This window comes from Marmota flaviventris, chromosome 4 (genome assembly GCF_047511675.1).
Source record: "Marmota flaviventris isolate mMarFla1 chromosome 4, mMarFla1.hap1, whole genome shotgun sequence".
NCBI classification, from domain to species: Eukaryota; Metazoa; Chordata; class Mammalia; order Rodentia; family Sciuridae; genus Marmota; species Marmota flaviventris.
The window spans coordinates 9832142-9976320 of NC_092501.1; positions in this window are offsets into that span (position 1 = coordinate 9832142).

The following is a 144179-nucleotide window of genomic DNA, read 5'->3' on the forward strand; positions in this document are numbered from 1 at the left end:
GTGTCTCCTGGTCCCCACCCAAAGGCCAGCATTATTGACACTGTGGGCCAGGTAACTTATGTGGAGGAGGGCTGTTCTGTGTTTGGCAGCATCTCTGGTCTCTGCCCCATCAGATGCCAGTGACCTCTCTGCTTCCTGCCACCAGTTGTGACCAGCCAAAATGTCTCCCTTAAGAGCCCCTCACTTAGCAAGGTCTAGCCTCCTTTGGGTGCCTGAGATGCCTTCCTCTTTGGCTCCTCCTCCTGCTCTCTCCCTGTTCTTTCCCTCCTCTGGGTTTCTGCTCAGGGCAGACAGCTCAGCCTGCAGGCCTTCTGCTCAGGTCTTAGCGTGGCTGGCTGCCTCCCTCTATCCTAGAGGTTCATGTCAAAGGCCTCCCCTGGTCTTCCTGTCTGAAGCCACCTCCTCCCTGCTCTTGTCTCTTCCTCTTTCCTGTTCTAACCACTTGTTTCTTCATCATGTTTATCCCTCCTGGGATGACCTGTCATATTCCACTGTCTCCTCCTAGGGTCGGTTGACTAAGGAATTTACTGTATGGTGGTAAACCTTAGGAACAGGAACCACATCTCTGTTGCCTTTCACTATGTCCTGAAGTCTAATACCTTGATGGCATTTAATGAATCATAGGTGAATAGAATCATGAAAAAATGCTGGCTAAAGTAGACCAGATGACCCCATCTCTACCTGGTGGAGACTTCACTGAAGGATGGTACTGACAGTGGGACCTTGGTTGAGTGGGGACACACCCATTTTTTGGGGGGGGGTGGCTTTAAGATCGACAAACCTCTTATTCCAGCAGACCACGGCCCCCTGGCCATATCTCATCAGCTTTTGTGGCTCTGCCAGCCATTCTCTAACAGATCGTAGTGCTCCTGGGGGTCAGAGGTCACTCAGAGGCCTCCCTCATAACCTCCACTGGTGAAAGATTGGCATGAGGGCAGGTTCCAATTGCTTCCGAGGTTGGCCTCTCTCATGGTCCTTTTCTGCAGATAATTTCCTAAACGCGCTGGCAGCCTGAAATGCGAGGACCTGCGGGCCATGGTAGGCTCTTTGAACTCTCAGCCGCCCCAGGAAGTCGGCCTGTGGAGGCCGCAGTGCTGGCCCCGGTGTCGGGCAGAATGCTCCCTAGTGTCAAGTCAGGGTACAGAAGTGGGGCGAGGAGACGGTCGCGTTCACAAGAGCAGCAAAATGGAACTTCAGCATGGGCGGTGAAAGAGCTCGATTTTATTTTGTTTTCACACATTAGGTTCTGCTTATAGCCGACAAGTACCTGGGAAAATGTTCTGAAAAGAGGCTTTGTGTAGGAGCTGGGAGTTTTGGGAATGTCGCCAGATGTATTGACTTACTAGCAATTGCTTTGGTGCCATCTGGCCTCATGGAGGCTGCGTTTGGGATGGAAAAAAGCTGCACAGAAGAAGCGAGATTTGTTCATCAGGCCCTTACCCTTGCTGCTTATTTGAAGAAGGGAAAAAATGTAACTTCTTGGCAGGAGGGATGTCATTTGAAAATAAAATATAAGGTTTTCAAGAGTAAGAGCTCCAAAACCCAAAGTCAGCCGTGATGTTTACACAGAGACTTGAAAGCCGGCCCCCCTCGCTGTCATATTGTATATAGATATTTGGTTCAGTGTAAAACTTCTGAGACCCTACTGTTCGGCACGGAAAGAAAGTTAACCCCTTAGATCCTGGTTTTTTGAATGACCTTCCTTTTACGGTTTCTTGGAATGTCACCAAATAATTGTGGCTCATATTCCATGACAAGGATTTCTGCTTCTTCTTGGCTTATGATAAATAGCCCAGTTGTCACCTGGTACGAACTGTTTTCCTGCAGAAAGGCACCTCTCCAGGAAAATCAGATTCAAATGGCTTTCTGCTTGTGGTGCGGCCCTCCCCCCCATTCATAGCAAGGGTTTCGCTTCTAAGCATTACTTCAATCAATTTATTCAATCTGGGGGTGGTGTGGCTGTATAAATACCTCAAATGTTTGAATTAATAGATGTTTTTCTAGGGCGAGTGGAAAAAGCACCACTGTATATTCAGAACTGTCTGTGTAATTTGTAGGGCTCGGTGTAAAATGAAAATGAGGGCTCTCTGCTCAAAATGCAGTAAGAATTTCAAGATGGTGATAGGAGAGAATCAGACTGAGCCTGGTACCTTTGGAGCCCAGGGCCCTGGGTGACTGAGCTAGTCACACATTCATGAAGCTCACCCCATGTGAAAATGCTCTGGGGACCCAGGTCCCCGTCATCCTTCTCCACCATCCCACTGGCTGCCAAGCCTTCAGAACTCAGCTAGGTCACCACCTCTTGTCTAGTTCATCTGCCTCTGACTCTGTGTTCCCCTTTCTCATTGCACACAATCTTCAAATTTTATTCCATTAATACATTAATTACTAAATATATGAATAATGATTTTGATGTTTATAAAAATGCATTTCCGTTATCAAGCACCTAGTACATACCAGGCTGGGGACTTGGAATTGTAGTTTTCTGTTATTCGTTTCTGTGCTTATCTATCTTTCCCCTCTCTGTGGCTTGCCTGTTATCCTTCTGTGCTATCTGCCTAGGAAGGAGAAAGTCTGAAGGCCTGAACCAGAGCTACAAATAAATAGCTGGGAAAACACAGGTGGCCCCCCACACTGTGGTGTGATCTACAGATGCATGGGAAACTAATAGAAAATAACTGACAGAAGGAAATTATATGGTATTACTGAGTTTTGGATTTGCTAGTTTAATTCTAAACAACAAATATTACGGTCATTTCTAAAATGGCCATAATATTTGTTGTTTATAATCATATAGTCTCGGCCACATAATTTCTAAAAGGCAGAGCCAAGATTTGGATCCAGGTCAGATCGAATCCCAAACTCCTGCTATGGCATTTGATCTGAATCCTATGATCTGAACATGTGAAAGTGGATGGAGAGGAGGAGGGCCTTCTGGGTACAGGACACAGGCAACTGGGCAGGCAGGTCCGGGCAGGTCCTGACTCGTTGCCTGCCTGGTGGTAGACTTCACATGGTGCCATGTTTAATATCTCCAACGTGAGCATCAATCCTCCGAGGTAGGCAGGGAGGCATACTTTGTCTTATTCCACATCCCAATTTATTTGGAAGGGTTCCAGTGTCAAATAGTCTCCCTTGCCTCCCCAAGCTTGTCATATGTCACATCCCTGCCTATAGGAAACGTGGTCGTCATTGTGCCTGGGCAAGACCTTTGTCGCCTGGGCCTCAGTCTCCCCCTCAGTAAAATAGGCTCCAAAATCACTCCTCGTACTCTGACATTCTGTCTTTCCAACGAGAGTACACTGATGACAAAAAGGAGATCTTAATCAGCTGGAGGAGAAGAGAAGACTTTATCCAGTCTTTGGTGTTCTGGTTTCTCCGAGGATCAATGGTGGTCTGCATTAGAGACATGAGCCTGAGCCAGTTTTCCTTCCTCAGAAGTTGATTTGAACCACACCTGTCTTCCAGATCCTGCCGGGTGGCTTCATCATGGTACAGGAACCCAGTGCCATCCCTCTGGCAGAGGGACCAAATTTCTTCATTTACTGCAGCTGCAGAGGACACACAGGACAAGTGGGTGGCAGCTACCGGGAGCCAAGTTTCCATTCAGTAAAGGACGAGCCACCTCCCAGGGACCGCCTGACTGACTTCCTTCTCAAAGTGACAGTAGAACTGTTCACCCTAGATCATGGGGGACAACATGACCGTCTGGGCCTCACTTCTCAGGTCCAGTGCAACAGAAAATCCTTTTCATCTGTTTATCCTCCAAGAGAGTCACTCCCGGTGCCTCACTGGAGAGCTCACGGCCAGGGGAGGGTCCTTGTTTGGGGACAGTGGCCAGACCTCATTGGCTGACACGTGAAGGTCAGTCCTGTGGACGTGCTCTGTGAGCTGGGAACCCACTGCTGTGAAGGTCTTTGATAGGAGGACGACTCGGGACATGGGGCCTGGCCTTCCGCAGGTCGGCCAAGAAGCCTCAGCATTCCCTGTTGAAAAACGGTTTTACTGTGGTCGGCCCCGTCTCCTGATGCCCTGAATGACAAAGGCAACGACATAGTAGGCAACCTGTCCTGCTGGTGACCTCAGGGACTCCAGTTGTGACTTCCTGTTGCTAAAGGGAGATGGTGTTCAGGACATGGACGGGCCTGGTTGGTGCTGGTTCAAAGCCGCGCGGTTGTTATTGCGCGGAGCTGAGCGGGCGAGTTCTGGCAGAATGGCATCAAATGCTGGGCCCTCTACGTAAAGCTATGTGGCTGTGGCGGGTTATTAGTCGTCTCTTTCAGCTTCAGTTTACTTGACTATAAAATGGGATCAAGTCAGGCACCTAGCGCAGCACTGGGCATGGGCTCAGGGCTCAGAAACCCTCAGCCTGCCACTGTTTGTCACCTCAGGCCCCCTTTTAACACAGAAGCAGCATAGCAGCATGCTGGTGTGGGGTTTGCAGTTTGAGTGATCAGGAGCCCTGGGTTCCAGCGAGTGGAGGCAGGGGGCCTCCTGGGTGCTGCTGGAGGAGACGGGAAGAGGGAGCTCAGGCCTCTGACTTCCGCCCCAACTCGGCCCCCAGGAGGGAACCCTGGGCTTCCAAGAGCACACAACACTTGAGGACATCGCCTGACCTTTCTTTCAGGCTTGCAAAAGGAGCTTAGATTTCACAAGACGCTTTCTGGAGCTTCCTGCTCCGGGTCCAGGCAGCCCCGTGTGTACTTTGGCAGGGCTTGGCCAGAATGGGGAAACCGTGAGGAGCAGGACTCAGAGTCGGAGGGAGGGAAGGGATACTTTCCGAGGCTCGAAATCTCTTTGGGTTCATTTCAGATTTGGGGCATAGCGATGGGTGGTGGTCCCTCTGTATGAAGGAGGCCGGCCCCCTGCAGCCCCTTCTTTCCTGTCGGGAACCCTCTTCCACACGGTGGGCTTTCAAACGTGTGTTCCCAGATGCATGCAGTATCTCTGTCGCTGCCTTTTTCTTGATCTCTAATAAAATCCTGGGACCAGTTGTAGTTACTCATGTTTCCCAGCCCTTTTAGGACTAGCAATGAGTGTTGTTAAGGAGATTTACTTTGAACACAGCTGTAATTTTGGTCTTAGGCAGTGACATTTCATGCCGTGTATGTCCCCTTCATAGAGTGAGTACCCAGTGGTAGTGTGAAGTAGGGACAGGAGCTGACACAGGCTTCTTGTCAATAAATAGGTTTGTGGTCCCATGAGTTACTAATCTTTCTTACATAATAAAATCAGCCGGATGAATCGAGCTCTTCATTTCCTTGGGAGTGGAGCAAAGAGCTGCTTTGTTCTCGATCCCTACCTGGAGTGTCCCAACCTTATCCCGGATACAATGGCTTTCCCTTGAGACTTTATTATTTTTTACATCTCATCTTCCAGCTCTCCTAATCAAGCTCATCTGAAAGGAACACCTATTGGAAACCTGCAGACATGGTGCTTACCTAAGTCGTCTTCTGCAAGCGTTGCGCAGTGCTCTCTGCGGTCTGCAAACGTGCCTCCCTGATGTTCTCTGTTCCAACATATAATGAAGCAAGACGAACTGGAGTCTGCACAGGCTTATACTCCTGGCAGTAGCATCGTCAAAAGCTTTCTGGATAGGATTTAAGTGGGTCATGTTTTTTCAGATATTGATTTATCATAGTCAGTGAATGTTCCGGGTTTGTTGAGCATTGGAATATTGGATGCTTCCCGGTGACCAAAGAATGTATTTTCGACATTATTTTACAGGTGTTCTGAGCACTCACTGTGTGCCGTGAGGAGGGTCTACTCCACTCCTTGCTCTAGAATGTTCTCCCGTGAATGAGTTTCTTCCTGTCCCCAAGGCTGTGTTCAGGCGTGCCCTCTCTGAGAAGGTGCCATGAGTTCCTTTCCTACTCCCTGGTGTCCAGGACTGTTGGTAGCTCAGGCTCTGCTACTCACAGGCTCCTTTTCAATTTGGTGTGTGTCTGCTGTCCCATAGGATTCAGAACTTTGCAGAGCAGAACACTTTCTATTTTCACATCTCAGTCTTCACTTTGGGCTTCTCAGGTGCCTAGAAAATATTGATTGAATGGTTGTTGAATGAGCCTCAAAATAGGTGTTGGATAAATGAATGGTCATCTCTTAAGATGAAGGGGGTTTGCAACGAGCTGGAGACGAAGGTTCCCAGGGGTCCAAGTCCTTCTGTGCCTCTGACCAGCTGCCTTTGTCCACAGCCTCATGCTCTGGGAGGCAGCAGGCCCTTTCCATGTGATCCACGCATCTCTCTTCTTGCAGAGCAAACCTCCCACTGTGTGATCTCCCTTCTTGCAAGGGGTGGTCTGCCTGCTCCTTCTTTTTGGTTTTGTTCTGTTTGGCTGTGCGCTGAAGGAATTAGCAGTGGGGTTTATTTTCATATTGGGTGGTCTGCAATACGGATCACCACAATCCGTAAGGCCCCACCAATGACATCAACAGGAGCCCCTGCAGCCGTGTGAGTTGTGGACCTAGAAGCAAAGCCGGTGCTGCCTCCCATCTGCCCTTTCCCATTGCGTTTCTGCCCGAATCACCCTGGGTTCCTGCTGAGCAGGAGCTGAGGTGGCCATGCTTCATGTGTCAAACCAACAGCTGAGGGGCGAGAAGGAAAGAAATGTGACCTTAAAACGGGGGGTGGGAGGGGAATGCCCTAGATCTCTCTTCATTTTACATGTTTTTTTTTTTTTTTTTTAAGAGAGAGAGAGAGAATTTTTTTAATATTTATTTTTTAGTTTTCGGCGGACACAACATCTCTGTATGTGGCGCTGAGGATCGAACCCAGGTCTCACACATGCCAGGCGAGCGCGCTACCGCTTGAGCCACATCCCCAGCCCCCATTTTACATGTTTTAACTTGAAATTTTAATTCACGTTTTTCTCCACATCACATTCAAGAAGGACTGACTGCCACAGAGGGCACACAGCTTCCTCAAGGTGCCGAGCTCCACCCGAGGTCAAAGTCCCTCTGCCTCGGCCTTTCACAGTTAATCTTCTGATTTGCTGGCAAATCCCTAAACATGTGAGCACTGCCTGACCTGGTGATCGCCCTGTCCCTGGGGGTGACAAGTGGTTCTAGGCTCCACTGAGACAGCCACTGTGGACATTTGTGACAGGGATGGATTCTAAGAAATGGAGACAGTGTCCTCTCACTTTCCTGAGAAGCCATATGTGCTCACAGGCTTCCAGGGCAGAAGCCACATCCTTCTGGGGGTCTCCAGGGGACTCCAGAGGCAGTCAGGGCACCAGGCAAAGGGACCATTTGCTTGACAAGTTTCCTGAGTGGGCCAGACCAGGCCGCACACATCACCTCTGACTGCTGAGGTCTGCCCTGTGTCCTCAGAGCTTTGGGGCTTGTTGGACAGTAACCCAGGGTCTTGGCTGAGACCCTCAGCCTAAAGGCTGCCCCAAGCCAGTTGCCAGAACTTCAGAGTGAACACTGAGATCGACGGGCACACGGGGTAACTGTGAAGATGCTCCCTGTGTGTATTTATATGTACACACCCACATCCACAGTACATATGTGTGGTATGTATGTAAGATTTTATTTAAACAAAGAATTCCTCAACTTTAACACAGATCATTTCAAAATCGCTCCACATTTAAAAAGACTATTTATTTATTTTATTTATTTATTCAACAAACAGCTGTAGCCCTTCCGAGGCTCTGGACTCTACTCTAGAGGTGGAGACTCCAGTTGTGCCCATTCTGTGAATAGGGACAGAGGCACAGGCTACGGTGGGCATTGGCAGTGACTCTCCAGTCCACACTGTCTGTCTGGGTGGCACTCCTGCCTGCAGGCTGGACCTTCCTACTGCTCAGGCCCTGCGGGCTCCAGGAGGTGGGCTCACCCCGTGATCTCCAAGGTCCCCTTCAGTATTGACGTCCGTGGCTCTGAAGCCAGACAGCTGGCCACTCGACTTACCGTGCCCTTGACTCTGTGGCAGCCAGCAAGAGGGTCGCCAGGGTAGGGGTTCAGGGAGTCAGAGACTCGCAGCAGATGTGGGTGTCTGGCTTCAGACTCGGCCCTGGACAGCCCTGACAGGGGCCAAGCAGTTATTAGATGGTAATGAATGTGGGCCTCTGTGGGCCATCAGCAACCTGAACCAGATGTGACACGGCTCTCAGAAACAGAGGGCCTGCATTCCAGTGCCCGTCGGCGGGGACGAGGACAAGGCAAAAGTGATACTTTTTCTTAACTTCAACTTACCACATTATGCTTTCATTTAACTGATACTTAACTTGGAAAGCGACCCTTAGAAATAAGAAATGATTGAATGACTGCTAAGTAGCCAGTCGAAGTCAAAAGTTGTCTGAGAGTTATTAAAAATTAAAACAGATGTTATGAACATAATGAAATAGGGAATAAGTAAGGAATCAATGAATGTCGCGGTCATTTTTTCCGACACAGTATAACGGATCCCTTCTATTCTTATGGTCTGCTGCCTTCCTGGGGCAGGGTAATTATCCTTTGAAGAAGAAAAACTACAAAGTTTTCAAGTGATATTTCTAAAGGCTACAGTGAAATGTGTCTTAAAATGATTCCTGTGCATTAATGCAAATTTTTGTGATATTGCTACAGTACAAAATCACACCGAGGATGGTTTTTAACCTAGACAAGCAGAGTATCATTTTTCTTGTGACTCCCAGAAAGTGCCAAGCTGTGTTCTAGTGTGATTTAGGGAGAGGGGTGCAGGTCTAGAGAGAGGAGATTTTGAGGATAAGAGATGTTTGACTTTTTTCTCTCTGGGCTAAAATCCTCTTCCCTACCACTGGCTTGGTAGCTTTTTTTCCTGAAGAAAATCTCAGTTGTATCAGGGAACCTAGCTCTAGGAGGGGAAGATAAGAAGATGCCCTGCAGGACTGGCCTGCCCCAAACAGGAGAGGAGAAGCCATTGCTGGGTTGGGTAGTGTGGATAGTCTCCCACATGGGGACATCTTCACAGTGAGAACAGTCTTTGTGATAATACCATCCCAGTGGAAAGGCTTCAGAACCACTCAAAAGCTAAGTCTTGGAGCTGGATAGTCAATGAAGGAGTGAAACATATAAATAGATAATAATTGCATTAGAATATGAAAAGTGCTACAGGGGAGTACAGTAACCAGGGGAGCTATGACCAGCTAGGAGTTGTCAGACATTGTTCACAGATGGGACAGGGGAAGTTCAAGCTGGACTTGAGGGATTTGTGGTGGTCTGCTTCCAAGTCCAAGTGCTCAACACTGATTTCTTGAAGAGAAATGTGGGGAGGGGCTCCTTTGTCCTTCAGGCTGCTTTTAGGTCTGATAAATAGAGTTAGGGAAAAGGAACTCTGTGATTCCCTAACCGTCCTTATTTCTTTCTCCATCCCCCTCTTTCTTCCTTTCTTCCAAAGATATTTATTGAGGGCCTCTTTGGGTCAAGCTGGTAGATCACGTCCTTATTTCAGTACAGTAGAACAGTTGGCCCCCAATTCTTGGGCCTTCCTGAATTCCTACTCTTATGTAGTCTCCTCTGTCACGGGGCCAAGGTTGGCTTTTGTGATCAAAAGCATTAGTGACATTCTGTCATTTCTGAGATTGGGTTATAGAAAGACTGTGGTTCCATCTTGGTTGTGCCCTTATTTGCTGAGATCACTTGTTCTGTGAGGAGCCAGCTGCCTTGTCATGACAACACTCAGAAGTGTTGGGGACAGGGTGGGATTCTTAATTTGGACTGGTTCTCCAATCTGAGGAGAGGTCCTCATGGTGAGGAATGGAGATTTCCAGCCAGAATCTTGTGAGGCACCAAGGCCAGCCAATAACCCCATGAGCAAATCTGGAGGTGGCTACTTCCTCCTTTTCCTTGTCAGGCCTTTGGCTGAGACAGCAATCCAGGCCAGCAGCTTGATCGGCACTTCATGAGAGTGCTTGACCACAGCCACTGGGCTAAGTTGCTCCCAGAGTCCTGACCTGGGGAATCTGATATTAAAAATGTTTATTGTTTTAATCTGTTAACTTTGGGAATAGTTTGCTATTATAGCAAGTGATAAGTAAAATGAAGGCTACCTTCTGTCTCATCTTCAGTCACTGTCCGGTGCCTCTCTCTAATGTCTATACTGGCCAGTAAGGAGCAAAGGTGCTAGAGGTATTGCCTTTGGATGTGGCAAGAGATGCCTTGTCCCAGGCCTGCGCTGTAGCGAGCTCCACTCTAGTCTCCCTGTGGTCATGCCTCTTTCTATGGACTAAGAATCTCAAAGCTCAGAGGACTGCAGCCTACACTGTCCCCCACAGGGCAACTATCTCTGGGATTCTCCGCCTCAGGGTTCCCAAACCTGCTTCCAGGACCTGGGGTCATCAGCCCTAGGCTAGGTCTCTGCTGGTGGTCTGTGGGAACAGAGGAAGCTGTTCCTGTGGCTTCTGCAGGTCTGACACACCTGGGCAAGAGTGTCCATGTGTATGCCCTTAGGGACTGCCCTGGTGATGGAGTAATGGGCTAGGTCTTTCAAGGCATTCTGGAAAGAAAGTCTGAGAAGTCTGAATTGAACCTGGTCCTCCAGTCATTATGGTGATGTATTTGTTAAGGGACGACAGAACAGATTTGATTTAACAATTTGCTACTGTGATTTATAACATGTTTAGGCTTGCAGTATGTGGGCCCCAATTTTACTTTTGTTCTGGGTCCTATAAATGTTGTAGTCAGTCACAGCCACTTCAACTCCAAAGGGATTTGTAGAAAATAATTCTTTGGAAAGAGAACTAGTCAACCTACCAAGAAGAAATGTGGTTCTAACTCTCAGAATTGGGAATGAAGTGGAGTGAATCTGACACTTTGTTGTCTTCATATTTCTCTCGATACTAAAGTAAGTAAGTAGACAGAGAGATGACCTATCTATCCATCTGTCCACCTGCCCGCCCACCTACCATGTACCTACCTTTTCATCCTCTACTGAAATACACCCTTTCGTTTTAGGACATTTCTTTTCCAATAAAGTTGTTCTGCTTCATAAATGCTTTTTATTTCCCGTATAACCACCTCATCCATTTCTTTGGGTCATTTTTCTTGGGGACTGCTTGTTAACCTTGGGCTGGCTGGCCAAAGCTATTAGAGGCACTGGTGAATTTGCAGGATTATTGGATTTCTGAAGTCAGTTATCTCTGCCATTCCCAATTAAAGAAAACGCCTGACTTCACCATTTTTTTTTTTTTTTTATGCTGGAAAAATGCTTCCTTCCTGCTTGTTTTTCTGCTATGTCCCATTACCTGCAGCCTCCAGCCCAGGAACTGACACATGTTAGTAGTGGAAGGAGCGAAGAGGTTTATATTTCTGTTTATATTTTTTGACTTGTGAAGCTCTATTTCTAAATCATTTGTATGTAGTATCCTGGTCACTGGGGAAAAGATACCGAAAGGGAATCATTTTCTGTTCCAACTGGAACTGGGACCTCAAACGTGAACTATGTTGCATTTGAAAATGACCCTGTGGTGTTAGCATGCTCGCAGGGAGCTTATCGCATTCTTGTGTTCTAATGAAATCCAAAAGACTGGCTGGCTATTAGTAAAATCAGTGACCATTAAGCAATGCTCAGGTTACCCGACCCGTATCTTTCCTTCCCTAAAGTATGTGATAGCGCCATTTTAGTAAATACGATACAGGAAAGCAATTTTCAAGTTATTTCCTGATATATAAAGGCATTTAATAATCTACAAGTTCAAGATTATTTTGGAGTGTTTTTCTCAATCAGTGCATGTGTCTCTGTGTGTGTGTGTTTGTGTGTGTGTTGTGTGTGCATGAATTTTTGCACCCATGTACATATTAAATTTTTTCTCTTTAAACTGATGTTTTTTTCTGAGGTTATCCCACGTGCCTGCTGGCCAGTCCTGAATGCGCCTGTCTGTGAGAAATGCTGGTTTGGTCATTGTTGCAACATAGAGCAGAGCGGGGGAGTGCCCCCGTTATCAGTATAACTCCAAAAGACACGTTTATTTAATCCTGACTCGTGGAACTCAGGCCATCAAGACCCTCTGTCTCCTTTGCCAGCAGAGTAATTGCTACCACATTTAACTCCACGAACGCAGTACCATTTCCCTGCAATTGTGGTTAACTAAGGAGAAATCCTGAGACACATAAACCTTGGTTTCTGTGAGACATATATGTATGTCACTGAAATATGAGCACTTGCCGTTACAATGGTATCCTTTTAGAGAGCCAGGGTTGTCCGAGGCTCCTTGGAATGGTTCTTGAAAAACTTTGGCAGTGCTGCAAGCTTTTTTTTTTTTTTTGAGAACTGGGGGTACGGATTAGGGAAAGAGTGAGTAAAACAGGTGGGGGTGCAGAGTATTATTATTTTTTGTTGTCAGGAGTCTGGCATTATTCTGTGGAAGCCATTTAGGCCCATTTTAGGCAGGGGCCTTAAGAGTCTGAGCGTGTTTGAAACCTCGCCCTGTACACGTGCCAGTGTGTTGGATGGGCTTCCAAGGGGAATGTCTCCGAAGTGTGGCGAGTGACGACAATCAGTGCCTTGAGATCAAAGCGTCTTTGCCTTATCTGTTGACACCTGAGAACATTATCAGAGGGAATATTGAACTGTCAGCAACAGACGTAAAGGAATTATTTACCGGAGATGGAGTGAATTATAGGGGGCTAAAAATACAATCATCGGTAAAATACATAACATTTCAAAGCCAGCCTCTAATAGCTTCAGTCTGGCCTCTGCTGCTGCGGCCATCTTGGATGGGATGCACAGCCACAATCGGGGCATTGATTCCTCCTTCCTCGTGGCGCGGGGGCCTGCGCTTCCTCTGGCGAGTGCCAGGGAGCCGCCATTTCCAGGTTTGGTTCACTACTCATTTGTGTTTCCGAAAGAACCATAAAACTCAGGAAGTAAACGGACACCGCGGAGAGCAACTCTGCTCCAACACACACACACGTGTATGACACCACATCTGTGCGATCATGTTTTTCTTCTGGAAATTTGGAAGGCATGTTAATAATAACTTTTCTCTTCTGCAGGTCTCAGAGTTTCCCAGTAAACATGCTCAAGTCCCTGGAGTGCCCACAGAAGGTGGGTTAGGTGAGTTCTCCTCTTAAATGTGCCGGGGAGGAAATGGAAATTGTCAGAAACTACCTGTTCAGTGAAGCGGGAGAGCAAGGCGAGCACAGAACGGGTTCAGAGTATCTGAGTCAGGCTGGGGAATTTGTCACTGGTTCCTCTATTCTGCAGGTATTTACTGAGCACCTTCTCCCAGGCAGCTCCCGGGATGACAAAAATAGGCAGATTCCCAGAAGCTTCGTCTCCTAGTGGAGGTGACAAGACCTCAAATAAATAATCACACCAAGGTGGAATGGCAAACTGTGGCGACTGCTATGGAAACCAAGCACAGGATGCTCTGCGGGAGCAGAGTTAGGGAAACTTACCCAGATTGTCAGGGGTGGGGTGTTCAGGGTGCCCCCACTCAGGAAGAGATCTAATTGAGACCTGAAGTTGAGGCTGACCAGGGCGGAAGGAGGGAAGAACCTAGCAGGCTGACCGAAGGACATGTGCACATGGCTCAGGACGTAGGGAAGAGCTTGCCCTGCTGAAGGTCTTGGCTGGACCCAGAGCAAGAGATAGAGAGAGAGAAGGTGGGGAAGCCAGAGAGGGGCTGGCCCCGGAAAACAGGAGGTTGGTTGTGAGCAACAGCCTGTCTCCGAGAGATTTTCTACTCTCCCTGGGGAAAAGTGTCTGGCTTCCTTCAGTGTCTGTGAAGGTTTGGATTCAACTTTGGAAAATCAAATGTCCTTAAGGCAATTTGATAAAAACACCCCTCTTTCCACTGAACCCAAATGGGAATTCTGAGCCTATTGTTTATAGAAACTGCTCTGTGAAGGTATGTAGGTGGGGGACTTCTGTTTGATGGTTTGGGTAATCTGGTGTCACTGTTGATAGTCCTGGGGTGGCCCCCGAAGGAGGAGATGTGTTGGAGTGGGGCTCCTGGAAGCTCTTCATCAGACCTATTGCATTTTTGTTTTGCAATGCTACTTCTTGTCAATAAACTCTCCGTCAAGTTAATACATCTCTATAAATATTTCTGTAGTTCTGAAATATGCAAATTTGAGAGAAACACTATTTCTTCTTGCTGGGATCCCAGGTCTGATGCCAACCTTAAGCTTTTCTAACAGAGCCGTCACTGGGATGGTCACCTCAGGGACTCCAGGTGAGAAACCAGAAGTAGGATCGGCCTCAGGGATCTCGCTGTCCCCCATCATTTTGGATGGGGAAAACTTGGTCACTGAACACTTGGTCAGATCAGTGTGGGAGAAGAAGTCACAGAGAAATTAAAGGTGAAACAGCAATCTGACACTGATGTTCTGAGTTGTGTACCGTGGCGTGGGATAAAAGAAAACTTTGCCCGCCAAACTTCCTACTGTCATGACTTTCAGAGGTGTACAGCTGCCCCCAAAGAACTGTCCCTTTGACAAGCAGGCAGTGAATGTTTGCTTTGTGCCAGGTACTGCATCACATTTGCCCCTTGGGAAAATACTCCACTCTGTGTTGATAGAGCAGTGATAGAACGAGGACTTCCTTCTACCCAAAAGCAAAGTTGGTGAAATACCGTATTTATAGTTCAGCTGGAAAAGGCAGCCTGGAGCTAAAGGCTGCACAGATACTGGGGGAAGGGGGTCTGGAAATGGTGGGGGAGGGGCTGAGGGCCTGCAAAGGGTCAAGCCAGAGTCAGGTGGGTTCACAGTAGACTTGGAAAAAGGAGGCACAGGGTGGGAAAAGGACTCCTAGTGAAGGGTCATACTTGGGGGAGCCCCGTCTTCTTTTATGAGATGAGCAGAGCCTGTGTTTTATTTGGAAGCGACTCTTGAGAGCGAGGGCCCGGCTGCCCGGGATGTTGTGAATGGACTGTGGGAGAGGAGGAACCTGCAGGTCCTCAGCAGTGTCTGGATGGGGCTGGGAGGGGTGTGGGCTGCAGGCGCCATGTCTTGGTTGCTTTCCCACACGACTGCTGATCTTTTCATGATTCTAAATGTCATGCATGTGTAACACCAGGACATGGAAGTCCAGGAAATTAGAAGAAATAAGACTATCCCATGATTGTGCATGTGAATTTACATATAGTCACATACATGTTCTTAAGAAAAATAGGTTTATAATATTAAACATTCTTCTTGTTATTATTTGAACAACTGTATAATGTCTTTAGTCATTCTTATTTCGTTAGACATATATATATGGGGTTTTTTTGTTAGTATGATTAGCCATGTGAGAAACACCCTGGAACATAATATTTGTTTTCATCTATCATTATCTCTTTCGAGTAAATTCCTAGATGTGTATTTATTAGCCATCTGAACATATTCCAGCCTTTGTTACACCTACCCAATTGTTAGGACTCACTGTTGACCTGCTTGCTCTTGAGCAGGAATCAACATTTTGTAAACCAGGCTTGGATTCCAATGCCCCACAATGTAGGCACCTTTGTATTATAAGATCCTATTGATATGAAATATCCAGAACAGGCAAATTATAGCAACAGAATGAGTGGTTGATGGTGAGAGAACACTGGGGTTGTGCTCAATGCCACTGAACTCCATGCTATAAAGTGGTTAAATGGTATATTTTACCTCAATGAAAACAAACTCTCTGGTATGTGTGATTGCTCAGGGAACTAGTGAGGGAACTTACTGGGGTTAATGGGCCCTTCATCTGTGTCAGCTTATCTAGTCCAGGACATCCAAGAAGAGCACATTCCTCTGAAAACAAAAGAAATTAGATCAACACTTGGACTCCAGGAACTGGCAATTACTTTCCTAGTAATTCTCCAGGTAAATTCAGAGGCAACACATTTCTTGTAGCATTTAGTTTATCTTCAAATAGACTTTCTAATGGGACAAGATGTAGCTTTCTCAAAATAATTTTAAAGAGGCATCTGGAAATGCCAATGTTTCAATATGGCGGCAAGGTGCTTTTTAATGAAAAGACAGCTCTCAGAGCCCTTGTGATGGACTTGCTTGGTTCTTTAGTTACTCATTTCATGAGGGAATGCCTATTGACTATAAAGTTGGCTAGAGTCTCTGGGAATTAAAACTTGAATGTGAATTAATAATTAGCTTACCTGGCCTCAATTTCAAGAAGCAAAATAGATCCACACATCTCTGTAAGAGGTGCCAAGATCTTGCTCATTGGAAATCTAATCACAGGGAAATGACATTAAATCTTTTTCCTTCCCTATCTCTGAGATTTAAGATTTTTAAAATGACAGTTTGGCTTTGGTTATGCATTAGAATCAGTGTTTCTGGATGTTTAAAGTTATTGATATAAAATAAAAAATAGCATTTTTGTCTAAAAAAAGTGAAGAAGGAAAGAAAAGTACCTCTAGAAAATCCTATTAGAAGGCAGCAACGGCGGAAATGAAATTTCCATTAGTCTTATTAACAAAACCTAGCGGACTTTTGAAAGGTGTTTAATAGAAAAAATCTAGCTTGAGAGACTTACAATTAAGCCTGAAAAAGAAAAAAAATTAACTACACCATTTTTTTTTCTTTTTGTGCTGCTGGGAATCAAACCCAGGGTCTTGTGCATGCTAGGCAAGTGCTCAGTTACTGAGCTTTGCCCTCAGCCCTAACTGCCTCATCTTCGTGGTTACTAGATCTGTAATGGAAGAGGATTCAGGTCACAGAGGAGCCCTCCCCAGTGACGGAGCCGTGCGTTCACACGTTCATTCACTTAGCAAGCATTAGTGTGCTGGTCCCCCCTCTGTGCACCGTAATAAGTTCCATTTCTACAAAACTCGATGTGACACAGTTGACATTGGGTTCTACTGAAAATTCAGGGTACACAGGTTAGTAGTGCTGATAGGAAACAGGCCCCATAATCATGCAGCAAATTCTACATCAAGGTCAAATATACTCCTGTGCCAAGGTCTCATAGAGAAAATGACAGTGAATTTGACCCTTGAAAAGCCGATGAGCCCATGGGAGGCAAAGGTGAGGGTGGAGCAGATGGCAGATATGAAAGTTGTGAGCTTCGAGATTACCGTCTGCTGGAGCATGACAGCCACTCCCATTTGACTGATGGGGTGGAGGCCAGCTAGGGCAAGGTGGGGGCATGAGGCTGGGGCATTGCTTCCGTAGGCATTCTTCTGAGCGGCATCTTGGGTCTTGGCATCTCTCGGGGTTCACTGAGGATACCAGCTGTCCCTTGGGTGGAGTCCCTTTCTGTTCTTGCCTCTTCCTCCCCTCTAACAGAAACCCTTACATGGATGGGTAAATGTGACTTGTGCTAAGAGCAAGTTAGAAATCTTGGACTTAGAAGGCACTTCTCTTATTTAAAAATAAAGCAAAGCACTTCCCATTTTATTTGGGGCTGTGATTCTGTGGTGAGTTTAAAAAAGTAAACTATTGTCAGGCAGCGAGTCTCCTCCCGCATCGGAGGTTTCAAAGCCAAACAAGGGGAAGGTTGTCTCACCCCTTCTTTGGGCAGGGAGGGAGTGTCACCCACATTATTCAAGCTGGATGGGGTGGTGACAAAGCACAGGCATCCTGGGGTGACAGGAGGGGGCATAGTTGAATGAGGGGGAAAGGAGCACCCAGAAGAGATGCTGGAGGCCACACCAAGCGGAGGCAGGGGGCGATGTCGACCCCAGAGGTGGCTGCAGGAAGGCCGGCAGGCAGCCATGGAGGTTGGGGCACTTTTGTGTGTTCCAGAAGCTTCTGTGGGAGCCATGAATTTCTAAAGGCTGCAGTGCAGAGAGGGCCTATAACTGCCGGCAGGAGGCCCGTGAAGAGCCAGAGTGACAGTGCGTGATTCCTGGGCCCAACGGGGTTCTGGGTGGGTCTGCTTTGAACTTCAATTCACAACTTCGCATATGCCACCTGCTGTCAGTCCACTCCCCATGGATCTGTCCACCTCTGAACGCCGTGTGTGACAATGCCATCCCCAGACAGAAGCACTGTGGTTGGCTTATTTCTTATCCTCGCACAATTGCCTGTATGTCCTCTACACCATACCTGCCATGAGGGTACATGTCAAGGGTGTCCTGTTCACCCCTGTATCCCCCAGGCCTGGGAAACTTCCTGGCACGTACTAAGTGCTAAATAAATGTCCACCAATTTATCAACTCAATATCATTTCGAAGCTCATTCATCAAACACTACCCCTAAGGCCCTGTGCTGTATTCTGGGCATTCACAAATGAATAGGGCAGGTCCTTGTCACTCAGAGAAGGAACATCAGGGAATGTTCACAAAAAACACATTCTATAAAAGTGATATAGGTAGAAGAAGAGACTTACACTTATGATATACCTGATAGGTGCTGGGCACTAGATTCTGGGTTGTCTTCCACAGAGTTTATTTCCTGGTATCGTTCTTGTAAGGCATGAGCTCTATTCTACAGATGAAGAAACTGAGAAAGTGATGTATCTCCTGTTAATTAAAAACACTCTGGGAGAACAGAAGAGGGTGTGCTTCATTATGTCAGAGAAGATAACACAGATCCAATCAAGGACCTAGGGAGAAGTTTCAGGATGGCCCCGGGGAGAGGCTGAACTAGAGCTGGCTGTGTTTTCTAGCACAGGTACCTATCAGAGCAACACCAGTTCCATGAGGAAACTTGGTAAAACACATGGATTAGTCAGTGTGGCTGGGGAGCTGGTGCACCTGGGCCTGAAGACGGGTCATCTGCTGCCCACATACCCAACATTGCATTTCCAGCACATTCTCTCCCATAAAGCTGAGAAACGGCTGCCTTGGCCACTGGGCTTCTTTTTAAGGACAACAGTGTTCACAAGGAAGGGAAGACCTGTTTGTCTTCCCAGAAATGGATTACAGTCTTAAAATTAGCAGGCTGAGTCGACATTCTCCAGCGCTGATGCCTGTAATGGGCAGATTAGATTTTCCTTAAAGAAATAATTATCTTTCAGAATAGAAGTTTGTATAAAACGTTCTTAATTAGTTCATTTCGGGTTGCTCTATTCCGCTTTGGACAGTAGCCTTTGTTTAGTATTTAGCCATAAAATATTTATCCAAACAATCTGCCCCCCTCCCATCTCTAAATTATATGGGTCACTGCCTTGGCCTTAACTCCAGTTTGACAGCCCCTGCTCTGTGTGAGAAGAAACGAACAGTATCGGGTTCCTTTGCTCTAAAGAGTTAATTCATCTCACATGGTTGAGCGGCTCATTCCCAGAAGTGCCTGCCCAGGCTCAGAACAGGGTTAGACCCAACTGTCATTGCGGGTGAGGACCCTGGGTTTTCAGAGACCCCTTCCCTGGCTCTTCCCTTCTAGAGAACACCAACCAGTCAGATAATTAAAAATAAAATAAATGTTTGCTTCATTGTGTTCAGTTTCCGTAACTCAAGTACCCAACCCACATTTTAATTAAAAATGTGGAACTAATGCTAAGAATATGGAGGTACTTGAAGAAGCTGTATTTGCTGGATGGTTTCCCTAAATTCAAAAGAGATAAATGAATGTAGAATTAACCAAAAAATGTGTTGTTACTGGCAGATGGGAAACAATCCCCATAAAAGCAGAACTGTCTTCAGGGCCTGCCCTTCAGGTTGTGGGTATAAACGGAGATCCTCGGATATCTCTGAGCTTTGGCGGAGCCTCAGATTTTGCACTTGTTTTACTGAGGTGTCCGTTGGTATTAAGCCCTATGCGTTTGATCATCTAGACTTGCTTTCTCCCTGGGAGCTGCGTCTCTGAAACCAATTTGCAGAACTCTGTGTTCAGTTTCAGCGGCACCCTGGCAGCTGGCAGGGACGGTGGAGCCCAGAGTCTGAGTTCCTTCCCTGATGGGCAGTCAACATACGGGGCCTCCTGGTCCTCACAGACTTCGCTGGCAGTGAAGGTCCAGAAATGCCCCCAGGTCTGTCCTAGTAAAGGTAAACAGGAGGTCAGTCCTTGAAGGCACCCGGTGAGGAAATCAGCTGGCCTGGGACCAGTCTGACAATGAACTCTCCCTTTACCCTTAACTTTCTGGGTAATCAGATGAATAACTTGTCTTTCTTTTAAAATGGGTAGAAATTTTTGTGATCTGACAGGCGACAGGCAGGTGCTCCTGACTTACAACTTTCAACTCAGGATGGGCTTCTTGGGGTGATGTTCCAGTGAGAAGCCCATCATAAGTTGAAAATATCATAAGCTGAAAATGCACTTAACACACCTAACCTACTGGGTGTCAGCACCCTAGGGCAGCAATGGTTCCCCCTCAGGCGAACTGATCCTGCACCCTCGAAAAGCAGAAAAGTTGTGAGTCGAACCATCACACGTTGGGGACTGTGTTTCTCCCTCTGAGAAAGCCTTCTTTGTCAGGAGAGCGGCTCTTGGAATCAATCATGTATTTATTCCTGGCTAACAATGGGGGTTTAGAATGCTTTCCAATCTTAAAGTTTGTAAAAACTCAACCCAAATGCCAACATCTGCCTCCAACCCTTCATCAATCTTTAAGAGGCCGTTCCCAAGAAGACCCTTGAATGTGCCCTCTTTTATGACCAGCACCACCATGGGAAGCTTTAAGGCTTGCAGTCCCCTCAGAGGCTGGTGTCCCCCATTCAGATCCCTCCCCCCTTCTCTTATAATCCTCTGAGTGTCAGTGGGGGTCATCCGTGGCACTCTCCCTTGCAGTTGCCTTCTTCCACCCTCAGATCTGCAATTTGGGGCAAGGGGATGTGGTTTGTGTGTCCCCTCCCGCCCCTGCAGCCCGCCGCCCAGGAGTGCACAAAGCAATAATAAAGACCCCAGTGAAGCTTACCCCGTCTGACTAAGCAAGTCCAAAGGGATGGGGACAGCAGAGGACTTTATTTAAGTCTGCTGCTGGGATGAGGGCTTTGGGACAGGCTGCCCCTTTTCTTGTTTGATGTCCAGTCCTGGAGAGAGGGCGGTGAGCTGTTGGGGCCATAGTCCCAATGAACCTAAATATTCCTCCTCCTGCATTATGTGAAGCGGCTGCGGAGCCTTTCAGAGACTGAGTGGCCTGGAGGGGGTGGGGGACTGGCCACTTCAGAGGAGGGAGGGAGCCTGTGAGCTGTGGCTGGGAACAATGGGGTGGGGGCTTTGCAACTCAGAGCACTGTGCCCTGCCCTGTGAACTCTCCTCCTCTGACCTCCCCCAAATTGAGCCTAACAATGGGACTGTGGGAATGCCAGAATGTAAGCAGCTCTGCCAGGCTTTTGCATTTCTCCTCCAAGTCTTGTTTCCAGATGGGAGAAAGAGGCTGAAGGGAAGGGGAGGTCTCTAGCAGAGTCATTCATGTTAGGCTGCGTGCAGCGGGTTGATGGCTTTGTCAGCAAGAGGTGATGGGGTCCTAGGGATTCCTGATTCACTTTTGGATAGTTCAGATCCCTGCTTGTGCCCGGTGACCACAGCAGACTTTGAAAGGCTGTGGAAGGACTGAAGTGTGCAGATCAAAGATACTTTGACTCATCACCCCATATTGGCAACATTGAAGGGGTGTTGGACAGTCCCCAAGTCATTCAAGAGCTGATAACCAGACACAGTATTTGGGAGGTGCTGGGCAACCCTGTTGGGGTATCAGTGTTTAGATGTTCAGTGTTTAGCTTTGTCCCTTCCCATCCATCTGGTTTAAGAATGTAGAGCGCTGAAGTTTCAGATTAATCCCCCTTGTGAGTTTTAATGGCTGGTGGATGAAGAGCCACAGAGGGGAACTTCTTTGGAGAAATAGGCCCCAGGACTTTAAAGGCTTGTGCCTGCAGAAAAGCCCCCAGCCACAGTGGGAACAGAATGAGACACAGAGCCTGGCCTGGTGGGTTTCCATGAGGTTTTTTTTGGTTTAGATTAAACAGAAAATCTGGAGGAAACAGCTTTCTGACAACATATACTTCCACTCTTCAGTAATTTTTTCCCCCCAAGTTTGAGAAATGCCCAGATTTTCCAACCTCGAAAGGATATGTTGATTCAGATCTGCTCAGAATTTTCTTGTGGACTATGAATTTCTTGCCTTTGGGGGTTTTGCTCCTCTTGATGAACACAAAAGTTTATTTTAGAGATCTCCATGGTGATTACCTGAAGGTGTGCGACCCTTGACAAAACGTCCAAGGCCAGGAGGGTCTGCTTCCTGGTAGCCCGCGTCTGTCAGTGCTTGCTCCAAGACTCCAGGAAGAAATTTCTTTCTACTGGTAACCTAAACCAAGGGGCATTCAGAGGATAAATCTTGCTGAAGAGCATACCAAACAATGTGTTCTGCTCTTCCCATCCCTTATTAAAAAATAACCTGCTCTTCTTGATTTCTTTTTGCATTCTCTTTCTCTTGATTAAGATTTAGTTTGTAATTCAGATGCACTTTCTGGGAGAAGGTAGTTGTGTTTGGAGGACAAGTTTGAACTGGTTCTTTGGTTGAATATGAATTTTGCCCACAGAGAGACGTAATCACTGAGAACAAAACAATAAAAAGCCCAAACACCAAGGAACCAGGAGGGTGCTGGACCCTGGGGAGAGAGGATGTCTGTTTGGGGCTTGCCAGGCCCCATCTGGCTTAGCAGGTGGGACACCGGGAACTGCATCTGGAGACGACCTGGCCCAGGTGGAGTTGGTGGCAGAGAGGACTGCCAACCTCCTGAAGTGTGATTCACATCCTGCACGTTGAGTCTGGACTCACAGAGGGCCTCTCTTTTCCTGTCGCCTCACCCTGTCCTTGTCACTACAGCTCGCGCCTGCCTGACTTCCAAGCCCACTTAAGATTGTGTCATGCCCACTTCCAGGCATCGGGGATATATAACCGAGGGCAGGCCAGGCAAGGCTTTGGCCTCGTGAAGCTTTCTTCCCAGAAGGGGAGACCGAAACCAAACAGCTCATTAGATAACTACGGAGGCCATTTCTGGGAAAGAGGTGTGCTCTCTAGAAAACAGTGGAAGTTGACCTGATAGATGGTGACCGGGAGGGACATTGCCTAGGAGGGTAAAGGAAGGTCACAGAGAGGAGGCCTGAAGCTCAGCTTCGTGACTTTGAGAGGAGTGGCCTTCCATGCACAGGGAGCGGCAGATGCAAAGGCAAGAGGCTGAACTGAAATTGCTGAGGGGCAGGGGTCGGGGACTATGGAAGAGCCCTTGCTGGCTGGGGGCAGGTAGGGGAAGCCACCATAGGTATCCTAGCGCAGGATCTGGGCATGGTACCCACGGTACCTGTTAATGTCCTTTCCAAATCCACTTCTGAGACTCTGACTGTTGCCTGCGTAGGTCACAGTGAGACTGGCCACCAAGCTGTCCATAAAATGGGAGCTTGAGTCCTCCAGAGCTCCTGGGAGAACAGCCAAGGATGCTAAAATCAGCCTTAATAAGGGCCCTAGGAGACTTCAGGAGGAGAAGGAAATATAGACTAGATGGTGACAGTCATTCACAGGTGTCAGTATCCCTGAAATCACCAAGTTGTGTACATTCAACATGTGCGACTTTTTACATCAGCCAGATCTCAATAAAGTGGTTTTAAAAATTATAATGATTTTTTAAAAAGCATTGTGTCTGCAAGAAAGTGCTCCAGCCACATTTTGCAAGCAGAGCTCCAAGAGCCCGGCGTGGTTGAATGAATCGATCTCTACCCGCCTGCAGTACCCGAACCAGCCCCCAGCGCTGCCTCCTGGTGCTCCCAGGACTGTGGGTGCTCCGCCCCCTGGCGTCACTGTTATTCACATAGGTGGGTGTGATGTGAAAGGCAGCATTGTTTCTGAATCAATAAGGGGCTGAATGTGTGTTGTACAGTGAGTGTCTGAGCCTCAAGTACCTCCTTATCGCCAGCGCGGTGGAGGATAGGTCCAAATAAAACACATTATCAGGCTTTGTTGACTTTCCAAGCCCAGCAGCTGTATTAATGGGGCTCTTTATGTCCACTGCCTTTATGAACTGGGTTTTCTCACTTTCTTTCTCTGGGAACTTCTAAATAAAGCTCTTGCTGAAGAATGATGAGGGCGTTGCAGTTGGACGGTTGAACAGGAACCGTTTGCTTAGTGCAGTTCTTACTTGCAAAATGGGGAAAAAATATAAGAAAAGACCACCCCCCAAGAAGAAAGGGAGGGACTGGGTTGCCCACTTGGTGGCCTTCCTTATCGTATTTAAATTTACGGTGCTCAGCTGATACGTGGAACAGTTACTTCATGAGAAGATTTCCTCCCTGCAATTACAAACTTAAAAAAAAAAAGAAAGAAAGAAAAGAAAACTGACAGATGTTTTTGCAATTAGAATCCTAGTAATTGCCCGGTTGACTTAGTCTGTGTGTAGCACGGCACTGGAATAATTTTGAAAAGATCTAGAGTACCAGTATTGTGTCATTATCTAAAACTTTAAAAATGCCTACTTGTGGCCTCCTTTCTACTATTGGGTAGGTTATAGTTATTGCTGTCGGCTGGGCACGTTCAAGACGAGTGGTAGCTGCAAATAGTTCCAATTCTACTAAATCGAAAATGAGTATGTTTAATAGCTTTGCTATTGTTATTCCATGCTATAGGTCCGTAGACTTGCTTCTCCTTGGATTTTCCTTGGCTTATATGCTGTTTAAATATTTTATGAATCACCATAAAGAAGAGATTTGAATTTCTGTCTTCTCTTGAAATATCAGAAGATCCAGCAACACCAGGTCTCTGCAGGGCCTGTGCTTGCCCTGACTCCATAGTCCCTACCACTCCCTATCGTCTCTCTGCCTTAGAGACTTGATTTGGCAATTTCTCGTAGCACCTTTGCTTTTCTTAGAGAAATGTTTCTCTGTACTCATGTCTTTATCCAAGTAGAAGTGTAGAAAATTACCCAGGTGGCTGTATGCTTAACAAAACTTGGAGTGCGCTGCTCCCCAGGCCAAGCTCTGTTGGTGATATTCACTGGGCCCTTGAATTCATCTGCATTTGTCACTTCATACTTATGTCCCTTGTGCTTGAAGTCACCTTTCCTCCCTCTTCCTCGAGCCCTTGGCTGGAATGTCATCTGCCCACCTGATCAGGTCGGCTGGCTCTCTGCCGGCCACACAGCACTTGCCCTGCTCTCTTGTCGCTTTGTGCTTGAGATTTAAATGTGACTGTCTTTGACCGACTCTCAGCTCTCTGAGTTCAGGAACTTCTGTTTTACTCCATAAGTCCAGTTTCAGGACATGGCCAAGCATTCTTTAAATATTTTAAGAAACAAAATGAATGAGCTACCTGCATTTGCATTTTGGACAAAAAAATCAGATATAATGTCATTTTATTTGAGTCCTGTAACATTTTGGGTCAATTCCTGGCAGTTTCAGCATGGGACGACTACTTCTGAGAAGAGAGAAGAGCCCTTTCCTTCTTTCACTCTATAGCAGAAATTGGTGTGAGCCCTCTTTTCAGGGATGTGCTCAGGATGAGTGAATTATCACCTTGTATCTGGTGCTGTTCCCAGTGCATGGGTCTCTTATGGCACTTTGACTCTATGTGGGTGGGGGGATGCAGACAATAGCCTTAAAAACAAATAAGATAAGTGCAGGTATTGATAAACTCTGGAATGAAGTTAGAACAGGTGGGTGGACTGGGGAGTGGCTCGAGGGGGCAGGTGGAGGTAACAGCCTGAGGTCAGCTGGGAATGTCTTGGCCCCTGTGCTACTCCCGCTTGCTGTTTGCACTGAGATTCCAGTGATAAGAAGACACCACCCTGAGGGAGACCTGGGGGAGGAGTGCTCCAGGTCTAGCCAAGGTCCTAGCTTTATACATTTGAGGGGCGAAGCCTTGGCTGATGTAGCAGGGACTTAATGAACGAGGAGCTTAGTGCGGGTGAGATGAGGGAGAGTGGAGCAGGGGTAACACAGGCAGGAGCTTACAGATCACTCAGAAGCGTGGCTGTCTGCATCACTGGGGTGCTGTGCCTTTCTCAGACATGCAGCCTCTGGAAGCTGTGGGCTTGAGAATCAAACCTTCGACTTGAACCTGCCTCCACCTCCTGCCAAGCACCACCTTCAAGAATCCTTTGGCTTCTATGAGCCCCAGATCTCAGCTGTGAAGTCAGATTCACACCATCACTGGACTGAATCTTTCCTTGTTCCTTCATCCACATACACGGTGCTTCTGCTGAGCGCTGGGCGCCGAAACACATCCTTGAACCTGGCAATGCGGGTTTCTCTGCCTTCGTGGAGTTTACAGTCTACTTGGAAAAGACGATTAATAATAAGCAATAGGAATAAGATAACTTCAGGTACTGATAAGATTATGAACAGAGAGTGACGGAGATGGAGCTAGCGATCTATTAACTTGTCCCCATTTTACTTCCAAGGTCACTCAAGTTCAGAGCCCCTAAAAGGCAGAACAGATCAAAGCCTGTCCTCTGGCTCCGAAGTCCTTGCTCTTTCCCAGTACCACCTAGCTGGTGGTTTTATCCTCCTCTCCCCAGAGTAGAATAATAAATGACTTACCTTGTTTGAATGAATTTTGGATAGTCAGAATGTCTGCCTAGGGTGTCCAGGGGCCTGTGTGGTGCTAAGTCTACTGCATGGGTGCAGATGGGAACTGTCGGGCCTCTCTGGAATCCCGTGGTTGCTGTGACAGCCTGGGGCTGTGAGTCTGTCCCAGCTGAAGGGCTGTGTGGCTGGATCCAGGAGGCCCCACCCCAGCTCTACCTGCTGCCACCCTCCTGGGCTCCAGGGCACTTTGACAACTGCTGTTCCAGGGGAATTCCCCACCAGTGCTCAGCTCTCTGAAGCAATGGCTCTCGCCCTGTTCTGTGGCCAGACACCCTGAGCTGCTGAAGAGAGGCCAAGGGGCTGCCTGAGCTGCACACAAGTCCAGTGGCCTGCATGGGACTTGAACGTGGTCTTTACCGTCTGAATCTACAGCACATCCCACCCACCATCTTCCTTCCCGCTTCCTCCTCCCCAGACCCAGGCCACCAGGGGGTCACTTTATAGTGACACATCCTCACCAATACCTTCGGATTGTAGGGTTTGCCTATAGCAGGGCCGTTGATGCTGCTGGGTGACTTGAGTTGATGCTGGCCTTTAGCCACTGTACTTGGACACTAAATCTCACAGTAGGGAGGGGCGTTTTTGGTTCTGGAACCTTCCTCAAGGGGGCAGGTTCCTTGCCTGCCAAGAAGTCAGGCCTGGTCTTACGGAACATGTTCCATTCAGAGCTCCTGCTATACCTGAAAGATTTATTATTTGTATTTTTGCAATTTGAAACAAGTGAAGCGGATTCTTCAGTGAGCTTGGTTAAGTGAGGAGGGATGGTGGCCCTAAGGAAATGCCCTGCTCCCTGCCTCCCCTCTGGAGGCCCCCAGGCTCCAGCCCTCTGCAGATCCCTCCTGTCCACCCGGCCAGATCTCCCTGTCTTTGGAGTCTCATCTGCTGAGCCCAAAGATACTGAGGTTTGAAAGGTGGTGCTGGACTCTCTCAGGCCCTTGCTCATTACACTCCTCCTAGAGCATCTATGTCCAGCACATCTCTCCTCTTTCCTCCTGGGAGCAGCAGGTCACAGGCCCACTTGGCCCCATCAGGCTGTGCCTCTCAGCTGGGGGTCTGATGTCTGCTGATGTCATCTCCTCCATCTCAACTCAACGTGTACAACTGGATCTTCACCCCAAACCTGCTTTCATCTAATGCTTTCTCTCATCACCACCTCCATCATGACATCATTATTGTCATCATCACTGCCACCACCACCATCTCCATCATCATCAATACCACCTCCATCATCATTACCACCAGCACCACCTTTTCCATCCTCACCATCATCATCATCTCCATCACCACTACCTTCATCATCATTACCACCACCACCACCATCTCCATCATCATCAATACCACCTCCATCATCATTACCACCAGCACCACCTTTTCCATCCTCACCATCATCACCATCTCCATCACCACTACCTTCATCATCATTACCACCACCACCACCATCTCCATCATCATCAATACCACCTCCATCATCATTACCACCAGCACCACCTTCTCCATCCTCACCATCACCACCATCTCTATCACCACCACCTCCATCAACATCATCATCAATACCACCTCCATCATCATTACTACCAGCACCACCTTTCCCATCCCCACCATCACCACCATCTCTATCACCACCACCTCAATCATCTCCATCTCCATCCTCATTATCACTACCACCTCCTCCACCACCATCCTCATCATCTTGTTAATCTTAAACCTGGTATCACAGTAAGATCAGTTAGTCTTTTTCCATTATGGAGACTGGCACAGAACTAGCCATGCCAGTTCCACGGAACATCATAGGTCTGATGAAGTTTGCCTCCGATATTGATTGTCAGTTTTTAAAAACTAAACAATAAAAGAATAATGCTTTTGATTTAGAACTCAGAGGGTTTAGGTCTTCAGACTGAAAAATGTGAATCCTCCCAAGGACAAGAACTGGAATCTCTTTCATTCATTTAACAAACATTTATTGAGTGCCTACCATGAGTCAGTCCCTGTTTCAGGGATGGGAATGTAGTACCCTCATGGAACTTGCATTACAGTGGAAGGAAATGGACAAATGAATCAGAAACTATATGTTGGGAATATTAATACTATAACAGGAAAAAAAAATCCCGAAGGGATACACTGTAATTGGAATGGGCCATTTTAGATTGCATAGTATATTAGCTTTTTTGCTGTGTAGCAGGAAACATTAAAATCTCAGTGGCTTATGACAACAAAGACTTATTTGGGGGTTCCTCATTCATCTGTGGGTTCCTCATCTGCACTGGATGAATGGCGCTGGGTAATGATCTAGGCATGTGCTTCTCGTGCTGGACCTCAGCAGTGCAAGTGGGTGGGTGGAAACACATAATAGCTCTTGGAACTTCAGTTCAGGCCTGGCTTCCTGTCCTGACACCCTGTGTCTCTGGCCAAAGCAAGTCATGTGACCTATGTCCTTAGAAGTTGCCTGCCCATGGTGAGAGGTGCTTCAAAGTCCCCTGGATTGGGAAGCCCTTAAAGTAGGTGACTTTTAAGCTGAGACCTAAACAGAGAAGAAACCAGCCCCATGCTGATCTTGATGAAGAGTCGCAGGTAGAGGGCTCAGGCAGGAGAAGGGTCCTTGCAGAGCAGACTGGAGCAGTGGATAAACAGAATCAAGGGCAGCTGAAGTGCTGGGGGCAAGAAGGAGACTCAGGGAACTAGACAGGCACCTGGCCACATGGACCTGGGGAGCGCAGTGATGAGTTTCGGTTTTGCAGTGGGAAGAGTAGGGTGACCTATTTGTGTTTCACATGAAAACTCTTTGCTGGGTCTGGTGTCTATTATTGGCAGGTAATGCCTGCAGGGTGGGCAGTTTTGGAAACTTGCAAGAATGACCTGAAGCCTCAGAAGTTTGTGTGTCTCGAAGGACTCAGAGTCTATCCTGGAAAAGCAGAGGACAGTGCAGCCCAAGCTCCGGCCTCTGCTTTGTTGAAGAGTGCAGTCTCTTTCCAAGGGCTGTCCCTCCCCATGGAACCACTTGATTTGTCCTGGAGGACGAGTTCAGGGTGGGCCCAGATATGTATACCACCCCAACCCAAGCTCCTTTTAATTCAGAGCAGAAGCCTCAATAAGGAATCACTTGAGAAGAAAGACTGCTTTCATTTATTGTTTTTTCTCTAAAGTTTAAACATTCTTTGCACCCGAGTGGCTGTTGCTTATGCATCTGACTTACTTAGGCCATTTGCTCTTGTGTGTGTGGTCCAGGGCAGCCTGCTTCAGTAAGGAGCGTGTTAGACACTTGGACTTTATCCAGCAGGCATTGTGTACGTGTGCGTGTGTGTGTGTGTGTGTGTGTGAGAGAGAGAGAGAGAGAGAGAGAGAGAGAGAGAGAGAAAGAGAAAGAGAGAGAGAAGGGAGGGAGGGAAGGGAGGGAGGGAAGGGGAAGAAAGAGGGGAGAAGAAAAAGAAGGAGGGAGGAAATGAGAGGGTAGGGGAGAGGGAGGGAGAGAGAATTTAAATAGCAACTCAAGCCCGAGGTTCTCAGATGAATGGCGCACATTTAATTCGAAGAATGTGAGTTCCTTTTTTAAAGCTTCAGCCGCTGTCAGTCATATTGCACGCACACCAGTGTGGTTCCAGTTGGCGCTGTGGACACAGTACGCTCCGGTGGTGTTCATGACTGAGTTATTAAGAGCAGTCCGTGAGGATCAAGCACAAAACCATCTCAACAAATAGAAAAATTTTGTGCAGTGCTTTCTGCCAGCTGTGTGCCTGGTCATGGAGCACGATGTGTAACAGTGTGCCCGTGGACTATTTTGGGAAAAACAGTCATTTCGTCAAGGGGAAGGCTTGGGTCGGAGATTTTGTTTGGATCACTTGCCAAGAAATTGGTGTCCAAAAATTAAATATGAAAAATGTTAAGAGAATTGGAAACCAAGGCAGGAAGCTCTGCTTGTCAAAATTTAACTATTACTAACCTGTTAGAAAGCAGGATTGCCGAGCTGCTCTGTCTCATTAATAACATATAATCTGTTCTACACGTCAAGTCTGTGATCCTCTGGTGGGTAAGTAGACGTATCAGAAGCTTTAAAGTGAAATGGCCAAGACGAAGCCTTGGCTTTGTCACTTACTAATGGCATGAACATGGGCAAGTCATCTCAGTTTACTCATCTGTAAATGGGGAGCGGTCCTGTGCACCTCACAGGTTTTTGAGATGGATGAATGAGATCAAGCTTTCCACTTTGAGCTTGTGCTAATGTGCCCGATGACTTCGGTGACAGTCACAAGCTGAGGCTCACCATTGAGCACTGTAGTAATACTTAGGAAATATGAATTTCAGCCTTTTTTCGTTTACATCCCTATAACTATTTAGTTGACTAATCAAAGAAAAAAGCCAGGGCCAATGCTTCTGCTCTAAAAGATGGTGGGGAGCAGATTGTAAGCACAGGCAGGAGGAGAACATGAGGACAACGGGTTTCAACCTGATGCTGCTCGGAGTCTCATAAGTGAAGAGAGTGCTTTGAGACCCTCATCTCGTTCTTGTTTCCACACATCCGAGGCCTGTCAGTTTGGGATGACAAAAAGTTCCCCCAAGAGAGAGAAGCATCACTTGGCTCTGGGTAGCCATAGCTGGGGCACCAGGTAGGACCCCAGCAGGGTGGGGAGCTGACCACAGGCAGCTGTGAGGTCTCCAGGGCTGACAACGTCGTCTCAAACCCCCGGGGAGCCCACCCAGACTCCTGACACAACGTAATTGCTCAGGATTTATTTATTACATCAATGAACAAATGAATTGATCGAGACTGAACCAAGAGGCAGGACTCAGAGTCAAATTCTGCTCACTCCAGGCCCAGGTGGAGTTTACCCTCACACCTGTGGGTCCTTCCCACCCTGGTTCCTGTAGTTTGTATTATTGGCAGAACTCTCGGGTCTTTCTTTACTCAGTTTTCAAGGTTACTCCTTAATTCAGCCTATTTTTAAAACAGGAGGAGTTCCCCCCTAGGTGTCAGCTGTGAACTTGGGACTGCCCTTTACCCTAAAGACCCCATAAGAAAGGGGTGTGCCTCCTCTGTTGAGCTGATACTGGGGGCAAGATTGATTAAAAAAAACAAATAGCTAACATTTTTTCCTGAAAAAGAGACATAAACAGCCAGCGCACACACTCAAAAAATGTTCAACATCTTTAGTCATCAAAGAAATGTAAATCAAAACCACAATGAGAAACCACTTCATACCCATTAGGATCGCTATAACAATAGCAAAAACAATAATAATAATAATGAAAAAATGGAAAATAGCATGTTGGCTGGACTTAGAGACATTAAAATACTCCTGCATTACTGGTAGGAATATAAGACAGTGAAGTTAAACATAGAATTAGCATATTAACCTAGCAATTCCTCTCCTTGGTATATAGCCTCAATAATCGAAAACATGTGCTTAAACAAGAACATACACTAATGTTCATAGCAGCACTATTTACAAAAGCTGTAAGATCTAGACACCCTCCATGTCCATCAATAGACAGATGAAAAAAAAATATGGCGGACCCATACAACAGAATGTTATTTAGCCATAAGAAGAAATGAAGTGCTGATAAGCACTGCAGTGTGGATGGATGCAAAAGATTACATATTGAATGCTTTCAGTTAAGAAGAGCAAATCCGTAGAAACAGAAGAGTGGCTACAGGAACTGGGCAGGTGGGAATGGGAGTGGCTGCTCATGGGCACAGCGTTTTCCTCCTGGAGTGACCCAAGAGTCTAGAATGGGTGGTGCTAAATGATACATTGAAAATGGTAATTTTATGTCAATCTTGTTGCAAAAGAGATACATTAGTTAAAAAAGCAAACAGTGATTGCTGGTGGCTTTAGAGGGTGTAAGAGATGTGTGATTCTGGCCTGGGGGACTTGGGTGGAGACAGAGGTCTCCCTGGCTGGTGTGTTGGATGGGACAGGTTTTTGGACAGAAGTGACCTCATGAGGACAGGATCTTGAAGAGAAGGGGATGTGTCCAGGCAGAAGAGGGAAGAGTATGGCGGTGTGAGTAGCATCCAAGGCTTCTGGACTGAGTCGTCTTGCAAGGTTGGTGAAGGTTGGCGACAGGGACGGGCTGGATATAGTGTAATGGGCAGGGGGACCCAGCCGCCAGCATTCAAAGACTGCTCATCCCATGCAGGCAGCTTTGTAAGGGCTCTGCATCAGTCAGGTGTTTAATCATCCCCAGACTCTGACTTTTTCCCTCGACTTTTGCCTGTGATGAAACAGTGTGGAAGTTCTGCTGGAGCTTTGTAGGTTTTATACCATTTAGATGTTTTCCTCCTTTCTGTTCTCAGTGACGGAGTGCATTTGGTCAGTCATCGTAAGTGTCTTCCCTCGCACAGCTGACCGTAGAGCACCTGCGGGGGTAGGTGCTTGTAAAGAGGAGCCTGAACCTCCAGCCTCCGGGCTGAGGCCACTGTACAAGGCATCCCGGGTGCATTCAGGGACGTCGGCACCTTTGTTCTCAGAACCCCATGTGCGGTCATGTGTCTTTGTCTCCCGTGTGTTGGGTTATGGAGAACAGTTGTGGCACTGTGTTGCTCTGTATTACAGGGTTAAAAATAGCTGAGAAAATGTAAACAGATCTAGAGCAGCATTTGTAGGTCATAGGCTCGGATGACACGATTTGAAAACCACTGCTAACACTTTCAGACCCTGTTTAGCCTCGTCCAGTCCTATCGTGGAGTAGATCGCAGTCTTGTTGCAGCCCACGTTTATTTTGTGTCCTGTCTCATAATAAGAGTTTAAAAAAGCATTGTTTAGTCCATGACAGCTTTAGCCGCTTGTCTTCAGATAGAATGGCTGTGAGTCAAACTTGATGAGTGGTTGTCTGTCCAGTTCCCTTTCATTATGTACGTATGTCTATGAGCAATTCCACTTCCGGCCTCCGCAACTGCTAGAAAATTCTTTGTTGTTCTCCTACATCCCTCATACCATCTTTAAAAGTAATTCAACATTTCATTTTATAATACTTTTAGATTTACCCCCCAAAAAATTGCGAAAGTAAGAGTGTTTATGTACCCCATACCTGGTTTCCCATTATTAACACTTGTACCCGTGTGGTGCATTGAATCAATATTGACACATTATTAACCAGTCCACCCTACATTCAGATTTCCTTGGTTTCACCTATCACCCTTTTCCTGTTCTGGAATTCCATCCAGAATTCCATGTCATATTCCTTAGGCTCACCTTGGCTATGACAGTTTCTCTGACTTTCCTTATTTTTGATAACTTTGACGTTTTTTTTTTTTTAAATATTTTTTATTTTGTTTATTTATTTTTATGTGATGCTGAGGATCGAACCCAGTGTCTCACATGGGCAAGGCAAGTGCTCCACCACTGAGCCCCAGCCCCAGCCCAACTTTGACAGTTTTAAGTAGTGCTGATCAGGTGCTTCTTGAATTATCCTTCAACTGGAATTTTTCTAATATTTTTTCCTTGATCAGATTGGAATTTTGGGCTTTGGGGAGGTGAGTGGCCGTTCTTGTCCCATCATATCAAGAGGACTCTCTAGCAGCATGATATCACTGTTGACATTGACCTTGACCATGCGCCCAGTTGCGTTTGCCAGGGTTATTTACTGCACAGTGGGCTGCTCCTTCCTCCCTCTCATGCTGTTCTCTGGGAAAGGAAGTCAGAGGCACAGCCCACCCCAAAGGAGCTGAAAGTTCGATTGGAGCTTTATAGGTTTTATACCATTTAGATGTTTTCCTTCTTTTTCTTCTCAGTGATGGAGTGCATTTGGTCAGTATAAAATGAGGACACCCCTGAGGACGATGATTACATGTCCCTCAGCTTTCCCCCCAGACCAGATTTCTCCACAGTGACACAGTTAATGTGTTGAGCAGGATAATTTGTTGTCACGGGGCCACCTCTGCTTTGGAGGAGGTTTACCAGCATCCCCAAGTGCCATGTACCAGATACTAGCAGCACCCTACCTCTGTGAAGACAACAAAATGCACCTCTAGAAATTTCCAAATGTCCCCTGGAGGGCAAAATTCCTCCTGACCCCAGCCCCTGGTTAAGAACTACACCCTTGTGATTAATCATGCTACTGTGGCGGCACTGTAAAGAAAGAACTTCAAAAAGTATGTATAGAGTAAACAAAGATTTTTTTTCTAAAGGCATTAAACTATTATATCACAGTAAGAATGCCCCCATTCAGGAGTTAAACTGACAGATTCAGGAAATAATTAATTTAGGTTCAAAGTGCTGCCTAAGTCCATGGACACAGAACAAAAAGCAAAGCAAACATCTACGATTCATGCATGCTATTCCCATAGAGTCAGCATGAGTGGTGCCACCTGGAGTTGTGCAAGATATCAGCCCTGAGTTTACAGATCCTAAAGAAGTCCCTAGAATACTTCTCCCTTTATTTTAGTCAGGACTGGTAAAGTTATGCTGTGGTAACAAACATCCCCTCAATCTCAGTGACGAAAAACATCAAAGATTTATTTCTCATTCATGATATATGTACTGTAGGGTCAAAGATAACTCTGCTTTTTGTAGTTATTGGGAAACACAGGCTGCTCTGGACAAGAGCACCCTTGGCTCTCGTCAAGATTTTGTGGCATGTCAAAATCTTCATAGTGCTTCATGTCTTACACTGGCAATCATAAATTTCTGGAAGTGATATTCATCATTTTCTTGTAAAGTTCTTTGGCTAAACCAAGTCACAGGCTATGCCTAACTTCATGAGGACAGAGAAGAACAGTCCTACCACACACCTGGGAGAAGGTGAGGCAGAGTGTTTGTGAACAGCCTAACAATCACCACAACCTTGAAATGCAAAAAATGGTACTGTGTGAATAGGATGTTATTAAGGAAACACTATACAGGTAATTCCTGGGATACCTTTCCATCTTGATGACAAGTCCTCAAAAATATTTGTTGAATAAAATGACTATCTCAAAATATCCATAGTTTTTTTTTTTTTTTCAGAGAAAGGAAATTACAAAAAGAGTCATTAGTATAAAGTAGATCTTCTCACCAGGTCTAAACAGAGATTTAGGGAGTGGCTGTGTTGGAATAATGCCCCTCCCACGTCTCCTTCCATGGCTTTCTGTCTATGACTTGATATTTATCTTTATTGGAGATAGCCATGGAGTTGGACCAAGAGGGCTGGTGAGAGAATTAGTTTCACACGAAGGGCTGAAGGAGTTGTTTTGATGAAGTATTCTGTAAGATTCTGGATAGAAGTAGTGTAGCATAAGTAGGGGTGGGGCGGGGGTCTCAATGATGATGGAGCACCCCAGAGTGAAGATGGGGAGCCACCTCCTCTTTCTTCCCCTGCTGTCCAGTAAGGTCTCATTGAGGTGGCTGTGGCATCATTGTGACTGTGAAGGAGCACACGGGAGGTGCCTTCTTCAGATGGTTCGCTGAGCAGCAGGATTACAGGGAGGCTGGAGTGAGGAAATAGGGGAGATGCACCTGTGTCATCCTGGAAGTAACTGGGGAAGATAGAAATGGAGGGCTGAGCTTTTTCAGATAAGTAGGGAAGTCTAGGAGCTTGCAGATTCTAGGCATTCATTTAATATCATTCCATTTCTATCCAAAGTCTTATGAAGTTGGGAGATATTCCAGTTGTGTGACAAATTAAGAAGATTTGAAAGAGTCTGTGTAAGGAAAGAACAGGGCTAAACAGGTTGGCTGATGCCAAGATCTGTGAGTGGGAGAGTTAGAAAAGAGGTCTGTTGTAGGTATTTTAGTGTTGGTTCTTGGTGAGCAGAGGAGTATTGTTTGTTGGTGAGTGGTAGTGCAAGCAATAACATTGACTTAGGTTAGAAAGGGAATCAGGACAGCATGGTCAAATTACTGAATCCTGAAACTAAGTATTGTTTAGAGTGTGCATGCATGTGAGTGTGCGTAGTTATGTGTGCATGTGTAGAAACATACATCTAGCAGCCACCAAGGCCTCTCTGCAAGGTAGCACACACAAGGGCAGGCCTTGGCTTATGCCTGCTTGCTTGCTATGCATTTTATCCTTGGATCCTCTGTGAACATAGGTGCTAGCTGTTCAGGAGAGTGTGGTTTGGAACTTGGGGCCATTAGCACCCTTAGCTCTCGTCAAGCCTCAAAGAGGGATCACTCGTCTCGTGGGCATGGTGAAACACTCCCTTCTCACCCACAAGGTCTCCAAGTTGTTTGGTCTGGTGTTGTTGTAATGATGGGATGTTCATTCATGTGGTCAAGTTTGTTTTTGTTAATTGCCTGTGAGTCAACAGCTATGTTACTCTCTACAAGGAGAAAGCTTATGTTCTTACCATACACGTGTCCAAGTTTATTGAGTAAAGAAAGAAGGGCCCTGGAGAAGCATCTTTGAAGTTATCCACCTCCAGAAGAGAAACTGATGCTCTCTCCCCATCAGTGATGTGCAGAACAATCAAGAACCAAGTCCCAGCCATAATGAACTTAGCCTTGGGAGGTTAGGGGAGGGCAGCAGGGACAGAGGCAGGCGAGGCAGGCCAAGGCTCTGCTCCCTTCAGACAAGGTACAGATATTGATGAGTTTAAGAAACAATGGGGAGGGAAATGTCATTATGGATCTTAATGAACTAGGAGCAACTCTCAAAAACAAAAGCAGAATGCAAATGTTTCAACAAGGCAAAGAGTTTGGTCAACCCAGTGGAGAGCGAGAAAGAAGAAGAAAAAACTCAAAATAAGTATAGAGACTGAAAAAAAAAATAAAATGTGAAAAGAAAATCCTAATGTAACTATAATTACAGTACAATTAAAAGTCAAGTATGCAGATCTGATACAGAACTGAACTCCAATGATATTTTGTCAGGAAGAGAACAGTGATAGAAAAGAATTCAGTAAGACTAATAAGGAGAGAAAGAAAAACCACATACTAGGCAAATGTGAAACAGAAGAAAGCTGGAATCTCCATATTCTGATGAAATTAAGTTAAAGATAAAAACCATGAAGGGACCCAGAGGAACATGACATATTTATTAGTGCAATACTGGGGTAAATGTCACCATAATGAACACAAGTGCTCCTGATAATATTGCTTTAAAACATATCGAATCACAATTGACAGAACTCTGGGAAGAAATAAGTCAACCATTGTGGATAATAACTTTGTTTATTTTTTTCTCACTTTTAAAAATTGGTGCATTATAGTTATATGTGCTGATAGGATTTGTTGTTGGACAGTAATTTTAAAACAGTTCTTTTAAACTGATGGATCAAGTAGACCAAAGGTGGGTAAAGATAAGATGGATCTGAATAATGTAGCAAACTGAGAAACTATTAAGATATGTATGGAATTCTAGACCCAACCAACAGGAAAGGTAGTTTTTTTTTTTTTTTTTTTTTTAAGAATACATTGTTCACCAAAATCGCTATCTACTAGGCTACCAAAGAATCTTTTATATTCTGAAGAATCATATTTAATGCAGAAAGTGTTCCCAATAAAACTAATAAAATGAGAAATCTGTGTCAGAGGAAAGATCACAAAAACAGCCCAAATATCTGGAACCTAAATAATCTAGGTTAAACCAGGAACCATAAGGGAAATTATAAAAATACAAAGAACAAAAGAAAAAAAAAGCTTCTAAAAGTCACCTATTAAAATTTGTTTATACAGCTAAAATAGAACTTAGTGGGATTGTATAGAAAGAGTGAAAACAAATTAAGAGTTCATATGGAAGAGTTAGGAAAAAAAGTCCAAAGAAATAAGAAGGATAGAGATAATAAATTTATGATAGGAATTTAAGATACATTAAAAATAATAGAGAAGGTCAACAAAACCTGAATTGAGTACTGTGTGAAAACAAATATAAGACCCTAGAAGGCAGGCCGCTTCCTCCTGGCAGGAATGATCAGGATAAAGAGTAAAAAAGTAAACAATAAAAATAGAGCAAGAAAAAAGAAGGAAATAAACTAGACATAGTTGAGGAAAGTACTGTGAAAGAATAGTATGAAAAACTATCAGTAGATTTAAAAACTACAGGAAATGGAAAAATTCATGGAAAGTTTTCTGTGAAAACTACATTTCTGGAAAAATATAAAATGCCAAAGTTGATGAAAGAAAAATTGGAAAAAGTAAATAGATCAGTAAGTGGTAATAAAATTAAAATGGCAATCAAGGTCTTTTCTCTCATAAAAGTCCCAGATCCTGTGGTTTTATTGGTGAGTTCTACCAAAGTTTTAAGAAATAGACAACTCTAGAAAAGAGAAAAATGGTAAAGGCATCAGAGATCCTTTTATGAGACAAGCATATTTTTTATTATGTTTTTATTTGTGCACCATAGTTATGCATAATGTTGGGGCTCATTGGGGCATATTCACAAATGCATGCAACATAATTTTCTCGTTTCATCTCTAGTACCTTCCCTTTCCCTCACCTCCTCCCTGCCCGATCCCCTTCCTCTCTTCCACTGGTCTTCCTTCTATGTATTTATTTGTCTTAATCAGTGAGACTAGGATATTCTTGACTCCATTTCTATCAAAGACAGTGCAAATGGCCTTTTCACCTTGGAACATAAACCTTAAAAAATGCACAGTGAAATACAAGCTAAACAAGTATAAATGTGTAGAAAGGAAGAGATGAAACAAAAATTGTAAAATTATATAGGAATTAACAAGGAATGTATGTCACAGGTAACATTTTGAGAATTTATGACTCAATGGAGAGCTTCTCCGTTCTTTCAAAAGAGATGATTTGACATTTTAAATACGTCAATTCTCTCCAAACTAATCTAAATTTCAGTGAACTTTATTTTTTCTTTTTTAAAGGAATGTGACAAAGTTACTCTATGTTCATAAATGGGTAAGTCCATGAATAGCTATGTTACAAGAAGAGGAAAAAGACAACCTTCCATTACCAGGTGTTAAGACCTACCTAGGACAAACCAACAGGAATAAAACAGGGTGCTACTGTTACAAAAATAGAGAAATAGACTTCTTGAATCTAAATGACTCAGAAACTGATTCCTTTAGATGTGGCAATTGGATATGATAAAGGTCATTTGGCAGTAGAAGAAATTTCTTAATAGTGTGGAAAAAATGAAGACACCGTATAGAGAAAAACAAAGCCAGAGCCCTGCCTCATGCCATATAGAGCCTAGACCAGGTTGGATGGAAAACCACAGTGTGTGAAGTAAAGTAAATCTAGACTTCCAGGGGAGAAGACACTGGACTTCATGCAAAAGGTGGACTTCTTCAACATGACTCCAATGGAATAAACTATTTATACATGACACAAAGGGACCTGTTTTAAAAAGGACAACAGAGACAAAGTTATCAGACAGATGAGAGATTAGGAAAGCATATGTACAGTGTCCCAGACCAGTGAAAGACCAGTAACAAGGAATTCCACTAAGAAATAAGACAGAAAACTCTAGAAAATTATGGACACAGGATATGAGCGGCAGTTCACGGAAGGGAAATGTGTGGCTAACAAATATGTAAAGAGATGCTCAAACTCAGTAGTTTTCAGAGAAATGCAAATTAAAATTAGAGTAGGATAAATTTTCTACCCATTTTAAATCGGCAGTATTGTATCAAGTTTATGCCTATGGGTTGGCAGTGATGGGATAATAGGAACTCTTGTATCCTGCTGGGGGAAAGGGGAACTAGTCAGCAACCTGGAAAGCAATGGGGATAGGGCACTCAGAATCCCACCTATGGGCAATCTCAGAAAAAATTCTATGCGTGAGTCCAGAGGAAGACAGAGGTGCAGATGCTTGCAGCTTACTGTTTGTGTCTTGGGGAAATGGAGTCAATGTGCATGTCCATTAGAGAGGAGTGGTTTAGTGCATGTAGAGGAGGGGCATCACTAAGTAAACAGCTACAACTGATGTACTCTCAGCAATGGGAACAGATCTTTAAAACTTGGCATTGAATTTCAAAAGGGGAAAAATGTGGTCCTTAGCCCAAATGCCATTGATGTAAAATTAAAATATAGATACTCATGCAAAACAGTCAAACATTATTTTATAGAGATACGTACCAGTTTGAGGATACAGATTAAATCCTTTAGAACTGTGGCTTGTGTAGAGAGGGAAAAAGGAGCAGGAGATTGGGTGGGGGGGGGGGACAGTAAATAATTAAAATAATGCAAGAGGCAGATTTTCCAAGACTGTGGAGGATATTAGCTCATGAACCCAGCTATAAAATAAACTCAACCATCCGCCTGTGGAATCTGGAAAGCCAAGTGAAATGACTCCATGTTTGTATATTTCTGTACATGTGTATTTTCTTTATTTCTTGTTTGCTATCAAACATGGACGACTTAAATTTTCTAAACTTTGAAGTCATCCTTGAAAGAAAGAAGTAAATTTTTTCGGTTGCTGTAATTTAGAGGAAATAAGTAGGCCATATCCTGAACGTGGAGAAGTCCAGTCTGGGGCTCATCACCTGTTCCTGGCACCTGGTTTTACTTGGCCTCTCATTGTAGCCTGTGGAAAAATTCCACAGAGACCTTCTGTTTTCAGAAGCAAGGCCGTGGAGCTGGCACCCCCCGCCCACCTCCCTTTGCTGCAGACCTCCAGCTCCGGCTGATACTTTCCCTCCCATCAAGCTGCATCAATTATAGTAGCGACTTTATGGGCTGATATCTGACCCCTTGGCAATCCCACCAGGCAAATGTTGAGTTGTCACAGGCAACCAGGTCCTCAGACAATGTCCAGGTTTCCCAGATAATAACTTCTGAAGATTTATTTTTTTTCATTAAGAGTCTGTTAGATTCCTTAAATTTTATTTGTAACGTGGTACAAAGCAGCTTACTTGAATGCTGGTGACTTTCTTTTCTGAGGTGGCCTTTACCCTCTCCTAATGTAAAAGATGAATCACTCCGGGGCCAGCTCATTTAACTCCTGCCTTGGCTTAGGTCACCGCCAGCCTGGTGCGGCGGCTCTATTTTCAGAAAACTTGTGGACATAACATTTCCCCACCTCCACCTGGCCCTCAGGGGAGTTTCTGCTTTATAGAGCCCATACTGCCACACTGCAGGTTTCAGTTCCAGTTATTGCCTGGTTCTGTGAAGACCCTGAGCATCTGGAAAATATCCTTTGTTCAATAAACGTTCACGAACCCAAAGCCTATTAATGGTTCCCCAAGCAGTCTTTTCCTCTCCCTGATTAATTTCTGTTATATCTACCATGGAAGCCTGTAACTCTAGGTGTTTAGCAAAATTCCTAATAATTCATTTTGTTGCTGTGGGTGACATGGAATTTGTCACCAACTGTGGTCTACCTGAAGAACCCTATAGGGTTCTACCTATAGGGTTGGTATGGACTTAACTGCCATTGTTCTGGTAAGGTTAGTAGCAGTAGATGCGCTTTCTCAACAAATTTCCAGTCTCCAGAGTCTTAGAAACATGTCATGGAAGTAGAATGCTCCATCTATTAAAAGCACCATATTTTGTTATTTTGTGTAATAACCGGTTCAGGGGTCATAAAAGTCAAGATCTCTAGGAAGCTCATCTGTGCTGTATGGGCCTTAGAAAAGACCATTTGGAATATGGACATTTTCCTGTTCCCTTTATCATGAGGACATCTTTTGCATCTAATTATATTTATGAAATATACGTGTGTGTGTGTGTGTGTTTGAAAGACAACTTTTTCCTCTAATAAATTAACTCACTTCCCTAAGACTGAGCTTCCTTAGGAATGAAATGAGGATTTTTTTATTCATAGAGTAAAAACTTACCAAATATGTGTATGTGCTTTTTGGTGCTGGGAATAGAATTGTCAGCAAGAGAGACAAGGTCACCACTATTGTAGAACCTGCATTCTGCTTGAAATTTAAAGTTATAAAAAAAAAGGGAGCAAAAAAATAGATATAATATGATTCAGTGCAAATATCATCATATCTTATAGAGCAGTCATAAGACTGATCTGATGGCTGTTGTAAGAATCAGTGAGAAAATGAACTTCTGTAGTTGTTCCTGGTGCAATGGTAACTATTTGAGTTGAGAGAACAGCTGAGGTTAAAGACTATCATTTTTTTGCCCTCCTTAAGAGACCTACGGGCACGGTGACAAGGAGGCAGCCAATGATCTTGAAGTGCTGCTGGCATGCCCATGGAAATTTTTTTCACAATAAAATATCAGAAGAGAAGCACACATACCCATTGGCGTCCTGAGAGAGTGTGTGGAATGGGTATGGAGGGAGGTACCAGTACCAGTCCGTGGAGCCCATCTCCCATCTGCCTCCCTTCCCACCCCCCGGACTCCACTCTACATTGGGCTATCGCCCAGCAGGGGCCTGAGCAGAGCCTCGCTGCCCTTTGAGTTCACTTAGGATGAAGTTGAATGAATGCTTTTGCAGCTGGTGCTTGTGCGGGAGAATGTCATGCCAGGCCAGGCCCTTCCCCCTGTGTTTTGACTCACGTACTGCTTGCCGAGCATCTCCGGCAGCCCACTTCATCTGGCCCAGAGAAGGTCCTGGGTCCCTCCAGTTGAAGCACATTGCAATTCTAAATTCAAGAGATCCTCATCTTCTCCATCCCAGTAGGACTCATGCCTTGGCCAGGGAAGAAGCTGCTCTAAGGGTTGGGGCTGATCTGGGGCTGGCCATTCACTGGCTTTGGACCTGTCCATCTAGAGCCTTGACCTTCTCTCTCCATTGTCCAGAGCTCGGCTCAGCTTGCCTGCTCTATAAAACCACGTAATATGTAGTCACTCGATAGGCTGAGCCTATTGCTGGTGCTACACTTTGTGGTCCTTTTGGAAGCGACTGTGAAATATGATTGAAAGGCAAGTAGAAGGAAGGAAAATAAAAGTGGTATGGCTTGACAAGTCAGCAGAAATCAGGTCTGAATTTGTGAACCACTCCGTGGAGTGAAAGCCAAGAAATTGGAAATAAATCAAAATGACTGAACACATTTTTCTATTATCCTTATTTAAATATTTGTTACATCCATTACAGCACTGAGGACTATTGACCTTTCCCAGGGGACGTTGATTCTTGGGCTTTGGCTTTTGTTTCCACAAAGCAAGTAATCAGTTGAACTCCCTGGCATTGCTCTTGGCCATGAAGCTTGTGGGGGAGCCATTCGGGGGGACTAATGCCTTCCCCGGCTGCCTCCGGACCTGAGCGGGCCAGGTCTGTAGCCTCGGAACCCCGCGAGCCAACACAAACATGCTGATTCCCCTGAAGTCGTTAAAAGGGGTTCTGTTGGGTTAGAGAGAATTCCAGCCATGGCTCCTGGAAAACACAGCCAGGCCTAACAGTTGAGATATGTCACCACGGACTGGAAGCATGCCTTTTTCAGAGAAGCAAAACCCAGTGCTGACTTCCTGTAGGAATTCAATATGATAAAGATTTTAAAATATTTAGCACAAAAGATTTTCGCGTCGGGTATGCAGAGCGGTACCTGGGACATGAAGAAGGTAAATTCATTAACCAGGTTGTATTTCAAGCCTGAAGCACGTCCTCTGTGAACATGATTTAACAGCTCCGTTGCCCCAAGCCACGTGGACCACTTAGAGCAGCTGTGTCAGACATGCAAGTCAAGTCGGGGCACGAGTGGCCTCGGCGTCTAATGGAGACTTGCCTCCTTGTAAGTTTACCCTCCCATTTTTAAGAAATTGTGTTTGCTGACATGCAGCCTTCATTAAGCTGCCAGACATGTCAGATAATGACAGGAAGCGCTGCCCAGATAAACCCAACGTGGGGAGAAAAGGACTTCGTCAATTAAATCATTAATGGATGTTTGAAATGCCATGATAATGGGGAGCCAGGCGGCTCACACGTTCAAATGAAGGAGAAAACATCTTATCTCATTCCATGGTTCTTGTTGGGGCCAAAAGACTCTCCCTTGAACTCGCTCTGTTTATAGATGGCAAGGAGTGAGGTTTATTTGAACCGGTTTTGTTTTGAGTTTGTGTGGGTTTTTCCTCTCCACTGCAGAATGTATTCTTGGACTTTCTGCGTCTCTGAGCCTGGGTTTTTCTTTTTGTAGCAGTGCCAGAGTTTATCACCACTCACTTCTGGATAGTGTAAATGCTGCAGTCGCTTCCTGTCCGCAGAGCGCTCAGAACCTTCACCGGAGTTCTGGGGGTTACAGGCACGTGGGGGATCGTTACCTGAAACGGCTAAAAAAGCGTTTTTCAGAACTCGGCCCAATATGTTCCCGCTGTCTGTAGGAAGACTGTTCCTAGGTAAGCACGTGCCCTCCCCGTGCTTGGGGAGAATAGAGCAGGCCGCAAACAGACCAGAGGGCGAACAACTGAGAGCAGAGCACGGAGCTGCCTGTGCCTTTGCCCCTCTGCAGGGAGAATGAGCTTGTGGGCACCGATGGAGAATGATGGAGAAGGGGGTTCACCCACGGAAACGGTCCTCATGCTCTCTCTGAGCATCAGCATCATTGAGAGACTTTATGAAAGCTGGGTTGTGGGTTCTGTTCTGAGGAATTCTGGTTCAGTTAGGCATGGGTAGGGGTCGCCCTGAGAATGTGCCTTTCTGACCAGTCCTCAGGCGAATCAGATGCTTCTGGAGCACATTTTGAGCATCACTGATACAAGCTAAAAGGCACAAAGGGCCTTCTCACTTAAGGTCAAAGGGAAAGAGGCCAAACTTTCATGCTGGACATAATTCTTTACTTCTCTTGTCCATTTTAGAGGAGAAACCATAGGAAATGAAACTGAGGATAAGGGTGGACCATACAATAGTCCACCCTTATCCTCAGTTTCATTGCCTATGGTTTTAGTTTCCTGGGGTAAATCACAATCTGAAAAGAGTAAATGGAAAATTCCAGAAACAAACATTTTCTACATTTAAAATGATGTGTTGTCCTGAGTTGCATAATGAGATCTCACACTGTCCCTCTCTGTTTTGCCTGGGATTTGATTTGCCCCTTTGTCCAGTGTATCCACCCTGTATACACTGCCTGCCTGTAAGTCATTTAGAAGCAGTTTAAGTTATCAGAACCACTATCATGGTGTCACAGTGGTTGTGTTCAAGTAACCCTTTTCTGACTTACTAATGGCCCCAAAGGCAAGATTCGTAAGGCTGGCAATTCAGCTATGTCCGGGAGAAGCCAGCCGTAAAGTGCTTCCTTTAAGTGAAAAAACGTGAAAGTTCTCAACTTTAGAAAACAAATTATATACAAAAGTTTATCAAATCTTCAGTTCAATGAGATATTTTAAGAGAGAAAGACCATGTTCACATAACTTTTATTATAGTATATTATTATACTTATTTTATTGTTCATTTCTGACTGTATCTAATTTATAAATTGAACTTTGCCATGAGTATTCATGCCTTGGAAAATAAATAGTAAGTATAAGGTTTGACACCATTTGTGGTTTCAGGCATCCACTGTGGGTTTGGGATGTATCCCCTACAGATAAGGGGGAACTATTGTAATTTTTTTTTTTTGGTCTTAAATATAAACACACACAATCCTGGCTTTATTTGTATACAAATGGCTGCTGTTGGTTTGGCGATCTCTACTAGTAACACAAGGGAAGTGTTCCCTAGGAATGGGGTTCTCTGAGAGAGCTGAGCAGGAGAGCTCAGGTAAGGAAGAGGCCCAGTGCCGGGCTCCTGGCATTTTGGTGCAGGAGTCCCAGCCTTGGCACTTGCCCACACTCCTGCTTGCTGAACTGTATGGCTCCACCTTCCTCCAGATAATTTTCTCCGTCCTGGGATCTCTCCTGCCAGTTTCTTCTTACCTTGGTATTGTGTCTCAACACTTGGCCCATCGCTCCTCAGCAGAAACTTCTCCTGTTCCTATGAGACCGACTGATGCCACCTGACACATTCTTAGAATGTAACTTTCCTCTTGTTATCTGAGTTTCCTAGTGTCTGACATGAGTGGACAACGTCTGGCCTCACTTGGAGAAACTGGCCCCCAAATCTTCTACCACGCCTGGAGAATGCTGTAAATCGAAGTCCTTGGGTTGTGTAAAGTAAACCAGTGCCCTGGGTTTTGAATCCCCCAGATTCATAATTGCCCCCAAATGTATGCATGACCGGGGTAAGACCTGAGGGGATTTTCATGTACCAGGATTCTAAAGTGGGAGAAAATGGGACCATCACGTCGTGGTGAAAGCCACAGAATTTGACCGCTTGATGATCTTTCCAAATTGAAGCTGGGGAGTCGCTGGGGACAGTTAGAAACAGGAGCCGTTTGTGCATCCCAAACTGGGGGCTGCACTCATGACTTATTTCTTTGGAGGAGTTTTAAAGGAATTCACAGAATGTAAATGATTCATTATCTTAATGATCCAAAACATGTCAGCGGGTGTCAGGAATACATATCGTGTTCTCAGGTTGTGGTTAAATATTGGATCAAGCTCTAGATAACACTGCACATGTCACCGCCTGGGGCTTAGAGATTGGAAAGGAAAGGAGAATCCGATTTAGCTGGGGGAAACTTTTTCCATGCAAGCAAAAAAGGAACTAGTCTTTGCCCTCATTTCAGAGCCACTTCTTTGGCCTCAGAGACTTTGCAGGGTGGCTGCTTGTGACCAAGTCAGCCACTGTCCTCTGCCCCCTTCCTCATCCCCTTTCCAGCTCCATTATTCGTCCCTGCCTCTGCTGTCCCCTTTATCGTCAGCTGCTGGGGAGCTGGCCTTCTGGCTGTCTTTCTCCATCTCTGCAGGGACCCGCCTGTGACAATCCTCCTTACTGCCCCATCCACCTGTTCTAAATGGTCTCACTGTGACGCCACCGTGGGCTCCCTGTGCTTCCTCGTAAATGTGCTCAAAAGGATGATTGTGGTTTCTCAGTTACAGGCTCGATGTGAGGTGACAGTTCCGTGGTCAGTCTAGCTGTATTGGGAGTTAAAATTATCCACGCTTGTCTACACTCATGCTCATGGAGCTGTCTGGCTCCACCTTTTCCCAGCTGATTTAGCCTTCTCCCCCCTGTGGGGTGTGCAGCCCGAGTCCATGGCCTGCTCAGGAGCTGTCCCCCTTGCCTTGCGACATTCATCAGGCCATGGCTGGTGCGTTCAGATTTCTCTCTTTGATGAATTGTGAGAACCCTTTTTTTTTTTTCTTTAAGGTACCAGGGTACCAGGAATTGAACTCTAGGGGACTCAAACACTGAGCCACATCCCCAGTGCTTTTATGTATTTTTTTATCTAGAGACAGAATCTCACGGAGTTGCTTAGCACCTCCCTGTTGTTGCTGAGGCTGGCTTCAAATTCACCATCCTCCTGCCTGGGCCTCACAAGCTACTGGGATTACAGGTGAGCGCCACCTTGCCTGGTGAAACCATTGTTTTTAATGTGACATGATAACTCGTTGTTCCTTCATAGGAGGGAAAGTATTTCTAAATTATATCATTTTTTTCTCTCCTCTTGTTTCTTCGCTATGTCATCTCTGAATTTTACTTGAAGTAAATTTTCAGTCTTTGAATGAGCCTTGTTGTGTAATTATGATTTGGTGATGAAGGCAGGAAGGCAGAGAAATATTAAGAAGGGGTCTCTGGATGCATGAGATATTAGGAACTTCATGGTTTCCAACTCGGCCCTTCAGATTCCAAGAGAGGTCATGTTCAGGATCACAGTGCTGCATTCACTCAAGGATTCTTCCAGGAGGAACATTCTCACAAGTTAGAGAAGTCCAGACTTTAAGAGCCTTTGTTGTTCACCATGCAAATGATTTCCCTCATCTTCCTCATTCATTTGTCTGGCTGAGTGATTCTTCTAGAAACCCACTGTGTGTGTGTGTGTGTGTGTGTGTGTGTGTATATATAAAATTATCATTTTTGTACCTGGGATTGAACTCAAGCACTTGACTACTGAGCCACACCCCCAGATCTATTTTATATTTTATTTAGAGACAGGAGTTTAGAGACAGGCTGGCTTTGAACTGGTGATCCTCCTGCCTCAGCCTCCCCAGCCCCTGAAATTACAGGTGTGTGCCGCTGCACCCAGCCCGGTGTGCATTTTAATCAGGAAATCCACATGTGGCCACTTGTGGGTTAAGCCTGCGTGGACCTGGACTCCGGGTGGATTTCGTGACTTTGCAGAACATGTTTCTTCCTGGTGTTAGGAGGCTTGGGGCATTGTGAGCGTGTTGCGTGCCATGTGGTGGAGTCTCCAGCTGAACGTAGCCCTGAATCCTTCCAGGTGTTTTTCAAGGCAGCAACCCTTGAATATTTCCTTACTTTCTCAGGGAAAGAAATCCAGCTGCCTTGAGTTCCGGGTAGGGCTAGCAGGGAAGGGGTGGAAATGAACCCGACAAAGCTTCCATCTCCCGAGGACTCTGCTTTGTGGTGTTCTGGGAGACTAGATGGGGGGAGGAACTAGCTTCAGAGGGAAGACCAAAGAAGAAGTGGGAAAGCTCGGGTGGGAATTTCCTGGAGAAGCTGGCCTGTGAGCTGTGTCATGGAGGAGGAGGAGACAAGAAGTGACATATTGGGGTCCAGGGGCAGGAGGGGTGAAAGCCCAGAGACTGGAGGCCACCAGGTGTGCACAGGAAGAGCAGGCATCTGGAATGTTGGAACATGTGTCTTGGGTGGAGGCGGCTGGAGGGTATGAGGGGCAGACAGTGGCAGCCACGCGCCCAGGCATTCCTCACCGTTCAACTTTGAGCAGCTTATGTCACAAACGGTTATTGGGGCACTTCACGGTAGATATTCCTCCCAGTAAAGATTGCATTTTCTTTGTCAGTGAAACCCAAGTCTCTTTGGGTTAATCTAGAAACTAGAGAGAACGGGATCCATCAGGATGCATTTCATGTCCCTCCTGCACACAGGGATTCTAGTTTAAGCTGCATCTCTGCAGGGCTCTCTGTCTGGGGCGATAACTGTGTGGAACAGAGAACAGCAGCAGCCGCAATTAGGACTGATGAACTCTCCGCGGCCTTGATCTCCACATGCCTCCGCGGGGCCCAGGCCTGTCTGTCTCTGCACGTGGTTAGAGCCTGGCTCCAGTTCTGGCTGATTTAATAGCTTCTCATTTATTTTTCCAGGTTTCATCAACATACTTCTAAGTAATTGTCTTCACATCCCATTACCGTTCTCTCGAATCTTCCCTGCAGAGGAGAACCGACACACCAACCTGCCACTCCGGGTAAGTGTTGGCAAAGGCCTTGTAAAAGTCTTATAACACATACATGAAGCAATTCTCCTGGAAGCCTGTTGTAACAAGCCCTTTGATTTTAATGAACTATCTCCTCGGAAGGGATTTTGCCATATTTACACTCCGTCTTTCACTAACTAGCTTCTTCTGAAGCTGAAAAAAAAAGAAAGAATTTTAAAAGTGAGTTACAGCTGCCCAGGTGAGACAGACAGAACACAAAGGGCAAAATTTCTTGCATGGGGCCACGTGGTCCACACAGAGTTCACAGGGGGTAAATAAAGGGGAACTTGAGATGGGAAGTCCAGTCGCTCCTCTGTGTGTCCAGAGCACCAGAGGTTGAGGATCAGCGGGACCACGGGGCCCAACAAGAGATGTGTTTTAGTCAGATTTTTTACCACTGTGACCAAAAGTCCTCACAAGAACAATGCAGAGGAGGACAAGTTTATTGTGGGGGTCAGGGTTTCAGAGTCTTAATATGTAGACCTCCATTGCTCTGGGCCCAAGGTGAGGCAGACATCAGGGTAGAAGGAAGCAGAGACAGACTCCACTCACCACGTACAAAATATATACCCCAAAGGCATACTCCCCAGTGACCACCTCCTCCAGCCCTACCTGCCCATAGCTTCCATATTAATGCACCGATTAGGTGAAGGCTCTCATTTCACCTCTAAACCCTCTCGTACATGAGCTTTAAACCACACCAACATGCTATGGAACAGAGCCGTGCTCGGCATGGGTCAGGGCTCTTTCAATACAGCTTTGATTCTTCATCATGATTCACTGAGTATGAAGTCAATAGCCACTCAAAAGTTAAAATCACAAGTTTTAGAGTTTTTCTTTGACAAGATAGATGCTCCCCTGGAGGCAATAGTCTCTCACCCATCAATCAGTTATCCCGGGATTGAATTCGGTCCAGCCTCGGGCTCATCCTTTACCACGCAAGGGTTCTGGAGTGGGCAGGAGGTAATGATTCGTGCTGTTTCCCATCAAGGTGTGTGTCTTAGCAAGAGCTGACTTTCTTAGCAGGAGGTCATCAGTCTTTCCTGGGTTTATACAAGGGACAGCATCCAGGCAAGCAACCAGTCAAATGGGGATCTGTGTTATACAAGGCTTCGGTACCTGGAGGAGCATTTGTGTATGTTGATGTGTATTTCTATACACACACATTCACAAACCTTGTCTTAGCCAGTTCTCTGGAAGCAGAGCTCGAGACAAAGAACCATGTGCAGATGGTTTATTTGAAAAGTGGTCCCAGGGAACAGCAGGGAGGGACAGGGGAAGGAAGGCGAGTCAGTCCAGGGTTGTGTTACTGTGTTGCCCACCATGTAGGGACTGGTACTCTATCCCCAAGGACCTTCTGAGAAGCCTTAGGACAAGAGAGACCTGCACAGTGTTGCAGAGGGATGCATCAGCTCCCAGCCTCCACCTGGTATTGTCCAGGTGGCCCCCAGGGCTCTATCTTACCTGTGCTTCCTGAACACATGTGCATTCATTGGGTCCCACCCCCAGGTGTCAGGGGAGCTCCAGGGCAGAAGGTGAGAGGTTGTGGTGAGGCCATGGCTGGTCACTGTCAAGCTGCCCTGAGTGAACCCCGTCTGACCCTGCACCAAGCAGTAGGAGAGGGATGGCACCAGATCTGAAGATGTTCCTGCATAGGGGCATCTGGCACTGGCCTTCATCTCACCAAATGCCACGAAGGCATGCAGTCCACTGTGACATGTGGGTTGCTTCATGCAGTCACCCCCTCCCTTGGCCCAGTCACCCCCTACCTGCAGACTAGCTGAAAATAAATGCCCAGCCACCTCCTGAGTCAGAAGGTGGGCTTTGCTTCCTGGAGGGAGCCTGCTCTCTTCTTCTGGTGTGTATACGTGCTCTCTTTGAGCTGAGTCCTTAGTCTTGGCCTAGTAAAGAAAGATTTTTTTTTTCAATAGTTTAAAAAAAAATCAGAGTGTAATTTCCATGTAGTGAAATGTGCAGATTTTAAGTGTTTTCGTTTGATTCATTTTGACAAATGCATATCCCTGTGTATCGTACACCCCAGAAGGATAGAGAGTATTTCCACCATGCCAGGAAGCATCCTGTGCCCTTCCCAGCCATTCCCTCCCCATTCTGGACACAATCCCTGATTTGATTTCTATCACCATACAATAATTTTTCCATGTTAAAAACTCCATATAGATGGGATGATCTGGCATGCGCTACTTTGTATGTAGGTAGATTCAATAGGATGTTTTCACTCCACACTCGTCCGTCCGTCATGTCTTGGAAATCCGCACTGTTTCATGTCTCTGCCCTTTGAACCTTGTTTCCATGTGGTATTCTATTGTCTGACTCTACCACAATTCACTGATCCATTTCACTATTAATTAGCTCTTGGGAAGTTTCCAGCTTGTGCTGTGGGTAAAGCTCCTATGAGCTAGTCTCTGGATGTGTTTTGATTTCCTAATACCTGGCTAGGAGACTGATGGGTCATAGGGTAGATGTCTCTAGCTATACAGGTTGAGCATCCTTATCTGAAACACTTGGGACCAGAAGTGCTTCAGATTTTGGAGGATTTGCATAGACTTCACTGGTTGAGCATCTCTAATCCCCAAATCTGAGAAATCGGAAATGCTCTGAAAAATCTGAAATGCTCTGAAATCCAAAACTTAAGTTTGAGGGAGCTCAACCTGTGTAACAGAAGGGATCTGATGAGGGTTCCGTCACCGCATATCCTCACCAGACCTGGTGTTACCAGTCATTCATTTGAGCCATCCTGAGGATATGGAACAGGTATTGTGGTTTCAGCTGATGACTAGTGATGCTGAGCACTCTTTCAGGTGCTTACTGATTGTTTGAATATTTCCTTCGGTAAAATGTCAGTTCAGACCTTCTCCTTATCTTTTATTGAGTTGTCTTTTTGTTAATGATTTATATGAATATATATATATGTGTGTGTGTGTGTGTGTGTGTATTCCAGAATCAGGTAATTTTGTAGATATTCAGGTTGCAAATCATCTCTCCTGGTCTGTGGCTTGCCTATTCATTTAAAAAGTGTCTATTTGTGACACAGCTACATCGATGTCTATAGCAGCACAATTCACAATAGCTAAATTGTGGAACCAACCTAGATGCCTTTCAATAGATGAATGGACAAAGAAACTGTGGTATATATACAGAGAATGGAGTATTACTCAGTGTTAAAAGAGAATAAAATCATGGCATTTGCAGGTAAATGGATGGAGCTAGAGAATATAATGCTAAGTGAAGTAAGCCAATTCCAAAAAATCAAAGGCCAAATGTTTCCTCTGATATGAGGACGCTGATCCACAATGGGAATGGGGTGGGGGGAGCATGGGAGGAAATTTTAGATAGGACAAAGGGAAAGGAGGGGAATGGAGCGGGCAGAGGGGTAGGAAAGATGGTGGGATGAGATGGACATCATTATCCTAAGTACATGTATGAAGACACAAAACACAGATGGTGTGAAATGGTGTGACTCTACTTTGTGTATAACCAGACATGAAAAATTGTGCTCTATATGAGTACCATGAATTGAAATGCATTCTGCTACCCTATATAACAAATTAGAATGAATATATAAATTTTTAAAAGGTATCTATTGATAAGCAAAAATGTTAAATTTTGACTTTGTTCAATAATGTTTTTTCTTTGATATTTGTGGCTTTCTTTGACTTCACTAAATAATCTCTGTCTCCTCCAAGGTCATAAGGATGTGTTCTTAAGTTTTCTTCTATGAGCTTTGTGTTTTTATGAGGCATATGCTAATTTGTTCTGGATAGATAGTGCAATTTATATTTCTGACGAGAAAAGTTGGTAGTTGGTACTTTTCTAACCTATGAACACTGATGGAGGAGACGTTACCTCCCAGACTGATGAATTATGACAACCTTAGAAAATCCCAATTAAGTTCCCCATATTTGCATTAGGACCTGCCCCTGAGATGGAGTGTGAGTTGGGAGGGGGGGCCTTCTGTGTATTCCTTGCATCTACTTTGGGTAATGCTGTTTGGCTAACTCCAGCCCACATGTGCCTGTCACCATACACACACAGGGTCGCTCTGCTATGGAAACCTGACTTATGTTAAACGCTTATGTTGACACTTCTGCTCCTAAGTGAATGGGCTTTTTATTTAACTGGTGGCTGCTGACTTTTGGGGGCTGCCAGGTCTTTAAAATGATGTTTGTTTGAATTTGGCAGGATGAAAAATTGGACTTATATTTACATTTTTCTGGTTCCCAAGTCTGTTCTCACCACTTGCCCCTAACAATAATCTTTTGATTTTTATGAAGAAGTCTTTACAAAAAAGGACAAAGTGCTACAGAGGTCCACGGCATGGTCTAGGCCTCGTTGGTGCGCACAACTCTCTGGTCTACCATGCGTGAACTGAAGAGGCCTGGCTTAAACAAATTGGGAATGAAGTGTCCCTCTGGTAGCGCATATTGGTGGTATAGTTTGTCACTGAATATCAGTTGGTTATTAATTTTTGCATTCAGGCAACATCTTAACATTTGGATCTTGGGGAAAAGCACCCCAGAATCAAAAGTTTAAATTCTATTCTGAGCCCTGCCACTTACTACCAATGTGATTTTCAATCTGTGCAGGTATTCTCCTTCAGTCTCTGCTTTCTTATCTGCGAGACAGAAACACCAACAGGTAGTGCACTATTAGAATAGGCTAAGCTATACTGAGGTAGCCAATGTGATGCCAGATCTCTGTGGCTTAGTCACAGCACCTAATTTTTCCCTGGAGCACAATTTATTTATTTATTAATTCTTGAGCATCTCAGGCTGGAGCTCGCCTGAATGTCTCTTCCATCTGGTGACTCAGGGATTCAGTGCTCTACATCTTATTTTTTGCCCTCTCACGAAAGGGCTTGCAGTCATGGTGTCAGGGAAGAGGGGCAGGTGGAGGAAGCACGCTGCCTTCTTACCTGCCCTGAAGGAAGTGCCACTTGTTACTTCTGCTCCCAGCGCTCGTCCCTCAAGGGAGGCTGGGAAATGCCAGGGAGCCCGCGGACCCTTTGCTGAGCACTTCCTGTCTTTGCCATGAGGATCTCACATATGTCCCGTGATGTTTGAATGAGATTAGAGATTACAGGATGTTTAAGGGATTTACCACATTTCTAAGAGGACTGGGTTACAAGACATGTATGTGCTCACTCAGATACGCCTGCTGGCAGTGGTACACGCCATTCCGTAGTGTTGCCTCACCCCGAAGGAAAAGCAGCCCCCATGGCTGTACTTCAAGGCTGATGGGCAAACGGGTTCTATGGTCTCTATCTTTTTACATTAAACCACGTGGTCCAACAGTTGCTTGAACTTACAGAATGCAAACTTATTGTAATAAGTGGAAGATCTGAATTATAGACGAGTTTTAAAAGAATACAGGGGGGGCCTGTGGAAATGGGAACCAGCTGCTACCAAGTCCTTCCAGTTTGCTTTAATGGTGATTAAGAGGCTCCTTAAGGAGCCACAGGCGCTGGCGTGTGAGCTGTGCCCGGAGGCTCTCTTGAACTTGACTCCCAGCAATCTTGTTTGTATCAGTGATTTGTTTAGTAAAACCATGACTCAAAGAGAGTACAAAGCAGGCTTCAGTGCAACCCAAGCCAAATTATTATAATTCTGGAATGAGTGGAATCCGAAATAATGAGGTTTTATTTTACTTTGCCCTGGAGGTTTCTATGTAGTATTGAGAAGGGAAAAAAATATATATATTTGTTTTATTTAAAAACACACAACTTTCATTGTGTTCAAAAGTGAGTTAGAAAACAAGTCAATAAAGCATCTCAGGGTACCGTGGGGCCTCTGTTGTTAATTTGACTCTCAAAGGAATTGTCCCCCCAGCCACTATTTGGCTCATTTGGTTTTGAATTTATAAACGTAACTGCAAAGTCACTGTCTTTGTTATTAATTTCTTGTTTTGTTTTCTAAAGCTCTGAGCCATGGGTCTTGTGTGCAGTGTGTGCACTCAAGGTCTGTGTCAGGCTGGGTGTCCCTGCGCAGTCTCATGCACATGGCTGGTTATTGCTCTTGTTTTCTCTCCGCATCACACCCGTATAAAACATCGTTCATGGAACACATATCCATGGGCTACCAGGGAACCAGGCACTGGTCATCTTCCTGCCATGTCTGTTCCTTCTCTGGGGTTGGTGTCTTTCCTTCTACCTTATGTCCGGTCATGGTGGGGTTATCAACTGGGATACCCTGCCCTCCCTGAGTCGAGATATGACCACGTGACCAAGCAAAGCCTGTCAGAATTATGTTTCTTGGGAATCTGCATATTGCTAAAAGGATGGATGGAAGCTGTTTAGCATTGTTGGATTCTGTCACCAGCAAGCAGAAATTCTGTTTCAGTATTTATCTGTATTTGACTTAAAATGGTAGAATTTCCGTTGGATGGAAACTTAAACTCAAAATGCATTGAAATTTGGATCTGAATGGTTGGCCAAGTTATTTTATTGTATTACTATTTCATATATTAAAAGTGATCAGGTGCATGCCCGTAATTCTAGCCATTGGGGAGGCTGATGCAAGAAGATCGCAAGTTTAAGGCCAGCCTCAGCAACTCAGCGAGACTATTTCAAAAGAAAAATAAAAAGGACTGGGGATGTTGCTCAGTGGTAGAGTGCCCCTGGGTTCAATACCCAATACAAAACAAAACAATTTCAATGCCTTTTCACATTAAAATTGGTCCAAAGAACCATTAACTGAAGATAGAAAATATTTTCCACCAATAGTCCCAATTGTAAAATTTAAAGTACATAAAAAGAATCTTCTTCATTGAAGATTTATGGGCTCAACCCCTTAATTGCCACCACCACTTGTATACCTCACAGACGCCTCAGACCTCAAGTGTCCAAAACAAGCTCCTCATTCCCCAAACTTGCACCCCAGGGTCCCAGACAGAACAAAGTCCAGGGCAAGAACAAATCTCCCCTTTCATTCTGTTGCTGCCTCTTGACTGGGAAGACAATGTGGAGTCAAATAATTGAGGATCAAATGTTTTCCAGAAACTTCTAAAAGCATCTGTCATCCATTGTTTTTCTTCATTATAATCGTATTATTAAATTTGAAAAAACAAGAGGAAAATATCATGCCTAATCCTAGCACCCACAGACAGTTGGGGTTCACATTTTGGTGTGAGCCCAGTGGACTTGATGGGGTGTTGCTGATCGTGCCAGTGTCTTTAACCCTGCCTTTGCCAGAGCATCATTTACGAGCCGTCTCTGGCAGTCAGGCGTCTTAGCCATCTCTAGGGACGACGTGTTATTCTCCTACGTGGCTATTCAGTACTGACTCAACCATTCTCCTTCTGGACAGTTAGACGGGTTGGGTAAATACAGAAGACCCTGATTTTGCATCCACACTTGCTCTGGGAGAAAAATAAGTCGGACAGCTCTAAGTCTCACCTTGCTGGGCATTTACAGAGCATTTGCAATTCATTGGTTCTTTGGCTACTAAAGACAGGATTTCTCAGGTAGAAATACTGATCACAATATAAACCTCTATATTCCCAAAGCCATGGGAAGCTTTAAAAATCGACATTTGACGCTGGCCCATGAAAATTTGAAAGGACAATAGATTTCTTTGTGTATGTTACTCTTAGCCTCTAGGGTCGGTAAGATTTTAATAATTTGTATTTAATTTCTACCATTGAGTTTATTGGGTTTCAGTTTTGGAGCTCAGTCTGTTTGGATTTATTTCTGCTCCTTCCCCTATATTTTAGCAGAAAGTGATTGTGTTTGGGTTTCCATTCTTGGAGGGCAATCCTTGGTCTGAACTGTTTTCATTTATTTTATTTTAAAATTACAAAGACATTGCTAGTTATATTTGGTTTTGCAATTCATTCCTTCCTCTGTTTCACAAAAACCATAAAACCCACATTGTCTAAAAATGCTGTGTTGAGCAAAATGGATTCAGTCCTCCTTGGAGAGCAGAAAAGAGCGGAGCCAGTACGTGCTATAAACATTTCCAGGGATGTCGTCTCTTTCCCAGAACTGGTTTTAGTCGGAGGCTGCTGACCAGTTGTGTGATTTCACTTGGGGTCACTGACCCTGAGCCCTGCTTGAACTTGGCTCTGGAGTCCTGTGGGCATCTGCCCACCCCACATCCACATCCTCTCTCACTCTCAGCCCCGCGACCTCCGCTCCTGCGGGTCTGGCCCCTGCTGTTATTTTTTAAGGACCGGAGCCATCAAAAACCAAGACTTTGGATTTCTGAATGAACGTCTCTACTGTTCAAGTTGGTGGTTTCCTGTCACAAAAGCACAGGCGCGGTGGATTCTGATTGCTCCTCAGTGTGGAGCTTTCTTTTCCGGTTAGATTAAACATCCTCATTCCCTTCGATTGCAACATTTGATCTTCCATGCGTGGAATCTGTAAATTCTCCTCAAAGTTTATTTTCAGCAGATTATAACTCGCCTTTCATTTTCCAATCTGAGAAAAACCAAGTGGAAAGTGTGAGTTTTCTGGAAGAATCCCCCCCCCCCTTGTCCTCATACATAGTTAACCGAGGACTCTGCTGGGCACCACCGAGGGAAGACTCTCGTGTGTGTGTCTGCTCTGAGTGACACCTTGCTTGAATCGACTTTTCCGTATGAAGTAGCAGGCGTTACCGTGTAGCTACCGCCTCAACCACAGTTGTGGTTCCAACCATAGACTTGGGAGGGGGTTTTTGAGAGAATCTGAGCCTTGTCCCTCCATGGAGACCAATTCACTGTCCTCTCGGCCTCCCTGCTCCCTGCCTTGCCTGCCCAGAGTGAGGAGCGAAAGAGAAGGGAGGAATGCACAGGGGTATTTTGCTCACGACCCTGACATTCTTGGGTTACAAAAGCCATGATCCTCCTCTTGGAGGTGTCTTAGGGGACTCAGGGCCCCCATCCCAGTCTCCTGCCATTGTATTCCCTCTGGTGGGTCGCACATTGCTTTTGTTAGTTCTTCCCAGTCCCACCCTTCTCTGCTCAACAATGAACCGGTTGAGGGTAGTGATTAGCGAATGTTTGTTGAGTGAATAATGAATGTCGATGTTGAATATCTCCTTGTTACTCTAAGGGAAAGAGGGAGGCATCCCTGGCTTGATCTGAGGTGACACAGACATTGGGCAGGTCTGGTTTCCCAGTAGTCCCTGGATCCGTTTCCCAGACCTGCTGTAACACAGCATCACAAACCTGGTGGCTGAAAACAATAGCAATGAATTCTCTCACAGTTCCAGAGGCCAGAAGTCCGGTATCCAGGCCTTAGGAGGGCTACTGTCCTGCAGACGGCTCTAGCGAGAATTCTTCCTGCCTCTTCCAGCTTCCCGTGGCTCAGGTGTCCCCTGCCTTGCACCTGTGTCTCTCTGCTGGCTCTCTTCTCCTGGTATCCCCCTCTTCTCTCTCATTTCTTACAAGGACATCTGTCATTGCATTTAGGGGCCATCTGTGTATCTAGCATGATCTCATCTTGAGATCTTAGAGTAAATCACATCTACCAAGACCCCTTTTCCAACCAGGGCACGTTTACAGGTTCTGGGGTTAGGATCTGAACATGTCTTTGGGGGGCCACCATTCAACTCCCTATACACCCAGGTGTGAGTCATGCAGAGGGGACAGAGTCTTAGAGGTTCACAGGCTCCAATAGAAAGACCAGACCCCTGATTAGATCGGATTTTGGTTCCACCAACAGACAGCCAGGGCCGGAGCTTGCCCCTGCCCTCCCTCCGGTCACCCATGCTGTCCTGTTCATGGAGCAGGGACGCGCACTCAGACTGTCCTTTGCCCTTTGTGTGCAGTCAGTGCCCCTTAATGTAACAAGGAGCCTCTTCCTCCAGGACCTGGGGCCAAACATCCACAGTAATTGCTAATTACTTGTGAATATGCAGCTGAGCAACACCTGATGGCTTGGTGGACGCTGTTCTTCATGTAGAGACAGTTTGGAAAACGTCTTTCTCATTTCAACCAGGATTTGGACCAGCGTGAGTGATGATGAAAGAGAGCATCTTTCTTTTCCAAAGATTGTTCTTATTGTTCTCTCAAATCAAGGCCCTTCCAGCAGTGAACTTCTACATCCACCCCAGAAGCTAGGAGATGGCTTCTTTGAAGAAGAACCTTTTGTTTCTCTCATCACTTTGTTTATTTGGTTTAAGTCAAGACCCAACAATGCTGAATCAACCATTCAATAGTTTTTCAAAGGCACAGTTTATGAAGAATCCCCTGGAGCCCCTGAAACCTGCTGTGGAAATACCCTCTCTCCCTCACTGAAGCATCCAGGCTTTAGTTCTTTAGACTAGAAAGGAAGTGGGCAGGCTGACTAGAGGTGGAAGGTGAGGGTCCTGGGCTCTGTGCTAACTGGTAGTGCCTCAGATGGTAGTGCCTCATTTAACCCTCTCACCTAATCCACTTCAGCTTCCTCTGGGCTCTGGTGTCCCCAACTCACTTTGATTCTAGCCCTCGAACTAAGTTTCTATGATGGATGTATTTATCTCAACCATCTGCAGAACTAGTTGGGAAGCAGGAAATAGATGATCTACAGTCTTCCTCGGCAATACATCAGCTCCTCCCCACAGAGCAAGGATTTTTTTTTAGACTGTAGCTTAGAGCTCCAACCTGTTTGTGATGGGAATGCTGATGGGAAAGTGAGGAACAAGAGATGGGCGAGCGAGAAATGAAAGACAGAGACCAGGCAGAGATACACCCGAGAGTTTGTGTGTCAGAGCTGACAAATAAAGGCCATCTCTCTATAGGAGAGAGAGGCAACACAGGCTTGGGTTCTGGGACTTTGTCAGGGAGGCTCAGGAATCAGAGCCAGGTGGGTCCTAATGCAGGTGGTTAGGGGTTGGGTTGGTATCAGGGAGTGGTGAGCCTTTCTCAGAAATGACCTTGGGCGGGAAAGAGAGACTTTTTCCTTAAAATGGCTGCTGTCTCTTAAGATGGCTGTCCAGATGCTAAGCAAGGACCTTATCAATACGTCTTGAGTGTCCTACCCAGGTCTTAGATGATCCACTTTTTCCTCTGGTTCTGTCCTATCTGAGATGGTTTCTGAGAGAGAGGGAGAGAGAGAGGGGGGGGGAGGGAGAGGAGGAGGAGGAGGAGGAGGAGGAGGAGAAGAAGAAGAAGAAGAAGAAGAAGAAGAAGAAGAAGAAGAAGAAGAAGAAGAAGAAGAAGAAGAAGAAGAAAGAAGAAGAAGAAGAAGAAGTCGACGATGAAGACGACGACTACGACGGACGGCAGCAGCACCAGGAAGCACATGATCTCAGCCAAACTTCAAAGATGTTGTGAAGGCATCTTCCTGTGTGGCCAGGAGGCGGCACAGGCTTGGTATGCAAATGGTGCTATCTGTGTCACAGTAACTTGGCCTCCTGCTTTGGAGGAATAAAGGGATAGAAGCAGAATGATTATCCTTAGCCCTTAGGGTATAGCAGATTTCAGAATAAAACTAGTAACTTGCTTTGTGCTTCTGAAGATGTGGATCCAAGCCTGCCTTGATGGAATCCTGCACCATAGTAGCATTGTTTAACCAGGGAATACTGTTTTCTTCCTTGATTTGCATAATGTGCTCCCAGTGCCTCATGGGAGTAAAACGAGAAGTAATTTGGATGACTGACAGCCTCTACTTGTTTTGGCTCAGGCTTCCTTGCATCCAACCACATCTTGGGAGGTCAGAGGTATTACTTATGATAAAAACCAGCATCTACTAAGTGCCTACCACATACCTAGCACCATGGTAAGCTGTGCTTTCAATCAACCTCATTTAATCCTCTCACCTAATCCTCAAGTTTCCCTTTTACCAAGTGACTTGGGAACTGTCTACCCTGGGTAGATTTTGAGGAAAAGAGCAATTATACTTCCTTTTAAGGTGATCTCTTGAGAACAGCCACCATTTAGATGGATAAGTTCAATGGATTTGTGAACACATTGGTCACATGACCCTAGGGTCCCCTCTCAAGTGACTTGGCGGGGCCCAAGTGCCTTGGCAGGGCTGGCCTGTCATCACTTCTGCTATCCCATCTGCTCCTCATTTTCATTGTTGCCTGCTCAGCTGGTGAGCTTGCAGCAGAACATGGGGGGATCTTTGCCCACCTAAGTGAATGGAACTTTCAAAAGCAGAGGATCTCAGTGTTCTCTTGAGGTCTCACATCATAGAGGAGCTGTGCACTGGGGGACCCTGATTGAAGAGAGATTGCGGTGGCTGGGAAGGGTGATGTTAAAAAGTCCAGGCACTTTTAAAGATGAAATTAGCATCTTTAAATATCCTTCCCTCTCCCAAAGTTAGTGGCTGGGGCTGTTTCTTCTCCAACAAGAATTGGATTCAATAGTCATTCCATTCAGATTTATCCTACATGAAATTACAGGGTTGGGAGATGTCCAAATCCTTCTTCCTTCACCTCTCTATGGCTCTAGAGATGGTCCTAAAGATGAATTCCCTAGGGACTTTAATGGCTGCAATGGAGATCATTAAGCTGTTGGAATGGAAGTGTTGTCTTTGGACAGTGGCATCTCTACCACGGAGAAAGTCCTTATTTGGATGGAAGCTAAGCAATAACAATTATCGTTATTTTAGAAGTGATCTTCATGGGGACTTTATGCCACAAAGCCAAGCGGAGACATTTCCCCACACCTGAAGAGCACTGTCTAATGACAACAAAGCCCCTAGTGTGTAAAGCTGGGGCCAGAATCAGGACAAATAGCTTTATTAATGACAACCTCTGTTTCAGTAAATCATTTGGATTTCAGATGGACATGTGTAGAAGCAAGAAGTGTTTAAGATGTTTAACCACAGTTTTTAGTTCATGAAGTATAGATTAAAAATATCTGGGTTCCATTAAATTGTCCAAGGCAGGGAGGGGGGACACAATACAGTGACTTGCTGAAGTCTGTATTAGTCCATTTTCTGTTACACCACCACTTGGATAACTTTATACAGAAAAGAGATTTATTTATCTCACAGTTCTGGAGGTTCAAGGGCACAGCACCAGCATCAGGTTGTGAGGAGGGCCTAGGGTTGATGGCATCTTAAGGGCGGGAGGGCAGGGGAGATCACACAGCTAGACAGGAAGCCATGGAGGCTGGGGATAGCCAAACTTTTTCTCAAGAGTCAGTGTCCCAAGTTAGTGTCCAAGGCAGTGCCCGTGACCTAATCACCTCCCTAAGCCCCGCCTTTTGAAGTTTCAACACCTCCTACCCAGATGCTGGGGGACAAGTGGTGTCCAACCACAGCAGAGCCGTCCCAGGAGAACATCTCAGACTCAAGCAGAAGCATTGCATATGTGCACGCATCTCCCAGGGTCCCTCCTTTGCCATGATGGCTTCTTGGCATAACCTTGGAAACGCAGCTGCCTGGGAAGACAGTTCCACCTTCACCCGGGCTTAGCTGCGGGGCTGGTATTGCGAGTAGGACATCCAGTCAGTCTCCAGCATCACAGGATTAGAGAAACTCCACAGCAATTGACATTTGCCTTTACTGAGGAAGGGCGTTGGTGGGCAACCTTTGCTCTTGAGGACATAAACTCTGGGAGTGACGTCAGCCTTTCTCTCAGTTTTCTGGTCACTGTCCAGGGACTGTCTGTGGTCTTAGCCTCACATTCTTCTGCTCTGATACCACCAGGGTCAACTTCCCTCCCTCCGATATGTATCCTGGGCCCGATGTTTACAGGATAATCAAGGAGCACCACTCAACATTACAGTGTGTCTCTAAGGTTGTTTGGTTTGAAAGTCTTTGCTAAGTAGCCAGAATAGCCATAAACTGCTAGAGTTGTGCTAATGATGACCATAAAATTTATTACAGAAAGTATCTGTAATCTTCCTGAGAGATGTCCTTTCTTGATCACCGTCATGCTGATTGCATTTCCATGGTTAGAATTTTATTATGGCCTGTGTTTTGCTCAGGGTCCCCTAACTCGCCCAGAGCCACAGCCTGTCAGCTAGAAGCTCCTTTTGGGAATTTGGTTTTATTAATATGTTATGGCTAGTGGCCTTTTAATTAATGTTGAATAAAAATGGGATTATAAAAGCCTCACAGAAGACTTTTCGCTTGGGTGTCAAAATGATGTACAGGGATTAATAAGCTTTAAATCACCATCACAAGAGATAGTTTAAATTCCATTTTGATCATAAGGCATTGACTGGAATGTGTTTATAATTAAAAAAGTAGTGTGTCCTGGGGAGAAAATTTCTATATGATCTTACCATTATGAAATGTGATACTTCTGCTGAACAACTGGTATGTGCTGAACCCACCAACAGTGCGAGGGTGGCGGCAGGAACAGCTTACCAGGGCTGTGTTGGTGGCCCACCCCACATCTTCATGGGACGCCTTCATGGAATGTGTTAGCTTTATGTATCTTTCCCCTTTTCCTTCCACCCTCCTGACTTACCCAACCTAGACTGCACACGTATCCCCTGTACCTCTTCTGGACAAAGGTGGAGTATAAAGGAATGAATAGAACCTAACGTTTACATAGAACTCATCACGTGTCAAATGGTGCACTATTTATAGGCATTGTCTCCTCTGATTCTCACAGTAACTTCACAATGTAGGTCTTATTATTCTCTTTATTTTATTTTTGTACCGGGCGTGGAATCCAGGGGTTCTCTACCACTGAACTACATCCCTAGCCCTTTTTATTTTTGAGATGGGGGTCTCCCTAAATTGCTGAGGCTGGCCTCGAACTTGCAATCCTCTTGCCTTCGCCTCCTGAGGGATTACAGGTTGCACCCCAGTGCCTGGCTAATCTTCCCATGTTGAAGATAAGGAAACTAAGGCTTGAGTGATGATAGACTTGCCCAAGGTCCCCGCTTGTCAGTGCCAGGGCAGGATTTAAGGGTTTGTCAGAATCCCGAATCGTTGGGTCATACCATTTTGTGTGTGAGTGTGTGTGGATGAACATCATGTTGAAACCTTGCTCCTCAGCTGTCCAGGACCGTTGGGACTGGATTTCAGGGTACGTCTACACCTCCGGGAGGAACTGGTGACAGGTCAGGGCAGAGGTCCCATGAAACCTACTAGTCAAGCTCAAGGGAGAGGGAGTCCCTCATGGTGATCACGGGACACTTGGGGCTGGTGGCGCCCCTCCTTCCCTGTACTCATGGGCCAGCAGCTCTGGGGAAGCACAGGCTGTTGGCAGTGGATTTTGTTCAGAAAAGACAGCAGACTCCATTCCGCCCCCTGTCCTCCCCATTATGCGACCGTCTACTGTAACCTTCTCCTTTCCATATACTTAGCAGCACTCTTCAAAGGGTCTGTCTGCAGCATCAGAGAGGGGATTCCCATCAGTTCTGGCTTATTCCCGGCTGGATCGGCTGGATCGTGCCATGGTGAACTCTAGCCCAGCCTGCCTGGCTCCTATCTGCACCCCCTGTGGGGTGTTTGGTCCCTTCCCACCTTCAGGACGAGTTCTTTTCTTTCCGAGGGCTACACACCTCTTTGCTGGAGACCTGGAGGCGAGCATGACTTGGATACTAAATAATCTAACCACAGCACCAGCCACTCTCATGAGGCAACTTCTGGGTGCCAGGCACACTGCTGGCGCCACACATCCATTATCTTATTTATTTTTCTCAGTAGCCTGTTTCTCCTAAATCTGTTTCTCTTGCTAAAAGCGTGCGAAGACATCTCCAGCTGCACACACATGTGCGAGCAGGGGAATTTTCATGAGTTTTTAGATTATCGACTTCTTGATTCTGGGCTCTACAGCATCAGGTAACATTAACAATGGCAGTAATGTCACTGGGTACCCACATGGGCCAGGTGTGTGGCAGGCTCCTCATGTCCATCTCTCCTGGTCCCCTGCTACTGCGTGAATGGGTCTTGTTCCCCTACCTTAATTGATGAGGGAATTGGGGTTCCTCCCTACCCTAACCCTAACCTAACTCTCTGTAACTGGACCTGGTTCCCCGAGCTGCTCCTAGGGCCTGGGCTCTAGCTGCATGGCTCCTGCATGACCCTCAGGAATGCATGGCTGAGGATGAGAGTGGGAGAGGAGGAGGGTGGGTGATTGACAGGCCTGGGTGGCCTTCAGCATCAGAGAGGGGATTCCCATCAGTTCTGGCGTATTCATGGCTGGATCGTGCAGTGGTGAACTCTAACCCAGCCTGCTTGGCTCCTGGGGTGCTCGCTGACCCTCTCTGGGCATCTCAGGTACTCAAGTCAGCTGATTCCATCTCAGTCCCATGCCTTATTATTATTATTTTTTTAAATGAATGACCACTCAGTTATCTGCAGAGAGTAATCCAAAGATATTATGTTTCTCAGTTGCCGTAGGTTGACCACATCTTGCACCTGCATCCCATCTGCCAGGGCGCAGGGCTGCTGAACTGCAGAACCCAGAAAGTAAACATCTCCATAGAAACTGGAGGCTTCGTGGGTTAGACTTCAGGATGGGCCCTCCTGGAAGGGCCTGCTGATCAGAACTGCTTCCTCTCAGGTCCTGGGCTTGGGGTCAGTTGTGACCACTCACCTGTGACAATCGTATGAGCCTTTGCTGGTGAATGAGTGGGAAGTGCACATGAACGTGCATACCTGTGGATATGTGTGTGCCTATGTGTGTGTGCATGGCTGTGCATCAGTGTGGTTGAGTAGAAATGTGCACCCCGTGTAGTACGTGTGTGTGTGTGTGTGTGTGTGTGATCGTGACTTTGTGGGGAGGTATATATGTGCATAAATGAGAATGTGAGAATGTGTGTGATGGGTATAATGGGTATATGTGTCCATGTGTGCTTACGTGTGAGTGACTGCACATGACTATATTTATGGGAGTATATGTTCCAGTGTGTGCAATAGTGTCAACGTGTGCATGTGTAACTGTGTGCTTGTGGGAGTGTCACCGTGTATGTGTGTGCTTGTAGGTCATGTTCACATGTGGGTGTGTTCGCGTGACTGAGGGATGTGTGCCTCTGTATGTGAGAGTGTGTCTCTGTGTGCTCATGTGTGTCCCTGTGCATTTAGGGCACCCCCCTCCCCCGCCTGGTTGGAGACGCTGGCGGGCGGTGCTCTCCATCTCTCCGCATGTTGATATTATCACTTCAGCTTCCCAAGTCTGGCAGGAGACGCAGAATTAAACACAGACGCTCTGGTGCCAAAACAAAATCGCAAAAAGATTTGAAGCCCCCGTTCCCTAAACTTGCAGCCTATCAAACTGGGAACAAGCCTGGCTTTGTTTTATTTCCTGCATCGAATGGGGTAGAACAGTCTGGAGCCACATTGGTTCTGATAGAAGAGCTGACTCCAAGCCAGGGAATTTAAAATTGCTGAAACCCAAAGCAGAATGGAGCCGGTAAGATGCAATGGGAAGCCGGAGAGCGTGTGGGAAGAGAAGAGAACTTCTTACCTGGGTTAGGTGCAAGATGTGGCAGCCCAATTTTGAGAAATACAGAAACAAAGAGAAAGAAAAGGTGTCAGGGCAGGAGCTCTCTCCTAGGAATGCCTCCCCTTGATCTGGGGCCAGCTGGGTGCAGAGTTTTGGTAGCTATGAAGGACAGCAGGCAGGGCAATGGTGTCCAGGAGAAAGGGCTCTCATGGCTGATCTTTAATGTCACAGTGGGGGAAACGAGGTCCCAGCAGGGAAGCCACCTCCTATAGCACAGAGGACCTGGGTTCCAGCAGCTGGCAATTGGGTCTCTGACTTCCAGTCCAGGGCTCCTGCACATTGAGGCACTGAGGGGAGCCAAGAGCTGCCTTTTGCTGGGGTCTTGCCTGCTCCCTGAGGCCCCACTGTTTCATCATTTCACTTTCTGAAAACGACTTTTCCTGTTATTTGGAGCCTCTGATCTTGCATTGGTCCGAGTTTCCTGGGTGCTGTAGTAGTGTTTGGCACAGCGATTTTGACTAATGAGCCCCCTCTTCATCTACCTCCTAGCTACTGATGACAATCCTAGGTGGCTGGGCTTGGTTGTGACTCTGAAGCAGAAGGGTTTGTAGAGGGTCCTGTATGGCCAGAGCAGGAGTTGAATCTGGGGACAGAGGGCTGATGAAGAGAATCATCTCATGACCCAGAGTGGCACCCTCTCTAGCTGGGTCCTGGAGTCTGGTAGAATTCAAGGCTCATCACCACCTCCCAGAGTGTTGATGGTGACATCTGCTGCAGTGTACCCAAGACCATGGGGAGCATAGGACCCACAGCCTAGTTTCTGTTATTGGACTGGAACTTAGAAGCTCCAACTGGAAGTTCCGGGAAGAGGAACTTGGAAACTTGTAAGTGTGTATCTCTGTCCCCAACCCCCCGTCCCCGACTCAACATGAATAATTTTTAATTTAAAAAGCCCTTATTAGATATGGGGGTAGGTATTACACCCATCCCAGATGGCAGGAGGCTCTTTTTGTGTGTTAATAATGAAGCCAGATTTAAAATTAGGTAGTCAGTGTAGTTAGGTAAATCGGGTCTAATATCGAGTGAAATCTAAAATGGAGGCCATGCTGACAGTGATTCCGGAAACGCAGGAAGTCCCAGAAAGGCCCTAGGCCAAAGTCTACCCCAAAGAAATGTTAATGGAGCCCAGGAAACAGCCCCCAACAGATTTGGAGATAGCCCATCCCAGAGAAGTGATAAGCCCATCCCCAAAAGTGATAATTAAGTCCTTCCTGCCCAGATTACTTGTTTGGCCCACCTGTGTCCTAACCCTTCCCCCTTGCATTCCATCACCAAACCTATAAAAAGGGGAACACATTTGCCTGCCAACGGATTCCACCTCTTGGGTCCCCTTCTTCCTCCGGGAGAAGTCTTTTCTGCTGTCCTTTAATAAACTTCTAATTTCTACTCTGACCTTGCCTTTCTGGTGTTATTCTTCAACATCGGGGAAGCAAGGACTCGTCACCGGCCAACAGCGGTAACAATAACAGGGGGGTGAACATTTAGGTTTTGCGTCATGAACCCTATTGAAGTCTGAGGAAGTCTTGAATCCCTTCTTAGAACAATGCCTTAAACACATAAAGTAAAACATATAGAATTACCAAGGAAGCCAAACATATTGAGGTATACGTATCAAAATATTTTTTTAAAAATTTGGATCTAGTAATAGATGTGCCTCTTAATACATTAAAAGATAAGATGTCATCATAGGCTCAATAACCACTATTGTAAGGGTCCGGCGAACATCGGAGGAAGAGACCACCAAGAGACCGACTCATGCAACAGCAAAAGGGGGTTTATTGAGGATCCAGCATGCTGGGGCTCCAGGCTCACTCAAGAAGGGAGAGTGGCCAAGAGCCCCGAGCAGGGGTTGAGCAGTGCTTAAGTACACTTTTTGGGGAGGACGGGGGCTTTGCATACATCACAGTCCCCTTTAACAAATCAACATACACCGTGGGAAAATCAAACAACAATTCTCAAACATGATTAGTACATTCATTGGCGGGAACAGGTCGGGCGGGAGTGATAGGTCAGTCCTAGGAGGGGGGTACATTCAAACTGATTGGTTTGGGCCCTGAGGTGCCTACGTGCCAAGCTGCACAGGGTCCAGGTTATTAAATAACTAAATGGTCAGGGGGAATATCTACTGGGCAGTCCCAGGAATTGTCCTAACAGCTACAGGAATTTCAGGTTTTGAGTGTAGCATAGGAACTTAACAATACCTGGTCCTTTACATTTTAACTCAGGCTTTGCAGCTTAGAAACTTTACAACACCCGGTCTTTTACACTTTAACTTCAATTTCTTTTACTCTTTCACTATAATGTAGAATTAGCAATGAGCAGAAGTGATAGTGTGAGAAGTACACAACTGGATATTACATGAAACCTCTGTTATTTCTAATTGTGGACACGGTCAGATACTCTAATGCTACTGTGATATGTCACCTGTCCTCAGATGAAAGAAACAATCACGGTAGAGATAGTGAAAATAAGGACTAGAACCCCACATGGTGCTGCACGTCTGTAATCCCAGCCACTCGGGAGGCTGAGGCAGGAGCATTGCAAGTTTGAAACCAGACCCAGCAACTTAGCGAGGTCTTAAGCCACTCAGTGAGACCCTGTCTCAAACCAAACTATAAAAAGGACTGGGGATAAGTGGTAAGCTACTCTGGGTTCGCCCAGTGTCATAATGCCCTGTTTGAATTTCTTGGCCTAAGAATTAATGCTCCCAACTACCTGAGAGATGTTGAGGGATATTGTTCTTATCCTCGTGGCCTTTCCTGGTCAGTAAAGTGAGAGGCTTAGTGATGGCAAGGGTGTATCACCTTACCTGTCCACTGTGATTGCTCATGCCAGCTGTGATTGATTGGTAATGACTTGGTCCAGTTGAAAACATTTTTGAGATCACCTCTGAGCCCAGTGAAAAGGATGTCAGGAGTGATTGGTGATGTCTGCCGTGAGCGCTAAACCACAGAGAGGGAAAAGAGGTACAAGTCACGATTGATTTTCCATTCCTCAACTAGAACAGTCTGTGGCCCTGTCCAGCACTGATATTCCAGTAACTCTAAAATTGATCTTCTCTTCTGATTCTCATTACAAATATCTCTGTCCAGCAACAAGGACAACTGCATGAGTATTGCTAGCTTTTCTGAGTGTGTATGTATGTGTGTGTGTGGGTGGGGGGGCATTGGTACCACCAAGCTGTACCCCAGGTGGAGCAAGTCTTCTGATGAGCTTTTCACTGGATGGAATCCTAAGCATTACCTCAAATTTCAATGATAAAATGGTTACTGGGAACAGATTGTCTAGAAAGAAAACAAGAATTAGTAAACATAGTCCTGCAAATGAGCCATCTGGAGATTTATTTACATAAGAAAAGAGGAAGCCTTGGTATTTTCCTGCTGGGGTTTGTTTCTCTTGCAAGTAGCCTCAGGGGTGTATTCGTCCTGAACACACATGGAGTAGGGTTTTCTGAAAGCATGAAGAAAAAACAAAAAGCAATGCTCTTTGGGTTGGTTATTTGAGGACCGGGATGGAGGAGAAGGGGGAGAGTGACAGTCACATGCAAGAGTTTTGGAATGAGGTTTGGTCTAGGCAGACTGTTTCAGAATAGTTACAATGCCCTCACACCTTGCTTTTAAAATTGCTTATTATCCCCAAAGTGCCAAATGAGTGCAATTTTCCTCTAACAAGGTCAAATTGGGAGGCATTTAGCCATCATACAAATGCAGAAAGACGGCAGCATAATAAGGCTGAGGGAATGAAACCTTGACACGGTTTGACTAGCAGCGGGAACAGTGACCTGTTGACCCCGAGAGCCGCCTGGGTGTCAGGCCAGCTCTGCAGAACCACTTAGCCCTCTGGCTTGTCTTTTTCTTCTTGTTGTTCCCTCAGGAAGTGCACATTGGAGCAGTCCCCTCTGCTGAGGAACCCAGGCTGCGGAAAGCTCCTGCCTGGCTCCAAAGCCCCAGCAGTTTTCACCCATGCGCTCTGTGGAGGTCAGCAGAGAACGGAGGGGCAGGGAGGGGCCCGCAGGTGTCTGAACTCACCAAGCCCACACCTGTGTGCTCCCTCCATCCCCCCCCTTGGATGATTCCACACAGGCCCAGGCGCCACTGCCAGCCACACCTGCAAAGTGACAGCCTGGGTAAAAATAGCCCCCGTGTGTCTGGGCAAGCACTGTTTGGCCAATAAAATACTAATTAATAAGAGCAGTTGGACTGACTTTACAGAAAGATGGCTTTCTGCTCCTGCCCTGGGTTGGCTGTAAAGTGTCTTACCTGTTTGTTCTGGAAATTGTATAGCTCAGGGCCCCTTCAGTTACAGGGGCAAGAAGAGGCATGACTGAAAGGCTGGGCTGGTCTGCTGCCCCGGGGCCCAGAGTCAGGAACAGCTGGGGAGGACAGGAAGGGAAATTCGCAAAGTGAAGGTAGCTGGAAGGCACCCAGCAATTCAGAGCCATCAGCACGGAAGATAATTACCTGCTGACAGGTCTCTGATGTGTACGTGTGTGTGTGTGTGTGTGTGTGTACGTGTGCACATTCAGGCAGTGGTTAACTGTGTCTTTGCAGGCTACTTGGGAGCATGTTCTACACTCTATACCTGGACATGAATGGCCAGGGCTTATAAATAAAGATCCAGAAAACGAAAGCATTGTATTGTGAACAAATCTGTAGCTAAGCTTGAGAATGTAGAGGACTCAAAAAAATAATTAAAATGTGGAAAAGTTTTTAGAAGAGGCAGGAACAGAACCATACTGTGGTCAGTGCCTTGCCTGGAGATGTTTCCAAAATAACGTGTCAAGGAGGGCTGGGTGAACTGTCAGGAGGGAAGTGTGAGAAGCAGCAGCCAGTCTGAAGGGCAGACACTGACCATGAGGCAAAGGCCTCCAGGGCCCATCATCTCACTGGGCACTCGTTGTGCCCATGGGCATCCTGAGGTGGAGAGAGGAGATGACCAGGGCTTGTGAGGAGGAGAGCTGGAATTCAAATTCGGCCTGACCCCAGAGTCTGCCTTCTTAGCTGTTACCTAAGCAGAGGGGAACGTGGACCTGGAGAAATGACCAACAGGAGGTCCTGTGAGGAAGGGTGCAGGGTGCTGGAGGAGAGCAGGCCCCGGCTCAGGAACCCAAGGACCCCACACTACTGGGGCAGGTCTTCGTGATTTCTGGATGCTGCTCCCCACGGCATCAGGATGACTGTCATTTTGGTGTGTCACTCCCAACGTGTGGAACAGGAAAAATGAAGCTACAGCATCTTTTTGTTTCTCAGACTTTCAAGAGAATGTTTCTGGGGATCTGAAAGTAACTTTAGACGATAACGAAATCTGATGAACCCCTAGCTCAGTGATCCTAAATGTGGCAGATCCGTTCCTAATTTCCACAAGTTGTGCAGGTGCTCACAGGTTACAGTTGTATATGTAGTAGCAAACATTAATGAAACACATAATGCCAAAAAGCTATTTTAAGTTCAGAAATGCCTTTAAATGAATTTGTTCGTTATCATTAAGATATCATCTCCCCATATTGAACACTGTCCTATCCACATGGTGGAGACCGTCTCTTTGCTGCTTCCTGAACAAGTGGACTCGTAGGTACCCAGAGGTTGGGAACCATCATTCCAGGTAGATTTCAATCCTAAAGTGAGGGAGAAATGGATATTTTTCAAATACCAGGAAGGTGTTCATCTTCTTAGCTTCCAGCGGACCTTTTGACCTTTCTGTATAATCTACCACTGACCATGGTCCACTAAGAATGGTTTGATACCAAAGTCCAGCCCAAGGAAATGGCCGTCTAATTTGACTATTAAGGGTATCAGGCCAAGAATCTGACTCTCAGGGAGGTCATGATCCCAGCCATCCCAGAGGACATGGATTCAGAGTCAGGCAAGTGAAGATCTAAACTCAGGACCCTATTTCCCACTTCCAACTCCCGTTAGTGAGAGCTGCTGCCCCTGGGTTTTATGACAGCAGTGACAGAATGTGAGCTGTGGTCAAACAAAGCCTGCAGCTCTGCAGAAGAGACAGGTGGCCCCGTCCCTCCCGCCTTTGAGGAGGGATTTTGTCGGGTGGGGTTTTGTTGGATCCCCTCTCGCTCTTCAGTGCCGATGCCAGGAGCAGCAAATTCCACAGGCGCTCGGTGGGGTTTTATCTGATTGTCCCTCTCAGGGACTGACATCGTGGAACTCGCTGCTGATGGAAATGAAAGGTAATGTAATACTGATATCATGCTACTTTTCCATGGGGGCCCATAAGCAAGAATCATGCTTATTATCCATTCATCTTTTTCTCTTTGTGAAGTTTGCACAATTTAACCAGCCAGAACAAATTTGTGTACCCTGTCATCATTTGAGAACTGGCGCTGGAATTTTCTAACGTCCCCGGTATTTTCAACTCGAGCGCCAAATAGATTTCATTTTCCTTAGACACGAGTTAGCTCTTCGATATGCAGATACAGACGGGCGATACCATGCCTTGGTAAGGCCTGACACTTGGAACCTGCCCGTGGAAGGCGGGGTGTGGCTGGTTTCCTCTCACTTCGGCTTTCCCGTGAGCTCGAATGAGATTACATTGGGAGTAGCAATTCTGCCTTCCACTGTGAGGACCGTGCTATGCCTTTTGCGGAGCCTTCGGACACAGTGCAAGTGGCAAAGGCTTAACAACAATTGTGGGCAGAATCTAGTAGGCTTGCAGTTCCAACTTGTTTGGGGGCTCAGCTTCTGGAAAACAGCCTATAAAAATAGCAATTTACAGGAAAAAAAAAAAAGAGCGGGTCCTGAGGCATTTGGTCGGGGCAGACATTAGTTCCATTTAGAGCTTAAACCAGCCCACAGGTAATTGTAGGTCTCTTGCATTAGCTTGTGGAGCAGTGAAAGGATGTAATTCGAGCTAATCTGATGGGCACATGAACTGGGTACTTGGTGCCAAGTGAGACCGTGAAACCAAAGAACACATGTGTTTTTTCGGGGTGGGGGGAAACCCTCAACACAACATAGATCCAACTGTTGCACACAGGAACCTCTGGGGAATTCTCTGGAAGGCTTGTCATTTTAGAAAAGTGCTTTGAGGGTGCAGTGGAGGAACCTCTGGAGCCCACTGTCTCTCAGTGACCTGTTCAGTGAGGTGTGGGGCCTGCAGCATGTTGGGGGGCAGTTGTCAGAGGGGGTTATTTCATCTGAATCTCAAGGCTTTCTTTAGAAAGCCCTCTGCCTGTGCCTGGGAGCATTCTACCTGACTCACGGGGAAGGACGCAGGCTCCGCCCTGTCCGTTCTGACTTAACTAGTCTGGGGTGGGGCTCAGCAATCCTGCTTTGTGAAAGTCCCCCCTGGACAATTGCAATCCTATGACTCTAGTTAGGATGGAGAACCCCTGATCTAGTGGCAGATGTGGTGAGCTGGTGGTCAGAGTCCACGGTCCTAGTTCAAGCTACCTCGCAGGAATGAGGGGCACACGTCCACCTCTGGGGATAGAAGTGGACATTTGGCTCTTTGCAATGACGTCTTCATCATAGAATCTGTGTTCCTGGGAAGTAGAGCACTGGTGGGTTTTCTGTTGTCATTAATCTGCAGACTGGCTTCCTTAAAGCGTCAATGTCACATGACCTTCAGTAAGACCGGCTCTCATTTACTCCATGATAGAGCAAGTCCCCCAAAGGAGACTGACTCTTGACTCACCCTTAAGACGGAGCTTCAGAATGTCTTCACTGAAGGGAAATGAAGAGAATGCAAAATGCTGATTTTTTTATTCTGCATTTTCTGCCTATGAAGGTGCTTACATCCTGGGTGTCAAGTGGGGCCTCAGGATGATGCTTTCCCACACCCTGCCGGAGCCCCGGGTGTGTGTGCCCATGGGCAAGCTGGCTTTAGGACTGTAAAACAATCAGGCAATTCACCCATGGAAATAAGAAATCATCCTTTTCAGTAAAAACAAGTTAAAACTATAAATCAGTATGCTTCTGGTACACTCTGCTCATTTAAACCGGTTATGTAAAAGGTTGTGTTAAAATCAGAACTTTGGTTTTTACCACTAAAAGAAAAACTTTGTAAGGGCAATTTTTAAAATTCCAAAGATGTCTAACTTGGACTGAACTATAGGATTAGAGTGGTCAAAAATCAGGAGCTGAAAATTAAACAGTAGAATTAGATTAAATACTAACATGAGCAGATACATGTCTTGAAATGTGAGAAGTCCTCATAACACTGAGGATCAGGGTTCATCAGAAAGGTCACTGAAAAGAGAGGGGCACATCATCTGCGGCAGTGGTATTCACCCCAAGTTAGGGACACTGGGCTGTGGCCTTTATGCTACAGATGTTCACCTGGGAGGCGGGAGTTGGAGAAGCAGACTGCGTCTTGCAATTGCCGTGACTTCACGTTGGACCCACCTTGGTAGACATGAAAGCTGTGACCTCATTGTCCTCGACGATGGCCTCAGGTGTGTACCTGCTGGTTTCAGAGGCAGGTGGACCAGGGTTGGGGAGTGGAGGGGCCACAGTGATTCCTTAACAAACATCAAACATTAAGGAGACTGAAGATCCACAGGGCAGGAGCTCTCTGAGTTAGCAACTTTGTTGATTTTGCCTCTTGTTTTAATTCACTTGAGTTGCCCAGAGGCATGTGAACAACTGGCCCAAGAGGGCTCTGTTCCAGGACCAGGGCAGCTCACTCCTCTCTTCCTCATTCCACAAATGTCTTTTGAACACCTCTTCTGTGCCAAGTGAGAGCTCACACAACCCTTCAGGAAATAGGGCTCTATGGGCCAGGGGTCTCCCGAGAAACAAAACAGAAAGGATGTGGATGGTGTGTGTGTGTGTGTGCACGTGCGCATGCATTCACGATGTCAACTGTATATGTATTATATATGTACTATGTACGTATGTATGTATATGTATAGTAACATCAAGAATATATATATATATATATATATATATATATATATATAAGATTTATTTTATTTGTATTATGCAATTATGGAAGCTGGCAAGTCCAACATCTGCAAGGTGGACCAGCAAGCTGGAGACCAGGGAAGAGCTGACATTTTGGTTCAAGTCCAAGGCCATCTGCTGGCAGAAATCTTTCAAGGGGTCAGTCTTCTTTCCATTGAGACCTTCAAATCTTTGGATAAGGCCCACCAATTTTGTCGAGGATAATCTCCTTTACTCAAAGTCTATTGATGTGTTAATCTTATCTAAAAAAATTTCATAGAAACATCTAGAATGGGTTTGACCAAATATGTGGGTAGCTTGGCCCAGTCAAGTTGACCCATGGAGTTGCCCACCATGGAGTCTGTGGTTCTGAGTGGTGGGCTGTCTGACCCAGCTTGCCAGAGCAGGCTTGCTCCCCTTGCAGAAGAGTGAGTTACCAAGGGGCTCAGTAGATTAGGGAAGACGCTCTGATCTTCCTCCACCTTCCATTTCCTCCCAAGAGATGGAATGGACTGTAATGGTAAAGTTTCTTGGTACACATGCAGCATTCAGAGAGCAGAAGGAGCCTCTTCCGTTACTTCTGTTGCCCAGAAAATCATTCTCACTGCTGAGTTTATGGTGGAATCACAGTTGGACCCACAGCCAAGCCCGGGGTTTCCTTTCCCTGCCTTTTGACTGAGGGGTCTCTGATGGCCATTACTTTGACATAAATAGCCAAGTAAAAGTGAAGTCAGTAGTGACCGTCCACCTTGATTAATGGAATTCCTTCCCATAAAACTGGTATGCTTGTTATTTTCTTCTAAAGACTGTATGATAATATTTCAGCAGTTCAGGAACATGGAGACAAACCACGGCCCACCACCCTAGCGCGGTGGTACACCCTTCCAAGTAGTCTCTTCTAGTTCTTTCCCATTCAGGTACATTTGCTTGCATAATTATTGCAGTGTGCATATATTTTACCCTTTCCCCATTATATCCAAAGCTATGTATCATGAGTTCATTTCCATGTCTTTTAGTCTTTATGGAGACATAACATTCCATCAAAGGATGTACCATAATTCAATTAACCAATTCCTATTGTTTCAAGTTGGGGTTGCCTGCAATCTCTTCCTGTTATAAATCACACTGCTGTGGTTTGTTTTTCTTTAGGATAAATTTCTAAAAACAGGATCACTGAACCAAAGAACATGAATATTTTTATGGCCCTTGATGGATACTGTTTTCATTGGATTGCATGCGTTTTTCTGTTTTTGTTGTTACTTTTGGTTATCCTGACTCTTTGGTAATGACCTTATGTCACCACCCTGGTTACCATGCCAAGTTACCATGCCAAGGCAGTGCACCCAGAGCCATCCCTGTCCCCGATTCCTTTGGTCATATCTTTCTGACAAAAATATTCTTTGAGGCTAAAAATGTCCTTGCCTAGTCCTTGCTTGAGAGAGATTTATAGCTTGGAAAATCTGAGTACATCTCGGCAGCCATTTTTCAACGGAGAGTGGAAAAAAACCACATTTCACACTTAAGAGGCAATTTGGGATTTATTTTTGGTTCCTCGATAATCCTGGGAGACTTTGAAATGCTTAACGTCTCATTGCTTCCCAACAGAAGAGTCCAAGGTGGGATGTTTAGAGAACGGTGATTAGAATTTGGAGCAAACACTTTAGAATGGTGCTATTACCTCTTTAAAAAGAGCTCTTTGTATTATTATTATTATTATTTTTTTTGCAATATTTGAAGTTTCTATTTGGACATTAAAGTGGCGTAGTTTTGTTTTGTTGGGTAGATTCTGGTAAGTATGTTTGTAGTTCTCATCTTGGAATAAGGAAGTATTATACTTTAAGAAGTAACTTTAAAAATCGCTCTTAGGCATGTTTTTAAACTTAAGTATGACGAAGGAAAGGAGACAATTAGGTTTTGGGGAAATTATTTATATTTACATCTATATTTTTTGGGACATATCCTATAAATGGGACAATGTAGTAGGTGGCCTTTTGTGCTGGCATCTTTCATTCACTTAGCATTATGTTTTTGGAGTTTATCCATGATGTGGCATATATCAGGCCTTTGTTCTTTTTTATGGCTAAATAATATTCCACTGTGCCACAATATGCCACATGACATTCACCCATTCAGTAGTTGCTGAACATTTGGGCTGCATTTTTGGGCTAGCATGAATAATGCTGCAATGAATTTTGCTGTGGAATTTGGGGGCTCTGTTTTCATTTCCCTGGGACGCATATGTGGGGGTGGAGTTACTGAGTTGCAAGGTAACTCCAAGTTCAGCTTTTAAATGCTGCCCATGTGCTCTGGTGGCTCAAGTGTCGAGGTGAGTGAAGGTATTAAGTCAGTGTCAGCTTGGGCAGAGCGACTGCCCACCCCCCACCCGTGGGGGCAGAAGAGTGCACTGGTAGAGGAGACCCTTAGCCCAGGAGGCTCCCACCTGGATGGTTTCATAATAAACCGTTCATTTCAATACTCTTTTTTGTTGGTATCATATTTGTATAATTGTGAAATTGTTGGAGGACGTTATGGTCCGAGAGTTTTGATGTGATTCATGTGCAGCTCTTCCTATAATTCTGAAAGCCTGATTTACTTTTTAGGAATTAGTTTTTCAGTTGGAATACAAATGCCACACCCATAAAGCTTTCTTTCTCAATAAATATCCTGTGGAGCCTTCTTACAAAAACACTTTCTGTGGCTGCCTTCGGCTGAATAGCCTAATGTTGATTCCTGGAGACCCCACGAGGAGGACCCACAGTTACCAAATGCTTGAACGCTCCCTGGATCTGCTGCGAATCTGACGACTCTAAGACAATGGTTTATTTTAAGCAAAATCCCTTTCATAACATGGGCCGCAGTGTTTTGAGAACATTTCTGAAATGAACATTTAATAAGTTGGCGAAGACATGCTCTAAGCATGTTAATGTTACTATTGGATGCTTAAGTTTTCACTTTTAAACTTCTAAATATGAATAGCTTAGGAATTTGATCTTAACTTTGGTATTGAACCTAAAATGATTAATTCACATGAATGTTGGCCATGAGGATCCGTTTTCCTATTTTTTTTTTTTTTAGTAGAAAGATGATATTAGCTGCTGTAATTATATCCCTAGGTGGCATTAACCACAGAATTGAAGGTTTGGTTTCCCCCTGGCAAGCAAACCTCGGTTTTTGACTTGACGCTCGTAGGGCTCGGTTGTATAATCACGCTACATGTGAAGGGTGGAAATTAGAGTGTAGGGTTGCTGATTTATATCCCATGAGCTGAGTTTTCCTGTGCCAGCCCAGAAAGATCTTACCATTGCTGAAGTGCTCAGCTCTTCTGTGGCTTCGACAGACCCTGCAAGTCATCCAGGAGGCTTTGGAACATTCCAGCGCAAGGTCTAATTATGGATGTAATGATTGCTGAGCATTTAAAGCAAAAGCCCCAAATACCAAGACTGGACCTTCTTGTTTTTAAATTAAAAGGTCAGTAACCCAATGTCAACCATTTCAGACAGCTTGGGCTATATCTCTAAGAAATAATCAAAGTCAGCAAGAAAAAACAAACCCTGGCCGTCCCGTTGCCCTAAGTGGAGAAATCCAGTTGTCTCATGCGTTGTAACTGACATGATTTGACATGCTCATTTTTTTTTTTCTTTTTAGTCTTTGGGTTTTGAATAATTGCTTCTTGCAGAAAGCCTGTATTTTCTGTACTCTGTGGTTACCAAGTTGTACTTGACTTTTAAAAGAGAGTCAAAGGAACGTATCCTTGTGAGAAATTGCTGCTTTGTGGAGAACAAATGAGAGGTTTCGTGATCTTTGAAGCCAGGAAGGCCAAATCTGGCCTAGAAACTCCATCACCAGCCTGTTTTATGTTCTGAAAAAGAAGAGCTAGGGGGAGAGACAGGCTTTAGCTGAGGATTTGCCCCGCTCTGGTTTGGAAACCAGGGAATTCTCCTTGGCCATTCAGGGAGCAGGGTGGGCTGGCAGGCAGCTGCTGCCCTCTGTAGTCCAGGGCTTCTCTATCAGGGGTCACTTGCCCCCCACCCATAGGGGACGCTTGGTAAAGTCTGGAGACAGTTTTGGTTGCCACAACTGGAGGAATGCTGTTGGCATTTAGTGGTGGAGTCCTGGAGGCAGTGGGGACCCACCTGGAGGGGTTGTATCTCCGACCAGGGGTGACGTTTCCTGCTCTGCTGTCCCCAGAGGGGTGGAGATCAGAGAGCAGAGCCAGCATCTCTCGGCCAGCAGAATGTTCTGGTTTGGCACCTTGTTCTTTGGCACTGCTCCAACAGGGTGCGTTGGAATCAGAAGAAACACGAAGCAAGCTCCCTACCTGGAGGAGAGGCCGGGAGCAGCCAGTGGAAACCACACGCACCACCGGGTCACACAACCGCAGCTTCTCCCCGTGCTGCTCAGCACGTCGTCGCTGGCGGGCGAGACCCGGCAGGCCTGGACCGCTTCCCTTCCTTTCTTTGTCAAATCTTTCATAAAATGCTTTTGCCCCAGGTTACCTTTCTTCTTTTGGGGGGTGGTTTAAAGAGTGTGTTCTTGGTGAAGAGTTACTCCTTAAGCCCTTACCTTTCTTGGAAGGGAAACACGCGGATGCACGGATTAGGATGTCATTCAGAGACCTGTTCAGAACCTTGTGGCTGGGGCGCGGTTCTCCACTTTTTCTCAGCTGTGGGGCGTGGAATTACTCAAGTCTATTTTCTAGAATCCACCTGTCCCAGCACTCTGGGGTCACCTACCATCCACCAACGAGGGTGTGGCCAGCTGACCCCTCCCTGTGTCTGAACCCCCACTCTGCCGTGTGAGCCCCACTGACTCCTGTGACTTCTCCAAGCAGGAAAACTGAAGGAAGTGCCCTCATAGTAACGTACTCGTGACTCTAGCTGACATCCCTTCTCCATTTTTCAACATCAGACTCCACGGGTGATTGTCCCCTGTGCTTGTTTGAGAAATTCAAGGTGGGGGTTGGGCAGGGTGAGGAGAAGTCTTGGGACCTGGACATCTTCATTTCCTTTACATACCCAAATGGGCCAACCCTGGTTAGCCCTCTCATCGGGAAATATTTATTTCTCTGCTCTATGCTAGTCATAATGAGGACTGAAAGAATGAATTAAGTGTGATTTCTTTCCTGTGCTTTGTTACAATTATTTAATTTTCAAAAACAACCCTATGAATGGGGAACTGTTGTAGTCTTTGTTTTGCAGATGAGGAAGCAGAGGCTTAAGAAATCAAGCAATGCATCAAAGGTTACAGAACTCTATGTCAGGATTTGAACTTGGCAGATAGCTCTATAATTTCTAGATTCTGCCATAGAGGAGAACTTCTAAAATGTCCCTGGGCTGAAATTTTATCCACACCCTGAGTGGAGGTGTGAGGTGTGCACTTAACCTTCCTCGTTCAAAGACACAGACTGAGGAAGCTGACCCTTAAACCTCAGGGACCCTAATGTGTGTGCCATGGCCAAGGGGACTCTGCCATCCACCAGCATGTCTAGCTGCACTCCTTGAAGAAACCACATCTTGTTCAGTGAGTAGTTCTGATGCTTACAGATAGTGTTCCATCTTGGGTCTAAATGCAATCCATCTAATTCACTGTGGCACTCGGCTGAAGAAATAGGAAACTGCTTGAATGTTGGAGGAAGTGCCCTCATACTAATGTACTCATGGTTTAGCTCCACCACCCAGCCGCCCCCGGTGGCCTCTGGGCACTTTGACTGTGGCTAGTTCAAGTTCAAATGTGCAGTTCAAGTTAAAAATGCACACTGGATCTTAAAGACTTAGCACAAAGAAGTAAAATACTTAATTACCACGAAACTCAGGTGCTCCGTACAGCTTTGGATTGTAGGGCATTAAGAAGGAAGGGCTCAAAGGATATCCCAATGGAGAGATGAGGTCCCCAACGCAGTGAGTGCCCTGTCCAACCTCCCAGCCACTCATGTCTCTCCAGTCCAGTGCTCCTCATTGCAGTTAGAGAACTGGCCACTGAGAAGCAACCCACAGTGCTTAAGCAACTACAGTGGACCCCACGACGCCATGCATAAGCACACCTCCTCTCCCCGATGAGCTGGAGATCTGTCTTAAACAAGTCCCCCAGATTTTTATTAGGCAGCTGGTTTGGACGGTACTTCTCATGTATTCTTCCTCAGTGTGTCTCCCGTGCGCTGCTCCTGTCTTGCATGAGCACCTCCAGCCGCTCTGTTGACAGTTAACTACCTGCACTTTGCCCGAAGCCTCCACCTCACAGCCTGGGCAAGTTTTCCAATGCCATTTTCAGTTCCTCCACTGATACCTTTCACTCCAGCCACTCCAAATGGTGCTAGGAGAACTGTCAACAGTCCATGTTGTTCAGCAACTGGCAGGGGGCCTTGGCTAGCTTGGGATTTCCAAGCACAGGTCTTAAGCCTGAGCCTGGGTACGCCCGTCTGGTCAAACCAAGGGACCTGAGGGAGCTCTCCGGGACCTGGGATGGAGTGTGCCCTTTCTCAAGTGGTGTTTGCACGTTGGTCTTGGTGACTGTCTCTGTTGTTTTTGCTCAGGGTTCAACTCTGTGTGGAAGAGTTTGTTTTAAATTCTGTTACTACAAAATTGAGGACTGCTGCGCTCCCAGAGGCCCGGGATCTCCAAGGGGCTGCGTGCTTTCTGTGGGACTTTCTGTCCTGTGCTCATTTTACCCAGGACATTTGCTGCCCTGCTGTTCTCCCTGTCCCTGGAGGACAGAGGGGAGACTCTGGTTCCTTGGTACTCCCCACAGCCCATTCCTCTGTCTCAGGTGTCATTTGTCAAGACGTGGGCTCCATGGTGTGGCTCCGAGACACCCTCTGCAGACGGGGACAAACTGTCCTCCATGTGCTCTTGGTAGTCAGTGAAGAAGCTGTAACTACCTTCTTCCTCCTCCCCACATGTAACACTCTCAGGGGCAAACAGAGACGGAAGGCCACCTCACGTGTCCCTTCCCCACCCGGATGCCTGAGCACTCAAGGAATCTGAGCTCTGTGCCTTGCATTTATTATTTCCTCGTTGATTCATTCATTTGCCCAGTGTGTAAGGGACACCAGGTCTTCCTATGGTCACAACAAGGACTCACCTTTTGCCCCAAAGAGTCCCTGATTGAGTGAAATGCTCCCACTGCCTTTTAAAACCTGTGTCTCCTACACTAAGGAAAAAATCTCATGTCCTCTTTTATCACCAGTTGAAATAAAAACGATCATTGTGACTAAAAGTAAACCAAAGCAATGATGATTTTAGATTGTGCTCCCACCTTCTTACTGGTAGTCCTTTGTCCCCCAACCCCCAGCCAGAGACACCCCCAGATGTGGAAAACTGCAGAGTGTGACCCCTTGAATCTGTTTCCTCTGCTCTAAGGCATCAGGAACAAGCTAGGAACTGACATGCCAAGGTGACCCAGCGTGTAGCCAGTACACATGGCTGGCACTGGTTGGGGGTTGGATGAGGGCCACTTCATCCCCTAGCTTCTCTTTCCCTCCTCAGAGAGGTATTGGTTAATATAAAACTTTCAGAATGCCGGGACACCACGTGAGAAGTCCGACAGGTTGCTTTGTGGGGCCTGACCGTGCTCCAGGTGGGTCCCCAGTACCGGGGAGGAAGACATCCCGCCCAGCCAGGGCTCCAGGATCCAATGCAAGGCTCTTCAGCACCTGTGTGCAGTCAGACCTCGTGGTGACAGAAGGCCCCTCCTCATCTGTCTCATTTTTCCTTTACTGCCTAGAGCCCTGCGCGGAACCCTTCTTTGGAGTTTCAGCAAAACCTCACCCAGGACCCCGGGGCAAGAAGAGGCTGCCTGTCCTAGTGAACAGCATTCGACATGGTGGCTAGATTACTCAGTCTAAGTTTAATAATCCTTTGAGACAGATACTATTGTGCTCATTTTGCCACGTCAGAAACTGAGGGTTGAAAGTGGAGCAATCCTCCCCGCCCCGTGGCCCTAGTCATCAGCCAAGCGAGGATTTGAACCCATGTCGGCTTTCTGGATACTTGACCAACAAGCCAAATAATGCTGCAAATAATGTTGAGAAGAGAATGCTTAATCTGCAAAGAAAGCAAGAGCTTCAGCAGCACGGAAACAATATTTATTGCTAGCCGATTGATATATTAGTTACAAATCAGATTACATTTTCCATAAAGCATTTCCTAAAAGGGCTCTGTGTGGCAGTGGTGTTAGCAAAGCATGAATTATTTTAGTTCTTGAGAGTTACTAAACTACTTGTTGAAAATAATTACTTATTCAGACTTTCTTCTGCTTCAGAATGGCAGTTTCCTGGAAGAACTCAGGGTGAGCATTTACTATCATTTGCTAATTCAGTGGGCCACAAAAGCAATCTATTTGGCTTGCCAATATGCTAGCTTTGCCCTGGGCCCATTTATCAAAACTTGTCATGGTTTGAGCTCCCTCCATCAGAATTAATCTCAGCCCCTTCGAGCTTTAGTTCACGCTCTGCTTCTGAGCGCTTGTCCAGGACATGACTGGCACAGAGAAGTGCTCAAGGAATATCTGTTGGCTAACTGAAGCGATGTCCTCATTTGTAGGATTAATCAAAATTGTTGAATGGGACAGGGCTGCAAATGGACAGTTGTGTGTGTCCAGTGCTCGCCGTTGGCAGGCCCTGGCTGGACAATGTGAGCGCTGCACCGTCAGGTCCAGTGCCCTGCTCAGTCTTGTTCTCCCTCTTTACCTCTTCACTTCCCTCTTGGTTAAGCTCCTGGTCCAAATTGTCACCATTTTTTTTTAATCATCCCCTTGTCTTGTCTGTCTCAATGTCTTCTGCCCTCCTCCTCCTCGGGTTACCCTGGAGATGCTGAGCCTCTTCTCATTGAAGAGCCCCTAGTTTCCCTTCTGTCCACTCTCTCCCACTACTGGATTGCGTCCACGCACAGGACTTGAGAACTTTGTCTCAGGTCAGGGCTCTCTAGTCTCACTCTCTTCCGTTTCAGAAACGCATTTCCAATTCTTTTTTTCTTTTTTAAATACTTATTTCTTTTAGTTGTAGTTGGACACAATACCTCTGTTTATTTATCTATTTATTTTTATGTGGTGCTGAGGATCGAACTTGGGGCCTTGCATGCACTAGGCAAGCACTCTACCAATGAGCCACATCCCCAGCCCTTTCCAACTTCTTACTGAATACTTTTTCCCGATTGCAAAGTCCCACAGAAGAAATGATTCATGTGTGTGGATGTGTATGAGTGTGTGTGTGTGAATTTGTGTAGTATGGTTGTGAATATGTGAATTGTGTGATGTGTGGATGTGAGTGTGTACAGTGTGTATTTATGGATGTGTGTATAGGGTGAGTGTGTGTGCATGAGTCTCTCTGTGCATGAATATGAAGAGCACCTGTTTTAATCTGCAAATTCATAATGAAAACCCAGCCCATACAGCTTGGGAGAGAGAAACCATGTTAAAATGAGAACAGGTGGTGCTCTATCAGTAAAACCCAAAGGGTCTGTAAGAGACCTTGGTTCCCTCCCTGTCGTCTACAGGATCGAGTCTGACCTCGGGGGTCAAAGCCTGGCCCCCGTCCAGCCTACCCTCTGCAGCCACACCTCCGCTCTAGATAGGAAATGGCTCTCAGGATCCTACACTGTGGCCCGTGTCACATGTGTCTTGTGGACACTTTGCCCTCCTTTTCCACCAGGCATGTGCCCTCTCCTCGTTCAGCTCAGAATCACCCCTGCTGGGACCGTCACCTGGTTTCTGGTCAGGGAACGTGTAGGCTGTGCTGTTAAATCTGAATTTCAGGTAAGCAACAGGTATGTTTTTAGGATATAATGTATTCATGGTCTCTCTGACATTCAGTTAGCTGGGTGTCGCGTGTCTTTACCAGCTCTCTCTGGCCCCCTCCCTCTGGCGGCACACCCCTCTCTGCAGGAGTTACTGTTGCAAAGCTGCCTGTCTTCTCTACCAGAGCACGGGTCCCTGAGGGAAGAACTCTGTCCCCTCCCTCACCATTTCTTAATCCTGCGTCATCTACCAGGCACTGTGCTGGGGGAGGGACACCAGGCGAAGAGGACCAGACCCCGGCAAGGGCAGGCTTGGTCAACCCTGGCCCTGGCCGAGGCAGTTCACGGCCTCTTGCACACAGAGCGAGGAAACCCACGTGCTCGTGCGTGTGCACGGTGCTGACCCTGCTACCACGGCAGCATGTGTGGTCTCTTGGCCCACGGAGCCCAACACTTTTGCTATCTGCCGACCCCTGGTCCGGGGTCTTACGGTCTAGAGAAGGAAGACAGACACAGACAGACAAAAGCACACCATCTCTCATCTCCGAAGCCTCACGGTTTCAGTGTGTGGTCTGGCAGCCGCCTGCGTGGGGGCCACCTGGGGCCTCCGCCAGTTGAAGCTGGTTTCTGGGTTGTGAGAATCTGCCCTTTTAACTGTACTTCTAGGGATTCTTCACACTGCAGTCTGAGCACAGAGGGCTTCAGGACCACCACCCTGTCCCCTGGTAAGTACTAGGCTGAAGGAGGGGAGGGCAGAGCTCTGTTCATCAACTCTATCTCAATTCTGTCCTCGCCCCAGCCACTGGCATGGTTTGTTATGTCAGTTGGGTCATGATCTCAGCCTGTAACCCTGAAGGGGACCTCACACAACTGACCACCAGTCCAGGCACAGAGTGTCTAACTCGTCCTACAGGAGAAGGCCGGTGGCTGCCCCATCCTGGAGCTGCATACAGTCAGTCACCCTTCAGCCTGGACGCTGTCTCCCACCTCAGCGACCTTTGCCCTGAGCAGTCCTGGACTGCGTCACTCACAGCCACATAATCAAAATAGGCTCACTGGTTCCTTTATGTCCCCAAGCTCTCCTTGTGGTGCAACATGATGGGCCGACATAAAATAAATAAGAGCGACTTCAGCCCGTCCGTCCGTATTTAGAGGGCACATGCTTCCTAGTGAAAATAAGGCGCGTGACTGTGTGTTGAGACAGATGTTCACACTCGCAACTCTTGTTAGAGCACTTAAGAAAATAAATTCAAGATAAGAGAGGGAGGGCCTTGCTGGGGTCTGCATGCTTCCTGCTCCTCTGGGTGCAAAGGGAATAAAATAGTTGAATAAAATTCCCGCAGTTCCACCTAAACTTTCTTGGGAGTGCCACTGTAAATGGGGCAAGTGGGAATTAAAAAATTTTGGATTTTGGGCTGGGGATGTGGCTCAAGCGGTAGTGCGCTCGCCTGGCTTGCGCGCGGCCGGGGTTCGATCCTCAGCACCACATACAAACAAAGATGTTGTGTCCGCCGAGAACTGAAAAATAAATATTAAAAAAACTCTCTCTCTCTCTCTCTCTCCCTTTAAAAAAAAATTTTGGATTATCTATATAATAATTGATCCCCTAATTCACATACAAAGACCCAGGATTAACATTCTGTTGATGTACCAGCAACAACAGAAGTATTTGAGTTCTACCTCACATGGGCGGCAACGAACTTGACCCTTTGGTACTTGATTATCCCTTTTGAGTGTGGGTGCAGCCACCATCCTAAGGTAACTGAAGTGTCGGGATTCGCTGGATGAATCAAGTCCTCCCCTGTAGAGATCAGCTCCCCTAAGCCGTTCTTCTCATTGGACACAGGGAGTTATGGGTCCTGGGCACATTTCTGTGGGTGATTGTTCAGATGTCCTTTAAATGAGATGGTATTGACTAGAGAGAGTCAGCTGTAGTGTATTTAAATGAGAACTTCTCTGACAAGCTTTGGGGGAAAAAAGCAAATCCCTAAACACCACTATGCTTAATGATCTTTGAATCTTTAAAAAAATCCCCCAACCCAGGTGATTCTGTGCTTCATAACTTCTTTGACTCATATATCCCCGGTTTGTTAAATTGTTAAATTGATGACATTCCAGGCAGTTAGTTGATGCCACACTTTCCCGTGAGTGGTCTTACACCAGGTTAAAACCTAGTTCAAGTGCGCAACATTTTTTTTTTTAAGTACATTTGTAAGGACTTTGTGTTTCTATTTGGGGGCTTCTTTCATTTACAGAAATACCCCAGGGAGGGAAATCTGAATTAAAAATTGTCTTCTGACTTTTTTTTTTCTTAGAAAGGAGCCCTAGGTTTTGCTACTAATTGCACCAGCATGGGGCTTATTAGCAGGTTTAAGCCCTATTTGAGTAAATGTTGAAGGAGGCCACAAACATTCCATGTGCAAATCTGATGTTACTGAGAAGAAATGGATCCTTCCTTATGTAATCAGGCCGAGAAGGAATCGGGTGTTGTTATACATCCAGGACACAAAATAAATACAAAAAGCAGACCCCCTTTCCAGTCAGCTGTTCTGTATTAATAAACTTCCATCCATCACCGATGGCTGGGGATGCTGTCCAGGGCTCGAAGCCTACCCGCCTGGTGAGCCAGGTCACTTTGCTGGAGTTGCAATTTAGCTAATTTCACTACGACAGTAGCTCTGTATAATTAAAGACTCAGTAGGGTGTGTTTTTAACGCTATTAAGTCATTAAGGGTTTTTAGGGGACCAGAAAGTGCCCTCACTGCAGTAAAAAGGGTAACAAGTCCTTCTTTTTAACACAAAGAGACCAAGGAACCGCTTTTTAAAGAGTTAAAGTACCTAGCAGGGAAATGCAGTTCTCTGACATCAATTATGGAAATCAGTGCAGAATGCCCGCCACATAGGACCGCGCTCTGCCTGTCTGTCCTGGATGGAAGCGAAGACTGTGGCTGAGTCATCCAAACTGTTCTTTCTAATCAAAGCAGTAAGTTCTCTGGGTCAGAACTGCCCTTTAAAAAATGTTCTCAGAGGAAAAAAAAAAATAGTTTTGGTGCTGAAGTCTTGTTTCTGAGTCCAATTTACCTAATTCCTGAGAAGAATAAAGATTCAATAAAGGATTTACCTGCCCAACTGGTTTAAAATAACATGTAGATATTGCTCCACAAATCTTTCAACAGCTCCGTCCTGTGAGTAAAATATGAGGCAAATGGAGGAAGGCAGAGGCTGAAAGAAAATCTATGAGCAACCGAGTTGCTGAACAACAACAACAAAATGTCTGATGAACCAGGCTGCAGTGAGGTGCACTGGATGTCTGAAAAAAGAAAAAGAAAGGCATTGACAGCCCCCAGAACGCCTAGGCAGACTGGCTCTCCAGAGATGAGGCCGATTCCAAGGTCCATTTCGGTTCAACACACCCTGTGATGCGGATTGTCTGACCCCGTGGAGCTGGCCCAACACCAGCCTGCGAATGTCCCCAGCACCTCGGGTGGGCCTGGCTCTCCTCTCTGGGGACACTGGGGAAGGTGTGTGTGAAGATCTTCCACGTGCTCAAGGTCGTTTGTTTAAGTTTGGTTTTTACTAGTTAAGTGCTACAGCAGTTCACAGTCAGGTCCAGAGACAAGGCTCATAAATCAAGACCTTCGAGCACCCCCCACCCCCCATCCTGCAACAAGGAGGGAGCAGGGCAGTGAAAGGAGGTGTGGAGCTCCCTCAGGGAGCCTGTTCAAGGGACCCCAAAGCCACCACCAACGCGTTCCTGTGGGATGTTAATGGGAGGTGACTGGGAGGTGGTGGCAGAAGAAGACATGGGGGTCACATTAGGCCCAATGCTGGGGACCCAGATGACTGGTTAGCCCAGAGCTGGGATGTTTCAGACACGTTGAGACAGACCAGGAATGGGGAAAAAGGAAAAGATCCCCAAGAGTCCCCAAACCATCATCAAAGGCTTCACCAGAGGGGCTTCATGGTGTTTGAGGTCAAGGGTGTGTGACTTGGTCTAAGGCTGACTTATGGCCACTACAGCAGAGACCATTGGGAGAGCCCAGACAGCCAGGTGAGTTCAGCATTGGTGTGTTTCGTCTGGGGAGGGCTGTGCACCACGTCCGCATGCCGGTGGCCAGGGAGCTCCGTGTAGCTGTCCAGGCACACATCAGAACGAGATTCCAGCTGCCCCCCAGACTGGCTCCAGCAAAATAGGAAAATTTTGTCCCACGGGTGCTTGACCCTGAGGCTAACCACACCTCACGGACATGCCCGCTGGGGGCTGTCATGAAGAGGAGGGACCTGGTCCAGTCGAAACCTGGATTTCTGACTTGATCCAATTAGCATGCCTGGTGTGTGGAGGTCCCCGCGGGCCAGTGGATTCTGATGACCAGAGGCAATGGAAAGTTCCCGTTCTGAGCTGGAAGTAAACCAGGTGTTGCGTCTGCGGGGCTGTCAGTGTTGATCCTGGTTCACATGAGGATGGCTCTCCACAGAGGTGTGGGCTAATCAAAGCCAACTGGGCGTCTGGTCCTGAGAAGAGCGGCCTCACAGCCACCCTGCCAAGATGATGCAGCCTGCAGACAGGTTCACAGGTAGCTAAAGGATTCATTCACCTTTTATTGGGGGCCTACGATGTGTCGGGCACCGTGCCAGACACTGGGGGTCCACATGAGACAGGATCCTCCTTCACAAGCCTATAAGGCCACGTGCACGGTGGCTGTGACTTCAACCAGACCCGAGCCACACATTTTGTGCCACAGTCATACTGACCTCAGGGGCTTTGCACTTGTTGCTTCTTTGCTTGGAATGACCTGGCTCTTCCCACCACTGTACGTGTCCCATCCTTCAGTACACAAATCCTGTTCTTTCTCATCCTGTGTAGAGAGGGGCCTCCCTACCCAGGGTCCAAGAGACCATAGTAATATAGTAGATGTTAGATCTTAACCATATTTCCTCAATATTTTTCTTTATAGCCCTTATCACAACCTATCACTATTTTGCATTTGTCTGCCCAGTAGAACACGTTGGTCAAGAGACGTGGGCTCTGAGGGCAGGCCGCCTGGGTTCAGATCTTGATGGCTCCCTGGTCCTGTGTCTTAGTTAAGCTCAGTGCCTCAGTTTCGCAATTTGTAAAGTGGAATTGATGATGATTTCCTTTTCATGCCAGTGTGATTAGGTTTCTTTCAGTTTGGATCATCTGTTCAACAAAACATTAACATATCATGAAAAGACTGAATATATAAGTTTGAGATAGGAACTATCTCAAAAATTTGTGTTCTTACTGGGTGTGGTGGTGGTACATGCCTGTCACCCCAGAGACTTGGGTTGGGGCAGGAGGGGTTTGAGTTCAAAGCCAGCCTCAGCAACTTAGTGAGGCCCTGAGCAACTTAGGTGGGCCCTGTCTCAAAATAAGAAATTTTTAAAAAAGGGCTGGGGATGTGGCTCAGTGGTTAAATACCTCTGGGTTCAATCCCTAGTACCAAAAAAAAAAAAAAAAAAAAGAGAGAGAACTTGTATTCTTACACTATGATTACTAAAATAACTATATACCTCTATTAAATGGAATAATTTACAACTCTAAAATATATTCTTCTTGCTTTGAAAATATCTAAATACAGTTCAAGAATTGGGTGAAAATAATTGCCTTACACTCTCACTAAGTGGAGACTAAGGTTTACATGGTACCTGGAAATCTACGTGCAAAACACCTGAATTCAGATGATTTGATTTAATACCTGGAAAATGGCCCTTTGTAGGGTTTAATAATTTGGTAGTTCAAGATCATGAGAAGAGACCGGATAGCTGAGGCTTCTAAAACACGGCAGGTGTTGACAACACTAATAATTCATCTTATCTCACCCAGTGCTACTAGGTAACTGAAAACACAGTCAGTGATTTCTAAAAAGTGAAGCGTTATAACAGATCTGCTAAAAGTCGTTGGCAGCAGGCGATGGACTTGTAAGGGAAGGCATTTGATGATCTCACTCATCTGTGGAATCCAAAGATGCGAATCTCAGGGAAGCAGAGAAGAGCAGTTACAGAGGCTGGGGAGGGCAGAGGGAGGCGCTGGCCCAGGGGACCAATTTAGAGAGGGACACAGAGTTCCGGGATCTAGTGGGTGCCTGTGGTTAACAATATTGTATTAAATATTTCAACAGTCCGAGAAGAGAGGATATTTTGAATGTTCTCTCCACAAAGAAATGATGAATGTCTGAGGACATGGATCTTCTAAATACCCTGATTTGATTATTTTACTATAAACATGTGCATCCAAACATCAAACTATACACCATCCCTATGTATTAAGATTATGTGTCACTTACAAACAAAATCTTGAAAAAGAAGACATATGTTTAGAGTATTTTTGAAAGGCAGATCCTGTGGCGAGGAGAGGTCCTTTAGTCGGGAGCTGAGCCCTCACTGATGTGGTTGGTGCGCGATGGGGTGGTGGCTGTGGCCTGACACAGTTCCACTACGTTCATAGGCAATCGGAACTTTCTTTAATGTGTGCATTTTAAACAACCCATGTTGTGACTCTTGCTGTCTCAGATAATGAGAAGACCCCAGCCGTCTCAGCCACTAACTGTCTCATGCTAATACGGTGGGCATTTGGCATTCTGTTGAGTTGGTTTGTTAACTGAGTGCTTGTGTGCACCCTGAGGATTCTGAATATTCAGGGCACCCTTACTGGGGCACCCAGTTAGATCCATGGACTTTTACGTTCTGCTGCATAGAAATCCGTTCTTAACTCAGAAATTATGTCCATTGCCTTTAATTTCTATGCTCTTCATTCCGAGCACAATCATGCTCATGATGTGGAACTGGTTGGCAGAGGTCGGACAGACCTATTGTTGCTGAGATTGGACGCATAGACGTAGATAAGTGCTGATAGAGTCGTTGACACTTTGTGAAGTCAGTACCAGTGTTCATCTCATCCACATGTGTGAAATACTGAGGCCCAGCGTGGTAAAGTAGTTTGCTTGAGGGACTCCTTGTAGACAGAGGTTCAAGATTTGACTCTAGGTGTTCAGCCTCCAATATTCATGGTTTTAGCACTTTGCTGACCTTGGCTTTGGGTGGCCATTTTGGTCATGGGTATGTACACAGGGGAGTTGGGTAAAAACTTATGGTACCTGGGTCTATTTTCATGATGCATACTGATGTACATGCATTGGTGTGGCCCAGACTGTACCTCAAATGGGTAAGATTTTCTCTCTTAATCTTCTTGCTGCAAATCCATGACTAGTTATTAAGGATTTTAGGTTAAGTCTTTCTCTCTTCTCTTTTTCAAATTCAAATGTTTTTTTGAGGAGAAACAACTTGTGGAAGAAAAGTTCAAATGCCCAAGATACTTAGTTTTTGAATCAGATTTCTTCAGTCTGCAAAGCATTCTCTCAACCTCAGCTATTTTAAGATATCTCAGACAAGTTCATTAGACTGAGTCTCAGTGCAACCTTTAAAACTTTAACTTAAACATTACAACAGGCATGAATTATTTAACTCTTGTTATAGGCTATAAAATATGTAATGTAATATAAAGGAATAAAAATAATTCATGCTTACTCAAAGGTTTGTTTGCAAATGCATGAGAAATTATGATGAGCACCCGTGTTTTCCTCACAGATTATAAGCATTGTTATTTCACAGAATAATGGTTACTTTTTTTATGTCTTTGGGTGTTTATATATAAGCTTTTAAAATTTTAAAAAATATTTTTTAGTTATAGATAGATAATAATAACTTTACTTATTTATATTTATGTGGTGCTGAGGATCAAACCCAGTGCTTCACACATGCTAGGTGAGTGCTCTATCACTGAGCCATAACCCCAGCCCCTATATATAAGCTTTTTATTGATACAGAAAAAGCAGACAGATTCTAAGTACATAGTTTGATAAACTTCACAAAATGAAGTTATCCACATAACCAACAGAGCTCTACCTAGCACCCAGATCAATAAATATTAACAATCCACTATAATTTCCCTTCTGTAGACTTTCCAAAGGTCCACTGCCCTGATTGCTATTAGCATCAATTCATTTTACTTGTTTTTGAATTTTCTATAATTGGATTCAAACAGTATACATTTTTGGTGTATGGCTTCATTCTGATGGTGAAATCCATTTTTGCAATTGAGTGTGACATTATCTTTTTTATTGCAGTATAGAATTCCATTTTAAGATTCAGTCTTCTAAATCTTATAATGTCAATTATTATATGTTGAGGACCACAGCCGAGTCGGGATGACGCATGGCATTTTTGCCAGAAGTAGTGGTTGAGAGGTGACGCCAGCGAGCCATTAAGATGATGACTTTTGAGTTCTAGCGGAGTTCCCGTTGAGTTCCGGTTGAGCTCTCCCGGGGATTCCTGAAGAGTTGGCGTTGGTTGGTGAAGTTCCGGTGGTGGGAGTTCCTGTTGGTGTGTGGTGTTCCTGTAGGAGCCGCGTGGGTGGCGTTAGGGAGAGTTCCCGGGGAGCGTGTGTGGAGTGTGCTGGTGGAGTTCAGAAATAAAGTTTGTTCCTGCTTGAGTGGCTCGTGATTTGTGCCCAGCCAGACTGCGGCAATTATATAGGTATTCTGTATGTATTAATATATATAGTTATTTCACTCTTTTGTTAATATCCTCTTTCTTACTAAGAAAGGTAATACAAAACTCAACTATAGAATCTATTAGAATCTACTTTGGGGATTTGTGTGTTTTTCCCATTAGTGTCTATTGTTTTTTTTTTTTTTTTGCTTTATATATTTTGGATCTGTTATGGATTTAAAATTATATTTTAATTTTGAATTGATACTTTTATTATGAAATACCTCCCTTTAATAATATATTTAAAGTCCACCTTGCCTAATATTAGTATTCCTAGTGTCTTTGACCTTTGCATGCCATTTTTAGTATATTTATCCCAGAATTTACTATGTATTTCTCTGTATCATTATATTCAAGATCCCTTTCAGGTTTGTGTGTTTGTGAGAGGTGTCTTTTAATGAAAATATCTGGACCATTTACATTTAATGTAATTACCAATATTTTTGGATTTCTCTCTATACCTTTATCTTTCTATCATTTGTTTTGTATTTTCCAATTTTTAAGTTTAAAATTTTTAAAGAAAAATCATACATTGTTTCCTTCTCAGTTATCATTGCTTGTATATTCTTCATTCTCCTTTTGGTGACTAATGTACATGCATACTACAACATGCCTCTTTGACTTAACAGGATCAACACTTTTCCTCCCTTAGACAATGCTAAGATACTTGAACATTTTTGACTCTGTCATCCCCCTCCTTCCTTTTTACCATTGTCATACATTCTGACTCTACATATGTGTTAATTCCCAAAAGATGTCACAGTTATTTAGGTTCACCCACACAGTGACCATTTTCATTTCTTCCTGTATTACTTCATTTCCGTCTTGGGATCATGGTCTTCTACCTGGAAGCAAAACAGAACAAACACGATTCCATTTAGCATTTCCTTTAATGCAGGTCTATGGGTGACTAATGCTCTTAAGTTTTGTTATTTTAGAAATGTCTTTGTTTTACCTACAGTTTTGTTTTCAGTTTTTATATCTTTTTTATTGTGGTATAAGTTACATACAATAAAGAGCACAAATCTAAAGTTTATAGCTTGATTCCTTTTATAAATGTACACACCTGTTTAATCACCACCCAGATTAAGATATAGATCATTTACAGCATTTCAGCAGATTTTTTCCATGTGTTTCTACTTTTTTTTAAAAAATGCTTTAATTGCTGCATTAGAGTTATACATAAGAGCTTGGTTCATTTTTCCATAATCATACATGCATGGAGGGGAAAGAGGAGGAACCAGGGATTGAAATGAAGCTAACTAAATTCCAGCAGACTTCCTTAGAGGTAACCAGGCAGTCTGACCCCTGGATTGGTAGGTTAGGTTAGTGTCACCTCTGTAAAAGTTTTTAATATAAAGGAACCATAGGGTAGGTACTCGTTCACCTCTCCTTGCTTCTATAACATTGTGTCTGAGGTTCACCTGTGGTGTCTAGCAGCAGTGTGGTGTTTTATTGCTTTACAGCATTTCATGGCACGACATTTCAAATGTATCTGTCCTGGTGCTGAGGGTCATTTGTGTTGTTTGCAGCTTTTGACTGTTGGAAGCAGTACTTCTGTTAATATTCTTGTTTATGTCTTCAGAGTACATAGGGCCATTCTTTTTGTGGATATGCCTGGAAATAAAACTCCTGGGTCATTTGGTGTCTGTATCTGCAGATTTCATGGCTGCTGGGGAAGAGTTTCCTTTATGGTGAAGCCGTCCACACTCGCCAGCCGCGCCCACACCTGCATCAGTGCTTGGAACCCTTGGCCTCACTGTTGCCCTTCTGGTGTGTGTATGTGGCATTCTGTTATGGTTTTAGTCTTGTGTTTCCCTGACCCTCATTAGTGTCAAAACCTCTGCATGTGCTTACTTGCCTTTGGTGAGTGCCTGTTGTGTCTTTCATCCACTTAAAAATTTGGGTTGCAAGTCTGTTTCTTGTTGCTTTGTGAGAATTCTTTACGTATTTCTGAATGTAAGTCCTTTGTGATGGGCACGTTGGCAAGTAGCTTCCACTCTGTTGCCTTGTTAACTAATGTTTTATTTTGATGAAGGGAAACTATTGAGTGAATGAAATCCAATTTATCAATCTTTCCTTTACGGTAGTGCTTTTTATATCCTAGTTAAGATCATACTGTGCTTTCATCCAGCAGCTTTGCTTTTATATCTTTTACATTAGATATAGGCCCATCTGGAATTAAATTTTATCTAGGGTGTGAAGTCCGTTGTTTCCCCACATGAATGACCAGTTAGCAGTTTATTGAAAATAGCATCCTTTCCCACTGTACTTCAGTAGCACCTCTGTCATAGATCAAGCGACCATGTGAGTATCTGGGACGATGCCCATTCTGTCCCTTGGCCTCTTGGTCTATCCTGAAACCAGAGCATTCTGTCTTAAGTGCAGGAGTACTAAAACGATACTTTAAAAATAGAGTTATATTTTTATATGTATGTATGCATTTATATATTATGTATTTTGTTATACTTTTAAAATATATGACATACATGTATATATGTACATATATGTAAATCTATAATTATTATTATTATTTTTTTGCCACAGAGGAAATCATAGTTTGGCGATTTCTTTGAACGCACCAAAGCATCCATTCCATTCCTTCTGGATTTCCTTATTTCTCCTAGGGAGTTTTCTGTGTGTCTTATTGGATTTTTCTTTTCTTTTACCCCCTTGAAGGATCATGTGTCCCCCCACCCCCCGCCCCCAGTTTGCTTCCGTGCTTTAAGATTTTCTGCTTGAATTTGAATTTGGTTTTGGTTTTCTTACTGTCATGTGCCCAGATGTGGTTTTTCTTTGCATCTATCCTTGGGTTCTTGGCATTTCTGAAATCTGTGGCTTGATTTTTTTTTTTTTATTCAGTTTGGCAGAATGCTTAGCCAGTTTATCTCTTCTAATATTGCTCCTGACTGATTCCCTTCTTCCTCCCATTGCAGAGCCACATTACCTACATTTAGATGTCTCCCTCGTGTCCAGTACACCTTTCACCTGGTTTTCTGTGCTCTCCGACTCTGCGCTCTTCAGTCTTGCCTATCACCCAGTGCATCTCCTCGTCCTCTAGTTCTCTCTTTAGCTGTGTCTACTCTTCTCTAAAGCCAACTAGTAAGTTCTTAGTTGTAAGTATTTAAATTTTTTTTTTAAGAATTTCCATTCATTTATGTTCTGGAATGTCCACTTTTCAAAATATATATGACAGTTCTTTTTTTTCTTGAGTCTGTTATTTGAAAGTCTGTGTCGGATAATTCTAACATCCGGGTTAGCTAGAGTTCTGCTTTTAGTGTAAGTTTTTGTCTTGGTTCTGTTTCTTGGTAGCATTGGGTTTATGGTGTGATGAGGTCATATTTAGTCATGCTGGGCGTTTCTGTATGAGCTCACAGGATCTTTGTGTGACGTTATCTCCCCCAGGGAGAATCCTTTCTATCATTGTGTAAGCAGTGGAAGAGTGGACTATGTCAGCCTAGTCAGCCTAGGACACCTAGTTCTTCCCTGGTGTCCTCTCATTCCCAGGATGCCATCCCCTGAGGATCTGCAATTAGTGCACAAAGTGTTTCCTACTTTTTCTGTTCTGCTCTGAAGCCCCTCTCTTTTTGGCTTCTTAGATTATTGTTCTATGCAACTTCACCAGAAAGTGCCTCTAAGAGAAATCATGGCACCTTGCTTCCCTCTGAGATCTTGCCTGTCCCCAACCCCCTCGACAACCCTGAACTCCAAGTCCTGCCTCCCCAGCCTGTGAGATTGCCTAAACCCTGTGGGCTTGTCCACCTCTTGGCCATCTCTTTGCTCTTTGTTTCTCAGCTTCTAGCTCCATGCCCCAAACTGGTAAATGTTGCCAGGGGACAAGAGATGCAGAAATGAGAGCTCACCTCAGTGAACTGCCCTTTCCCTGGGTGTTTCTTCTCGGGTCTGGCTGCCTTGGCGTTTCTCCGATACCGTTAAACAGATGGCTTCATATTTTATCTAACTTTTCTAGTGAACACTTCTGCAGATATCTACTAAGACCTATTCCATCAGAACTGGAAATTTTTTTTTTTTTGCCATTTTTAACTTTTAACAAAACACATGCTGCATTCACCAACCAACCCCAAATAAGAGAAGGAAATGCACATTTAATAAAAGTGAATAACATATGACTACCTGTATTTCTTTTCTCTAATGTCTTCATGCAAAACCACCTCCATGCAGGTTTTGTTCTTGTTATTTTTTATGTTAAGATAAAAAAAAAGAAGAAGATTAAATGCTACTTGGCGACTTACGTGGACGAAAGACCCTCAGCGTCTGGGAATGCTGACATTACTGCGATGAGGTCACTGGTTGCAGGGAGGGATAGCACTGCGGCTGAAGAATTCACCCCTATCTCAGTTCTGCCACAAGCAAGCCTGCTGCGGTGGAGACCCTGGATAATTTATAGGCCAAGGCAAGCTCTGCAGGTCGAGTTAGCCTTATCCCTCTTTCTGCAATGTGAATATCTCAGTGGCTCAGGAGGTCACCGGCTGTCAATCACTTCTGTAGTCATCAGATAGAGAAGCTCCATTTTAAGCAGACAGCATTTTAAAAGCCATCAAATAAGTGCAAGAAGGGCAGGAGCTCTGTCTGTCTTGTTCAGAGTGTACTTCACCTTGAGAAAACGGCACTTCCCTTTTATCCAAGAAAGAAAGCGACCATTTTCCTACTTTGGATCAGCAGTGTATACTAACCACATGTGTTCAGGGGCTCTGATGTCTGCACCAGGGATCTAAAGCACCATCCATGGTAACTCAGCAACTTGACGCTGATGGGATCAGTCAAGACGTAGCTCACTGGTTGAAGCAGTTGGAGATGACTGTGTGGGGGGTGGGGTGGGGGTTAAGTGCTACGGGAAGTTTGCCAAGAGGGGGACTGAGACATGGGGGCATCCGGAGGACTTCCCAGGGGAAGGGGGCTCCTCCAGACACCCAGCAACTCCTGGCCAGGGCTTCCAGGGATGAAATGGTGCCTGTGGCTGCCTCGTGCTGTGCTTTCCACTGGCTCTTCTTCCTGCTTTGCTTCTGTGGTCTGAGCAACGTGGGATGGCAAGTGCCTCTTCAGCATTCTGTGGTTTATTCCTGGGTAAGTTAATTTTCAGTACAAATGTCTTCCCAGATTTTCGGTCCCCTTGGATCATGTGTCTGCTCTCGAGGACGAGCACTTACCTGCACACATGTCCCCGTGCTACACCTCAGTTTCTCCCTGGGGGGTCATGGCTGTCAGAGGATGAATGGGAAGGCGGGGCAAGCAGAGAGTCGAGGCACCACAGCTGAGCGCTTTGAAGGGGTTTCAACGAATTAGTGGCATTGAGAGAAAATTCTTTTTAATCATTTCCTCCCTTTTTCTTGTTGGCTCCATGAATTTTTCCAGAAGGCCCTGGCCAGAGCTTTATGGAAACCAAATGATATGTTACATGAGAGAAATGAAAGATAATTGATTCAGAATATTAATTCCTCTCCTCTCTGTAGTGGAGCAGAGAGGACTGCCCCCCCCCACCCCCCACCCCCGCCCCCGTCCTTGGAATCCAGAGAGGGTTTTTATTTAAGACTGACGTTAATTTGTCAAGTCATTTTAGCCTCAAGAATTGTTCTTATGTTCGGGTTCCAGCCAGGGGGCACCCTGGGTGAAGGAAGAGTAACCAGGAGGGTCTGAGGGAGGCAGGATTGGGGACCCATGTGCAAGACAGAAACCAGTGGCACTCCTCCTCGGAGACCCCTTCTCTAAGGCCCAGGACCCTGTTACTCAGGTGAAACCACTGTTGAAATGGGGTGGGGGCTGTTCTTGCAGGTTGATGCTCTTACTCCTGCGTCACCTGCCTGAGAGAGAATGTCTCCCAGCCCTGTTCCTGTTCCCTACACTGGAGAATCACTAGACTGAAGGCTGAGACGTTGGGGAAATTCCCAAACCCATCACCATCTGTGCCTCCTGGGTCTCATTTGCCTCCCCAGGGGGCCTCTGTAGGGAGCTGAGTACAGTCTGAGGCCCATTTCGGGGTGAAGGAGTCTGGGGCTGGGATTAGGGGGCTGAGCCCTATGGGAGGGAACAGTTGAGATGCAGCCTTGCCTTTTCTATTCTCAACATTTTAACTATGGATCTAGCAGAGGACATGGGTGGCACTCGTAGACTAGGTGTGGGCAAACTCACTGCGTAAAGGGCCACATAGTAGGTCTTTTAGGCTTAGCAGGCGGTGTGGTTTCTGTTGCAACGTTCAACTCTGTTGCCACAGTCTAGAAGCAGCCATAGATAACATGTTAAGAAACGAGTGCTGTGGTTTCCAACAAATTTACTTTGGGACACTAAAATTTGAATATCAAATCATTTTCACTTATCATGAAATATTATTTGTTGGACTTTTACTCCAACCATTTAAAAATTATTCTTTGCCTGTGGGCTGTGCAAAAGGACATGTCGGGTTGCACTTGGCTTGCAGGTTGTGGTTTGGTGACCCCTAAGTGTAGACAGGAAGATGCTGGAGGGATTCCTGCTGCCGTTGATGATAGAGTCAAGGTCTCCAAGAACCTTGCACAACTTAAATGATGGACCAAATTTAATAAAATAAAATGTCTGGGACTCACTCATTCATTTAGCAAATATGCATCGAGTATCTATGTGTGTTCTTGCCACTGGCAACATGGCAGTAAGGGACATGCCCACGGCCTGGCTATCCGGACCTGGTATTCTTTCACACTCCAAAGTCAGCTCGTCCGCTCAGCTTGGTTTGGGGCCCCTAAGAGCTAAAGTCCTCTTGCCTTCAAAGACATAGATGAACTACTCTCAAGTTCAAATACAAGAAGAGGGCCATGTTTTGTTTGAGGTCTCTGTTGATTCGGCGTGAGCTGTAGTGTGTTGCAGCAGAGATATAGCTGTATCATTGGCAGCAAAGTGGAACCATGAATACCATCTCCCATGTCTTCTCTGGCTGGCTGGTGCCCCCATGGATATCGATTTAGAAATGACGTGATTCCTTGGGCAACACCCATTTATTGAGGACTTTCTTCCTGCCAGACGCAAGGTTGAAGGACGATTTCTCAGCCATACTACAGCGTCTGAGGCTGGCCTGCTGTCCAAGGTTCTCCCTGTATTTATGATGGAGAAAAAAGTGAATTCACAGGGGTTGGGAAGAGTATGTGTGTTGCAAAATCTCAAGTCTTGATGAAACGGGCAGAACTTATGCTCCCTCCAGGTATCTTGGGGCTGCTCTTGGTGATAACACTGAGCTGATGGGGCCTGGCTCTGCTAATTTGAGTAATTCCTATTTTCCTATTTCATGAGGAAAACTTCTTAGAAGTGGAGTGGGCCCTGGATTATGTACTAATAGAATGAATTGTTATTTGGGAATTTCTCATTTCCATTGTGCAATGGACAATAATGTTCTTAATTATGACTTTGAGATCCTAAGTGGAACATTAAAAAGTAAATGTTTAATATCTTGGTGTTAAATGTCATGTTTCAATTGTTCAAAAATGATACCATTGATATGATAAATGTAATTCTTCATTAATCAGAATGTTTAGTTACCAAGTATCCATTTTGTTGCCAACCAATTTCCGTAGCAGATTACCATCTCCCTTTTGTATGGCTGTCAAAAGGAGTTACTGGTAAATAACTGAATAAGCCATCTCTTGTTCATCTGAGATACATTCCCAACCCTTGTAGCTTCCCAAGGGACTGGTAAAGTGTAGGTGACTTTGGATATCAGCCCTTTGAGAACCAAGCATATTTAACCAATTTTAAGATGCATGTTTTTGTTTTTCTGCTTTAATATTTTTGAAATCATATTTCAGTCAATAGTGTTGTAACCATTTGCAACTCTCTCCCTTCCTTCCTTCCTTCTAAACACACAAAAATGCATCTTACAATCAATGCATTTCCATTGAAGAAACACAGTCATTGTGCACCATGTAGTAGAGCTTCAGTGGATGACGGACACTGGCGTACCAGTTGTCTCATAGCATTACAATGACGTCAAAGAAGTCCCAACAACTGAGTGATGTTGTAGGTGTCATGACATCACAGCAGAGCACCACAACACACCGCCTCGTCTGTGGTGATGCTGGTGTGTATAAAAGAGTATCATGTGCAGTTAAGGACAGCACATGATGTTGCTGATGACAATAGCAACTGTGTTGCTGGCTTATGTATTTACTGTGCTATTCTTTTTGTCATTATTTTAGTGTGTACTCCTTCTACTTATAAAAAGAAAATTGTTTGCTATGGTATTCTGGCTGCAGCCTCTTGCATCTCCTGTTTATGTGTCTCTGGATAGACCTGATTTTCTCTTGGACTTGATTTAATTTCGTGCTGTTTGTCATGTAGAGTCACACACATGCCCATCCCTGTGGCCTGGGCATGGAGTGGGCTGTACCAGCTCGGAGTCTGTGTGAGCACACTCTCGTATGTTCACCCAATGATGAAATCGGTCCGGCGATGCATTTCTCAGACTCCACTCTTATTGGTGGTAACTTTGAGAGGCTTTGGTGGCCCTCATCTTTATCACTCTCTTCCCAAAGCTACCCGAAGTAAAAACAGTAGTGTTCCTTAATGTGGAAAATTGATGTTTCCTCAATCTTATATAAAAAATGGATTAGAACATCTTTATTTACTCATGACAAAAACTCTCATGAAAAAAGAATAGTATGTGTCCTGTGCAGATACAGCTTTGAGGAAAGTTTCTCCATTCAAGCCAGACTGCTGGCCCCATTCTCCCTGGAATCTGCAATGCTTCTCTAAAAGAGGGGCAACTTTGCTTTGGCTATGTCTTCACATTTTTGAGAGAAAGAGCCTCCAATTCCCCCCTTTTTCCTCAGCATACTTCCTTGCAACGCATAAAAGAGGTTCAAGGCAAGTATATTTTTGTTTCACATCAAGGTTATTTTTTGGTCACTTGCTAACTGGTGCACTACTGGAGACAAGTCCTCAGCTGCTCTTTTCATCTAAATCAGGACCAGGCAGCTTCCTGACTTATTGGTAACAGGATTATTCTGCACTTGGCCTAGCGGCTGCGAGACCCGTCCTCTCTTTGAGGGAGCCGCGGCTTGTGCGTGTGACTGGCGGTTGAATTGCTTCATACCCATCTTCCTTCTGCTCTTCATTCCGTGTAGTTCTTTTCTGAGTTCAAAGTCTCTCTCCTCCATGGGTTGTACAAACTCAGTGACATATGACTGTCCCTACATTTGTCCTACTTTCTGCTTTTGGCAGCAAACTTCATTCCTCGATTTAATTTCAAAGGACTTGGAGTCTAACTCTGTGGGATTTCTCGTGATGTCCAGGACACACAACCCTGGGCTTCTCAGCCTTCACAATGGAGGGAATAAAGGAAGTCCACAGGCTTTTATAATGCACATTTTTTGTCTTTCTCTTTTATATATATATATATATATATATATATATATATATATATATATATATATATATATATTTGAATTTGTTTTGTACAGTTTAATAACCATTCACTTTCTTTTCTGCATCCTTAGTGAAAAGCTTTGGACAGGAATAAACAGAAGAGGTGGTACCTGTCCATGGAAAGGTGTGCCTGACCCCAGGCTCTGCCCCGCCTAATGCAGAGCCTATAAACTCTTCATTTAATCCTTATTTGTAAAACGATAATCTTAGTCTCATAAAAGTACTATTTATTATAGAAATGGCTTTTAAAAACCCCAAAAGTATAATGAGGAAAATAAATATCATTCCAAATTCCCAGCTGCCAAACGCTGAACTTTTGGTAATTTTTCTTTGAAATTAATTGGTATTGTGTTTTATATTCTGCAATTTTCACTAGTTGTCTTTCCATGAACTATTTAAATCATTCAGAAACGTAACTTTTGACGGCTACATTTTAGTCCACCAAATGTTGACCACGTTTCCTCAACCACGTCACTATTGTTTATTTAGGTCAATCCAGTTTTTTACTTTGGTTTGTTAGTTAATATACAGTGACTACCTTGGAGCCCAGTCTTTGTCAGCCCACTATCTACATCTTTCCCTACTGGAGGAGCCAGTTAAGTTTAAAAAATTTTTAAATATTATTTATTTTTTTCTTCCTGCATTTTTTATTGCTACATTATAGTTGTCCATATGATGTGATTTATTATTATATATTCATGTGTACACAATATAACAATATAACAGTTCAATATTACTCCCTGATACTCCCCCCTTTCCTCCCCTCCTACCTACCTCTCCCTACTGATCTCCCTTTGATTTTCATCAGATCCCGTCCCCGCCCCCACCCCTGACATTTCTTTTTTCCTCTCTAGCTTCCGCATATGAGAGACAACAGACAACCACTGACCTTCTGAATTTGGATTATGCTTAACATAATGTTCCCAGGTTCCATCCATTTTCCTGCAAATGACAATTTCATTCTTCTTAAAGGCTGGATAAAACTTCTTTGTGTGTATATACCACATTTTCTAATCCATTCATCAGTTGATAGACACCTAGGCTGGTTCCATAGTAAGCTGTTGTGAATTGTGCTGCTATTGACAGGGTATGCATGTATCACTGCAGTAAGTTGGCTTTAGTTCTTTAGAATAAACACTCAGGAGTGGAGTATCTGGGTCCTATGGTGGTTCCATGCCTACTTTTTTGAGGAGCCTCCATACTGATTTCCATAGTGGTTGTACTAATTGACAATCCCACCAATAGAGTCAAAATGTTCCTTTTTCTCCATATCCTTTCCAGCATTTTTGATTATTTGTATTCTTGATGGCTGCCATTCTGACTGGAGTGAGATGAATTCTCAGTGTAGTTTTGAATTGCATGTCCCTAAAGTTTTTAGTAAAGGTGCAGGTAGTAAACATTTCAGGCTTTTCGGGTCATGAGGTCATTTACGACTACTCCATACTTCGCTTTCAGAGCCCAAACAGCTGTAGAAAGTATGGAAATGGACATGGTTGGGTTGCAGTAAAACTTTATTTACTAAAATAGGTCTCGGGAGGTAACTAGCAATTCCCATTAGTATATGTGACTGTATGCTTATAGGCCCCAGAACCTCTTTTAGAGTTTGGCTGGTAATGAGTTATAGATCAATTGCATCATTCTCTCCCATGATTCCTTTACAGTTCATAGGTCCAAAGTCACAGCTAGCTCCAGGACAGAGGCTGGCTCCGGGCCTGTGGGTCTCCTGCTGGTCAGACAGGTCATCTCTAGGCTATAAAGCCCCAGGCAACCATCACCTGACTTTGAGCAAGTCATCAGCAGCCTGTTTACCCACATGTCAACTCTGTTTATAAGGAGTGGCTATAAAGGGCCTCGCCTATGTTTGTAACCTGCATTTGCCAGACCATCATGGGTTTAGCCTCCAGCCAGCCAGGTGACAAGCACAGAAGCAGAACAAAGGAAGAAAGCAATGAAACTAGTCAACTCTCTTCTTAGAGCTGAATCTTCCAGTTCTTAGTGGTCTGGTTCCACATCCCCAAATCCAGCTCCTTTGAACATTTGAAGTAAAGCAAGTCACTGAACCTCTGATTTTCTGATCATTTCAAACTCCACTGTAGCTGTCACGCAGTTCGCCTCAAAGGGAGAGGATCTTTGCATGTTTCTAAGCAGTGCTTAAAATCTCCAAGTGCCCTAAATTGTGGGGAATTCTCTCACTCCAGGAATACTCAAAGGAAGCTCAGGGGTGATGACATCTGGAATGTTCATGGATGCCACAAGTGCAAATAGTTGACATCAAAACCCCCAATCAGCCTGCTCTTATCCAAAGCAGGAACAAAGCTCTGGTCGACCGTGCTTTAAAGACAGGCATGGAATGTTCCCCATACACTAGGAGGTATCTCTGAACATGTACCGCCACTAAACCCTAATACTGAGCAAAAAGCCAGAGCTGGCTTTTGGGTTGTAAACTGAGATGGGATTTTTGAGCCTGAATCAGCAATGTCTCAAGTTCTCTGGCTGCGAACTTCAACTTATTTATAATTTATTGCTCATGAGGAGGAGCTAATTTGGGGGTTATTATATTTTGTCTTGAAGCTGATATTTGAGCAAGAAGCAGTATCGTGGCCCTCCTACTCCAGGGCTTGCCAACCACAGATTTGCTTCTTTATCCTGAAAGTCAGTGGAGGAATTTCAGAGGGGAGAAGACAAATACCGGTAGAAAAATGTTAACTTAATAAAATGGAAGAAGATCAGATTTCCTCTGTTTCTGGCTGCCTCCCGCCCGAATCTTTTTGTTGACTTCTTGAAACTTCCTGTGATTTATAGGACCCCTTTCCTATAGGCCGAATGCCTTTTGATTAAGAAGTGAACCACAGCTCCCAAACCGCAAGGACAGCTGTTGTTCCAATCATCCAGAACTCTTACCACTCTTTCCCCCTCTGTTGCGTGAGGACCTCATCTTAATGCTGAAGCCGCCCCACGCACAGCAGGCCTTCCACTGCCCCAGACAACCATTGTTCCTTTGGGTCCACACCTTTGATCCACAAAGTCCTTAAAGAAGAAACTCTCTGGACTTCTTTCATGGTGGGTGGTGTTCCAATTTGTGCACTCCGAATTGTTTCCACCCTAAAACTCAATGATTATTTAAGACTCTGGGATCCTGCCAATAGCATCTCAACTACTTACAACTGTGATTCTAGTACTGTGGTTCTAGGTGGTGGGGATAGGGACTCTGTCTCTTGAAGACCATGTCAGGTGTCAAGGTTTGGGGTGGTCGTGTTGGGGAATGGGTGTGTGCTATTGAACACTAAATATCATCATTCCTGCTGGTCAGATGTTTGATTTGGTTATGGTTTCAAAGGGCATTAGAAGAGAACTTGACGTTTTCATTTATTAAATGGGAGAACAGGGGAAGAAAGGAAGGAAAGCAGTCCCATGGGAGATGACCAAGCCATATCCTGGGTGGAAAAAGAGGTTCAGATACAAGGGGAGTCTCGGCTCTCTGCCTCCTCCGAGATTCACAGGTGGAGGATATAGGGCGGCGATCGCTGCCACCGACCTAACAGAGGATTGCCAATATGGGGGCGCTGCCTTGAGACAGACTGAACAATCAGTAGGAATTAGTAAATGGACCTGGAGCACCTGGGAGGGAAAACAGATTGGGGCCGTAGCACAGGAAACTAAGAAGGCCACCATGTTATCACTGGACCTAGGGAACAGTTCATAGAAACCTGAGACATGGGATAGGCGGGTCTTGCCAAGTTGCAAGTAGCCATCCAGTGGCAGGGGTTGGCAAGCAACAGCCCACAGGCCCGTCTCGCCCGCTGCCAGAGTCCACCTGTGAAGCTCATTGGGACACAGCCAGGCCCACTTCGTTCCCCTATTGTCTCCGGCTGCTGCTGCACTGCAGTTAGAGTTGGGCTGTTGAGACAGAGACTGCAGGAACCTTAGGACTGGAAATGTTTACTCTCTGGCCCTTCACGGCAAAGGCTGGTCAATTCCTGCTCTAGCCTATGGGTCCCTGGCAGAGAGGGTATCCCAGATGGGCCTGAAGTGGGAAGACCAGGTGCATCAGAGCACATGCATGCCCTGTGCCGGGCGAGAGGACAGAGGCACGAGGGATGTTTTGTGTGTCCACTGCATTCTCCTTTGAGTTCTTGCAGTCGAGCTTCTCTGGTTGTGTTTGGTGGTGATTTAGTAGACAAAGGACGTTGGCAGGGCCACTGGGGCAGATTCACTCTTTGTTTACCCACATATCTTTGGTCGAGTGAAGGTGAAATTCTGTCTGGAACTTGTGCTAAACCCTATATTTAAAATGACTGCAGTGAGGTGTAGGGACATATCCTCAGGTGACTCATGTGCTGAGGTCATCGTCCTGAGACCCAACAGAAATTAAGGCGCACTTGGGCAGCTGTGTTCTCCATAGCTGCCGAGAGGTTAAGCACGAGCCACACACCACCCCCCTGCCTCCATCACCCCAGGAGGCAGTGGGATGGTGAGAACTGTGCTGCCCATCAGGACCCTGCAGAGAGGCAGGTCACAGAGGGACCTGCAGCCCTGGGGACATTGCTCTGCCTGTTGGAGAGATGAATTGGACATTTCTAAGAATGTTTCTGGATAACAAGAGGCAGGGACCCCTGGGTGTAGTGACTCCCTCCAGTGCCAGGAAACGTGTGCTCAGTGCTGAAGATCTCACTGCTGGGGCCGGTGGGCATGGGACCTCACAGCTCTACAGTACGTGTCTTCCAGCTCTGCTCTTTTCATGTCTCTTCCAGGTCCATCTCCTGAAACTTAGCAAAGCATGGTGGAAAGGAGGCCAGCATTCTTTCGGGCTCACATGGCAGCTAGAAGAGAGTCTTGGGACTTCTGTGCTATGGGCTTCTCTTTCCTGACCGAAAGACTTGGGCAACTAAGGGACAGGGGACGTGTGATCCCGGTGTTTACTCCTTTCAGATTTTTCTAGTTACCTTTTAGAGTCTTCAGGGTAGATCTAGCTGGAGGTTGCCATTGGACTCAATGAAAATCTGGTGCAGACCATCGTCACCATCCACAGAGACAGGGAAAAGTGGTCATAATCAGGCTGGGACATTTAAAAATTAACAATTTTGCTGGGTATAATTCTCGTTACTCAGGATGCAGAGGCAGGAGGATTGCAAGTTCAAGGCCAGCCTCAGCAACTTAGTGAGGCCCTGTCTCAAAACAAAATAAATAAATAAAAGGGCTGCAGGTGCAGCTCAGTGGTGGAGTGCCCCTGGGTTCAATACCCAGTATTGCTAAAACAAAGAAATAAATAATTTTGCCAGTAAAAAGCCCTCCAATTATATATGAGTTTGTTCTTTCCTTAAAACAGAAGTTGCGCGTCTGTCCGTGGCTCACAATTCACTGAAACCACATTGTAAAGTTTCAGAGGCTACGTTATCATCCTCACAGTCCTCTCTCATCTGTTTCCTGTCTGACAAATTCCCTTTTATGGGGGTGGGGGGCATATTTCTGTTGGAGTTGGAGCTCTGGTCTATGTCAGCTATGTTCCCCAGCTTCGGTATGATTTTGGAGCAACTGTATTCAACTGGGAACCCTTCTCAGTCTGGTCCTTGGGTGATATCAGGAACTTGTCACTTAGAAAGTTCTGCTTGATTCTGGCTCATTAGGCTCAGTGCAGATCCTGGGGACCCTCCCTGTTATTCTCCTTCCTTAGATTTTTATTTTGTTCCAGTCTCATTTACAGTCCTCTTGGAGTAGAATGTGAGTCATCTGTGCCAGTAGTTTTCAAACCAAGGCAGGTGCCTAGGACTCCTTCCAGGGGTCTGACCACGAGGGCAACATGGTATTATTGGGAAGTTCCTGGGTTTAAATATTATCAACTACTTCTTCCTGAGATCCTTTTTCTGATCTTCAAAATTTAGAATAAGTCTTGCTTTTCTTATTTGCAAAATGGAGATTTGGATTCCTACCTGGTTGATATAGGGCGTTTGAGGCACTAGTTTTTCTGATATAATGCATTGATAGAAGTGAAATATGGAAAGATGCAGGGAGACTTTGTGGCAATGATGAAGGAAGCTAGTAGAAAGCCCCAGAAAGGGCTCCATAAAGGGAGGCTTGGCTCAGGAGCCAGATGCTGCTGTATCTGCGTGGGATTATCATACCTTGAAGTATGTGGGCAATAGAGTTAAGCACAATTGGGCACCACAGGTAACAGGTGCTCTTTGGTGCTTTTATTGTTTTGTTATGCGTGTAACACTCTTCAGCTAGAGCAAAATAAACATATATCCTGGTTATTTAATAACAAGGAAAAGGCCATACACCAAATCAGGGTGAAAAGACAAATAGAAGGGAACAAATATTCTCCTTGACAGGTGGCAGGCACCTACAGGGGCAGGGTCCAGGAGGATTAAGGTGGGGGGTTAAGGGATTAAAGTGAACTGCAATAAGGAACTTTCTGAACTTGAGGTCCCAAGCCAAGGGAGTCACTGTGTGGAGCCCCTCCTCTCTCCTGAGCTGATGGCCAGGGGGCAGGGATCAAGCCTCTCTGTAGGGAGGAGGGCCAAAGCAATGGTGGATCTTGCTGTCCTGTGGGAAGGTGGGGTCCAGACGGGTGGGGGTGGTTCAAATGGCCTATCAGGAGGAGGTGGGAGGGTACCTCCCAGTTATGGGGTTATGAGTTACAGAGCAGAGGGAGTTGGGGTGAGTCAGGAGACACTGGGGTGGAGCACTGAGAGAAGCCAGCCACAAAGAAGGCCAGTTGCTGCCCTGAGTCTCTGCCCGATTCTGATTCCCTTTTATGGGCCAGCTGGCCAGGAAGCAAGGGTCACTGCGTGTGGAGTCAGAGGCTGGCCCAGCAGACCCACTTCCCCAAAGCCCCCTGGACTTGTGTGTGTTTGCATGAAGATCAACAACCATTGGCCTGATAAGGAGCTGTTGTCTTAGGGGATTTTTTTTTTTGATGTTTTAGTTAATTTTTTCTTGTTCTGTGATTTAGGAGATTTTAAAGATCGATAGTCTGGTTATACTTCAACAGGTCCCAAATTCCTACAGGTAGGGGTACATGAGACCCCAGGAAGTTCCTCCTTGAGTGCTTGTTTGTTAAGGACTTGATAGAGATTTCCAATCCACAGACAGCTCCTGGTTCCTTCCGCCTTTCTACTCCCCTCTCTGGAGAATCTCTCCTGGGACCCCTTGCCCTTGCTGTTAAACTGTTAGAATTGTCGCAGTAGGAATACAAGCTGCTTTAGCAACTTGCCCTGAAAAGTTCATCTTCAAAGTAACTGGGAATAAGTTCTGCCAGGCGGAGGATGGACTCACACGGTTCTATCCCGCTGGATAAGGTGGGGCCTCTTTCCCGTGTGTGGCGGGATGTGAGAGACGTCTGAGCCAGCCCAACCACACGGGGCTCCTGATTTCCCCACTGAACAGCCATCCTGGAAAAGTGAACCAGGGGCTGTCAGGAGAGCTTCCTCATGAGTGCTCACAGACCGAGAAGGAACTTCATTGTGACTATTGGAAATGTCTTGGGCCATTTTTTCTTGCTATAACATGAGGTTGGGTACTTTATAATGAAAAGAGATTTCCTTAGCTCACAGTTTTGAAGGCTGAAAGTCCAATAACGTCATCTGTCTGGCATCTTGTGAGCACCTTCTAACTATGTTACAACATGGCAGGGAGCATCATGGTAAGAGTGTGGGAGGAGAAGTCAGATGGCAAGAGAGGAAGCAGAGACCCGGGGAGCCAGGCTTGCTCTTTCTAACAAACCACTCTTGGGAGAACTGACCCACTTCCTGAAGGCCTAACAACCCCCTCTGTAAGGTCAGCATTAGTCCCTTCCTGAGGGAAGTGTTATGGTTTAGATATGAGGTGTCCCCGAAAAGCTTGTGTGTGAGGCAATGTGACAAGGCTTACAGGTGAAAAGATTGGGTTATGGGAGCCTTTATCTGGTCAGTGAATCCAGTCAGTTAATCCTGGTAGGGATTAACTGAAGGTAGGTAGGATGTGGCTGGAGGAGGTGGTCATCGGGGGTCGTGCCTTTGGGTTATATATTTTGTTCTTATTCACTTCTCTCTCTCTCTCTCTCTCTCTCTCTCTCTCTCTCTCTCTCTCTCTCTGCTGGTTGGTACCATGTTCCCAACTGCTTTCCTCCAATACACACTTTGGCCATGATGTTCTGCCTCACCTCAGGCCCTGAGAATGGAGTTGGCCATCCATAGACTAAGACCTATGAAATTGTGATCCCCCAAATAAATTAATTGTTCTTGTTAACTCCACTAATTGTTCTTTTCAGGTCTTTTGGTCAGGGCAGTGAAACAGCTGGCTAAAACAGAGGTCAGGACCCAGTCACTTGCTAGGTCTCCTTCTTAAAGATCCCACCAACTTCAATGTCTCACATTGGGGATCTCACTTCTGACACATGTATTTTTGGGGAACAAATCATACCCAAATCCTAGCAGGGACCCAAATATTTATTGACTTGTTTCAAAGAATGTGAAAAAGAAAGCTACCCAGGATGGCTGTGTGGTTTTAGCAACAACACAAAGACCATCTCGAGCTGCTTTTTCTTCATCTGAGGGTCCAATCTGTAGGATCAAGTAACTTAGATTATTTCTAATCAAGTCTGGGCATAAAATTAAAGCCAGATTAAGCAGTTACTACCTTAATAATTAAAATGGGTAAAAGTTAAGGTTTAGCGGGATAGGTACCAAATTGTCCTCAAGGGTTAGTCATCCTCAAAGTTTCTTGAGAAATTACCTAGTGTGTTTGCCAAAAATAGTTTAAGGCTCAGATTCCACCCCAGACCTAGGGACTCACGCTTCAGGGAGTACCCCAGAATTAGAACCACCAGGAATGTCTGAGAAACAGTGCTTCCATCTATGTACATATTCTTGAAAAATAGAAACTGTCCTTAATGTTGAGATGTTCAATTCTTTGGGATTGTCAGCAGCAGCAGAGACCCTGCAGCCTCACCTCTCAGCCCAGCTCTGCCTCTGCTCAACGCTGTGTGACTGAGTAGATCCATAGATTCCTGTCCTTCTTCATCCTTCATGTGGAATGCTGGTGGCATCACGACCATATCTCATCTCCAGATTTCCCCCTTCTTCCCGTGGTTGGCCAGAAGATACATTTCTGGGGGTGAGGGATTAGGGAACTGGGAGCCCCACTTGGACTTTACACTCAGCTCCCCGTTCCAAGCTGTCTTGTCTGGATTCTGCAAGGTGACCTTGTGGTGCACAGTGAAGGGTTTCTGAATTATTCTTCTGCCCTTGCTCCTTTACCAGTAGGTCCCCCATCAGCCTTCATGGAGGGCGGCTGATGGGAAGGGGCCCAACGAGAAGGAGGGAGACAGCAAGGGGAGAGGGGGGAACACTGGGAGGGGGCTGGTGAAGAGGGGAGGATGGATGAAGGGCTGGTGGGGCAGAGAAGGATCAGAGGGGCCATGGGGGGCTTTGTGGGGGAGGCTGATGAATAGGGAGTCTGGGGGGGAAGGGGACCACTGGGCAGTAGGAGGTCTTTGGGGGAGCGTGGCTAGGGGTGTTTAGGAAAAGGAATGATGGGGAGGGAGACTGGTTGGGGAGTGGGGTCAATGGAAGGGAGACAGGAATGGACCATGGGAAGGAAGCCTTCTCGGAAGGGTAGGATGTGGCTATTTCCAGGGCACTAAATATAACAGCAGCAGGTTCCATCTATCTTCCCCTTGGCTGTAACATTACCTTTGCATAAAAGGTGATGTGAATAATAAAGTATTTTAATCTCTAAGAAGGCGTAGAGCACCCTACTGCCCAACCACATCACCTGTCTAAAATGTCACGACCACACAGTCACCCAGTGGAGAACGCCGCAATCATAGGCCAAGAGCCCCCAGGAAATGCATGCTTTGAAGACTGAAGTTTCATGAAATAAAGAATAGAAGGTAGCAGCAGTATTATACACAACTTTGTGGAAAATGCATGAATTTTCCCCAATCATGCATGTTCTCAAATGTTTGTTTCTTTTTGTAGGCATTTATATAGAGTAACAAATGAGTCCTAGAACTTTTTTGAGGCTATCTCTCGTTTCTAGTTTTTGGCAGTAGATTTCTGCCTGGAGTTTAACTTCCTGACACTCAAGATACTGCAGCCACATGTTCTTTTATACTTTGCATAACTCAAGGGAGCCAATAACAGCTCATTAAAAACATCAAATTATTCTTTCTTATTTAAGAACGGTGACTATAAAAATGAGAGTTACATAGCAATTTCCCTTTATGTAAAACATCTTCCTAATTTAGTGAAAGAAGTTGGCAAATGCATTCTTTTTTTAATTGATTTTTTAAAAAATAAATGACAGCAGAATGCATTACAACTCTTATTACACATATACCGCTCAATTTTTCATATCTCTGGTTGTATATAGAGTACGTTGACACCAATCTGTGTCTTCATCCATGTACTCTGGATAATGATGTCTATCACATTCCACCAACCTTGCTAACCCCCTGCCCCCTCCCTTCCCCTCCCACCCCTCTGCCCTATCTAGAGGAATAAATGAATTCTAGATGGGGCAAATGCATTCTTAACCACAGAGATGGGAAATAATTAGCTGGTGATATTATGTGATTTAGGAAAAGCTCATTTCCACCATAGAGAGGTGCTTTGATTTCTGTCCCCTAAGAACTGGGCTTGGGAAGCCATGACCTGGGAGTGAGTGTCTAAGGATGGAGGAGGGAAGCTCGGGTCAGTTATTCCTGAGGCTACCTAATGCCCAGGCAGGATCTACCTGCCCCTGCTACTTCCCTCACCCATGGCCTTTCCCCTGCACCCTGGCTGCCCAGAGCTGCCCCCGGGTGTTCCGACAGCAGGCTCGACCCTCCGCTCCTGCCCCCCGCTGGGCTTTCTGTTTGAGTTTTCCCACAGCCTGGCTTCCACCCTGGACGCTTTTTCCTTCTGCCATCTGTAGGTTCAGCCGCTGCCAGGTCCTGGACACCCTCCCATCTTGAGACCCACCCCCCCAATTCCCATCCGGGAGCTAATATAAACTGTGGGTCCATCAGCAGAGCCCCTGCTCCTGATCATGCCCTTGGGCCTCAGCAGGACCCGAGCTTCGTTCTTGTCGTCCCATCTGGCAGGGAAGACACTGCCAAGTGGAGGAGCCTGGAGCTGGCCTCTGGAGGCATGGCAGTGGCGGGGCTTTAAGAAGTGTCATAGTAGAAGTGGTGACCGAGAAATTAAGGGCCAAGCCCTCAGGCATTTCAATTTTCCTCCTGAAATTCCTGTCTCTTCCGTTGTCCAGCTCTTAGGTCAGAGCCATTGACCTTGACTGGCAATGTCAGCACAACTTCAAGCCCCCAGAGAAGGTCTAGACCCTGTGTTTGGGGGAATGGGTGGGTGGGACACAGGAGACCCTGGTCCCAGGCTGTCTTGAATCCCACTTCCCAAGGGGGACACTTTCCGTATGGGAATGGACAGCCTGTCTTTAAACTGAAATGGTCTCAAGCATGGTTCCCCTGAGGGGTTCCACACCTGCCTGAGCTGCTCACCCTGGAGACAGACTCTCAAAGACGGAGCTCTGGTGTGGGCTGATGCATCCCTTCCATCTGGTTGCTATGTTTCTCCAGCGTAGGGGAAGACCTGGCGGGAGTTCTGTGCAAGGGGAGGCTCCAGGTCCCAGGGAGAGGGTGGACCTGAGTCCACTCCGAGGAATGGTGCTCAGGGTAGTGACAGAGAAACAATGTTTGACATCAGACCAAAGAGCAAGGGTGATACTTGAAGTTCAAGCTGAAGTCGGAGCTCAGGAGTGTGGGAAGGTAGATGGGTGATGGTGTGGGGTGGAAGGGCTTGGAGTGAGGGTACAGGTGTGGAGACAGAAGGCGTGTGTTTATTGGGTATTGACCTGATGATGTAGGGGGCTGGCCTTTTTAAAGGCATAGTACAGATCTGTCTGATCTAATCATTTTGTCCTTATAGATAGCTAGCTATAATTAGAGTTACCATTTGACCTGCACTTAGTGCCCAGCATGGAGCCTGGCTCATAGCGGGTGCTTAGTACATTTCTGACACCAAGGTCTGAAGCCCCTGTGAATCTGGCCCCATCGTACTAGACCCTGTCTCCCAGTCGTAGACTCTGTCCTTCCCCCTGGTCCTCAGCAGGGGCTGTGTTGCTGCCTGGGGAAGTTCTGTTTGTTTCAATGGTGTTTCCCCAATGGTGAGAGGCTTGGGGATGCCACATGGCCCTGATACTGGGTGGTCTCTCATCATGGAAACTTGTCGCACAACATGTTGGACATTATGGAGGTGAAAACTTAGAACCAAACTTTATCTTATGTAAAATACTAAGTATTTTGTGCAGAACTTAAAATATAATCTGCAACTTCAAGGAATGCAGCTAATCATATCCAATGGAGGATGATGATACTTGGTCTTGATCAGAATCCTCCTGAGTGTTGGTCACTGTTTCTGAAATTCATGTTTTCCACAGCTACTCTGCATGTGGCACCTGAGTCTCCAAAATATCCTGCATGAGTCCAACATGTATTGCTGGGCCATTCAGGTGATCCAGTGTATACTTAACAAATAAGTACCTTGTTGAGCTCTTGTTTTAAATGTTTACTATGAAGGAAAGGCATCCACAGTTATTTCTCTTGCATCCAATGCATTCATCATCAGGGTGTGTAAGCCTCTGCTTATTAATTTCATCTTGGCAGTAGATGTTCTCAGCACCAACTATTGAAATATAGATTATTTTACCCCAAGTTATGTAACTTTTAATTTCTCCTAATGATACATTTAGGGCATTATTTTGTTCTGACTTTTTTGAAATGACACAGTTATGTATAGAAGCTATGCAATTCATTTCATGTTAAGGAGGATATTTTAAAGTATTTATTTTAAACAGCCAGTGTTGGGTGCAGTTGTGTTGGGGACCGTCCATTCTCTGACCCTCCTCTTTGCCTGGCTTTCCCCAGTCTAGTCTGTCTTTTAAGGGCAGCAATCTGGGATCTGACTGTTTACCACTTTGGTGATTATTGATCTGAAAACACTCGGAGATCCAGTGTCTTCAATTTGACTTAGAACAGACAATGTTCTTCTATCTTTGAAAGTAAATTATTTTCAAATTATGCTTTCTTCCATGCACCATGACTATGAGTCCCTTACTGAGCTCCTTGATGACCTTGACCCTTGGCCTCTTAGGATGAGGCACAATTTCTCCAAGCCCAGTATTTGCTGATGGACCGGGAACATGGATCAACTTGGTCCCTTATGTGGCTTTTGGGCTGTGAGGTTTTCCTTTGGCCCAAGAGGAGCATGCTGAGTTGGTCCACGCTGCCCCCCACCAGGTCTCTGTAGCAAGGCTCTGTGGGAACTAGGAGAAAGCTCAGCCCCTCTGACCCTGGGGTGATAATGGAGCCCTTGATCCTTTAAAGAAGCTTGCACATTCTCTCCTGCCAAAATCATTTCATGAAAGGCAACCCCCTTCTTCAAGGGCTGCTCCCTCAAGCCTCGCACTGCCTGCTTCAACCTTTGAATTCAGGGTCCTGTGGCAGAGTGCCAACGCTGTCTACTTCCACCCCCGGCCCTGCTCTACTGGGTGGAGTCACGGCCTCTCCGTGGGGGCAGAGAGACAGGACTGAACAGGGAAGGTAGAGCAGGTGAACCCGTCCCAAGGCTGGCTCCACCTCCTTATGTCCACGACTCTTACACCCTCTGTGTGGTGAGACCCTCTTTAACCTCTTACTGCTTTTCTGCTTCAGAACAGAGCATGATTCCACGGCTGTCCCATCTCCATCCATTCCCCTTCTGCTCCCAGTGGGTGAAGGACTTGCTTCCTGGAGGTGCTGGGTGCCCAGGTGCAACTGGAGCATTCGTGCGTCTTCAGGGATGGTATCTTTGCTTTTTTACACACTCAGCAAGAGCTGCCACGGTCTGGGCTGCGTGATTTCCTAGGCTTTGGGGATACTGTGGGGAGCAAATGCACCATCTCCTCCCCTGCAACTTTCCAAAGTAAAGCGAATGAAATAATGAAAACAGGGGCAAGTGATATGAGGGAAACTGCAGGAAGTGGTGAAAAAAACAATCGATTCACTTCACTTGGTTGATCTAGACGGCTTCTCTAAAGAGAGGATATTGGAACTGAGACTGAGATTGTAATGTCCACATAAGGAATTGGAGAAAATACTGCAAAAAGAGGAAACAACATATACAAAAGGCTCGAGGGGACAAGAGCTTGATGTGGCTGATCCCAAGGGACCCAATGGGCCGGGTCAGGGATTACTCACCTAGGGAGAAAATAGGGTCGGGGAGCTCAGGTAAAGATAGGCCTGGGCCAGATTATACAAGGTCTGTGCAGCTCAGTCTTTGGTACTTATTGCTTTAAAAGGCAAATCCTAATTCTGCTCCCTTAAAGAGTGCATCCTGCCATGAATCATTAGGGTGTGGTGGGAGTGAGGTCGTATGATGTTCAAAATTAAGACAAAAAATGGACTGTGGCCTCTCCTTGCTCTTTTCTGGATCATTTGCTCTGAAAGAAGCAGCTGCCACCATGTTGTAAAGATACCCAAGCAGCCCTATGAAGAGGTCTTCAGGCTCCAGCTGCCATCTGAGGGCACCAGGAAGGAAGCAGATCCTCCAGCCCCAGTCAAGCCCCAGTCCAGTCCCAGACAACAGACCCCAAGCCCAAACTCCCCAGATAAACCACAGGAACTTTTGAGATAAAAAATGATTATGGTTTTAAGCTGTTGTGCTTTGGGGGGGAGGAAATTTGTTACACAGTATTATGTAACCGATACAACTTGGTAGGCCACATTAAGGAACTTCAAGTTTTGTAAGTGAAAAGGGAAAGAGGAGTTTTGTAAGGACAGTTATGTTCAGATTTATTCTTCTGAAAGAATCACAATGGCTCATGCATGAGGAATAGTTTGGAGATGACTAAAAGTAGAGGAGATGGATGCTTCTCCTGTAGTTGAATCAGTCAGAATGCGTTTGGCTGCAAGTGTCTGAAATTCCCAACCAAGACTGACTTAGACAATAAGAATGGTTGTTATTTCATTTTTTAAGAAGGTGTAAAGTGGCCCTGGGGGTAGTTCATGCATTGAATTGTTTGTATCATTAGGACCCTGGCTCTTTTCATCCCTGTCTTAGAGTGGGCTTTGTCCCCAGGCCAACTTTTCTCATGCAGACCAGAGAAGACGGTTGTCATGACTCTAGGTGCCATATACAGAAATGATAAAGTCCAATGGAATTAAAGGTCATTTCTTCCTAAGTGTCTCTTCTTGGGAGCATGGGATCCATTCTCTGAAGCTCTCAGTGCACATCATTGACCTGAATGGCATCACATGCCGATGGCTCACTGATTCCTGGCAAGGGGAAGGGAGAGGGACCACCACACATGGCTCAGACTACACATGATGGTGGCTGGGTATAAGATGGCGGCAGTGAGATGGAAATAAGGAGATGGATTCAAGACATGTGTTATAGAAACCAGGAGAGATAAAAGAACCATGCATGGTTCTTAGTTTTTTGGCGTGAGCAAATATGGGTGTAGAAGCATCATTTTCTCAGATTAGAAGTCTTGAGGGAGGGACAGATTTGGGTAAGGGGGGAAACAAAGACTTTGCTATCTCTAAGGACAGGGCTCATCCAGCTCAGTTTACTAACTCCCAACATGCCCCTGAAGGGCACAGCACCATGACTTCCCAGTTGGATTTGCTAGTGATTGATGTCAAGTACCACAGCAGCTGGCTAAGGGAGTACCTTCAATGAGGGAAACCTTCCTAACTAAACCATAGACACAGCTTGATTTCACCTTCCAAGGAAGACTTGCTTTAATGGTCATTTCTCAAGACATTAATTGACACTGTAAATTGTAACATTTGTAGAATGGGCTTCCGTGTGTGTGCTTGGATCATTTTCTCTGCAGTGGACCATTTCATGGACTCTCTTGGCAGCCAGATGCAGTGTCCTACAACTTCTAGGAAGAATAATGACACAAGACTTTGCCCCGAGGTTATACTTTCTATTTTTAAAACTCTTTGCCACATTATGGATGGATCTGTAAATGTATGAAATCTATGTAAAAAAATCCCATGGCATTTTTATACTCTACATTACTTTAAATGGGGTCAAGACTAAAGCTGTGTGTAATAAGTTAGTCGGACAAACTTTATTGAATACCTACTATGCATCAGGCTCTGTCCTAGGTGCTGCTGAGTGTATGATAGCAGGTGCTCAGTCAAGATTGTTGACTGTGGAATGAATGACTAGGTTTAGATTTATTTGTCAAGGAAGTGAAGCAGGAGGCTATGATCCATGAAAAATGGCATTTTTAATCTTTGGCATGGCTCCCTCTTTCTGGAAACCATGGGGAAAATGATGTCAGCCCTTGAATCCTGAGATCTTACAAGAAAATTGACAGAGTGAGGCCTAATTGCATCTTATTGGGTGCAAGTCCTGCTCCTGGATAGGGTTGAAAGACAGTTTCTAAAATGAGGCAGAGCCTTTAAATTGGTTTGAGATTTGGTGTCCTAAGGAGACGTCCTTCCATAAGCCTGAACATAAATTGCAGTGACATTGGATTTGTTTGGCTGGATGTTCTATGCTTAAGTCTGCAGAGCAGCTAAATTCATTCCATCACTCTTAATATTTTTCAATTTAGTTTTATTTTTCTTAATTTATGCTCTACTACCTGAACTAATTTTATTTATTTATTTATTTATTTCCTGTTGAGATACTTAGGACAGTGCCAAGTACAAGGAATGAATTTGGTATCTATTTGTTTGTCTAAACGGATGAAATACCCCCCTCTGGTTTGAAGTTTTTATGATTATTTAGCGCTTGCCCTGGATTTCAGTTGCCCTGAATATTAAATAGTAAATTGGCAATTGATACCAACCAGACTGTAAGACCCTTGAGGCCATGGCTCTTCTCTGAAAGCCAACAATGAAAGGAATCCATTAGATACTGGTGGGTCATGAGAGGAGGTGGGTAGAAATTCGAGGGGAGGCCCTTCCTGTGACCATTGAGTTCCCGATAACCACAGACATGAACAGCTTGTGGGAGAAATACCTCTCTCTGTCATCAAGCTCACCCGCTGTAGGAGGTTGACTTCTTTCTAGGCAGTGGCACTCAGCTCTGCAGCTGTGTGGCTTTGTGTCCCCTTGAGTCCTGTCATAAAGTTGTCAGTCTTGTGTGTGGCTTGGAACCGAGGTTTGCTGTCAGTCACACCCTTGGGAAATGCAGGATGGAGTTAGATTGTTGTATTTTTAAGAAAAACCAACAACCCAAAACAATGCAGAAAATGTTAAGTGATAGCATGTGCCCTCTCTCCACCCATGAGGAGGACCAGAGACTGAGGGTAGTGGAACTGCTGGGTGGACACAGTTGGAGGCAAGGACTAAGGACAGAGCTGATTGCAGTAGAATCCTGACCGCTTTGCTCTCGAAGTTGTGTGAAATGAATCAGGATAAATGTGATTAAAATTAAGAAGATGTTTTTGTTATTGGATGTCACTGGGACCATTTTTGGCTTGCTCTTTCTGCATTCAGCGTAAGACAGTGCTTACATTGTCTCCAGGGAAGCATTAAGTTCATACAGTACGTGCAATTGATGGGGTGTCCAGAATACAGACCGGTTTCCAATAGCTGGATTGTCAGAAAACTGGCAAGGTCAAAATGTGGTTTGGGGGGGTGTCTCATGGATCTCATTCTCTCAAGACACCCTTTGGAACAAGAGCCAGGATGGAGAATTACTGACTGCCTCTCCAGCAAGTTAACTTGCATTTTGAGACGCTCAGAAAACTGTCAAAATGGCTTCTGAGGTATTTTCAAAATTGTTTTGAGCTAATTTTAGATGTTTAGAAAAGTTACCAAGATAGGACAGAGTCTCAATGTATTCCTTTTCCAGTTTCTCCTAAAGTTGGCATGCTATAGAGCTATTATATAGTGATCAGAATAAGGAAATGAACACTGATTCTCTATTTCAGAATCACTGTTTTTCTGCTGCTGCTCAGGACTGCACGCTGCAATGAGTTCCTTCTCCCTAGTCACCTACACCCTGTAATGTTTCGCCTGCCTTCATGACCTTGAGACTTTTGAGTATTATTGATGAGCATTTTGTAGATTACCCCTTTAGTTGGGTTTGTCTGATGTTTTCCCATGATGTCAGTGATGCCATGCAAATTTGGCAAGACAGATATAGTGCTGTGTCTTTCTCAGTGCACAGTGTCATGAACTTGTCACCATGGGTTATTGTGATGTTGACCTTAATCCCATGGTTGAGGTGGTATCTGCTGGTTTTCTCTACTGCAGTGTCGCTATTGTATCCTTCGTAGTTAATAAACATCTTGGGGGAGAGACTTTCCTGCTAAGACAATTCAGTTTCTCTCTTAACTTCACACCCACTAATCTTAGCATACCTAAGGGTCTCAGGCCTGCAAATATTATGTGGAGATTGCTTGTTGCTACCGTGAAGTTCCCTATTTCCTTCTTCCTGTCAACATTTATTCATTCAAACTCTAAGAAAGAACAGTTGTTCCCGCTCCATTCCTATTATATTTATTAACATACCTAAGTCAGAATGGATTTAAGGCTACTTATTTTATTTGATGAATTATAGTCTAATGCTATCATTATTTGTTTTGTGGCTCAAATTGCTCCTGCTTTGGCCGTGAAGAATGCCTTTAGCCTGGATCTTATATTCCTTCAATAGCCCTTACCATTTTCTGAGTACCCCCACCCAATTTCTGGCCCTACAAGAGGTTCTTGGCTAATTTTGTACTCTCCCTGCCTTGACCCAGCAATCACTGGGTAGCATTTAAGTGGGCATATCTATGGAGCCCCAGTCATCATTTAGCCTTCAACTTTAGATTTAGTTCATTTAGAAATGGGAAATCATAGGAGACTGGATGAGCTATTATGTGGTACATGGGATCTGTCAAAGTGTGTATCAAAAGGTAATATTAGTGATATCCATGAGAACTTGAACCTGCCTATGAAGACCGGAGATGAATTTTACAGCACAGTTGAAGGACAGAGCTTGCAGCATGGCAGAGAGGGCTTATTGCTAGAAGACCTGGTGTGGGGGCATCCCCACCATGTTTCCCCAGGTCACACCACAACTCTACACAGGAAACAGGCTTGACAGACCATACGGCTCGCAAACTCCATGTGGGATCAAAGGAGCCTCATGTGAAAGCAGCTTTATAAACTGCACAGTGTTATTAAAAACTGTGAGATGCTGGTGTTATGGCTTCTATAAACACTTGCTCGGCATGATCATGCTGGAGTTAGAACAGCCCTGAGAGCTCCTCCCGTCCAATACCTGTTTTACAGGTAGTGACGCAGGCTTATTACTGGCCTGTTGTGTGGATTCTCTCTATTACAACATCTACCATGTAAGCAATTCTTTTTTTTATTACCAAGACTGAACATAGCTACCTTGATTTAAAAATCAAAAACAAAAACAAAACCTGCTTCTAAAATAGCACTCAGATAGACTAGAGAAATGCAATGTCACTTTTACTCTCGGAAATGCTGCTTTCAGCTTTTCCTCTGTTCATTTTCACTCTTGGGCTTGGCTTTCTAATTAGGATGGGGTTACTTCACTTCTGCAAGAAACAGCACATGATAAGGTATCTCTGTTCCCAGAGAAAATCTCTCTGAACCTGGTTCAGGAAGGGATTTCAGTTCTGCTGCTGAAGGGGACTCCTACACACTGCCTCAGTGGCTGAGCCATGCCAGCCATCTGGATATTTGGAAACAGTTAGGCCATTGCCTGACATGTTTTCTGTTTTTATTCCAGATGTTTGAAATTATGGAGACAAAGTCTCTGTGTCCAGAATATCATGGCAGGAAAGGTTTTATTTTTTAAATCACTTGTATTCTCATAGATTTAGGCCTTCCCTCTCCATCTCCAACCTTAAAATCTTGGTTGAGAGAGCCAGGGAATTTCAGAAATGTATGTTTCATAGGGTCCTGACTCTTTGGAATATCCTGTTGAAACAGGCGTGGACCTGTGTTATAAAAATATTGGTGTTCAGTGGTCCTCATCTATGGGGCATTTGCTTTCTTCTTCCCTGTGGATATGGGCAGTTGACATTTGTGACATCCCAGTCTGCCCTCTGGCTGCAGATGGGATAGATGAATGGGCCTTGCCCATCTTGGCATTCCACCTCTGTAAATAGTCATAGCTCAGTCCTGATCATAATATTTGCATTTCTGGTTCTGGCTATGCCTGAGCTGGAGCCCAGGGCTTCACAATAAAGTGAGCCAATAGATTCCTCCTTTGTGTAAATACATTGAGCTGAGCTTCTCTCTTGTAACCAAAAGAGCCCTGACTAATACCAGCTCCTTGTCTCAGGGACTGTTCGTCTTACCTGTCTAAAATGTAATAATGGGTCTGACCCATTGGAAGTGATCAATAAATGCATATTGAATGAGCAAGTAGATTGGGAATAAGTACAGTATGGGTTTTGTCGGCTCAAGTATGCGGGTCTGTAGTTTCAACGTTTTTGTTTCAATGATCATTTATCAAAGTACAAGAGACAAATGAGGATGGAAAGGTCTATTTTTGAATTATCAGTGGGCAGAGACGTAACTCAAAGGAATCGAGGAGAGACAGGCAAAGTATCTGAATAATTCACAAACTGGATAATTAGCCCGAATGGTTAGCATGACCAGAAATTCCATTGCTCAGGATCCCTTTGTGTGGCCAATAGCTGCAATCTGTCTCATTTCATTACATCAGATTTTTAATGAGAAGGGAAGGAGAAAAAAAAAAGACACTTATTTGTTAGAACTTGACTGTGGCCAGACACTCAGCTGGGTAGCAAAGCCAAGTTCAAGGGCACAACCTGGTAGGGCCTGAGCTTGGTTGAATGCTTTATTGTCACAACCTGAAGTTCTGCACAATTTTGGAACAAGAGTCCTGCCTTTTTATGTCTCACAGGGTTTTACAAATTCTGTAGCTAATTCTGCTGGACAATTTATGTTTTTCTCTATGAAACCTCATATCCTCCCGGGACATGGTAGCATTACCCCATCTTTCCAGAAGGAGGACTCAGATAAATGACTAGCCCAAGGTCATGCTGCAGAATCTGCATTTGGGCTTAGGTCTCTCTGGCTCAAGGGTCTCTGAGCTTTCCTCTGCCTCCTCTACTCAAATGCCAAACTCTGGATGTGTAATTGGATAGAAATCCCTCAAACTCTTTATTCATTCACTGGGTCAGTAATTTTTGAGAGCCTAATACTTGTCCAGCACTTTACCTACATTTATTCATTCAATAGCAGATAATTATTGAGATCTTGTTCCAAGCCCCATAACGATGCTCTGAGAATATGGTAGGGAATAAGGTAGACAGATCTTAACTTTTGTAGAGGTCACTGTTGTGTGTGTGTGTGTGGGGGGGTGTGCATGTTGGGGGAGAGATTGAAAGGAACAGGGGAAATTGTCATAAGTAAGTTAACAGATAAACTGGATAATTTAGAATGTGATAATTACAGTGAAAGAAGTAAATAAGATGTTTGATCCAGATAGGGTAAGCAGGGAATCCCTTTCTATTAAAGCTGAGACCTGAGGATTTCAATCATTGGGGAGATGATCCAAGCACCGATCAGACAAGACAAATTCCCAAAGGGCCTGGGGCTGCAAATAATTTAGCATATTGAGTTGGTTTATAGCTCTTTGAAGTAGGTACTATATAATCTGCATTTTTCAGATGAGGAAACTGAGACATAGGGAGGAAAGGAAATTTGCCAGCATCTCAGTTGGTGGGAAACTAAGAATCTGTTTTCAGAGCTGGTGCAATTGATTACTCCACCCTGGTGTCCCTGGAACAATAAGTTGATAAAGGAATTTGTTTAAATGGTGACAGCCTTGGAGGGAATAGACATAAGAATCTGAATTGAGACATCTCTGAACATAAAAATATTTATTGCAGATTTGTTTCACATTTTGCCGTCTTCTACTTTTTTTTTTTCTTTTTTCCGCAGCACAATTTCTATGCCAGGAACCAACAAATCCTAGCCAAAAGTTGCAGTTTGATTTTGGGGTTGAGGGTGAGCATAAAGTAAGGTTGTATCAAGCAGAACACTACTCCTTCTCACCTGAGTTTAGCAGATCCTTTTCTTTGAATTTGGGGGTCCCAGTTCCCTGGAAGATGAAGACTAGTCAGTGTCAGCCTGAAACTACAACATCCCACAAGATGTGCATGGATCAGCACTGAGGAAGGAGATGGGCCCAAGGTTACCTTGGATTTGGATCATGGCCTTGGAAAGCCCTGGTGTAGACCATAGTGGATTAGGAGGGCGAGCTGAGCTATGGCTGATCCCGTTTTCACATTTAACCAACAGGAAAAAGAAACAAAACAAAACAACCCAAACACATCAAAATGCTATCTTATAGCAGAAAGAACTCTTGGCATTCATTGCTTTGCTTGAAAAATTACTTTAGCTGAGTTTTGAAACTGGCAATAATAATGATGATGATTATGGGTATTTAAATATAAGACACAATCACTTAAATGGTAAATTTTAGCAATCATCATACAAGATAATAAGATGATTTAGGCCTTCAGTATATTCTTGTGATATAGCTGAATGTACTAAAATTTCCATTTGTGCTTGTTCAAACCATGAATTTCAGTGCATTATAGTTAATTATTGGGTCAGATCATTGCTTTATTGCTCTTGGCTATAAGATTTATTAAGGGAAGCATGAATAAAAAGTGATTTTTAAAGTAAGTTATAAAAATCCACATATCATAAAGCTAGAGTGAGTTTCTGCACACAAAAATAGCTACATTTGATAGTTTCAGCAAAGTCATCAGCTGTGTATTTTAAATCACAATGCTGGGTATACCACAGTAACTCAAAGAACAATTCCTTCTGACTTCTGTTGTGGAAGAAAAGAAGAGGCTCCGAGAGTCGTGTATCAGACTGTGTTTGGTAGGAAGCAGTCACTCTTTCCTGGTCTTTTTCTTGGATGAGTACTAATCACTGTGTTCTTTATAAAATGCCTAATGGCTCTGCAAACATGTGGTCAGGGTTTGGATTTTCTAAGGCAGAGGTGTTTGTGTCTAGATAAATTCCTAGTTTGATTATGTTTTATTGGAGGTGCATCTGTGGCCTCTTTTTAGGAATGAATGAACGATTCATGGCGTTGTACTGTGGATGGGATCCTCTCCAAGTTTACAACTCTTCTGAGGTGGGGGATGTATGTCAGGGGTAATTTTACTGTGTGCTGTCTTTTATGAGCCCCACCCTGCCATGTGTGTTCTTATGATTAGAAGGCTTGCTTTGCATGTGGGTGTCTTGTCCATGCCAAAGGGAGTCAAGCAAAGCTCACCCCATCCTGAGAGTATCTGGGCCCTGCTATCAGTTTGATGTTGACCAATCTAGGATGCTGGCTCTAGGCTGAGGGCTCCCTTCTTGTCTTTCCCTCCCTCCCTGCCTCCTTGGCTCCCTCTCTGGCCCCAGCTAACTTCACCTTTACTGTGTCCTATGCACGTAGATGTGGCCCCACTCTTAGTTTGTTCCATGTTGATAGCGTCATGGTGACCTTACAAATTCCTACTCCCCACTTGAACCAGGCTTTGCATAATGAGGCCCCTTTGGACTGCAGTTCCAGGCTCACCTCACGGCAGACTGACACCCCCAGGAGAGGTCTGTAACTGCTCAGAGCTGTGAGAAATGTCTGGTTGCTGGTTTTCACATGTGAGATGAGGCTGCGCCCACCCCAACACCAGCTCACAGCCTGGATATTATAAACAAAAAGAAATCTGAGAAAAGTGTCATGGACTCATCCTTCGGCAGAGGGAGTACACAGGAGTTCTCTGAACCCAGTTCTTTGGCAGACGGGAAAGCTCTGCTGAGCTCACCCCATCAGCCACTCCGAGAGGCAAATTGGCAACAACAACAAATTGGGTCAAAAGCAGTTTTTCTGCACGTTTCTTAAGTTGCTTTGTTTCCCAGAGAAATGAGGGAAAACCTGCAATAAAAAATGAGGACTCTTCATTCTGTGAGCGTTTAAAAACACACCTGCTCTCTAATTGCACAGATAGAAAGTGCTGTGCTCAGCAGCCTGGGTCACAATTCTGGAACACCTCCGGGCTTCCTGACTTGCTAGAATGTCCCAGTTCGTTCTCTTCTGAGGATCACAAACCAAGTCTGAGTTGTGCCCAGATGATTCTTTCCCACAGATTTCTGGGAGAGCCTTGGTGCAGCCAGGTGGCATAGATAACAGTCATCTCCTATGGCTGTCCACACGCTGATGGTGCCCACATGCTTTCTGCTCCAAAGTTTTTTTTTTTTTTTTCTCTAATTAATCACATTCCTTTTTATTTGCAAGTTCATGCTCAGGTGGGGATATGGTGGACAGAGCACCTTCCACCCCAAGAATTGTAGGGGTTTGTGTTTCTGGGTCAACAGATGTCTTTCCTTTGCCATGGTTGGCAGGTGGCCTTTGGTGGGGGCAGCATGAGCATGGACATATTTGGTAACTTAAGGAGGAGATGGAGCAATCGGTCATCTGCCTCAGTATCGCTCAGCAAACCGTGCACACAGAGTGGCCATCTTGAATTGATTGCTCCAGAGACGCAAGTCAGCAGTGGCTTGTGCCAATCCTGCATGCCAGCAGATGGCTCCAAATGAGGTCATCGCTTTGACAGTTTCACAAAAGAGCCCCAAACAGCCTGAACAAACCCTCACACGTGTTGGTTCATCCGGAACAGTTGTGAGATGACAAATAAAGTTGGACCACAACTTTGAGAAATGTGAAACACCAACGGGGATTCCTCTCTGACTGCTCCCATCCGTGGGAGCCCCGACTGTGGCTGGAGAAGACTGGCTCCAGCGGCCTCCCAGCCTCTCATCTGCCCTGGGTGTTGGAACTGCTTGGGTGGCAGCGATTATCTGATTTGGGAGAAGACAATTATTTCAAACCTCAGTGACTGCAAGCTCCATTTAAAGGCATCTTGGCGTCTGCATGCTGATATTCTTGGAACGTTCTGTGTTTTTCACCAATTCCAAGAGTGTATGTGTAGTGAGCCACGTGACCCCAACATAGCCCTGGAAATTCGTAGAATGAAACTGTCCACTGAGACCACTTATCATCAGGGTTGGGAAATTGGGTAGCATATGTCACTCTGAGCTCTTTGTGAGGACCACCACCGTGACTTGACTTCCCGAGTGTGTGCCACCAGGCTAGCAGCACCTTGAGGGGAACACTTGGGTCTTGAGTACTGATCCAGATTAGCCAATTCCCTCATTCCAGTGTCTGAGGAAGGGGTGTTTCCTTGTTGTAGAGCTGTGTGCTCATCAGAACCAGGGTCACATTTTCCTCTTTTTCCTGATGAGGCAGGGAGAACTCTGGGTCAGAAATACATGTTCTACCTTCACTTTCAAATTCTGGGAACTCACAAAGGCAGAAATCCAGAGGGGGCATTTGTGTCAGTGTCCTAGAGCAGTGGTAACAAAGTGGCACAGACTGGGTAGCTTAAGACAGCAAAAACTGACTCTCTCACAGCTCAGGGGCAGAAATCTGAGATGGAAGTGTTGGCAGGGCTGGACTCAGAGGCAGATCTGCCCTGGACCTCCCTCACTTCAGCTGGTTGCTGGCCATCCCAGGTATCCCTGGCTTGTGTTGGCACAACTCCCAGGTCTGCCTCTGTCTTCACACGTCCTTTTCCCTGTGTGTCTTTGGGTCCAAATTTCTCAGTCACCGAATAGGTCCCACCCTACTCCAGTATGACCTCAGCTTAGCTAGTTATGTCTGTGAAGATGCTATTCCAAAATAATGTCACATTCACAGGTAGTGAGGTCAGGACGGGAACGTATCTTCTTAAGGACACAATTCCCCCTGACTCCCACGTCCATCCTAGTACCAGCCACTCATTGCCTCCTGAGGGCATTTGGCAGGTCATGAACTTTCTAGGCCTAAGTTTCCTTTCTGGTGAGTAAACTGAATTAGAAGACCTCAAATGCCACACCTTCTGAACGTAAGTTCCAATTAGATGGCTTCACTGCACATGATCCTGGGGCCCCTTCATCTGTGTGAGGATAAAGGTCAACACAGGAGGGACTTGGATGTTAAAAAGCAGCTTTCAGATTCTTTCAATAGTTCACCTCCCGACCTGGATCATGCTGGTAAAGTGTCTTGAACTGAAAACCATTAAAATACTAGGTCCTTAGACGGGTGCATGGACTCCATCATAGGCTGACATCCAAATGGCTCTCATGTCCTTCTTCAGAACTGAAGTCTTAAAGACTCCATGATCTTAGACGTGCTAGGGTGAAATCACCACTCACAGAAAACCTGGGCCTAGGACTTGACCTTGCACGTGGTGCCCAGAGAGGAGGTGGAACTACAGGTGACTGGCTAAGGCAGGTCACAGCCCAGTGATGCTGTCAGTTGGTCTCTCCAGGTGAACCTCTGCTTTTCTGCTCTGTAGAGCCACAGCTTTTCTTTTGTTCCTTCTCACAGCTGGAGGATTGGGAAGCCCACCTAAAGTCTCTTAAAATGATGTCATCTCGTGCCAACTCTTTCCACACCTGCTCCACTCAGCAACCCGTGACTTATGGTGCTCCCTTTATTTTAGACCAGGGTGCATCTGGTCCAGGCTCACGGAGCTTAGATGCCAGCTTCACAGAGACAATGACCACTTAGACCCTGTCCTCGAGGAGATGGCAGTCTGAGGGTGACATGTCATAGCGCTAGACGTGGAGTGATGCAAGAATGGGGTCATGCCTGGTGGTTGTGGAGCCCAGCCTGGGGACAGGGAGACCTCCAGAAGGAGGACAGATGATCTCAGGGTGGGGAGAAGTCACCAACAGCCTTGCTAGGATGGTGAAACCTTCTATCCAGAGGGAGGAATGGGTAAAGCAAAGGCAGGAAGAGCCAGCCGAGCGTCCCTGTGTGGCTCCGTGTCGCTGGAATGCAAGGCCTGGGCTCATAATCCAGCTAGTCAAAGCAGAGACAGCCACCAACATGTGTCCTCTTCCCACAGCTGCTGCTTCTGAGAGCTTCAGGTGTGTCTGAGGTTGATTGTAAAGTGAAGCCCAGGCTAGCCCCCAGCCCTCATCCACTCAGAACCTCTCCAGTGCTTCTGTGTCACAGGAAAGGTTTTAAAATGCATGTGGTGACCCGTCTTTCTGGGGTTGAATGCACTTAGGAATAGTGTGGGTCTGTGTCGGGACATTCGGGGAGGGGAGGTGAGTGGGGCCAGCCCGACACAGACCGCAGAGCCTGCTACCCTGGCAGATGGGCTGACTTTAGATAGGGCCGGTCTGTGGTGGCCAGGTGGCTGGGCCTTCAGGCACCAAGTCTCAGTCTGCTTGGAAAGTGCCACCTCCTTACTTCACACACACAGGGTCAGGGAGAGTCTCCTACTAGGTGGCCGTGGCTCTCCCTGCCCCTGGGCTCTGTCCTTGATGTTGGCACAGCAGAGCTGCTTGGAGGTGCAGGGGGGAACTCAGAGCCCCTCCTCATTAAGACTGCTGGAGGCCTTTGTCCTCCACCCACCTGTCCTCTGGCCTGTCCTCCACCCACCTCTCAGGCAGTAATTCCCCTCTGGCCAGAAGTCTTCTCCTCCCTGGAAGAAACCTTAGCTCTAGGTCAAGGCCCTGCTCCACCGCACACCCTTGGAGAATCCCTCCGAAGTCCTCCTAGGGGAAGTCAGTGGGCACACCCCGTGTTCGTACCCCCTCAGCATTCTGCTCATAATAATAAAAACAGCCCCTTTCCATTGACAGGCTTTGTGCTGGGCACATTGAGCAGCTGCGGCACTGTCTCTTACTACCTACCTGTGTGGCCCTGGTGTGAGCCCTGAGCTCTCTCACCTCAGGGTGCTACTGTTGATGGCCGGGTGCTGGCTGGGTCCACCACTGTACGCATGTGGCTGCCCCCACCAGTCACCGAGCTCAGCAGGAATTCTAAGGCTGAGAAATGAGGGTCTCCCCTGCTGGCAACTTTGATGCCAGGGTGCCCCGTGGCCGCACGATGTTTTCTTAGACCAGTGTGGCGGGCCAAAGACCCCAGGGTCCCAGGTCTCCTCCCCGCCTCCTCCATGGGGCAGATCTGCATTGCCACCTACAGTCTCTCCCAACCTCCATTGCTCTCCTCCTTCCCCACCCAGGAACTCTCTAGCACAGCTAGTCGTCTCCCTACCTGGTGCTCAAGGACCCACCCCGAGGGCCCTAGGGAGGGCATTTTTCTGCCTGGTGAGAGAGTGAGGCTCACGGGAGCCCAGCCGAGATCTGAAGCCGGGTCTCCTCTGCTTGCTCTTCCTGTGCTGCCTGCAGCCTCCTCCTCCTGGTGACCCTCCTTCACTGTAGAGAGCTTTTCTTGCGCTTAGCCCTTCTTCTGCCAGATTCAGTGCATTGTAGGGTCTCTGTCTCTTTAGAAGCCCAGTTCTTAGCTGCTTTTTGAAAGAATGCACCAAAATACCTATTCCCCAAGGTCATTTGAGCCTCGCCTGCCCTAGAGGAGACCTCCTCCCTCTGCCCACAGTGGGCCACTCTCTGCCTCCGCTTGCAGGCCTCACCAGGCAGGGCTCACTGTCCCCTAGCCGGCCTGTGTTCACCTCCTGGCTCTCCAGAGGGTCCACTCAGAGTTGGCTCATTAGAGGCAGGGATGGTTCCTGCCTCCTGCAGCATGCCCACACACCCCGCACAGTTGGGGCACCTAGTTGGCATCTGAGAAGTACTTTCTGATGGATGCTACTTCATGTTTAAGCTTTGCTTCTTCCCCAGCCCCTTCTGTCCCCAGCCTGCCTGTGGCGTGGGCTTCCAGGCTCCAAGGTCTTTGAGCTCCTGGGATTTGTTCTGCTCTGGAGTGTATCTTGTCCTCAGGGGTGATCTTGTCCTCAGGGGTGATCTTGCCCTTAGGGAAGCACAGAGTGTAACTGAAGGATAAAAATTATTTGTTACTTTCCCACGTATAAATCATAGGTGTATCTTCAACACACACAAGTGTATAAGTACAGCGTACTCCTGGAATGGTTCAAATTGGAGGATCAACTCAGATATTCAACATCATTAGTGATTTTATTTAGGAGAATCATCACAATAAGTTTCAATGGAATATTGTTACGAAAAAAAATGCTCAGTGAGATTCGTCTCCGGCTGATCTTCTGGGAAGCGGTATTTATAAAGAAAGGACTGAGGGACAGTGCTGGACTAGAAAGGGGCTAGGAGTTTCTTTTGAATTTCATTTCCACGTCAAATGACATTTCAAAAGTTGCTCAGGGCTTTTACTCAGATCCTGCTTTGGGGCAGGAGGGCACTGAGGAAATTTGGAAGAGTGTGAAGCACCTGCACATGTAGCTACCTCTTGATGGCACCACTGACAGATCTCTGGATGTTTCCTTATGGGTAAAAATAATTGAACTTACTTCACTAGTTGTTCCCATTTTAAAGATGAAGAAAACTGAGGCTCAAAAGTGTAAATGTGGTGGGAAGCCAGGACATTAACCTGGGCCTGTCCAGCTGTGAAGTCCACACACCTCTCACCATATTCTTAATGAGTCTCTTGAGAGTACTCATGGAATTTAGAGATGGCCAGGCTGAAATCTAATTAAATTATTTAGAATTTCCTGCCTCTGTACCAAGTTATTTTGGGACTGCAGCATTTTTACTAAGAGGCTGGAATATCACAGTCTAGAAGAGCTGAGGAGGGAGGTCAAACCATAGAGCCCTGTCTTCTTGGTTCTCTTGGCCTTTAGGCCTGGGTTAATAGTTTTGAAATGACAAAAAGATTATTGCGCCCTTAGTCATTGTTAATCATTTCTGCCCACACTTGGGGTTTTGTAGACTACCTTAGTTCCTGTGGGGGATGGATTTAATTACATAAATAAATCCTCAAAGAACAAAACTTTGTAGGAAACCCCTCTCCTCCCGTGTGTGTGCCTAGTGGGACCTCCCCCTCCTGCTGGTGCCTGGAGCAGACGACTTATGACCACAGCAACACCATTTGGGACGTTAAAAGTCAACTTTCTAAATGAAGTCACTTAGTCATCACCCCTTCGAGTTCAATGGCATGGGATAGAAGAGGTAGGAGGAAGGAAAAGTGTATTTGTAGAACTTACAATGAAGCCAGGGCAGCCCTGCACATCTGCTGGACATTCACAGACTTCAGGACCTCATCTCAGGGCAGGGTCCTTTTCACACGAGGATTCTGGATCAGTATGAATTTGGTTTTGAAAATGGAGCCAATCTAAGTATTCTGGGAATGCAGGACCTTAATCTAGGATTAGGGTTTATCTGAGTGTTACCGGAGCTGGTGTTGAGAAGGGGGTTCTGCAGAAAACTAGAGAAGATGGTGCTACAAGTTTGGGGGAGGGGACACTGAAGACCTTCTGTTCTCAGAAGCTCCCAAGGAAACTGCGGTAGTTCTCAAAAACTTCTGGAACAACTCCCTCCAGCTGGCTCAGTCTGCAGTAGCAAAATGGGTGACTCATAGGCTCTGGCTGAGAAGCTACTGTGGACCTCTGGTGTGCTCTAGAGAACGGCCTCCGCTCCCATCCACCCTGTAGGTCTCACTGGCAAACTTGGACATGGAACAGCACAGGGCAAAAGATTCCTAAACCTTAGATGGCGCAGAGGCTGATATGATGCAGACAAAAGCCCTTCAGCAGGGTCCCTGCAGTGCCTCCTGGTGGTCTTCAGGCTGGCCTTTTATGACCCTGCTCTCTAGTGTCATCAGTCCTGGCAAGCCTGACGTAGAGACAGCAGGCCTAGGAGCACCCCTTTCACATCCTACTTTGTTGTCCCCAGGTCCCATCCTCTCCTGGAAGCTCTCTTTGCCTCTCTTCTTAATCCCACCACATCTGCTCACCTTGGTGTCGGCTTCTCTTAGCTGTGGGCTGGATTGCTAAGTGGTCACCCGCTGGGCAGTTTCAGGGGCCATGATGTTCTTCTGGGAGGATGACCAATGCCTTGACCACATGATAGGTCCTCTCTCTGTAAAGCTAAGTGCCTTTCTTGCCCATGGTAGATAGTTGGAGTTTCTGTCTGTCCATCATCCACTCACCCTCTAGGGGCCACAGCATCTCCACTCACCTTGGGAACTATCTTTCTCTCATTCCACATCCGTGTGTCATGTGGTGTGATGGCTGGACTCTGTTTTGTTCCTTTCTACCACCCCTGCACCTCCTTCAGGGGACGTCACAATGAGCTGAGCTTCCCATCCCTCTGGATTTGGTGAGTGGCTGAGAGATGAGTCCGTGCTTCAGATGGGCCAGTGAGGGTCACCCCTGGAAGGTGGAAGGAACTGTGAGCAGAGTGGCTTTTGTTGGCTGTGGTGACTGGGGTGAGAGACTCCAGGCTCAAAATACTGGAGGCCTCGGGGTCTGAAGAGTGTGGGATGGAGGGTGTGCTGAGAACATCGCCAGCCCCCATTTCAGGGGAGTCTGAGTCTTCCAGCAGTAATGCCGCAGATTTAACCTCCATTCTTGACCCTCAAGCCCCAGCGTTTCTTGAACCAAAAGATAAATAAAACTAACATATTACATTCAATATTTTTGCTCTATTATTTAACCGTATAAGTCTGCAGTAGCAGGAAGCCGGGCACGGTGGTGCACTCCTGTAACCCCAGAAGCTCTGGAGGCTGAGGGAGAAGGATCATGAATTCAAAGCCAGCCTCAGCAACAGTGAGGCGCTAAGCAACTCAGTGAGACCCTGTCTCTAAATAAAATACAAAATAGGGGTGGGGATGTGGCTCAGTGGTCCAGTGCCCCTGAGTTCAATCCCTAGAACCCACCCCCAACACACACAAAAGAACATACCAGGAAACAACACTGCATCGAGAAAGACAGCAGTGAGCATTTTCTATGTTTAAAAAACTTGTACGTGTTTTTAAAAATCCTTATTAATGTGCTGTATGTTCTTTCCAACAAAATGTATTTCAGTTGTGGTGCTGTAATGGGACTGGCTGTTTGATCTGTAAATATACTCGTCTTTACTACAGCATTTCTATTAAAATTTTGATTTCAAATGATTAGCCTATAAATAAATGTTTAGAATGCAGGCTTCTGGAATTTGGGAATTACTTGCTTCTGTGGTTTAGCATTTGATATTCCAGAAGACTCTTTAATCTCTGTATGCTATGTTCTAAAGAATTTAAGTTGTATGTTTAAAAAAATCTGCACAAAGGCCAAAGTGAGCATGCTTCTAAGATGTGAAATAGAAGTCCAGTGTCCAGCTCAGGAGGGGTGGCCCTCCAGGTTGATGGGATCATATGGAGCAGCAGAGGGCACTGCCAACTGCATGGGAAGGGACAGTAGGGCTCTGCTGTGGAGCCAAGTTCTAAGGACACTGGTAGATCTGAGGGACATTGGTAGATTGGAGCAGACTGGAGGGGAGAAGTGGTTACTGGGTCATAGGAAGCCCCCCAAATAGTTAAAGGGCCCAGGAATATCTAGTCTGGAAGGTGGCGCCCTAGAGGAGGACACGGCCATCCAATGGATGATGAGTCCCCTGCCTCTGTGTGGTTCTGGGGATGGAACAAAGCCAGTGAGCAGAAGAGGAGGAATGACCAAGTGTGGAAGTGTGGGGTGGCTGCCCGGAGGGGTCTGCCAGACCCGGCCTCCAGGACAAGCATCTGGTGAAGCAGTTAGGAGGTTATTGGTTGGATACCTCAGTTCTGGGCCTGCTGAGTGGGTGTGTGATCCAAGCAGATGGCTGTTTGTGAATTAGGATGGTGAAAGTTCCTCCCACACAGGGAAGGTCATGAGGGTTAACTGAGATGGAAGCAAAAGTTTTCAAGAGCAGGACAGATGACAAGGACAAGGAGCACACCCCCCACCGCACCAGGCAGAGCAGAAGTAAATGTCTAATGGGGGGTCAGGTTGACCACTTGAATGAACTGAATGACAGGAGGGAATGGGTCACCTCTAACTTCTCTTCCACCTTTGAGTCTGGTGTCTCACTAAAATTAGCAGCATTTGCTTTCCCTTTGATATATATCAACTCTGTTTCTATTTTACATACATATGTGGCATATATACTATGTGTCTGAATATATGATAGATTTCAAGGAGCAGAAAATTTTAAAAACCCAACAAAACAAAACAAAACAAAAAACCTCGCGTGATCTCACCCACCAGAAATAACCACTACTCACATTTTCTTTCAGGTTCTTTTTCTATGTGTTCATTTACACAGTTGGATCACACTAGGGACAGATTTTGTATCCTGTGTCAGTTTTCTCTCTTTGGCTCCACATTACATGACAACCTGATGGTGTTTTGAGATGCTTTTTAGTGTTTAGTTGCTCATTTACTACTTGAATCCTTTGCGTTTAGTGAGCACCTACACTGTGACAGGTCTAGAAATAGGGAGCAATGGGAAGCCGGTCTTGTCCTCCAACTACTAGGGGAAGATGCTGAGTTTATAACACTGAATAACTAGATGCTAAACAATTACAGATCTCTGTCTTCACCATCTTGATGAAACTCTCGCTCCAGATGCATGTAATCAATAGTTAACATGTGTCTCTTTTTACCCTTCGACTAGAAAATCTTCCTCAAATAACTAGTTCCTCTGCCTCAACAATGCTTGCCTCTCCCTTCGTAACCACCCTCGTAACCACCCGGATTGCTAGGAGCTGCCAGCGCACACTGAGCTCCTAGACAGGTTCCCAGACGATGCTTAATTAAATCCTTTAATTATTAGCCTCTCACTACATTCGCATCATTCCCTAGTGATTAGTGCCAGAATCACTTAGGGGAAGAAGCCAGCCGACTATCTGCCCAAATTACGGCTTCAATTAGAGTTTTATCAGATTCAGGAAAGTTGAAATTCTGGAAATACTCGTTTTTTTAAAATACTCCCTAGCATTTAGGTTCGTATTAGGCAAGTCTTTAGGTCTTAAAAATGTGCTTTGTCCAAACTGGCAAGTTAAGCCTCAGTTTCAGATCAAACCTAAGTGTTGTATTAGCATAATCAACCTCATGGATGAGCCTAGCATTATCAAAGGTGTCTGGGAAGCACCATTTTTATGGATTTACTTATAAGATCCAAACTCTGTGCCCTGTGGAGCCTCCCATCTTTGTGTTCACAGCGGGCAGGTTGATTCAAGCTGAAAAGGGGAGAGAAGAATCAAAAACCTGGAATGGAGTTTCTGCTTGGTTATCGGTTGGCTGGTGAGCTTGTCATTCTCCTGTCTGGGCCTCAGATTACTGATCTCTAAAATAGGCCTGCCTCCCTGCGGAGGTGTCAGGATCAAAAGAGAAGGCAGCATTTCAGGTGTAAGCAGCAATGGCAACGTGAGGCCATAGGCAAGAAGTATGGAGGCCAGGAGAGGTCAAGAAACCCCGACACCTCTTGTGGGGAGAGGATCATGCCTGTGTGTCTTGTTCCTTAGCCCTTAAAACAGATTTCATTTTGGGCAGGTGGATATGGAGACGAGAGGCAGGACTGATGTTAAAAACCTCCATTTTATAAAAGAGGAACCCTTCTCAGAGTGTCTAAAGGACCCAGACCACCTCCCCAGTGCTCCCTGCTCCACATCTGCTCCCCTGCCCCCAATAAAATTTTAAAGCAGGAAACAAAGTGAGGCCTTCCAGTCCTGGTGTTCTGCCCTCTTCCTTCCCCTTAGAAACCAGAGCTGGGGCACTTTTTGACCCACCTGGAAGTGCACACTCTTTTCCCTCTCCTCCTGGCCTCCTCAGAATGCTCCATGTTTGCCACAGTGACCGCAGGTAGATGTGGCAGGAGAAAGGAAATCTATTTCACAGAGCAAAAATCTGGCAATCTAGCACAGGTTTGAGGCACAAAGGTATTTTTAAAATAACGCATTGCTTCCTTGTGTTCTGGTCTCTGAAGCCTTCCCTGGCCCCTGGTGGGCATACCTAAAATGGCAAAGTGCCTCTCTCTCCCACCGACATCTTGTTTCTCTTGTATCTCTGCCTGACTGAAGTTTTCTCCTTAGGAATCATCACCACCTCATGCACTGGAAGATTCTTAGTCTATTTGTTTCCCCAGCTCTTCTCCACAACTCAAGCAAGGCTGGGCTTTGCTGTGTGCTCTGCTTTATCCCCAGACCTAGCACTGAGGCTTGGGTGGTGCTCAGTAAATACTCCTCGACTAAATAAATGAGTGTGAACAACTTCCAGACTCTTCCAAACTTTGTAGGTGACTGAGTCTACCTGAAAGACTCCTTATTTATACAAAAATACTTCATTGGGAATGATTGTTCTCTGGATAAGAAATGAGGAAACATTTGTTCAGGCTTGTTCTAAACCCGACTTAGATAAATAGCTCATTTATTCTACAGACATTTTGTGAGTGCTGTTTATGTGTCAGGTATTGTGCTGGGCACTTGGGATTGAAAAAAACGAGAAGCACACATCTCTGCTCTCAGACTAGTTAGCAGGTGAGGCAGAGTAAGGTGATCATTAGGGTAGAGTGTGCCATCGACGAGGTTGGGCAAGCTGCTGAGAGGCTGTGGGAAGAGAAGCCAAGAACTCACTGGAGGAGTTGGGAGAAGGGACAGAGGAGAACCGGAGGCATTTAAGGTACAGGGAAGAACGTACCCAGGCAAGACGCCAAGAATGGGTGGTATTGCTATGCACTGCACAAAGCTTGAGTCTATGTGCAGTGTGGTGGCTTTTTGAGGGGACAAAGCAAATCCAGAGAATAAAGAGAAATACAGAGCAGGTGAAGATAGATGGGTTTAATGGAAGAAGCAAGATGTCAGAGAGGTGTAATATGAGGCAAGGCTGTGAGAACGTGAAGGGTCTTGGGAGCCAACTGGGGAGTCTGAAGTGTCCTCTTGGTCACTGAAGGGTAATGGGATGAAAACCAGAGGGCTCAGGTAGATGGGGGAGGGGGGCAGGTGAGGAGATTCCAGAGAATTCTCCCAAGGTGACGGAGTTTTGTAAAGCTGGCAGTTTCAGCACACAGGTGAAGGCACCGCTGGTCAGGAAGGAGCTTTGCATAGAGATCATCATGGTCAGGACTTCCAGACTGGGACGAGAAGGAGTCAGAATTCATGATTAGAGGTAAGGTAAGGATCACCGCGGGAAAGTGTCTTCCAATTAGGATGAAGAGACGGATGGAAGAGAATCCTTCCAATTAGGATGAAAATCTGGTCACAGATTTTCAAATGTTGCGAATGATGAACTCGAATGAGGCCTGAGGATGTACCTTGAGACTATCCCTCTGGGATTCACTGGGATCCTTCCATGGACTGTGGGTACATTCAGATTAGGAGGAGCAAGCCTCTCAGGACAATTGTGGAGATGCAAACAGCAGTGTAGAGACATTCAGGTCTTCCTGGCCCCCTGGGAAGGGCACCTCCTCAGCTGGACTCAGAGCTCTCCTCCTGTCTCCCCTGAGTATCAGGGTTACTATGTGTGCGGATATGTCAGCCATCACTCATTTTCCTATCCATCCACTCCCTCACTCAATCCTGCATCTAAGCCAGGCTATCAAAGGACACCGTGGAAGAAGGCAGACAAGACCCTCAAAGGTGAGCACGTGCCATGTTCTCCTCCAGGCTTCACCCAGTGGTCTCCTGACTTGGAAGTTCTCCTCCTGAGTACCTACCCTTCCTTCCAACACAGAGCTACCCCTACATTTTCTGTGATGCTGACTGTGTCACCCATCTGGCCTGACACACATCTCTCTCCAGGGGTGGGTTGGAAACACGTCATAGAACACAGGCTTGGCCTAGCCATTCATGTAGGAAATATCAGTCCATTTGATAAAAATTCAATAAACCATTATAATGGAATAGTGGACCCAGTGACAGCCATCTGATTTTTGACAAAGGAGGTTAGAAAAATGTGTTGGAGAAAAGACATCTTCTTTAACAAACGGTGCTTGGAAAAGTGGATATCCATATGGAAAAGATTGAAACTAGATCCCCGATTCTTACCTAGAATCAAAATCAACTGAAAATGGACCAACAACCTAAGTATAAGACCTGAAACTTTGAAACTGCTAAAAGAAAACATAGGGCACACTTCTAGATCTAGGCACAAGCAATGACTTCCTGAATAGGACTCTAATAGCTCAGGAAATGATAGCAAATGGGATGACATCAAATTAAAAGCTTGTGGACAGTAGAGGGAACAATTAACACAGTGAAGACAGAACCTAAAAAATGGGAGGAAAATCTTTGCCAGCTACTCTTGGGACAGAGGATTAATATCCAAAATATAGAGGAACACAAAAATCTTAACATCCTAAAAAACTAGTAATCTGATCAGTAAATGAGAGGATGAATTGAATACACACTTCTCAAAAAAAAAAAAAGAAGTACTAATGACCAATAATTATATGAAAAAAAAAAGTTTCACATCTTTAGCCATTAAGGAAAGACAATCAAACTAGTTGAGATTCCACCTCACCCTGGTCAGAATGGTAATCATGAGAATCATCAAGAATACAAAAACAACTGGGAAATGAAATTGGCCAAATTATGTGCTTGTATGAATAGGTCCCAATGATTCCCGCTGTTACGTATAATTGTAATGCACTAAAAGAATACAAGTTATGAGGTGAGGACGTTGGGGAAAAAGGACACCTTATACGCTGTTGGTGGGAATGTACATTAGTACAACCGCTATGGAAAGCAGTCTAGAGGGGCCTCAGAAAGCTGAAAATAGAACTGCAATATGATTCAGCTATTTCTTGGCTTATATTTAAAGTCAGCATGCTATAGAGATTCCCATGTTCACCATGGCACAATTCACAAGAGTCAAAGTATGGAACCAGACGAGGTGCCTGTCAACAGATGAATGGTTAATGAAAACATGGTCCCTATGCACTTTGGAGTTTTACTCAGCTATAAAAAAGAATGAAATCCTGTCATTTTCAGGAAAATGGATGCAACTGGAGAACATCACGTTAAGCGAAATAAACCAGACTCAGAAACACAAGTATTTGCATGTTTTTTTCTCATATGTGGAATCTAGGGGGAAAAAAAAAATCAGTGAATCAATGTGTCACTTTCTCATTTGAAAGCCTGATTTGTACATAAATTTGGGCAGATGATACCTCATCTCTGCACATCAGAGTCCTTGTCGAAACTGATCCAATTCCATCTCCCTCCTCCCTCCTCCTCTAGGATTGACTGCCTAGGAATCGGGTTCAGTAGGATTCGGGGTCCAAGATAGAGAAAGATTTGGCCGGCATGCTGCTTCTCTTTTTCTTTCAAGGATTTATGTCTTCAGCTTCAACTTGAATTTATATGTACTTAAACACACGGCAGCTGGTGGAGTCTCGGCGAGGCAGACTTGTTTTTTAATTAAAGCAGATCACGTGACCCCATTCTTTCCAGTCCTTTATTCTTAAATCATCATTTATGAAGACATCATAAAAATTAATATGGTTTTCACTTGAAAGAAAGGGCAGCAGGAAGACCAAACGCGAGCACGGCTGTTCCAGTCTAGGTGGCCAGGCTTGGTGGTGTCTGGGAAGGCCACGGGGGATTGCTGCTCCCGCTCCCCACCTAGGCTATGAGGTGGCAAAGATGGAAGCAGGTGTGGGGTGCTGGGGCCTGCCCCCGTGGCTGGCCAGCGCCCACCCTGGAAGGGGAGCAGCACATGCAGCTTCATTTCTGCCCCAACCCCTGGAAGGGGCTGCTTCCCACTCCCTTCTCGCCGCCTCATCCTCAGGTCGGGGAGGACAGAGTAACCTGAGTGCTCCTGATGGTGCCGAGGAGCAGGAGTGTGCCACGGCAGCCCTGACGCCGCTGACTCATTCCTTCCGTGCAATCATGCAGTGGATTCATGGCCTCTTCAGATGATGAACTGGGGCAGTTGGACCCCAGCCTGCCAAGTCCCAGGGCTGAAAACCACCATTGTTTTCCTCCCAGGCAGACACACTCCAATCCCAGTTCAGGTCTCGCATCCCAGTTTATGGCACCTTGCTCACGGAATTTATCTCTGCTGTCTGCCACGTTTCATGTTCGGGCATCTTTGCAGCTGCTAACAGTAGCTCCTCATCACTGCACAGAGTTCCAGAAGCAGGGGTGCTAAGTCACATTATTGTGCACCTTACACTCAAAGAAGACTAGCCGGGGTTGGCCCCCAAGTTCTTGGGGTGCTCCTTCCACAGAAAGCCCAACCTGGGACACTGTGACACAGTCCTCTTCCTACTGGGATAACAATTTATGTCCACTTTGGAGCAAGTGAATCACCTGAAAAAAATATTAAATCTTTACTATTACATGATAACATTGCATTTTTAAAATATTCTCAGAAAATGATCATTTATTTTATCCTTATAAAGTACAACTATGGCATGTTCTGTAATTGAAGTGCATTGGATTATTCCCATTCTGGTAGAATCCAGTAACTGCTGGATCAGGTCTCTCCTCTCAGTGGACATACCAAGCAATTGAGGAGACAGGCCCTCATGCTCGAGGATATCAAAACTATGCAGAAGGTTTATTTTGCAGTAAGCAGGGCTCCCATGGGCACTAATGCAATGGTGGGCTGGTTTCTTGGTCTGAACCAAGAATGCTTCAAGGGTTGGGGCATTTGAGGCACAATCAATTTTTCTGACCCAATTGTCTCATAGTAGCAATATGTTTCCCTTCACATATGACTTTCAGAGTTGTTGAGTTCTCATTTAATAATGTGCCACCATATACAGACGATGTGTGTTTGTTTTTGTTTTTTTTCCTAATTTTATACAAGGCTCCTTTTGCAGCTTGTTTGTGGGTATTTTTGTGTTCTGGTGACTTTTCCTTATCCATGAAGCCTGGCAGCAGAGAAAAACCAATTATCCCCCCCGAGGAGTGGAAGCTCCAGGTACATGGCCAGGCTAATTGTGAAGTGAGTGGCAGATATCGCTGCTCCATGTTTGGAGAAGAAGATGCAGCTGTTGTCACACTGGAGTCCTCAGGGCTTTGTGCCATTTGTACCACTCTGATCAGGTCTCATCATCCCCTGCAAGATGAGAGTTAATGGCCCCATTTTACAGAGAAGCCTCATAGGCTTTAAGCGACCACTCATGCTGGTCAGTGCCTGGGCTGGGATTCCATGCAGGTCTCAGTTTTGAGTGTCAAGAGAACCTCAAAGATTGGAGGAGGCTTGGGTGAGCAGAGAGGGGTGGGATTCTGGGCGAGGGGCCTCAGGTGCAGCAAACCAGGAGGAATTCCAGCAGAATGGTAGATGCGGAATACTGAGCAGGACTTTTGAACTGGGCTCTTAGGATTTCACAGGAGAATCTGGGCAAGCTGCTGGGGTGGGGGCTGTGTGCCTTTATCTTCAGTTCCCCAAGCCAGGTGAGTTTCATTGTCTCCCAGCCTTTATCTCCTGCCACAGAGGCTGGGCCAACTCTCTGTGTGAAATGGAAAACAGTCTTTTCTTCCTGCAGCAGTGAGTCGGTCAGATGGCATTGAGATAAGGAGCGGGCACCCTCCCCGGTGCCTCGCACACAGCGAGGGCTTCTTGGCAGTCAAAAATCTCCAATGTAGAAAGAACTCAGGAAAAAAAAAATCTTTTGAATCCTTATTTTTCCCTGAGGTCTTAAAGGAAGAAAGGAAGTTTACTTAAAGGGAACCCTTTTCCATAGACTCTAGTAGCTAGTAATTTGGGCCTGTAAAACTGAATTCCAATGACAACCTGCCCTCAACGTCTCGAAAATCACTTTTGACCCGGGAAACAGGCTCCAGGAAGCCACTGTTGATGTGTTTAAATGAATACAGCTGGATTACTCTGATGTATTGATCTGGGGGACGTGCTAGGGAGCCCAGGGGACTTTACTTGAAGTTGATCCAATGCATTTTGAATATGAGTTTATTTTATTGCTACTTCTGTGAAAAGCCCCAGCACTGAGGGGCTGTGGGGTGTGCACGATGCCTGGCCGTGGACTCTGCTCCTCCTCTCACAGAGGTAGGGAGACAGGCGCCTGTGCTCCTATATTCTTCCTTTTCAGTGACCTGGATTTGAAAAAAACAGTCATGGCTCAAGTTCATAATCAATTCCAAGCCCATTCCTTTAGTACCTCTATTCTCGA